The sequence below is a fragment of the Budorcas taxicolor genome, chromosome 2 (genome assembly GCF_023091745.1).
Source record: "Budorcas taxicolor isolate Tak-1 chromosome 2, Takin1.1, whole genome shotgun sequence".
Classification (NCBI taxonomy): Eukaryota; Metazoa; Chordata; class Mammalia; order Artiodactyla; family Bovidae; genus Budorcas; species Budorcas taxicolor.
This window is the reverse complement of record NC_068911.1, coordinates 79,543,426-79,687,604: the sequence shown is the minus strand read 5'-3', so window position 1 is coordinate 79,687,604 and position 144,179 is coordinate 79,543,426. Positions and strand designations below refer to the sequence as shown.

The 144,179-nt window shown below is 38.1% G+C and overlaps 1 protein-coding gene across 1 annotated transcript; it reads left to right on the top strand.

The window, feature by feature from the left end:
• Positions 1 to 54,324: 54,324 nt before the first annotated feature.
• TANK (TRAF family member associated NFKB activator) lies at positions 54,325 to 133,719 on the top strand. Its single transcript, XM_052635567.1, has 8 exons — positions 54,325 to 54,385; positions 79,604 to 79,751; positions 100,841 to 100,949; positions 102,007 to 102,125; positions 122,262 to 122,338; positions 122,977 to 123,092; positions 128,987 to 129,558; positions 132,991 to 133,719. The coding sequence occupies exons 2-8, from the start codon at positions 79,653 to 79,655 to the stop codon at positions 133,165 to 133,167; spliced, it is 1,269 nt and encodes a 422-aa protein (XP_052491527.1). The 5' UTR covers positions 54,325 to 54,385; positions 79,604 to 79,652; the 3' UTR covers positions 133,168 to 133,719.
• The last annotated feature ends 10,460 nt before the right edge of the window (positions 133,720 to 144,179 follow it).

The window sequence follows — 144,179 nt, the reverse complement described above, 5'->3', positions numbered from 1 at the left end:
GTCCATTGAGTCGGTGATGCCATCCAACCAGCTCATCCTCTGTCGTCCCCTTCTCCTCCCACCTTCAATCATTCCCAACATCACAGTCTTTTCAAATGAGTCAGTTCTCCCAAAGTATTGGAGTTTCAGCTTCAGCATCACTCCTTCCAATGAATATTTAGGACTGATTTCCTTTAGGATGGACTGGTTGATCTCCTTGTTGTCCAAGGGACTCCCAAGAGTCTTCTCCAACACCACAGTTAGATTATCTAATACATTTCTGCCTAGATTTTGGCATATCAGAAACATCAGAAGGGCTTCTTACCTGATCTACTGGATTAAATATCTAAGGGTGGAGGTGGGATTGGGGTGGGTGGGTGGAAATAGTCTAAACATCTACACAGGTGGATCTGATGAGCTGCGAAGGTTACAAACCATTTCTTTATTATATTCAGTAATGAAGAACTTACTGCCTCCCAACAGATTTTTGGATAACAATGTAAGAAAGTTCTTTCCTCAGGGAAACCTTAGTGTTCAGACTAGAGATGAAGAAGTGTTACCTGCCTCTTAGCCTGGGGTAGTGTGACAGTCTATCAGAGAGCCTTGTCAAAACTCGCAGGAGTTTGTTACAGAAACTATTCTCCACTTCTTCCACTTCCAGCCATATGTTTCATTCCCTACCGGCTCCGTTTTGAGAACATATTCCACATCTATGTCCATATGAAAGCTGAAGCTACCTATTCAGGTGTTGCAGCTGTCACTAACAATATCCTGGTGATGGGATGAAATAAATTTTGCTTCAGAAACTATGAAAAGAAATCCGGTGTGCAAAAATGACACGTTATAAAATGATGAAGTACAACATCTGGCTCCAAAGTGAGTAATACAGGTGCCGTTAAGGAGATAAACAGGAAGCTTCTTTATTAAATAGCAAAGTTAAATTTCCAGGCTATTTTGAACTTTCTGTACAGGTGTTGGAGAGATTAATTCTCATGCCTATTTATCAATTCAGTCAAAATAACATTACAATGGATTTCACCAGGTGTTTGGTTGACTTAGGTGAAAGAGCTGGTTATTATAACAAAAATTCATTCACATGATTGTCAACAGAAATTTACCAGCTATATGCCAAAAATATGTTGTTATAATACCAAGTCAAAACTGTACATCACTTTACATCTTTCAAAGCACATGCTCACAAATAACTTTAAAGAAATCTTGAAATCTATATGATAGATGAAGAAACAAAGGCTTCTGTCAAAAATTTGCTCAGTAAGGATCAGAACCTGCACAAATTCCAGATTTCCCACATCTAAGGATGTGCTCAAGATCTGGGGACTAGATTACAAAAGTAAGGTAAAACAAAACAACAACCAACGTTTATCTAACCATGATTCTAGAAAATACATGATCGAACAGGACAAAATGCAGTAAAGAAAGAAAATGTGAGAAACATCTATCTCTGACTGCTTAGGGGATGTGCCAGTTTTCAAATTGAACTCTAAGATATTACTGATGGTGTAAACATCTACAACCAATCCTCAGGCCCCTCAGGAGTCAGTTGTCAAAGGCACAGATGTAGGGCAGGGAACAGAGGAATGAGGCCACCTTACAGGTATGTAGCCCTTTGAACAGTCACACTGAAAGATGAGACCAGTTTCCCTGCCTGGTAAATACTGGCTGAGGAGTCTTAAGACACAGGAGCATGTGCAGAAATAACAGCTGAAAGGGCTCTATAGGGACTTCCCTGGTGGTCCAGTGGTTAAGAATCTGCCTTGCAATCCAAGGGATGCAAGGTCAATCCCCAGCTGGAGAACTAAGATCTCATATGCCATGGAGCAAACATCCTCTATGACACAACTTAGTTCTGTGTATCACAACTAAGACCCAATGCAGCCAAATAAATAAATACTAAAAAGGAAAAAAAAAAAAAAAGGGCAGCAGGGCTCTGTAAACCTCAGCCACAATAATGCTGGTGGTCAACCATGATGGGAGATAGAGCTAAAATTCAAGACAGATACTCGACTCAGTAAATAAAGAACTTTGTGGAAAAAGCAAGAGAGTTCCAGAAAAACATCTATTTCTGCTTTATTGACTATGCCAAAGCCTTTGACTGTGTGGATCACAATCAACTGTGGAAAATTCTTCAAGAGATGGGAATACCAGACCACCTGACCTGCCTCTTGAGAAACCTATACGCAGGTCAGGAGGCAACAGTTAGAACTGGACGTGGAACAACAGACTGGTTCCAAATAGGAAAAGGAGTACGTCAAGGCTGTATATTGTCACCCTGCTTATTTAACTTCTATGCAGAGTACATCATGAGAAACGCTGGACTGGAAGAAGCACAAGCTGGAATCATGATTGCCGGGAGAAATATCAATAACCTCAGATATGCAGATGACACCACCCTTATGGCAGAAAGTGAAGAACTAAAAAGCCTCTTGATGAAAGTGAAACTGGAGAGTGAAAAAGTTGGCTTAAAGCTCAACATTTAGAAAACTAAGATCATGGCATCCAGTCCCATCACTTCATGGGAACTAGATGGGGAAACAGTGGAAACAGTGTCAGACATTATTTTGGGGGGCTCCAAAATCACTGCAGATGGTGGACTGCAGCCATGAAATTAAAAGACGCTTACTCTTGAGAAGAAAAGTTATGACCAACCTAGATAGCATATTGAAAAGCAGAGGCATTACTTTGCCGACTAAGGTCCGTCTAGTCACGGCTATGGTTTTTCCTGTGGTCATGTATGGATGTGAGAGTTGGACTGTGAAGAAGGCTGAGCACCGAAAAATTGATGCTTTTGAACTATGGTGTTGGAGAAGACTTTTGAGAGTCCCTTGGACTGCAAGGAGATCCAACCAGTCCATTCTGAAGGAGATCAGCCCTGGGATTCCTTTGGAAGGAATGATGCTAAAGCTGAAACTCCAGTACTTTGGCCACCTCATGCCAAGAGTTGACTCATTGGAAAAGACTCTGATGCTGGGAGGGATTAGGGGCAGGAGGAGAAGGGAACAACAGAGGATGAGATGGCTGGATGGTATCATGGACTCGATGGACGTGAGTCTGAGTGAACTCCGGGAGATGGTGATGGACAGGGAGGCCTGGCGTGCTGCGATTCATGGGGTCGCAAAGAGTCGGACACGACTGAGCGACTGAACTGACCTGATGTGTTATTTTATTCCACCATGTTTGGTTCAGCATGCAAAGTTAAGTCATGGTAAAGTGAGGAAGAATGTCTCTTAAATATCAAGATCTTAATGCCCTAAATGATTCAGCACCTGGATCATTAGTCTGAGACAAGGAGAAACTGACAGTGAAAACAATGCACCCACTTTATTAAAATATATGGGGATGAAATTAGATATAGAATGACTCCCTCTTCCTACATAATTCCTTGCTATTTAAGACATTTTACTAGAACTCAGCTATGAAATTGTTAGCAGACTGCAAATTTCTTATAGGTATGAACCACATAGTTTCATTTTATTTCACTCTCCAAATTTTATTAATTTTTACATTGATTTTTAGGATCAAGAAACTTATTCAAAATGCTATGTATCCCTATTCTAATATTTCTTAAATATATATTGCTCAGTTACTCAGTCCTGACTCTTTGCAACCCCATGGACTATAGCTTGCTAGGCTCTTCTGTCCATGGAATTTTCCAAGCAAGAATACTGGCTGCTGCTAAGTCGCTTCAGTCATGTCCAGCTCTTAGTGACCCCAGTCCTACCAGTCTGGTCGGACTGCAGCCTACCAGACTCCTCCGTCCATGGGATTTTCCAGGCAAGAGTACTGGAGTGGGGTGCCATTGCCTTCTCTAGGGGATCTTTCCAACCCATGGGTTGAACCCAAATCTCCTGCATCTCTTGCATTGGCATGCAGATTCTTTACCACTGTGCACCTGGGAAGCCCATATATATATATATATATGTACATATGGGCTTACACACACACACATATATACACACACACACACACACACACACACACTTATAAAATAGATACACTTCTCCAGAACCAGCTATAAGCCTCTCAGAAAAAGTCTCACAGTTACATGGACGCTGAGCAGTAGAGTAATAGCTACAGGAGGTACTCGACAGGCAGGCCTAGGAGAGAGCTTTCTCCCCCGGGGCCAGCACATGGCTGGGTGGTCACAGAAGATTGTTCAGGGTGTGGGCTGTCATGCTCATGAGCAGTTCACTAAGATTATGGGGGAGGAAGCTGTAACAGAGCCACTGCTAATCCAGGATTTCAGCCAGACCCCCGACATTTTCTCTCACTAGAACTAAGGAGAGGGGCAAGTCAGCAAAAAAAAATCCGTGTTACAAGGCCAAGGGCACTTCAGAGCTCCTTCAGCAAGAATCCAGAGGGCAGGCCAAGGCAAACATCACTCATCCATTGCCAAATGTTAATAGCATCTTCTCTCACCCATCTTGAGAAGTAAGAAGGGAAGACTCTTGAGAAGGGGAAGGGAAAGACAAATCCAGGTTTTATAGTACCTGAAGCTTTGACAATATAAAGACTCATGTTCAGGAAAAAGAATGCAAAATAGAAATAGAAAATTGCTAGGGTGACTCCCAGGGACTTGGGAGGGTCCCAGGCAAGTGAATCCTGGAAGCATAGGCTTCTCTTAAATTCACCCCTGGGAAGGGACCCTGAAAAACTGAGTAATTACAGAAAAGAGACTATTTTGAACCTGCAGAGAAGAAGGTATGTGTTATTGGCATAGCCAATGCGCTCTGCCATCAGCGGGAATGAGGTCTCTAGAGAACCATGAAATCAGTTGTAGGAAATAAAGTGAAAATATGAGTCTTGGTGTGTAAATTTCTACCACCTGCTACATTTTCTATGTTCAGAAATGTAAAAGTTTGTAAATCACTCAAAAAGAAATAAGCTACTGAAAGTCAGATTTGAGTTTTATAGTTGTCTGAGTTTAACCCAACACATGCCCATAACAATAGGGAATATAAACCACTTGAAAATGAAAATAATAAATGTAAGGATGATTAAGATCACCAGATATATAATTCCCACGAATATTTTTCACTTTTATCAAAATGGCACTAAAATCTACTCTAAGACAGTAGGTTCTCAGAGGACACACGAGGTTCACCCTTTTCCAACTACAAAGCTGTATAAGACTGGATTTTTAAAAATATACACTTCAACCAAAACAGCATTTCACAACAGATTGAATGCAAGAGCAGACATGCGAATCCAGCTGTCTTCTATTAAGCCAAAAAAAAAATGGAGATTTTCAAAAATGCAGAACAATGTGAGCCACTGTTCTATTTTTTTAAGAAATAATATTTATATGTGAATGTACAATAAATAAATATATGTTACTTATGTTAGAAATGGACTTCCCTGGTAGCTCAGACGGTTAAGCGTCTGTCTACAATGCGGGAGACCCGGGTTCGATCCCTGGGTCAGGAAGATCCCCTGGAGAAGGAAATGGCAATCCACTCCAGTACTATTGCCTGGAAAATCCCATGGACAGAGGAGCCTGGTAGGCTACAGCCCATGGGGTCGCAAAGAGTCAGACACGACTGAGTGACTTTACCTTACATTACCTATGTTAGAAATAATACATCCATCATGTATTAGTTTTAAATAAATGCTTAAATTTCTCTAGCTATTGATGTGTTAAATATTAATATAACCCACATAAACCAAAGGTCTTTGGGGTCCTCAACAGTTGTTAAGGGTGTAAAGGGATCCGGAGAACCACTGGCCTATGAAAACCAAGGCATGTGTTGTATAGCAAGCTTTACAGCAAAGGAATCGACAATAAAATATTGTTCTACTTTTACAGCATTAAGGATCAGATTGAGAGAAAGAACACATAAATAGCACAGATATCAAATTAACAGTGACTTTGGGCCTCAGCTTCAATGTCACTCTCTTAGAAAATCTTCCATGACCACCCCCATCCAAAGGGGCCTCCCTCTCCCTCCTCCTCTCCTCCTCCTCTTTTACTGAGTGTACATCTCCTTACCCTATTTCCTTCAGGGCACTTTTAAAAAATCTCTGTTTTATGTCTTTCTTTTGTTCTCTATGTTTGTTTTCTGCAGTCCCCACTCTTTTCTGGCATTATCTACATGCGTGCATGTTCAATCGCATCTGACTCTGTGACCCAGTGGACTGTAGCCCGCCAAGCTCCTCTGTCCCTGAAATTCTCCAGGCAAGAATGCTGGAGTGGGTTGCCATTTCCTCCTTCAAGGGATCTTCCCAATCCAGGGATCAAATTGTATCTGCTGCTTGGCAGGCATATTCTTCACCACTGAGCCACCTGTGGTGGCTACCTCTCCCTTCAAATATCAGTTCCATGCAGACAGGGAGCTGGATTATCTCGTTCTATGCTCTGGCCTCAGCACCTTCATAAAGGCCTGACACATAGCAGAGGCTTCATTAATATTTGTCAGTTGACTGAATGAACTAACTGAATCTGTTAAATACTTGTTTCCGGAGCTATAAAATAAGAAAAACTGAGAAATCCAGATGACATTTTTAAAAAATGTGTTACTTGTCCTCCTCTGAAGTACTAAATGTTTCTTAAATATTAAAGGAGCTACTGGTCTCCCTATAGTTTCTCTTGTGAAGCACTGTGGTCGTGCCCATAGCCAAGGAGATATGAACCTCTGGTTGAAACATTTTCCATCACTGGAAGATGACACCCAACTGCATATCCTGGAGAAACCTGCTGGATTGCATCTAAGACTGACAGAACTTTGTTACATGTTTATCTCTGACCAGATTTACTGTTGCTTTTTGTATAAATTTGTTCTACAACCACTAGCTCAGATTTGACCAGCGTATCAAACATGCACACACCACATACACGGAAAGAACGGAACTCAGGCCATGATAAACACATATTTCATCTAAGTAAGAAATTTGTGCTAGAGAAAGGCTGTTCAGTGATAATCCTTTAAGTGTTTTCACCTAGGCAAAGGAAGCTCATCGTGCATTTAGAAAGAATGTATATTATTATGTATGCAACCAGTGTTCCCTTAAGCAGAGAACCTGATCTTTGCTTACAATTGGCTTATGAACAATGTTGTTTGGGTCATTACATTGCGTCTGGGCCTGCACAGATCTAAACAGTGCAGCTGCTGCAAAGGTGTATCATAGTCATGGCATACCATCCACATCCTCTATCTGCCCCAGCCAACAGCACGTGGCCATGCTTAGTCGCTCAGTCATATCCGATTCTTTGTGACCCCATGGACTGTAGCCCACCAGGCGCCTCTGCCCATGGAGATTCTCCAGGCAAGAATACTGGAGAGGGTTGCCATGTTCTCCTCCAGGGGATCTTCCCAACACAGGATAGAACCCAGGTCTCCCTCATTGCAGGCAGACTCTCTACCAGCTGAATCCCAGCCAAGAACATGACCTTGCTTAAATCACTAACCCTTGCACCACAGTGCTTCTACTTGTAAGACGTGGATCATAATTCCTGTCCCATGTGCTCCTGTAAGAATGTTTTAAAAAAATGAGATTACTGATAGCAAAGCTCTTTGTTTGAAAGGTGCTATTTAAATCACAAGTACTATTATTAGGGCTCTCTGCAATTTTTCAGCTAATGGACGATGCAACAGATGGGACCTAGAAGATGTTTGATACTATCGATATTTCCCTTGGAGTTTTTTCTTCTTCCCACCTCTCTTATTTATTATTTATTAAAATTCTAGCTCTCATCTACATAACAAGAAGAAAACAGAAGGCTTCTGTGTTCAGGCTGAATTTGCAAAGATCACCTTATCCAGGCAGTTTTAAAATGTATTATTCCAGTGCATTTTTTTCCCCTTGGCAACACTGTGTATCATGTGGGATCTTAATTCCCAAACCAGGGATCAAACCCATGACCCCTGCAGCGGAAGTGCAGAGTCTTAACCACTGGACCACAAGGGAAGTCCCCACCTCTTCATTTTAAAATGCATTGAGGTCTTACCAGCAGAAACAACAGACACAACTGGATTAAGATGTTATAGATGTGCTAGGATTTCTTTCTTTTCTTTTAAAATTTCTTTTTAGGTGTTTGGGGCTTATAAAATAAAAATTAAAAAAGATTTTTGAACCCTACCTATACTAAAAGTGCTTATCTGGAAGGTATAATGTAAACACTTTAATAGAGTAGCATTAACTACTGGCCAGAGATACACTGAGCATTTACAGTTCAATGAAGGAGGGGATCAGGAAAACCTGGTAATGAAGGCCCTGCCCACTAGGAAACAGAAGGAGAGGGCTGGAGGTGTGATCTAGCAGGTGGAGGTGTGAAAGCAGAGACACAGGAGGTTTGTAAATGGCAGCTTGATTCATAGACCCAAGGTCCCAGCAGTCTCCATTGCCTGCTTATTCTCTGCCTAAAATCACCTATGACCAAACCAATTCCATCCTGAATGTGACTGAGTCTTCCTTTCAATACAAGTTATTTCAACAGCTGACTGACTGACATGATGCACTTTAAGCTGTAAAACACAACTAAGGTGAGAGAGAGATGCCTACTAAGGCCCTTTGTGTGCATATGCATGCTCAGTTGCTTCAATCATGTCCAGCTCTTTTCAAACCCATGGCCTGTATCCTGCCAGGCTCCTCTGTCTATGGGATTTCCCAGGAATGGGTTGCCATTTCCTTCCCCAGGGGACTTTCCTGACCCAGGGATGGAACCTGTATCTCCTGCTTGGCAGGCAGATTCTTTACCACTGAGCCACCTGGGAAGCCCCAAGAAAGACACATTATTTAGTCCCAGTTTGATTTAACTCAGGCACCTAAAGGATGCTGTTAAAGCTGCTAAAGCAAGTCTCCAATGAGCAGACTGCTGCTGGGCAGAACAGGGGAGAAAGGAACAGGTTGTGCCTGTTTATTGCCGCATGGTGTTGATCCCAAATAAATGGATGCTAATTGAGAGGCAGTGTGGCTTCATAGTTTATGACACCCTGAGTGTATGCTAGGAAGTCTCAGGAGGGCCAGTTTAAATTAAACCTAATGTTAAACTCTGCTTAATTAGCACTGCTGTAGTGGATTTCACTTTTTCCTGTTAGGAGAAGAATGTGGTATATTACAGGTTTCCTGCTGCAAAACACTAAACTATCAGATAGAGGTGAAGAAGTGATTTGGGAACTGAATGACTTGCTGGCGAAGAACCAGACAGGATGGCATTTTACTAATTAAGATGAGTGGTGTGCTAACCAGATGGGAAGAATACAGAGTAGAACAATGGAGAGAAATCCTCAGAATGACACCATTATTTTGGAAACTGTTATGAATCAGATGGGTGCTGGGGGCCTATAAGCAATTCCCAATAAAAATGAGCCAGTCATTCTTGAACATTCTGAGAGTAAAAGCGTTAAGGCTATTGAGAACCGAAACTTCTGACTTCCTTGCAATTCATCTGTACTTGATGGGGGTATGACAGTAATAGCAGAGGTGGAAAGAGCCCCTACTTTTGCCAAATATCACTGCCAGTCAGCACACTGCTCTGCCTTTGATCTCACTTAATCTTATCCCTGACGTTTGCTTTTGCTTTGTTCCCATTTACACATAACCTGTGCAGGCTTTACGCATTAGTTTAAGTTCTTTCGTCGAGTGCCAGAGTCAGAGGAGCCCCTTAGGCTGCCAGTCACCCAATCTGTTGGTGACTTCATTTGCAGCAGACATGGAAGCACAAATTGGTTGTCTCTGGATTGACCACCAGATACTTGGCTCTGGGCAATACATAAAGTCCAGCCAGGGCCAGAGGTGCCTTCACAGATTGATACAGCAACTAGTTGACCCAAAAGAGAGAAATTCAAGCTTGTAGCTTTACCTAAAAGCTACTAAGTGAACCGTCCTACACAGAGTCTCAGGAGGAAAACTCTGACGTTGACCACCGCACAGCTGCTTTCCTCTGCCAATGACAACTACTGTCATCCCATAATAAAGAGATGATTATTCAGCTCTCTGATGCAAGTCAAAACACTCACATCTCCTGCTCACAAGGAGCCAGCATAAAATGGGTACTGAGCTCGGAGAACAGGTGTGTTTGCGCTTGGAGGAAGCAGCTAGGGATATGAAAATGACTTAGCAGCTGGTGAAAAAGAAGACTGAAGCTGTGCCAAGCAAAGGGTGTTTTTTCCCTAATTATGCAAAAGCCTTAATTTCATTGATCATGTTGTTCTCTTCTTTCTCCATCTAAATAATATAAAATCTATGTAACCACTCTTTGGGGAAGTCGAAAACATTGCCAGGAACACTTATTAAGGGAATGAGGGTCGAAAAACACTCTTTAGTGGATAACCTTGCTATTTTCTCAGGGTTTGTGAACCATGCTAAGCTTAATTATAAAAAAATGAAAGATGTAATAAAATGAGATGTAGTCATTAGAGCTGAAAGAAAAAAAAAACAGCCTAGAAAGAGTAACCTCTGAAAACAAGATCCAGGAAACCTGAAAGGCTCTTTTTTTATTTGCACTGCTATTTAATTGTTGGCATGCATTCCTTTACTCATTTGACAAACATGTATTTTATGCCAGGCATTGAGACACACTTTTAGAATATAAGGATGAAAAGTTTGTTTTCTGCCTCCCACAACAGCACATAATCTGGGGGTGAAAAATTGTTTCACCCTAATTCAGTTGAAGTGGTAGTGCGGGCAGCTGCTTAGACAGAACTTCATTCTAACTGAGAAGGTTAGCCTGACCTTTTATCTCAAGTGCAAGTTCCAGTTTCTAAAGTTGCAGTTCGGTGGAGTCCTTGATTTGTAAGAAACTTAACAAACGACTTAAACTGAGATCAAGGACCTTGCTCACTCACATACGACAATGCAATGCAGAAGGCTTGCTCTGTGATCCTGTAAGTAATCCTATGTGAGCATATAACCCATATATGCTCACCTTCTCCAAAACAAATAAAGTTAAAGACCAAAATCAATAAAGTAAGAAACCTCCCCAACATTCACATTGAAAAGAACAACTGCTTGAAAAACATGTTCATAACATCATTGCCCTTTGCCTCATTTCTTTCCCACTCAAGGAAGCAATGTGTGCCAAGAGAGCAAGGAGCGGAAGCTACCTTCTGACTCTACAGCTTGTGGTTGTGAACCGACACGACACATCTCTCCACACTGTCAGAAACTGCGTCAGCCATCCTCAGAGCTGGAAACAGCAGTCACAGGCTGAGGTTCCATGTCTCTCTGTTTGACTTAGAGAGTGTCAATCACTGTGTGGTCTCAGATACATTGACTTGTTCACCGTTTGGTAACATTGCAATGACAATGTGTTTTAAATATATGCTGGAAGGACAATTTAAACACTTGACAGCAGTGAGAGTCAAGACAGACCATATTTTCCTTGCTGAATCTAGTATGCAAGAGAATCTGCACAAACCGCCAGTGTTTTATTGTCATTTACATAGTCTTTAAGTGTAGATGGGTTGGTTAAGCAGGCAATTCGCTGGTTGGTTTTACCTTGAGAGCCTGATAGAGGGATGAAAGGTTACTAGGTGAAAAGAACAAAGAGGTGCCAACCCACAGGTTTCCTATTCATTTTGCTCATTCTCTGTGCTGCCTCCTTCCTTAAAGCCTGCTCCCACCCCCAGGCTACTGTTCGGGAACTGTATGCCTAACGCGGTCCATGCAACACTTTCAAACCGGTCATCCACTTTTGTTAAAGAAAAGGGTCCAAGGAGAATGCAAAGAAAGAAAAAATATAAAACACAGGAGGGCAGGATAGTTTACTGAAGTATGCTTTATTCTCAAATTACACTTCCATCTTCAGCCCATTTCCAGAAAAAGAGCCACACCATTTAGATTCCTTTGTTGCAGGAGCTCAGTGTTTCCTTTTTGACTTTGTTTGTCAACCCTTAAGAGCTCCTTGAAGGTATCATGGTATTATGTCATAAGGATGATGAGAAAGAAGTTGATCTGAGAGAGAGAGGGGGTTCCTTCCTCTCTCATCTGGGAAGAGAGAGCTTACAACCCATACTGCTTACCCTACATGGAGCTTCAGCAGAGACGATGTCCAGGGCCAGGTGTCATGGCACCAGCAGGATTGGCTGCTTCAAGGAGACACTCACAGGCTTAGACAAAGTGCATATCAGTGGTGACTATGCGGTCTCTGTGAAATAAAGTAATACAACATTTCTTAGTCACACATATGTATGATTCTAAATTGGACAATTTCAAATACAAACAAAATAGATTAAGCATATTTGTTAGCAGTACATTCTACTTAGGTGTCTTTTTCTCCCAGGGGTTGTGTGGCTGCTGTTATTTCTTCTTTGGTTATACTTTGTAGGGCAGTGCCGACTTCTCCAAGGACCACAATTCTGTGATCAGAAGACCCAGACTGTATTATCTGGGCTGATTCTGTTCTATGGTCTTTAGTTAATTGAACACCATTTTGTGGTTGTCAAGAATTGTGAAGGCTGTGCGATTTTACTTACTGATTAGATAACAATAGTTAGCCTGCCATAGTTTCATGAATGTTGGCCGATGGCATAAGACTCTTGGGTCAAAGGTGAAGGACTTATTACTCACAGCACAGCAAGCAGCATGGGTGGCATAGGTCAGTTCTTCCTTGTTTTCAAATCCCAGGGAGGCAATGCTGGTGAGCCCAGATGGATGCCCCACATGTGTGGGATTGCATTTCAGAAAAAGATCTTGGAACTTAGGGAACTTAGATCCTTTATACTGGACAGCAAGCATGTCTACCCTTTGTTCTGGTAGGAAACAATCTGTCTTCAAAGGCTGTTTGCTATACAAACCTTCTTGAAAAGACATTTTGGAGCAAAAGTCAATCTGTGTCTCTGCTCCTGAGACATGCAGAAATGTGATGGACACGCAGAAAACAGTGCTGAGCCTGTTGTAGCATTTATAAAGGCTAAAAACTAACATGACCTCAACTCTCAAATAATCCAGTAAAAGAAACCAATTAGCTGGTTTTTGAAACAGAAAACTTCATTTTCCAGAGCTTCTCTTCTTGTGATTATGAAATAGGAATGATATCTACTCCCTCACTGCTTATTTTGAGAAATGAAGGAAAAAGAACAGTCTGACAAATGCTCTGAGTTTCATGATGGACACTCTGAAATAGAAGAGCATCATATGAAAACATTCTGGGTTCTAATCACACTCTTATTCTCTGATGCCCTTGAAGGAAGTATGATAAGCATACAGATATTTCATTCTAATAATGTGAAAATAGTCATTTTTTAATGCTGAATGTAAATTTAAGCCATTAATTTCATCAAACTATAAAGCTGACTTGTTTAGTTGCTCAGTCACGTCTGATTCTTTGCAACCCCATGGGCTGTAGCATGCTGGATTCCACTGTTGATGGGACTTCCTAGGCAAGAATACTGGAGTGGGTTACCACTTCCTCCTCCAGGGGGATCTTCCTGACCCAGAGATCAAACCTGCCTCTTCTGCATCTGTTGCAGTGGTAGGCAGATTCTTTACCACTAAGCCACCTGGCAAGCCATAAAGCTAACTGCTTGTGAGCCTGCTAAGTCGTTTCACTCGTGTTCGACTGTTTGCAAACCTAGGGACTGTAGCCCACCAGGTTCCTCTGTCCATGGGATTCTCCAGGCATAAATACTAGAGTGGGTTGCCATGCCCTCCTCCAGGGGATCTTCCCAACCTGAGTCTCTTAGGTCTCCTGCATTGGCAGGTGGGTTCTTTACCACTAGCACCACCTGGGAAAACCATAAAGCTGACTGCTGCTGCTGCTGCTAAGTCGCCTCAGTCGTGTCCAACTCTGTGCGACCAGAGACAGCAGCCCACCAGGCTCCCCTATCCCCGGGATTCTCCAGGCAAGAACACTGGAGTGGGTTGCCATTTCCTTCTCCAATGCATGAAAGTGAAAAGTGAAAGTGACGTCGCTCATATGTGTCCAACTCTTAGCGACCCCATGGACTGCAGCCCACCAGGCTCCTTCGCCCATGGGATTTTCCAGCCAAGAGTACTAGAGTGGAGCGCCATTGCCTAGATGTGCTTAAATGTTCTGTTTTTATTGAAATCACTGTCTAGATTTCTTAAGAAAGCCAACAGATTTGTTGTCTGTAACATTGCTGCATAGCTCAGGAACCCTGGGTTCTCCTTACAACATCTTCCCCACACCCCTACTATGTCTTTTGCTGAAGACGATGATTCTTTATTACATATATTCTATATCCCCTAAACAAGGAAGTCTAGAGCCACAATCTAGATCTAGTTAATCGATACATCTAAGGATAGAGCCTGAAATGTGCTGATTAAAAGGACCCAGGTGATTCTGGAAGTCACTAAAGTTTGAGAAACAAACCTTTAAAATAACCACCAATAGAACTTCAGTAATTGTATTCATTTTCTAAATTATGGACTACAAGACAGATGCATAGGCCAAGCAAGAGAAAATGATTGTTTTTTAATTAAATACAGTGACTTCTACAGACCAAGTATATCTTAATTATATACATGTAAATAGCCTGATTAACAACAATAGGAAAAGGGTTACATAAAGTGTTATATGTCCACTCAATGGAATATTTTGCAGTTGTTGTAAATGATCATTATGAAAACTAATTAAGCAATATAAAAATATCTATGAGAGATATACAAAAATGTAGAGTACAAAATTGAATGAACATAAATTCTACAACTAAATATATATATGAGTTTAGGAAAAACTAAGAGAGAAAATGTCAGAGTTATAAGATTATGGATGAATATGCCACTTTGTATTTTTTCAAAAATATATTTATGTATTTTTTCTACAATTTAAGCTAAAGAAATAGATTGTGATAGAGTTTGGGAATCCAAATTGCAGCCTCTGATAATTCTATCAAGTAGAATAACAGTGCTATTTTATAAGCATTATGAAATGAGAATAAGTGAAAATGACTAGTTCTATATATTTTGATTGCTGATGGGCCCTAGATTTCACATTAACGTATTAAGGTCTTTTCGTTTCCATCATCTTCCCCCTAACATCCAAACACTTATTCTTAAGACTTTTAACTCACTTCTCGAACTAGAAACCAAATACTCTCCCTTTTCTCCCCCATCCCCCAGTGGCTTCAGGTTCCTGCATCTGTCCACTGTCTCTCAAGGGATAGCACCATGATCTAGCCTCCAAAAAGTACCTACATTTCCCCTCTCTGGAAACCCACAATAGAATTCACAATAAATTTTGCTCTGCAGTGCAAAAATCACCTGATTGACCTACGAAAATAAGACATACTTGGGTATTTTTTAAGAGATTTTTGGTTCTTCTTAGAGTTTCAGTTTAGGAGGAAAGAATTTTTTCCCTCTACTTACAAGTTGAAAACATGATCTTGAGACTCTGAAGATGAAATACCTATCTTCAACCACCCCCTTTTCTCATAAGCAATAAACTAATGTAAATAAAATAAAATCTTGTGTCACAGATGCCATGAAATGTTGTTCAGGAGATGCAGCATACAAGAGCTTAGGCAAGAGATTAAGTGGTGGCCAACATGGAGTCAGAACCCTGCTCACTAGATCTGTTCCTGTTTAAGGGACCGTACATTCTCCTCAGGGCTTCCCTAGTAGTTCAGACGGTAAAGAATCTACCTGCAATACAAGAGACCTGGATTCGATCTCTGACTCAGGAAGATCTCCTGGAGAAGGGATGGGTTACCCACTCCAGTATTCTTTCATGGAGAATTCCATGGACAGAGGAGCCTGGCAGCTACTGTCCATGGGGTCGTAAAGAATCGGACATGACTCAGTGATTAACACTTTCATTTTCACAATCTCCACTGGGAGATGAAATCCTGCTTATGTTTGTTTATTTTTAAAGCTCCTTGATTGCATGGTTTTCACCCCATCAAAGTGCCTACCCAGGAAAGACTTCAATATAGCAGACAACCTGTGAATACAGAACTGTTCCCTTTCTTAGCACTTTTCCCCCACCTGTCCTTTTAACCATACTGGAAAAGAAAAGAACTACATCAGACCCTCCCAAGACTACTCCTGGTGCTCAATTTCTTCAGGGAATACAGACTCCTGAACAGAATATGACTCATGTTTACCTGACTTAACTCTAGCATCTGTCCCACTCAAGCATAATTCCAGGGAAGCTCAATAGTAATGATACTGGTGCCCCTAAAAATGCCATAACTCCTTCAGGATATTGAAAACAAAAGGTAAGCTGGCTCTTTGTATCTACAATAAGTCTTCCCTATCAAATGATACAAACTTCCAGTTATAAAATAGGCGAATACTCAGGATGTAATGTACAATATGATAAATGTAATTAACACTGCAGTATATGTGAAAGTTTATCCTCAGTTCTCATCATAAGAAAACAATTTTTACTATTTCTTTAATTTTGCACCTATGTAAGATGTAGATGTTCATTAAATTTATTATGGTAATCATTTCATGATGTATGTAAATTAAATCATGTTTCTGTATACCTTAAACTTTTATACTACTGTATGTCAATTACATCTCAAAACTTGAAAAAAAATTTAAGTAAAAAAATGTCTTTTCTCCTTATGAGCTTTAACTTCAGAAATAATGTGTGCATATAAGTGCTTAACACAAAATCCAGAACCATTGTGTACCTAATGGATAACAAATATTCTCATCATTGTTGTCTCTCTCATCTATACTTTGAGTAAAGAGGAAGCCAGTCAAACACTCAATTGTAGGTGGGAAGAACACAAAGTAAGTTTCAGACTAGTTCCAAAGTTGTATTTTCCGCTTAGCTAACCCTTACCTATATTAATGAATGTTCATATCATGCTTAGTATTGAAACCATAACTTGTGACAGTCATGTGCCCAAACAGCTGCCCCAAACCACCACAAGACTACTTCTACCACCAAACCCACCTTATTGGTATCAATTCTTTAATCACTGATTTTTTTATAGAACTACTTATTTTTAGCTTTTTCTCTAATTCAACTCTAACAAAAACTAGAGCTTTAATTTTAGTTATTTAATAGTGTCTATTTTGTGGTTACTATCAGAAAACTTTTCCTATGAGCTCATCTTAGTGATTCAAGCAGTCTATTTTTTCATTTATATTTTAAAATTATGAATATGATAAACTTTACAGGAGGCTTGGAAAATGCAGAACAAAATTACATATAGTTCCACTATATATTAAAATTAATTTTTAAGTAGATAAAGATTTTTAGTTGGAGTTTCAATATCAAACTCAAAAATTAATAGAATATATATTATTCTATCTAAAAAATAGAATAAATAAATAAATATACAGAGAAGTAGAAGGATATAGTAGACCTGAAAATCATTGTGAACCAATTCAACATAATTAAGATTTACACAATTTTCACACAACAGTAGGATACAAATTCTATTCAAGTTCCCATAGACTATAAAAATAGGAGACACTGGAACATATCCAAGGACATAAAACAAGGTGCAAAATTTCATGGTCTAAAGGTGTTAAAATCATACAGGGTCTGTTCTCATCATTGTGGAACTGTGTTAGAAGTCAATATCAAAAGATATTTGAAAATAACCCACATATTTTCAAGTGCAATGTGACATTTTCAAGCAGTCTTGAATACATCAAATTATACAGAAGAAGCAGCCCCAGAATTAACCTTTGACAATAGTTTTATTCAGTTCCATCAATAATTCAGAAATATGAAGAGTCTTAGAAACCCATAATGTTAACTACTGAGTGTTAAGACTGAATAAATCTCTGAATTAGACTGTTTGAAGTTATGAGTCTATCCCAGTTCTACCTGTATCTAATTCAAATCAAGTCTCAGACACCATGCAGCTCATTGAATTCTCTTGGTGTCTCCAGGCTTGGTCCAATCTGACCCTTCACCTAAAGTGGCAAAGACTGTCAGGCCAGAATTAGTAGGTATAGGATTTATAGAGAGTCTAGCAGTTAGACTGGCATTTGCCTCTCATCTCCACGGGGAGAGAAGGAGCATATCATAGAATTGGAATAGATTAAGATTTATCAGAAAGAGAATAATGAGAGATGATGGAAAGTGAGAGGAGCAGATCGCAGCTCACTGCTGTGATATAAAACACAGCTGGACGCACCTACCTAATGTATGTGTCAGGTGTAACTTGACTATGGATTCTTAAAGAAATACTTGTCAGACATCCATCATGTTTGGGAAATATCTTTATGGATATCAAAACACATGATCTAACAGGCCCTTTTCCCCTCTGGGGAACACAGCATGTATGCCATACAAAGATCACAGGCCCTAGAGACAGACATACCTGAATTCAGATCCTGGTCTGCCATTTACTACCTCCAAGTTACTTGGTCCCTCAGAGCCTGTTTTATCCTGAAAAAACAGCTAATTCACAAGGGAGTTGTGAAAATGCAATGAGAAAGCCTAGCCCAGCACAGAATACACTCTCAATAAAATTTAGCTTCTTATTAAAAAAAAAAAAAAAAGATGTTAGCTTCCTGCTCTTTTCCTTCATAGGAATTTGCCTACTAGGTGCTAAGGTAATAAAAAGAATCTCTGAATTTCCAAGATTAGCCTTTTGTGGAGTGGCTCCACTTCAAGGCAGTCCAATTAACACCCACTCTTCACATTCACCCATGTGTTCATCAGTCTTAACAGGGTTAATCACTGGAAGGAGGTCACAGAGCAGATTCAGGCCTTCTGATTCTTAATCTCAATTTAACTTCTGAGTATCTGTTTGCAACTGGAAACCTGAAGTGTAAAGGCTTTATTTGTAGTTTTAAAAAATAAATGGCTCTTCAAATTCATGGTCTTCCCATACCATCCTTCTAGGTTCTAACCCAATAAAAAGATATTTCTAATTAAATGTTTACAATAATTTTTATATTAATTTATGTCACATATATTTATGCTATAGGAGAGCCACTTTTTATGAAGTATAAATACTTATTATTACTTTTCCCCTGCAGGGTTTTCTTTTAAAGGTCTTTAAAGAAATAAAATATCAAGACTTTGCAATGCTGTTTGCACAGAACAATCAACTGGGGACATTTTAAAAATAATGACCCTTGGGACAGACCTCAGACCAATTAAATCAGCGTCTCTTGGGGTGGTACCAGGCACTGGAGGGTTTCTAAGTTTCCCCAGATGATTGTAATGAGCAGCCTGAGGGAAGCAGTATGGAAAAGCCATGACTAGTTCTCTCCTCTTTGTTTATTATACCTCTCCCTGCTGATTAATCTCTAGTCCCGACTCCAGCCAAGGCTCTGGATGGGATTTTAGAAGAGCCACATCATCCCTTTCCAGGAAAGAGCCCAGTGAGTCTGCACTCACTTCCCAAGCTCAGCCCCGAAGCATTTCCTATGACACAGCTGTTCCTTTCAACCCTCCTAATGACTTGGCTTGGTTCCATGTCCCCACTGCACTGGGCTCCTCTTTTAAACTTGTGCTAAGAATGCCTCCATCCTGTGGTCATGAGAGATTTTGTTCTCTCTGCTAGTTCTTCAGGTTCTGGTTTCCTTGACAGAGCAAGAATCACCTGGGGATCTTGTCAGAATGCAGAGGCAGGGCCCACAAATTCTGCATGTCTAATAGCCTCATGGTGCTGCTGCTGCTGCTGGTCCATCAACCAAATGTAGGTAGCAAGGACATGGATGGTCTTTTCATCCTTAAATTCTAAGGAAGAATCAATTCTGTGGTTTCAAGGCCTTTTTTTTTTCTTTTGTGGGACATTCTTTGCTACTTCCAGTATATTTGATGTTGAGCATTTAAAGCACAATTAAAGCATCGCTCCCACACAAAAGCACAATCCGTTTTGTGAAAACCCACTTTTATATTCAGTTCACAGGAAGTACCATGGTAAAAAGAAAGAATTTTTCTGTGTAAATTAACTGAAAGCTACAATCAGGAGCAGTATATCCAATGAAGGTATCAATGCAAGTTGGTAAATAAACACCACCACATCGCCTCTGGAGCCCTTGGCAGATATCAGTGACCATTCATAATATTCTTTCTCTTTAAGCACAAATTTAGCCTTAGAATCCTTCCCAACACGGTATCCAATATTCAATATTTGCATCCCTGACATGGATATGATGAGAAACAACTCCAAGAAGAGCATTTCCCAAAGGGAGTAGAATTTTATTTATTTTGGCCAAACAATAGCATTTCTTGATGACACCAACCTAACAGTGAAAATAAATTAGTATGTTTAGATGGTCACTCACTTAAGATAACATTATATATATTTTACCCATAACTATGTAATTATATTTGTGGTTTATCAATACTTCTGAAATCCTTGATTTTAGTCTTTCTGATCTACCATCAACAACAAACAGCAATAGCTTCAAATGGTACTATGACATAGCTTTAATAGAAAACCCATAGAAGACATTTAGGACGTTTGTTCCACACCCCATTGGCTACCATGCAAAGAACATGGTTTCTCCCTGACTACATTTCCTGGTTCCTTGTCAACTGGTGTACATCTGGAAAGCATGTGGCTTAAATCAGAACTCCCAAAATGTTTGGATTTTATGCACTAGTAATATTTTCAAAAAATATTTTGGAGACCAATATAAAGCTGTTCATCTTTAATTTACTAAGCAAAGCAAAGACATAAAACAAATAATGACCATACACTAACACTGCTGTTTTATTTTTTTAAAGCACACATTAATACCAAAAAAATTAAGTAGGAGGGAACAACTCTCAGAATAAAGTGATTCTTTAAAGTGAATAAAGTTAGCTTTAGGAAAAAAATCACTACATTATCTTCCTCATCACACAGTCTGTTAAAAACTTTATCATAGACAACAGACTATATACTGTCCTTTGGGCACTATGGATTTAGAACTCTGGGTAGCAGGTAATGTTTTCCTCATCAACAATAAGAACTAGGGTCTTTCTTTGCTCAGGGAATGAATTGGCTCTATTTAAACCAGACTTGGAAATCAGTGCCTGCCTAAATCAGCCCTGTGCTGTCGTCTTATTGTGCTCTGTATGGAGGACACCCAGCTGTCCCTGTAGGGCCAGCTCCTGTATCCGTCTGCTCCATCTCAGCTTCTTCCCCTCATCTGCTTGTCCACAGTGATAAATTCTATCATGTCTACATATGGCAATCCTCTCTCTGACCTACTGAGGAAAAGGCCAGCTTATGGACAAAATGAGCTTTCCCTTTCTTCATTTATTCTAGGATGTGAACCTCTGATTTCTAGCAGGTCACCATAGACTGTTTTACACTGTGTGGGTTGCTTTTATGAACCCACTTATGAGGCAGCCCATACAGTATTAAGTACTTCCAAGAGGAACAAGTTTCTGATTCTCTGTCAGATTTTAATCTTGCCATTGCTTATAAGAAGCTGCATTGGCTTTGAAAAGAAGGCAAAACAATTATGTTTTCTCCAAGTCTTAAGCAGGCCTCAATGACAGAAAAGATGGAATCAAAGAAAAAATTGGAGGAATTAGAGAAATAATAACTTTGGAAATCTTTACTAGCAGGTAGGCTGTGAAAGCAGTGGCAGGATTTCAAGCAAGGGAATGGCAGGAATCAGGCCAAGACTGTAACATCAAGATTGGAAGTATGATATCGGAATTGAGAGTAAAGCAGAAATAGCACAGGCCACAGCTATGAGTTTTGATCATGCCAAAACTAGGAACACAATAGATCAGCTGCTGCTGCTGCTGAGTCGCTTCAGTCGTGTCTGACTCTGTGTGACCCCATAGATGGCAGCCCACCAGGCTCTGCTGTCCTTGGGATTCTCCAGGCAAGAACACTGGTCTAGGTTGCCCTTTCCTTCTCCAATGCAGGAAAGTGAAAAGTGAGAGTGAAGTCGCTCAGTTGTGTCCGACTCTTAGCGACCCCATGAACTGCAGCCCACCAGGCTCCTCCGTCCATGGGATTTTCCAGGCAAGAGTACTGGAGTGGGGTGCCATTGCCTTCCCCAAATAGATCAGCATTAGATCATTATTTGAGACTCAGGAACATAAAAGGCCAGAATAAGGAGGATGCTTAGTGAAGCCCCTGATTCAGGCTTTCTGGAAAGAAGCCCTAAGAGACCTTAAACAGACCTCTTGGAAATCTGCTCCTCTGTTGGATCTAGCCTAAAAAAATAACTCTCATTTAAACAGTCTATTCATTGCCTGTTTGTGGAAACTACCCTGAAGGAATGATGAAAGCCTCTGAGGTTGATTCTACACACCAAACTGGTTTGGTCATATTGACTAAAGCAATATTTTAAATAAGCCTGTAAATTAAGCCATTGTGTTCTGTTGATAGATATAGCCTGAATCTACACTTTGTGTTAAAATTGTCTCAATAATAAAATCACTGATGTGTGTAGCAGTAAAAGTAGACTTGTTCCTGTTGCCTCTGGTTTTCTGCTGAAGTCCCAGAGCAAAGAACAGTGTTAAGAGTTCACATCATAAATTTGCTCAGGAGTCACTCAAAAAAACTAATCCAGAAATTCAACTTTAAAAATAAAAGGCAGTAAGGTGACGGATCCTGACAAGATTATATTTGGCATGGGGGTGGGATGGGGGTTGGGGGATGTGGGGGAAGGAATTGTTCAGAGAGAGTAATCATTTACTGAAAAATTTCAAAAGGAAATGGTAAAAAAAGACAAAAGATAGATACTGATATGCATTTAGAAAGAAGGGAACACTTTTGCAATATTAGTGGGATTGTAAATTGGTATAGCCACATGGGAAACAGTATGGAGGTTCATAAAAAAAATTAAAAATAGAGCTACTATATGATCCAGCAATTCCACTTCTGGGGATATACCCAAAGGAAATGAAAACACTAACTCAAAAAGATATCTGCATCACCGTGTGCACAGAAGTATTATTTACAATAGCCAAGACATAGAAGCCACTTAAGTGTCCATCTACGGATGAATAAAGAAGTTGTGAGATACATGCATATATATATATATATATATATATATATATATATATATATATATACACATATATGAATATTATTCACCCATACAAAAGCACAAGGAAATTCTATCATTTGTTACCACCCATAAGCATAGATAGACCTTGAAGTCATTATGCTTGGTGAAATAAGACAAAGAAGGAATAAGATCTCACTTATATGTGGAATCTAATATAAAACAAAGAAACAAACCAACTCACTAAATTCATTGAAAAAGAAATTAGGTTTGTGGTTACCAGAGGTAGAGTGTGAGAGGAAAAGGAGTTCAAGGAAGGTGGTCAGAAGATACAAGCTTCCAGTCATAAATAAGCGCTAGAGATGTAATGTCCAACATGATGACCATAGTTAACACTGCTACATGACGTCTAGGAAAGTGGAGAGAGTAGATCCTGAGAGTGCTTATCACAAGGAACTCTTTTCCTTTTATTTTTGTTGTGTCTATAAGAAATTATGGATGCTAACTAAGCCTAGTATGGTAATTATTTCACAGTATTTGTAAATCAAACCATCACACAATATACCTGAAACTTAAACAGTGATGTATGCCCATTATTTCTCAGTGAACTTGTGGGAAAAAAGGGAAATAATGATTGAGATACAGAGCTTCAATTAGTCTCTTCAGATTTTGATAGGATTTACCACCTTAATACTTGATGGGTGGACTTAAATCCTTGCTAATTTATCATGGCATCCGGTCCCATCACTTCATGGGAAATAGATGGGGAAACAATAGAAACAGTGACAGACCTTATGTTGGGGGGCTCCAAAATCACTGCAGATGGTGACTGCAGCCTTGAAATTAAAAGATGCTTGCTCCTTGGAAGAAGAGCTATGACCAACCGAGACAGCACACTAAAAAGCAGAAATATTACTTTGCCAACAAAGGTCCATCTAGTCAAAGCTATGGTTTTTCCAGTAGTCATGTATGGATGTGAGAGAGTTGGACTATAAAGAAAGCTGAGTGACCAAGAATTGAGGCTTTGAACTGTGGTGTTGGAGAAGACTCTTGAGAGTCCCTTGGACTGCAAGGAGATCCAGCCAGTCAATCCTAAAGGAAATCAGTCCTGAATATTCATTGGAAGAACTAATGCTGAAGCTGAAACTCTAATACTTTGGCCACCTGATGCGAAGAAGTGACTCCTTGGAAAAGATCCTGAAGCTGGGAAAGATTGAAGGCAGGAGGAGAGGGGGACGACAGAGGATGAGATGGTTGGATGGCATCATTGACTTGATGGACATGAGTCTGAGTAAGCTCTAGGAGTTGGTGATGGACAGGGAAGCCTGATGTGCTGCAGTCCATGGGGTCGCAAAGAGTCGGATATGACTGAGTGACTGAACTGAACTGAATTTATCTCCACACAGATGCTCGATTGCCCCTGGATATCAACTTCCATAAAACTGAACATCTCCTCACCACCATAGTCCCATTCTCTCTACATCCTTCATCTAGGTTCTAGAGTGACTACAAAGTTTCAGTGAAATGAGAGATTTGCATACAGTATCTAGAATGTTGTCTGGCACAGCAGTTTCTCTGTCACTGGTATTAGCAACTTTCCAGTCATCTACTTACAAATCCAGTTGCATCGTCAACAACCGCCTTTCCTTGCTTTTCCACAATCACTCCCCACATTCTGCCAACTTTACAGTCAAATCATCATTCCCAATTGACCTCCTTACCTCTGGCCTTCTTCTCTTCATTAGATTATAATGTTTTATACCTCTCTGTATCCCACAAACTAGTGTAAAGTAATTTCTTCTACTCGGAGCTTTCAGCCATTAAATAACCATTTCCTCTGAAGGCTCAGAAGAGAATGGTATATACAAAAGATGTCTCAACTAGATGATAGAAATTTTTTAAACATAATGGGAAATCCCAACAAATAAATATCCAAGGTATGTTTAGCCTCAGAAATTTACAAGACTCCAAAGCTATTCTACCTGTGGTTCCACCTGTTTCCAGAGCATGGCCCCCTAACTATGGCAAGGAGCACTCAACTGGGAAAAAAAAAAAACCTTGCCCAGTACACTGCTGCCTGCTGGGTCACCAGTTGGGTAAAAACTGGTTCTTGCGCAGGCAGCTTCCCTGACAAGCCCCCACTTCATTCCAACCAATTTCATTCAAAGCTACAAACCCAACCCCCATGGAAATGTTCTCTGCTTTTAGAGGAGACCCAGGTTATGCACCTAAACTAAGTGAATTTTCCACTTATTCTGATTATTATAGATTCTCTTCTCAAGAAAGAGTATGTCATATGGTAGAAAGAGCCTGGGCTCCAGAACCAGACAGGCCTCAAATCAAATCCCGGTTCCATTTAGTGATTGTGTGACCTTGCCATCTCTGTTTTTTCATCTGCAGAATGAGAACAAAATCTACTTAATAGTGTGGTTGAGATGAGTCATTGAGATAATGGCATTAATGATAATACAGAGCAGTTAGTATGGCACCTAGCGCAATGAAGTTGCTTAGTAAATGTGTTTCTTTATCTTCTTTATTAATATTTATTTTTGGCTCTCTTGTCTTGTGCCCTGAATTATTTTGAAGATCTTGGGGGAAAGCCTGGAGTCCTGCCAGTGATTACTCATAAAGAGCATTGTCATAAAGTTTCTTTGTTGTATACCTTGGACCATAATTCTTATAAATGGGTAAGACCAAAGTATTCAATTGTATAGTTTCCTCAAGTTTCTGGGTGGGATTCAAGTCCAGAAAAGAAGGAATGTCCAAAGCCTTTCAGTCTCTTTTTCCTGTGAATAAGAGTCTTGTTACTATAGGAAGTTTTTCTTAACATGTAATGCCAATAGGAAATTCTTCCTTTGGATAGATCATTAACTCAAATGTATAATTAACCTCATAGAACTTCTGGGTACTGTGAGGGTACAAATTATGTGCAAGTCATGGCCTCTACTCTCAAAATACATGGAATAATTTTAGAACAATAAAAGAATATATAAGATATAGCTAAACTGTGTGTTTCAGAACTTCGGTGCTTAGAAAAGTTCCAAAGAGACAGGAAAGTCTCCCTAATGATAGGGGAAAGTTTCAGCTTAGGAAAAACAAAAAAGATTTCTAATTCAAGAACAGAATGTTCACAATGAATGTGTCATCAAATACTAAATTAACTATGTTTGTTACAAGTTGGATAATTTAATTTTTCTTCTCAAGAATCCCAACCTCAGCCTTGCACACTGGGCAAGAGCCCATCTCTGCAGCCCACCTGCACTCAGCTGTCCTCGTTCACATCTGCATGCCCCACAGTTACCTGTGTTCCACCGTCTTTGCTTCTCAGTTTTCTCCTATGTCCTATCCCCTCATAAACAAGTTCTGTGTTAGAAGTTTCAATGATGACAAGAAATAGAATGATATTGATGTCTTAGAGCCAGATGTAATTTTAGACATCATTACCCTTCCTTTCATCCACTGTATACAAAGGACTTTCCATCTTCCACTACCGTTCAGTTACTCATTATTTCACTTCAAAAATATCTAAGCCATCCTACCATACACAAAGTTTCTAGTAACTGTATTTACTGCTAAATCCCATTTTTCCTTAAGAATCTTATCTCCTGCCCCTTCTCTATGTCATCGGGTTAAACAAAACTGAGAAATGGATACAACTCTTTGGTACCCCTAACCTCTTCATTCTTAGCCCACATTCTTCTTCAGTGATCATCCCATCATAGTTCCTCAAAAATTTCTCATTTCCCTTATCAATAGTTATCATTAGAGTCTTCAGTTACCCTAGGGTTTAATGGCCCATAACAGTATAACAGTTCTCCTTTATGAATTACATTTTAATTGGGGTAAAAGATTTCTATTACAAGTAAAGGTCTAGCCTATTTTGGACACCAGTGAAGGAGGAATTGGGGAGCTGCAAGACTTCAGTGGGGAGCTGAAAAAATATTTAAGAGCTAACACGTGTTATATCTATCTTCAAGTAATATAGATAATATACTTCAATAAAAGCTACTGTTGAACATTGTCATAACAGGCTAAAATGAAAACAAATCCCTTACATTCAAAAGTTTCCAGGTAAAACTGTATATTTCCTCCCAGTTCCAAAACCACTCTTTGTTGTATGCCCTATGAAATGGAGCTGAAATGTTGGAATATTTCTTCTTTGAGTAAGCGCAATGTCAAGCTTTGTCAGTGTAGAGAACTGGAGAGACACTATGAGAGGAACAGGGCTTCTCCTACTGATTCTGGTACTTTCCATTTGCTTCTTCTTGTTCCCAGCTCATTGCTGCCAGCTTCATGTTTGAAGTTCATCCAGTGGCACTCATCTCCATCAAGTTACTGTGGCACATGTACAGACAACTTCTCATCAAGTTTCAGCAGCATCCTGATCGACAGCTTCCTAATGAGTCTCATAGGCATCCCAGGAGTCAGTTACCCAGCCTTGGCCCATCGGCACTTTGGAGGAGTGGTTCCTGCTTGTCCAGTGTCCACAGATCAGTCCTAATCTGGGCAACTGGATTGCAAAATTCTCTACAATCCAGTGGTCCATAGCCATACCTTTTCCAATGTGGCCTTAATCTCAGTCTTGGAGAAGAGGAATATTTTCTACATTTGTCCCCTCTTTGGGTACCCTCCCTGAACTCTAGGCTATTCTTCTGAGTTATCTTTACCCTTTATAAATCACCATCTGTTACAATTAGTAATTCTTTATATAAAATTTTTCCTGTTTAAATTACTCTATGGTGTCTGTTTCCGCTATTGGCTTCTCACTGATACAAGAAGGGGGAGGAAAATATCCTCATTTCTGAGGAATAAACTATCAAAGCATGTGTTTAAAAACTCAAAGAATGCAAAGAATCAGACAGTTTGACTTTCTGCCACAGCAATCTATTGCAAATGAACATAATATCTTGATTATAATAAATGAGGTAGAAAAAAAAACAATGAACCTTCAAATCTTAGGAAAAAATTCTCACATTAAGCCTGCACTAAAACAAAGAAAAATAAACAAACAAAATTAAAAATTCAAACCTAAATACACAGGGCCCTAATCAATCATCAAGTGTCAGTATTGTTGTGCCCAAATGATTATGTCATGTACTGATTTTTAAAAATCATCTGAGGGATCAAGGAAAAGGAAGCCAAACTAGTTAGACTTTTATATTTGTTTTCTGCAAAAATATTAGTACAAAATATGCCACTTTGTGCAAAGAGTTGACTCATTGGAAAAGACCCTGATGCTGGGAGGGATTGGGGGCAGGAGGAGAAGGGGACGACAGAGGATGAGATGGCTGGATGGCATCACTGACTCTATGGACGTAAGTTTGAGTGAACTCCAGGAGTTGGTGATGGACAGGGAGGCCTGGCGTGCTGCAACTCATGGGGTCGCAAAGGGTCGGACACGACTGAGCGACCGAACTAACCTGAATGCCACAAACAGGATCTGCTGGAAGCATAAGGCCTACAGTCATGATACTTTGTACATGGTGTTCAGAGTTTCACTCTTGACTCATGAGATTCATGACTGTCTCATGGAGTTGTTATAAAGATCAGTACCTAGGACAGTGCTTGCCACATAGCAACTTCTCCAAAAGTCTTTTTTTTTTTTTTTTTTGATGGCTATTGCTGTTACTCATGATTTCTTTTTTACTATAACGAGTATTATAGCAGGAAGATTTTGGTTGCCAGTAACAGAAAAGCCAACTCAAATTAGCTTAAACAATTTTTTAAAGTGCTACGTAATAGGGAAGTCAAGAGATAAAGGAAAGTAAGCTCTGTATTCCAGACCAGAGTTCTGGAATCCACCGAGATTAGATTGACTTGAGTCATTTAATAGCTCTCACCAATAGATCTGCTCACCACAATAGCGAAGTTCAGGGAAATGTTATATGCTGACTGATTTAAGCCAATCCTAGCTTAAGCATGGAATCAAGGGTGGAGTTTTTCCAAACTGCACATAGACTATAAGGGGGAAAAAGAAAAAACAATATGGATGCTACACAGAGATATAAAAAGATCTTGCTTAAATAATTTAATTTCCCTCTGTCTAGTTTTCCTGTAAAGCTCATTTAAATTCACATTCTGATTTTATAGACAGTGAATAAACAACAACAAAAATCTCACATAGTCTCATCATGTACTTACTAAGTGGTTAAATTCTTTAGATATACTCATTCAGTCCTCAAAACTATTGTAAGATTTAGGCAAGGAGCTATCCAAGAATGGAGTTAGGATTTGGAACCTAGACAATAAGTCTCCAGGAACTGTGTGCCTAACCCTTCTGCTAGACTACCTCTCAATAAAGCAGAGATTTTCCCCATTCAAAGCCTGAAACTCAACGACAAGAGATAAAGCACATAGGCCACTCACTTATAGAGTAACCTAAAGTTCTCTAGTCACCTCCACTCAGCTTCCAAACCTTAACGGCATCCTCATATTATAAAGTCAAAGATGATCAGGTACATGGGATCTAGAATCTCTAATTCTTAAAGATAGGAAAGCTGTCAACACTATCAATCAGCTGCTTGATATTGAAAAAGTCAATCTGAATCTCAGTTTCTTCCCCTTTGAAGTAGAGGACTACAGCTAGGTTATCTAAAGAATAGCATGTACACACATACACACAGTTACTCCTACACTTCTAGTACGACCTCAATTTTTCCTCCTCAAACAATAGCTTGTGATTTTACTTGGAACCCATGTTTATTGAATTTTTTTTATCATGTTTCTGGCATTTCTCCAAATATGATAAAATTAAAAAAGAATTTAACTGGTAAACCAAAGAATAAATAACACAGAAGAAATCATGAAATCTCTCTGTAAGATTCAGCTAGTTAATCCTCCCAACATTCCCCTGGAATCAAGCTAAACCATTTTCAAAGGTCAGATCTTTGAAAGCCTGACTTATTTTATTGAAGCCATAGAAAAAATCCAGAGTTTATGGATTATCCTTCCTGCCTCTCCCTCTTTTCTCTTCTCTTTTCATTGCCATTATGTCTTAGAGGTTACAGATGGGGTAAAATGTTTTTTTATCTCCTCATTTATACAGAATTACAAGTTGGAACTATTAATCCTGCTAATGTTAGAAACTATATCAGGACTAAATTACTGTGCTGTGTGCTTGCATAGAAAATTATTGATGCACCTTAAGCACCTCAGAACAATTTCAATTTCATAAATTTATAAATCCAAAATAAATATGTCTCAGGTAGTACAAAATTTGCTTTCCACCATTTATAAATTCTTGACCTTCATAAAAAATCCAAATAATTTCCAATTTCTCTGTTCTAATACCTAAACCATTTTCCGGGTTTCTCAGCTTGATAGAAAGTGCCTGTGAGACTCATTCTTTTGGTTGGTGATTCTCATTAACCTCAGACAAGAGAAATCCAAGTACATAGATCAAAATGAAAGGACCAGTTGGCAATAAACTAAATATATTGCTACACTGGCCACTAAAAGAGAAAGTAGAATGTATAATACTGAAACAAACCTTTCTGTGATGAGGTACCTTCATTCCCTGATGAAATTCTGTCAACTTATAGAGATTTTTTATGGAGACTTAGATCTTTTACCTTGTATCTGGTAGGAAGTATCACGGATTTTTTTATGAGACTTACTGAGCAATCCATAACAGATTAGAAGGGGAAAAAATTGAAGGCTAAGTAAATCTGCAGAAACAAAATGTGCACTGTCATCTTCCTTAACTAATGATATTGAATCTGCTCCAAGGCTGCTCTAAATTGACACTTGAGAAAAGGCAGCACACCTAAAACCTCTTCCACTTCTCCCCATGATCCTTACTCCTGCCCCACACTCCTTTTGCTGTCTCTAGTAATATCATCCTTACATGCCCATCCTAAGACCAACCTGGTAGATATCCGGCAGGGATCGGAGGTGACACACGTTTGTTAACTTCCTGGCAGGCTGGAAGCTTTCAAATTGGACGTGAGAAGAAATAAAAAGTGGTGGAGAACACATTTGAATTTCTTTCTCCCTCTAAGATTTCGTGCTGTCAGTGACTGAAGGAATCTGTATTCAATCAAGTACACTGTAACGGACATCCCAGGTGCACTACAGTGAAGTTGTTAAGAACACGGACTTTAGAGACAAATGTCAGAAAGTGAAAGTGAAAGTTGCTAAGTCATGTCCAACTCTTGGCGACCCCATGGACTACACAATGTGTGGAATTCTCCAGGCCAGAATACTGGAGTGGGTAGCCTTTCCCTTCTCCAGGGGTCTTCCCCAACCCAGGTCTCCCGCATTGCAGGTGGATTCTTTACCAGCTGAGCCACCAGGGAAGCCCAAGAATGCTGGAGTGGGTAGCCTGTCCCTTTTCCAGTGGATCTTCCTCATCCGGGAATATGAACCAAGATCTCCTGCATTGCAGGCAGAGGTTTACACTTACTAGCTGTGTTGCTGCTGCTGAGTCGCTTCAGTCGTGTCCGACTCTGTGCGACCCCATAGACGGCAGCCCAGGAGGCTCCCCTGCGCCTGGGATTCTCCAGGCAAGATCACTGGAGTGGGTTGCCATTTCCTTCTCCAATGCAGAAAAGTGAAAAGTGAGAGTGAAGTCGCTCAGTCGTGTCCGACTCTTAGTGACCCCCATGGGCTGCAGCCTACCAGACTCCTCTGTCCATGGGATTTTCCAGGCAAGGGTACTGGAGTGGGGTGCCACTGCCTTCTCCATACTAGCTATGTGCACTTGGATAAATTAGTTAGCTCTCTTTCTGCCTCAGTTTTTGTATCTGTAAAAGAGCACCTTCTTCGTAGGGTACTTCAAAGAATTAAATGAGGTAATACATGTAAATCACTTAGAATTGTGCCAGGACCACAGGAAATGCTATATAGGTATTAGTCACTATTATCTTAGCTGAGACTTTTTATAACCTTTCAATGTTCCCAAGCAACAGTCCTTTATCCTGTTGATTTTTTCCCCAGACCATGGAACTCATTATCTCCCAAGGTAACTTACTATTTTCCTTTCTTTCTTTCTACAGTGAAGCAAAATTGTTTTCTTTTCATCTCCTACTTACCTTGAGGTTTACCTTGGAACTCTACAGAAGAATATAATTGATATTTAAATGCTGTTATTTCCTTTCTATAAGCTAAACATCTTCCATTCCTGCAATCACACATATGTAACATGAATGAGTTTATAACTAGTTTGTCTATGGTCTTTTTAAACAGTAACACCTGGAAAGATGGGTCTGGAAGAAAAACTAGTGCTTCCCTCATTCTAGAGGGAATTCAAAGGTCCTATTCATGTTGGAATTTTATTAGCATCCCCTATATCCACCTCAGGTGAAAGTCTTAAGTCTTTTTTTGTATGACTGCTACAAATTGCATCTCATCATCCCTTTCTGACCATATGCAATTTTTTCCTGTTTTTTTGTTTGTTTGTAGGTAGAGTAATGTAGTCTATAAGTAAAAGTAGTAACTAGACAACTTTATAGTTACTCCTGTTATAGTTCATAAGGCATCAGCCTACAACATGAGTTTGTCAAGATATTTTTGGATTTTAGTTTTATCAACATTTATTTCTTCATACACAGTGTCCTCTTTCTTTTGATAGCCAAAAATATGTAGCCATCATACAATGAGGATGACAGAGTACTGGGAAAGGTAGAATCCGACTTTCATTCCTAGTCTTAAAATAACAGGCCTAACATACTTCTTAAATGCTCAGGCTCTCTGGGTATCTTGCAGCTTTGGTTCGTAACAATAGTTACCCAAAACACTAAAATGGTGTCTATCTATCATCAAGACTGTAAATAATCCTTGAGAATGTTAAAAGCCAAATTAAGATCTTAGAAAATTTTTACTTATGAATCTATAGAAATGAACAAAAAGCCACAAGGTTAGCCTAAAGGAAATCAGAATGAACTTACTGAGAATATGCAAAAAGTACAAAATTGATTTTTAACCCTTGATCTTCTGCTTGCTCAGTTCCTGGATGTCTAGGCAGGCATCTTCTCATGAGTCGCTCTGGCTCTGAGAACTGCCTCTCTGCCCACACAGCACCTTGTACGTATCTCTGCTCTCATCTTTGGCAATGGGTGGAGGAAAATATTGTTTGCCCATCTGTCTGTTCCTTAAGATCACAAGCCTCTCAAAGGCAAGAAAAAGCATTTGAATGATTTTTACAACCAGCGTAGAACCCAACACTTAATAGATAATATATGTTTATTGAATTAGCATGCCTACCTCCTTCCTACTTCCACCAAATCTCCTTCCCCTGTTCACTCTAAGGGCACTTTGATTCTACAAGTCTCTATGGCAGAAAATGTACATATCCCTACTGGAGCAATACTTTGGCAGAAATTTATGTTGCAAACTATCCATACCAACCATTTCTCCCAGTGCCGTTTATAGCGATTGAGGTGGTAGTGAAAAAAGAATATCCATCATCCACGCAAATGCCAGCCCTGTTGTGGCCATTGGCCAATGAAATCCCAGAGCATCAGCCCAACAGCAAGTAGAGGCTAGAAAATTCTGCTTCTCCCACAAACACCATGCCTGGAATATGGATTTGTACTGCAGGTGTCTTTGTCATCAAGTTTCCCAATTAAACACCTACCCGTACAGCCTGGCTGCCTATCTCCTTGGCCAGAGTTACAGGCACCTGGGTCCCCTCCTGAAGGAAGAAGCTTATCTCTAAATCCCGGTCAGCAATGAGGAACACCAGCTTTTGCGCCTTCCACCTCCTCCAGGGTAGATTCTGCTTTCCAGGAACTCTTCTTTGGGAAGCCTTTCACCCAGACCTGCCCAGAGAACCTTGTTGTCCTATGGTGGCAGTCTCTTAATTCTTTGATTAGCAAACTGTTGGTCGTTCACTTCTGCCTGAATGGGAACCTGACTTGTAACTCCCAACCCCTAGTTTGGGCTTGGAGCTCCCCACCCACTGAGTCCCCTCCAGTCCTAAACATAATACTCTAACCCCTGTCAATATCAGCTTGGCTTTCTTGGCTCTCCATACCAGTTTGCTCCTTCCTCCCCTGCAGAAATCACTGTATTTCTCTGTGCTCTAGTCACATGGTGTATGACTCTGAGAGGAAAACAGGAGGGGGAGGGAATAGGAAAAGGAACCACTAGAGATAACAAAAACTTCCATCTGCCTCACATGTTTTGCCTAGAGCCAGAACCAGCATAGGTTCTACATTCCACACACACAGCCAAAATTTCCTCCAAAAAAGTCTTTGTGTCTTCTTTGTCTTGGCCTTGCAAACAGTGCTCCATCAAGTTGAGACTGATTACCCAGGATTAGCTGGTTCTGCTGTGACTTGGGCTCATACCGAGCTCATATACCAAAGTGAAAAAAAAAGGGGGGGGGGAGGAGGGTGGGAGAAGAGGGAAGGGGCCCAGAATGGAGGGATCATTGGGACATTTCCCAGTTAAAGCATCAACAGCGATTTAAAAACAAACAAACAAAACTATGTTTTTAAAATCCAACTCAAGAAAGTAAATTCTTGAGAGAAAAATTTTCCTTTTGCCAGAGGCTAGTTCACTTTTTTGATGGCTATATTTACAGTATGAGATAGGCTTTGTTTTCCCATTATACACAAGAGAGTTTGAGGTTTATATCAGTAAACTAATTAGACAATGTAAGATGCTAAAGGATATTAATGCTTCCTTATATGTTAGATAAGTAAATGGAATGTTTTTAATCATAAGCTTATTCATTATTTTAGATTAATTCAGAATTATTTCCTTTTTATACAATAATTTCTTCAGGAGTAGAAATATCTCAGGCTTATTTGACACTTAAGAGAGGGTGGTGTTTTAAAGTGGGAAAGAAACTAGACCAAGAATCTGAAGTTCTAAATTCTAGTCTTTTACTGACTGGGAACCTTTGAGTAAGATCTCAGATTTCTCATCTGCAAAATGCAGGAGTTGAACGAGGAGAGGGTTCCATCGTCACAGTCCTTTTCCTGTTTAATAACCTGCTACACTGAGAAAAATACACTCAGATTCAAAAAACAGATTTTAATCTGGCCTCTAACCTTCTTGGTGACTTTGAGCATTTGCTCTCTCCTATTTCCTCATCTGTAATAAAAAGAAAATGGAACAGATGGGGTCTAAGAACACCAGCTCTGAAATTTTACAACAAAGGAAAATATCTGGGATGCACATGCTGCCTTCTATTTGCATGTAGAATTTGATGTTTTGCTCCAAGTAGCCTGAAAAGAATCTATGTGTTTGTAAAGCATTTTCCCAGTGTTCTGGCACATACACTTATCCACACAGGAGCGAATCTTAATTCCCTGAGAAGAAAACTCTTAAGAAAGCAGAAAATTGTGGTCAGACTCTGGAATCCAGCATAAACTTTATTATTATGAGGCTTCATCCTCTGTAGGCCATGAAGCAAAGAAAGCTATACTAAAATAATTTGTCTTCACCTGCTGTTTATAATTATACTGCTTAGGTCCAAAAGTGATTTCCTAAAACCTTAAAAAGCCATTTATCAAATAAGCTTTCTTTAAAATTTTCTAACATGAAAATGTGCTTAATCCAAATGTATTTTGGGATTTACAATTTCTGAATTTTTGTTAAAATGTCCTAGCTCTTCAAGTAAAGTATCTTTGCTTCAAAAGGAAGTCAAAGCTACAGTCACGGTGGTTTACAGACATTTCTGGTAGCCTTTGCTTCATTTCAATACCTTGCCATGATTGGCTGTTGATAGTTACAAAAAAGGAAGTCTTCAAGTTGGGGGATTTCTCAGTGGAAGTTCCCAGTTTAACACAAGGGAGATCTCAGGACAGTTTAAGCGGCATTACTAGAGCCTGCAGATAAAACTTCCAGACTCTGTAACTGTCTACTTCTTTAAAGAGCAGTAATCTACGAAGGAGTCTTGTAACCTGCAAAAGAGGTAATTAGAACTTTAGTAGTTCTTACCAATTCCCAAACTAGCAAGGTAGCCTGAATGTCTTAAACTGCTGTGTTGCAGATTCGCTCTACAATTGATTGTGTTAAGTGAGTAATTTATGATGTGATTCAATAACATCTTTTGTTCATTGCCATAGTTGGAAATTCAGCCTTTTAAAAAATGTGGTCCCTAGCCAAGATTACGAGACATTTTTAAAAACTGTGATCCTTTTGCTACTGTCCCAACTTTTAAGATAAAATTTATGTCTCTATTTGAAATGTTTTTTTAAAGTTTATGTCTGGAATACAGCCTTTTCCAGTGAGTGGTTTCTATAACGTAAAACTTAAAAGGTATCTATATTTGGCATAAGTTAAGTTGTATATAGCTTATTAGGTTGAAAAGTAAATACTATATATATATTCATACTCTTTTCGTTAAATTTTTAAAGATCAATTCTGACCCGATTCAGTGTGTTCATTTCCATCTTCTAAGAAATATGTTTATAAATATTTCTTTACAGTATTTTCCTTATATTAATAGAAAACTTTGCATTACCTATCTTCAAACATTTAAATTTACACAATAATAGCAATCCAGTCTTATTTCATTATCAGTTGGCCTTTATTTTCACAAGAATTGAATGTTAAAGATTGTGTAGTGTATTCTTAAGAATAAGTTGATTGTTCAAAAAAGATGAAACTACAAGGGTCATCACTACTGTTATATAAACACCTGCCATTTATTGTGTCTGCCAGAGGGAAAATGATCACAGGACCTTCCAACTAGTAACTAGCAGCTGTTGCTGCTAAGTCACTTCAGTCGTGTCCAACTCTGTGCGACCCCATAGACAGCAGCCCAACAGGCTCCCCCATCCCTGGGATTCTCCAGGCAAGAATACTGGAGTGGGTTGCCATTTCGTTCTCCAATGCATGAAAATGAAAAGTGAAAGTGAAGTTGCTCAGTCATGTCCGACTCTTAGCGACCCCATGGACTGCAGCCCACCAGTCTCCTCCATCCACGGGATTTTCCAGGCAAGAGTACTGGAGTGGGGTCCCATTGCCTTCTCCGAGTAACTAGCAGAGCCAGGGGTTAACCATAAATCCACATCACTTCTTTTTTTCTGGCTCTCTGTTACCACTGCCTTGCCTTTTTATAACATTGAAAAATATTTTGAGGTATCTTATCCAAACTGCAAAAAGATGGGGTTTCAGGGGAAGGACAATACTGGGCCAAGGTCACAGGAGAGCCAAGTCATTTACAGGAACATACAATTCATTCCTAGGTCTTCCTTGTCCTTACTTGCCCATTCTGTCTCCTCACTCCCTCCAGCACTCTCTTCCACCTGGGCACAGGTGCTCCCATTTATCTGCCCCCATGCAGAACAAGGACCTGGGAATGTATTTCAGGTCTAACCTGACTGAAGTTCCTGCTAGCAGTCAACTAAAGCAATGTCCAATTATTTCTCTTAAACACTTGTGACAGTGAAAGAGATGGCCGACTGGAAGATTCAAAGAAATCTCTAAAATTCCTCCCCAAAAGTGTTGATTGGAATTTCATGAAACTTATGCACTAATTTGAAGAAAACAATCATTCTTTACAGGAAAGAAACTTCTTGTCTGCAAACATTTTTTCTTTCCGTGTGCTAAGGCCTCAGGAAACAGGTTGTTTATTATAAAATGTATTCCAATGTATTTTATCTTCTTCATGAGGGTAATAGGGATGCAACCTTGATAAGGACATTCTTTCCATTGTATTTTCTAACTAAATACTGCTGGCATTTAGGAAAGTTCTTGATGTAATAATTTTATCTTGCATCCAGTCATTGCATTGATATTTTACTTATTCTAAATTATTTTGGGTAATTCACATGCAATGCCCAGATAGGAAAAACATAACTTTGTCTTCTTTTTTTCTTCTGATGGTAACATTGGCCAGAACTTCTAGAACAGTGTTTATAACAGGAGATAGCAGCCAACCTCATCATGTTCTGATCTCAGTGGGAATTTCCCTAGTGGTTAACATTAAGAATGACGTTGGCTATTGGTTTGAGATAAACACCTTAATCATAAAAACCAAATAACTACCAAATATACTTCTAACCCTAATTTGCTAACAGTGAATCAAGACTTCATGTTAAACTATATTCATTGTCCTTTTTATATCATTAGAGACAACCGTAGTGTTTCTACTTTTAAACTATATGGGTCCTGTAGTTGCATGATACAGTAGTTGCATTTTTTAAAGTACATGGTATAAAAATCATCCCACAGTAATAAAAGTAGGTTCATAATTATAAACTGTATTTTGTTATCGCTCTAGATAATAAATTGGCTGATCAAAACAGAACAAACCAAACCTACACATTTCCTCATTTTCTCTTCAGTCCACATGCTTTACGCCTCTCCTCTATTATTTTGGCTTCACAATTCAGTTCACAACTCAAATTAACAGAAAAGAATGAAAACAATGTGGCATAGCCAAGGAACCCTATCAAGGCAGAGCAACCATTACTCAAACAAAGCAGCTGCTCCTACACATTGTGCAAAAAGCTTTCTCCCTCTTTTAGCAGTGCTATCTGCAGGCCACAGTTCAGCCAAAAGTGGTGTGCAAAACGTGTGTCCAAACTGATTCACCTTATACGGGTTTATATTAACAAAATACATACTGAAAAAGAAATGCCTATAGTATATTGAGAGTTTTTGCATTCCTATTTATAAGTGAAATTAATCTGCATTTTTATTTTCTGAGAAAACTACCAAACATTTCCATGTTCTAAAAAAGTTTCATGGGACTTAGCGGCTCCTTGAGATGTTTAAAGAGAAAATCGTTTGTCCTTGGCACACATTTTTGGAAGTAATTCTTTAAAAGCTTTTAAATGTTTTCTGTTGTTATTGATCTATTCAAGTTTTACGCTTATTTTTCACACAGTTTAGGTTTTTTATATATTTTATAAGTAAAGTTTTATGAAAGTTTTCAAATGTATTATTATGCAAAGTATTGTATTTCTGATCATCTTCATAACCATATGGATAACCATTTTCATTATTAACTTTGTCCATTTATGTTTCTCTCTCTCTTTTTTCCCTGATATGACACATCAAAGTGTAAATCTCATGGATGTATCACTTTTATCATTAGCTCTTTTTAAAATAATTAATTTTTGCCTTTATCTTTACTCTATTTTCCTACTGCCCTTCCCTCTTTTTAAACTATTTTACTTTTCCTTTCCTCAGTTTTACAGTTGGATGCTTAGTTCATTTACTTGTATTTTCTCTTATTTTGGAATCAAAGTATTTAATTCTAGGAATTTTCTGAATACCATTTTAACGATTCTTAAACACGTTTGCTGTGTCAATTTCACATTATCATTTTGTTTTTTAATTGCCATTTTATTTCCTCTCTGATCCCAGAGTTATTTAGGAAAACGAAGGGCTTTTTTCTTTAGCTAATAGATCTTTTAAGACCAGTTTTAGATTTAGAGTAAAAGTGAACAAACCCTACAGAAAGTTCCATGTACAATCCTGCCTCTTCCCCATCCTTTCCCCTGCTCCCCAAGACACAGTTTCCCCTATTATTAACATATTAATGTATCGTACATTTGTGACAATTAAGGAACAATATTGGTACATTCTTATTAACTCAGTTTATAGTTTATTTAAATTTCCTTATTTTTTCCTTTTAAAAAGTTGAGGTAAAATTCACAGAACAAAATTAAACATTGTAAAGTGAACAATTCAGTGGCATTTGGTCCACTCACAATCTTGTGCAACCACCACATCTATCTAGTTTCAAAGCATTTTTATTACCCCAAAAGGAAACCCTGTGCCCATTAAACAGTTGCTCTGCTTTCCTGCTCTCTTCAGTCCCTGGGGACAACCAGTCTGTGTTCTGTCTATACGAATACAGCTATTCTGCATATTTCAAGTAAAATCATACATGTGACTTTTTCTGTCTGACTTTTTGCACCTAGCATAAAGTTTTCAAGATACATCTATGTAATGTGTATACACAATTTATTAATCCCTTCATCTGTTGATGGACAGGGTAGCTGAGCTGTTTTCCCTTTTTGGCTATTGTAAACAATGCTGCTATGACTGTGCACTTGCATTGTTTGAGTACCTAATTTCAGTTCTTTTAAGTATTTGCCTCACAGTGTAATTGTGCATTGGAATGATTTTCTTATGTTTAACCTCCCTTTCATCCCAGGGATAAATCACACTTGATCATCATGTATAATCCACTTAATATGCTACTAAATTCAGTTTGCAAGTATTTTGTGGAGAATTGTTGTATCTTCATCCATAAAGAACCGACTCCAGTTTTCTTGCCTGGAGAATCCCAAGGAAGGGGGAGCCTGGAGGGCTGCCATCTATGGAGTCGCAGAGAGTCGGACATGACTGAAGCAACTTAGCAGCAGCAGCAGCAGCATCCATAAAGAACACTGGTTTTTAGTTTTCTTTTCTTGTAGTATCTTTGTCTAGCTTTGGTATCTGAGTAATGCTGGCCTCGTAGAATGTGTTGGGAAGTATTCCCTCCTCCTCTATTTTTTTAAGAGTTTGACAAGTGAAGTGAAGTGAAGTGAAAGTCACTCAGTCGTGTCCAACTCTTCGTGACACCATGGACTATATAGCCCATGGAATTCTCCAGGCCAGAATACTGGAGTGGGTAGCCTTTCCCTTCTTCAGGAGAGCTTCCCAACCCAGGGATCGAACCCAGGTCTCTGGCGTTGCGGGTAGATTTTTTACCAGCTGAGCTACAAGGGAATCATTCTTCTCTAAGTGTTCAGTAGAATTCACTGGTGAAGCCATCTGGTCCTGAACTGCTTTGTTGGGAGGTTTTTGGTACTGAGTCAATGTCTTTATTTGATATAAATCTATTCAGTTGTTGTTTTTTCTAGATTCAATTTTGGTATTTTGTGTTTATAGGAATTTATACATTTCATCTAGATTATCTAATATTTTGGTGTGTGGTTATTCACACTATTCTTTTATAAATAATTTTTTTTTTTTCTGTTTGGTGTGTTAATGTCCCCATTTTCATTTCTGATTTTAGTTACTTGTTATTCTTTGCCCTTTTCTTAAGTCTAGCTAAAGTTTCTTCTGTTTTTTTGATCTTTTCAAAGAACTGACTTTGACTTCATTGATATTATTTTTCTATTCTTTATTTTATTCATCTCTGCTCCAATCTTTCCTTCCTTCTTCTGTCTTTGGATTTAGTTTGCTCTTTTTCTCTACTTCCTTGAGCTGTAAAGTTAGGTTACTGATTTAAGATCTTTTTTCTTTTTTAATGTAGACATTTACTTCTATTAATTTCTCTCTGAGCACTGCTTTTACTGCATCCTATAAATTTTGGTATGATTTTATTTTTTTCACCCATCTCTAAGTCTTAATTTCCTTTTTTAACTCATGATTTTAACATGACTTCCTTTTTTAACTCATTGGTTATTTAAAAATGTGTTGGTTGACTTCCATATTTGTGGATTTTTCATTTTTCCTTCTGTTATTGATTTCCAGCTTCATTTCATTTGGTTAGAGAATATACTTTGCATGATTTCAACATTTTTAAATATATTGAGACTTTTTGTGGCCTAACATTTGATCTAAGACAGATCTATATCTGCTTCAGAAGAGTGTGTACTTTGCTGCTGTTGGGTGAAATATTCTATATATATATATGTTAGATCTATTACTTATGTTATTATTCAAGTCTACTATATCCTTTTTGGTCTTCTGCTTTTCTATCCATTCTTAAAAATGACGTAGTGAAGTCTCCAACTGTTAGTGTAGTACTCTCTATTTCTCCCTTCAGTTCTATCATAATTTGTGTTATATACTTGGCGGGGGGGGGGGGGCCTCTATTGTTTGATGTGTATATGTGTGTAATTGTTATGTCTTCTTGATAAATGACACTTTTGTCATACATAAGGTCTCTTTTTTGTCTCTAGTAACAGTTTTTAACTTAATCTATTTTGTTTGATATCAATTTAGTCACCCCATCTCTCTTCCACTATTTGCATGAAAAATTTTTTTCTGTTATTTTATTTTCAACATACTTGTGTCTATGGGTCTAAAGTAAGTCTATTATACACAGTATACTGCTTGATCTTGTTATATTATCCGTTCCACAAAACTCTACCTTTTGATTCAGAGGTTAATCTATTAACAGTTAAGGAATTACAGATAAGTAAGGGTTTCGGAGAAGGCGATGGCACCCCACTCCATTACTCTTGCCTGGAGAATCCCATGGATGGAGGAGCCTGGTGGGCTGCAGTCCATGGGGTTGCTAAGAGTAGGACACAACTGAGTGACTTCACTTTCACTTTTCTCTTTCATGCATTGGAGAAGGAAATGGCAACCCACTCCAGTATTCTTGCCTGGAGAATCCCAGGGACGGAGGAGCCTGGTGGGCTGCCATCTATGGGGTCGCACAGTCAGACATGACTGATGCAACTTAGCAGCAAGGGTTTACTTCTGCATTTTTATTATTTGATTTCTATATACCTTATACCATTTTTCTGGTCTTCACTTCCTCCACTACTGCCTTCTTTTGTGTTTGATTCTTTTCTGTGTACCATATTATTCCCTTCTCATTTTCTTTTATGTATTTTTTCAGATATTGTCATAGTGGTTATCATGGGGATTATAATTTGAAACATTTATAACAATCCAATTTGAGTTAATACCAGCTTAGCCTTAATAATACAGAAAGCTCTACTCCTATATAGTTTATTTCCCTCTTCTACATCCTTGTAATCACAAATTTCATCTTTATACATTGTGTGCCTATTAACATAGATAAATTATTTTTAAGCATTTTCTTTTAAATATATAGGAAATAAAAAGTTATAAACCAAAAACAAAATCATGACAGTCTTTATAGCTACCTAGATAGTAGCCTTAACCAAAGTGTATTTCTTTGTGTTGCTCTGAATTATTGTCTAACGACCCTTTTATCTGAGTGATAGTTGCTCAGTCATGCTTGACTCTTTGCAACCCCATGGACTGTAGCCTGCCAGGCTCCTCTGTCCATGGAATTCTCCAGGCAAGATTACTGGAGTGGTTGCCATTTCCTTCTCCATTTTATCTGAAGGACCCTCTATAATTCCTTTAAGGGTAAATCTATTAGCAACAAATTTTCTCAGCTTTTTTTTTTTTTTTTGTATCTCAGAATGTCATAATTTCTCTTTCATTTTGAAAAATGGGTTTGCCAGATACAGAATTTTTGATTGACACCTATTTTTTCCCCCAGCATTTTAAGCATGTCATCCCACCGCCTTCTGGCCTCCATGATTCTAAAGTGAAATTGGCTGTTAATTTTACAGAAGATCCCTTGTATATAAAGAGTTGCTTCTCTCTTGCTGCTTTCAAGATTCTCTTATTATTGTCTTTGACATTTAACACTTTGATTATAATGTATCTCAGGGTGAATCTGAGTTTAGCCTACTTGAGTTCATTGAACTGCTTGAATGTACAGATTCATTCTTTCAACATATCAGGAAGTTTTCAGCCATTATTTCTTTAAATTTATTTTCTGCTCCTTTACTCTCACCTCTCCTTCAGAACTTCCATAATGTATATTTTGGTTTGCAAGATGATGTTTTATAGGTCTTTTAGACTCTATGTACTTTTCTTTATTCTTTTTTTTTTTCTGTCCCTCTATCTGGATAGTTTCAATTATCTTATCATCAAATTTACTAACTTACTCTGCCTGCTCAAATCTGTTGTCAAACTCCGCTAGTGAATTATCCATTTCACTTATTGTATTGTTCAGCTCCGAAATTGCTATCTGGTTTCTTTTTACAATTTTTCTAATCCGTTTACTGATAATCTCATTGTGTTCATATACCATGTTCTGACTTCCTTTGGTTGTTTGTCCATGGTTTCCTTTAGCTCTCTGGGCATATGTAAGACAATTGATTTAAAGTAAGATATTTTTCTACTAAGTACAATCTCTACATTTCCTTAAGGTAAACTTTTAAAGACTTTTTAAATGATAATTCTGACTTAAATTAAAAATCAACTGCATGTAGAACCAGCTACTTAAGTTACAGATATTACCTGTACAACATGGGTTTGAACTGGTGGGGCCACTAATACATGGATTTTCTTTTTTACAAACTTGCACTACAGTACTAATTCTCTGGTGGCTCACGGGGTAAAAAATCCACCTGCAAAAGAGGAGACTGCCTGCAATGCAGGAATCTGGGTTCAGTCCTCAGGTCAGGAAAATCCCCTGGAGATGGAAATGGCAACCCACTCCAGTATTCTCATCTGGGAAATCCCACGGACAGAGGAGCTTGGCGGACTATTGTCCATGGCGTCACAAGAGTCGGACACAACTTAGCGACTAAACCACCAACTACCACCACCACAATCCTACATGATTTGTAGTTGGTTGAATCTGCAGCTACAGAACCATGGATATGGAGGGCTGACTGTAAAGTTATATGTATATTTTCAACTCCTTAGGGGGTTGGTGTCCCAACCTTCTGATTGTTCAACTATCAACTGTATTAGTTAATATTTACTGAATTCCTCCTATAATTCAGGTCCTGTTCACACATTATCTCACTGTACACACACACATACAGACTCAACATTTGAGGCCAGTAATATTATAATTTATACTTGACGGGAGAAGAAACTGAAGCTCAGAGTTGGTAAAGTAGTCATGTGGTTAGTGAATGGCAACACCAACATATGAATGAGGCAATTTTAATGAGAACTCTCATTTATAGTCTGTTTGCATTAGCCTGTATCAGCTTGAGTTTGCCTTTGTGAGGGCAATGGCCATCTAGGCCTCAGACTGCAAGTTTGCAAGTTTCTTTAATATCAGTTGTAATAGCCATTCTAACTTCAAAAACATCTCAATATGTGTCTTAGAATTTAAAGTGTGGTACATATCATAAAGGGAAATGAAAAGGGTGAAATATGAGTTCTAACCTGGAAGAGAAGTGAAGTGAGGGCCTTGTTTTGACTCACCCCATTCAGCTGAGGCCTTAACAGACCAAGCAAAATGTGAAGGAAACATGTTCTGCGAAGAAGAAAACACACTAGCAAACAGGACAGAACTATTCTGTCTGAAAAGAACAAAACAGGGAGCATTTGAGGTATTGAAAAAAGCCAGAAGAGGAGGCAGGATATGAGTCTATAGAGAAGTAAGAAGAAACCTTAGACTATGTTTCAGTTCAGTTCAGTTCAGTCACTCAGTCCAGTCAGGCTCTTTGTTTAGAGTTTGGATTTTATCCTAAGGTTAATAGGAAGTAACCTTACGTGCTAAAGGGACATAATCAAATTTAGACAGTATGGAGAATTCTTTAAAAATTAGGAATAAACTATGATATGACCCAACAATACCATTACTGGGCATATACCCTGAAGAAACCATAATTGAAAAAAAATACACATACTCCAGTGTTCATTGCAGCACTGTTTTTGTTTTTTTTTTCAATAACTAGGACATGGAAACAACCTAAATGTCCATCAAAAGATGAATGGATAAAGAAGTTACATATATAATATTCCACTGCATATATGTAGTGGAACATTACTCAGCCATAAAAAGGAATGCACTTGAGTCTGTTCTAAAGAGGTGGATGAATCTTAGAGCCTGTTATACAGAATGGAGTAAGTCTGTATCTTACTTCACAGACTAAAGAAAGAGAAAAACAAATATATTAACACATATATATGAAGTCTAGAAAGATTGCAGAGCAGCAACGGCGACACAGACATAGAGGACAGACTTGTGGAAGGAGAGAGAGGGATGAATTGAGTCACATTGAAACATATCCATCACCATATGTGAAATAGACAGTGAGAATTTGTTGTCAGACTCAGGGAACTCAAACTGAGTGCTCTGTGATAACCTAGAGGGGTGGGATGGGGTGGGAGGTGTGAGGGAGGTTCAAGAGGGAGGAACATATGTATACCAATGGCTGATTCATGTTGATATATGGCAGAAACATGGCTCAGATGGTAAACCGTCTGTCTACAATGCGGGAGACCCGGGTTCAATCCCTGGGTTGGGAAGATCTCCTGGAGAAGGAAATGGCAACCCACTCCTGTACTCTTGCCTGGAAAATCCCAAGGACAGAGGAGCCTGACAGGCTACAGTCTAGCAGGTTGCTCAGAGTTGGACACAACTGAGCGACTTCACTTTCTTTCTTTCAACACAGTATTGTAAAGCAATCATCCTCCAATTAAAAATTTTAGAAAGAATTTTTTTAAAAAAGAAAAAAATTAGAATTTGCCAAGAGAGAAAGTTAGGGGAAAAGTTAGAAGACAAATGTGGTAAATATATGAATTTGAAGACAGTCTGAACAAAGAGTGTCAATAGAAACAGTGTGGTGGTGAGGAGAGCGGGTGACAATGGGGACAGAGTGAAAGTGAAAGTCACTCAGTCGTGTCTGACTCTTGCAACCCCATGGACTACACAGTCTGTGGGATACTCCAGGCCATGATACTGGAGTGGGCAGCTGTTCCCTTCTCCAGGGGATCTTCTCAACCCAGGGATTGAACCCAGGTCTCCTGCATTGCAGGCGGATTCTTTACCAGCGGGGCCGCAAGGGCAGCGCAAGGGCAGCCCAAGGACAGAGTATATGCTTGCAAAAAAAAAAAAACCAAACTCAGACTTTCCTGCCAGTCCAGTGGTTAAGGCTCTGAGCTTTGACTGCAGGGGGCATGGGTCTGATCCATGGTTGGGGAACTAAGATCCTACATGCCATGTGGTGCAGCCAAAAAAATTTTTTAATGTTGTAGAGGAATGCTCACAAGAGTTCCTTATTGGATGATTGATAAACCACTGGGATGAGAGTTTTACAACTTTGTTATCTGAGCAATGTCTTCCTTTCTTTGTTCCTCTATTGAGGAACATGAAAAAATAAGGAATTACCTGACGGGCCAGTGGTTAGGATTCTGTGCTTTCACTGCCGAGTGTCTGGGTTCAATTCCTGGTAAGGAACTAAGAACCCGTGAGCCATGAGATGTGGCAAAAAAAAAAAAAAAAAAAACATGAAAAAATAAACATATAATTTTCAATTATATTTGTAATTATTTACCTTCATGTTTTTTAAGAAAAAACATAAAATAGTATATGTCAATTACAATGTCATTGTAAGAATGAGAACCTATCATTTCCTTGTTTTCACAAATAGAAAATAAGAAAATGAGGAAATTAGAACTTTCTCCTTCTTGCCACCTCTTTTCTAACCATTTGAGATCTGGTTGCTATAATCAGGAAGTTTAGAACACATTATTACTAAATTATTTATTTATACTTGGACTGTATGCCTTAAAGATCACTTTTAATATTCTCATTATATTTGTGACAAGTTTTTGCCTCATCCAATACTTAAATTATTTCAAATATTTATAGGTATTTCTTTTATAACAGAATTTCATCTTTCTTAGTTTTTTTACTTTGATTTCCTTCCTGACTTACTACAGTGTATGTTCAATTATTTCAGTACAGAGGTGATATATTTCTGAACTATGAGGTATCTAAGAATGTCTTAGTTTTCCTTTCCTATGCAAATGATAATTTGTGTGGGTATAAACTTTGTAAGTCAAATCTTTTCAGGCTACTGTGTATGTGATTCTATTCAGCTTCTGAAGTTTAATGTTGAAGATAAGTCTATTTTTCTTTTTCTTCCTTTGAAAGTAGTTTATTTTTTTCTGAATTCTTTTTTTCTTTTAGCTGCACTGTCTTAGCTTCAGCAGGTGGGATCTTATTTGTGGAATGTGGGATCTAGTTCCCTGACCAAGAATTGAACCTGACCCTCTTTCATTGGAAGTGGGGAATCTTAGCCACTGGACCACCAGAGAAGTCTCTTCTCTGGATTTTTATTGAATTGTTTCCATACTTGAGACTGAGAAAGCTTTCCCTCACCCCCTCTCTCCAGTGTTTTTTGAGCACCCTATTCTTACCCCATTGTAATGTTATAATACCACCTTGTGTAGCAATTGCCTGTTTTGTTATATGCATATCCTCCACAAAAGACACTAAATTCTTTTTTAGGTAAAACTGTGTCTTGGTAGTCTTTGTGACCCTAACTTTTGGCATATAGCAAGCAGTCACAAAATAGTTCCTGAATTAATGAATGAATTGATACATCATTGAATAGCAAAATTTTTCTCCAGATAGATCAAAATGTTTGATCTCTTTTTATTGGTATGTTTCAAAACTCACTGTGGTTTTTTTCATCTCTGATTGCCTTATATCAAAGTATCACTTCAGATATATTCTGATGTATCTTTAGCTACTATTTCTGTTCCATTTCCTCAGATTTCTTTTTCAGAAGATGGAGAACTCTCCCTCCATTATTATTATTTCCATTTAATTGTTTCCATCTGTTTATCCTTTCCCTGGTAGCTCAGATGGTAAAGAATCCTCCTGCAATGTGGGTAGACCCAGGTTCGATCCCTGGGTTGGGAAGATTCCCTGGAGAAAGGAATGGCTACCCACTCCAGCATTCTTGCCTGGAGAATTCCAGGGACAGAGAAGACTGGCTTCTGTCCATGGGATCAGAAAGAGTCAGACATGACTGAGCAACTGACACTTTCTCTTTTTCACTTCATTGCTGCTGCTGCTGCTAAGTCGCCTCAGTCGTGTCTGACTCTGTGCGACCCCAGAGATGGCAGCCCACCAGGCTCCCTGGGATTCTCTAGGCAAGAACACTGGAGTGGGTTGCCATTTCCTTCTCCAGTGCCTGAAAGTGAAAAGTCAAAGTGAAGTCGCTCAGTCATGTCCGACTCTTCGTGACCCCATGGACTACAGCCTACCAGGCTCCTCCGTCCATGGGATTTTCCAGGCAAGAGTACTGGAGTGGGTTGCCATTGCCTTCTCCGTTTCAATTCATTATCTTTCCTCTAATCATTGATTTAACATTCTGTGTATGGATTCCCTTTTTTATGTTCAAATAAATATTCAGATTTTGACATTGCATGTTCCATGTCCTTACAGCCTTAACTTACCCATCTTTGTTATTTCTCCCTTCTTATTTTAGTCTAATATCATGTCTTAGATTTCAAGTTTTGTATCACAGAGAATACAAATCCAATTCTTTCCACTAACTTATGGTTATGGCAAACCATTTTCTAAAGTGTTCACTTTCCCAAAATTTGGGGGGACTTTGTTCTTCTTCCTTTATGCAGCAAAATCTTTTCAAAAGGATGCTTTATCTTGTATTACACTTATTAATACAAGTTTATCTTGTATTAAACTCATTCCAAGTTTTTTGTAGCCCTTATAACCAGATGTGTGGATTTTATTTGGTTCTTCTCATTATCTGCCTGATTTCTACTAGCTCCTCAGCATAGGTCTTGAGCTGGGAGACATAAAGACATGCATAGCTCATATCTAACTTTTGAATCTAAAGCTAACATTTATCAACATTCTCACTATGAATACTGGCCTGAGGCGTGATCCCTCACCCTTATTGCCGAGTTATTTTGATATGAAGAAGAGAATTCCTCGTTAATTAGAAAAAAAACCATTCATCTTTTCCTTGACCGGCACCATGTATGAAAATTAAACTCCCAGAGGGTCAAACACACCTGTCTGTCTGCCCAGGCCCTTCCATTATTTGCTTCACATATCCTTAGATACAGAATATCATGTGTCTACATCTATTGTAATCATGTTGGTATTCTCTAAACCAGAGGTCCATACTATCAATAGATAATAAAAAGAAGTACTAATGGGGGAATGATGGGGCAACAAGATGTAAAAAAAAAAAAAAAATAGTATTTGGAGGTAACACGTACTAGTGGAGTTACTACTGTCCATTTCACTAGTAGGTACCATGAGGCAGATAGCTTGCTTACTATCCTTAAAGTCACAAGTTTGCTCACCTTCAAACTACAAAGCTTCATGTCCTTTCAGTCCTATGGTTCTTGAAAACGGTGAAAAATCTTGTCAAATTCTGTCAGTAGGATGCCTATCAACAGGGTTACATCTACTCTTGAAGACTTAAGTCCCAAGGTAGCAAAGCTCGGCAAGTGAGTGCCTATTTCAATTGAGGGTCCTGTACTGGGTATAGCTTCTCAGCCATGTGCAATGGGTCTGGTCATCAATCCTGCCTTTTGATGCTATTATGAGTTCTCATATTTTTCTGATTTTTCATAAGGCATTTAATTCAGAGAGTCTGAGACAAACACAGCTAGTCCAGATGTCATCCTAAATCAGAAGTCAACCAGATTCTATTAATAGTGATATTTCACATCAAAGATTTGAATGAGCTCATTGATGCATACCTGACATTCCAAGTTGTAGTAGTATTTATACTGGCAGCTTTCCTTGTTTCTGGATTTATATTCAGAACTCTCAATAAAATATTTAGCAGTTTTGAAAATAGGTTCTGAAATGGTTTTAATAAGCCTGCAGTTCTCATTTTCATTCCATCCTACCCTCCAATTCTTGCTTGCTAACCTTAGGTACATAATAATATAAGGAAAATTAGAGTGAAATTACATCATTTTTAAAGGGTTATTCCTCAAATTCCTAACCTTAATAAAACATATTGTATTTAGAGTTTATCGTCGGGCTTCCCTGGTGGCTCAGTGGTAAAGAATCCACCTGCCAATGCAGGGGACACGGATTCCATCCCTGGTCCGGGAAGACCCCACATGCTGCAGAGTAACTAAGCCGATGTGCCACAACTATTGAGCCTGTGCTCTAGAGCCCAGGAGCTACAACTACTGAAATGTGCCCTAGAGTCCGGGCTCTGAAACAGGAGAATCCACCATGATGAAAAGCCATGCACCACAAGCAGAGAGTAGCCCCCACTCTCCACAACTAGAGAAAAGCCCACGCAGCAGTGAAGGCCCAGCATAGCCAGAAATAAATTTTTAAAAAATCATTATAAAAAAGGAAAATGTTTGACACCATTTTAGCACAAAACTCATCCATTTAGCCCAGCATTTATGCATATTTCAGCCATTGGAGAAGTATGCAGCCACTTCTCTTCATGACTACAACATTATGGGAGTGGAAAGATAAAAATATATAGTTAAGAAATGGATATGTTTAATTTTTTCTTTCTTTATTTAAAATGTTTAGCACTTTCATATTTCAAAATGCTCATGAATTCAGTTTTAGATTCTGAGTATATTATTAAATTCTACTATTTAAATTAGAAATAGTCAAAGTAGCTCCTTCAATTTGCTCAAAAGCAGTGCTGAATAAGTTAGACTTCATGAAAATTAAATTTTTTTTGCTCTGCAAAAGACACTGTAAAGAGAATTAAAAGACAAGCCACAGACTGGTAGAAATATTTTCAAAAGATACATCTGATAAAGGACTGTTATACAAAATATACAGAGAATTCTTAAAATTCAACAATAAGAGAACAAACAATCCAGTTTTAAAATGGATCAAGAACTTTAACAGATAGTTTACAAAAAAGATATACAGATTAAAATCACCATGTGAAAAGATGCTCCACATTATATATCATCAGGGAAATGAAAATTAAAACACAATGAGATACCACTACAATCCTTTTAAAATGGCCAAAATCCAGAACACTGACAATACCAAATGCTGATGAGGATGTGAAGCAAAAATAATTCTCTTTCATTGTTGATGGGGATACAAAATGGTATAGCCACTTTGGAATACACTTTGGCAGCTTGTTACAAAACTAAACACGCTCTTGCTCTGCTGCTGCTGCTAAGTTGCTTCAGTTGAGTCCTCCATCCATGTGATTTTCCAGGCAAGAATACAGGAGAGGGTTGCCATTGCCTTCTCCAGCTTTTGCTCTACAACCCAACAATCACACTGCTTTATATTTAGGAGTGTGAAAGTAGCTGAAAACACATGCAAAAACCTGCACACTAATGTTTATAGTAGCTTTATTCATAATCGCCAAAAGTTGGAAGCAACCAAGATGTCTTCCAGTAGGAATGGATAAATTGTGGTACATCCAGACAATGGAGTATTATTCAGCAGTAAAAAAAAAAAAAAATTTTTTTTCAAGCCATGAAAAGACATGGAGGAAATTCAAATGCATATTACTAAGTGAAAGAAGCCAATCTGAAAAGGCTACATAATGTTTGGTTCCAATATATGACACTCTGGAAAAGGCACAACTACGAAGACAGTAAAAAGATCAGTGGTTGTCAGAGATTAGGGACAGGAAGAGATGAATAAGTGGAGAACAGAGGATTTTTAGGATAATGAAATTATTCTAGTATAATTCAGTTCAGTTCAGTTGCTCAGTCGTGTCCGACTCTTTGCGACCCCATGAACCACAGCACACCAGGCCTCCCTGTCCATCACCAACTCCCAGAGTCCACCTAAACCCATGTCCACCGATTCGATGATGCCATCCAACCATCTCATCCTCTGTTGTCCCCTTCTCCTCCTGTCCTCAATCTTTCCCAGCATCAGGGTCTTTTCCAATGAATCAGCTCTTCGCATCAATCAGGTGGCCAAAGTGTTAGAGTTTATGGTACTACAATTATGGATACATGTCAGAGTATATAGAGTATACTGGTATCCTCCAGTATAGTATAATACTGTAATGATAGATATATGTCATTTATGCCTCTGTCCACACTCATAGAATGTATAATACCAAGAGTGAACCCTAATGTAAACTATGGACTTTGGATGATAATGATATGTCAATGTAGTTTCATCAGTTGTGACAAATGTATCACTCTGGTGGGAAATGTTGATGATGAAGAGTCTTATGCATGTTTCAGAGTAGGGAGTGTATAGTAAATCTCTATATGTTCCTTGCAAATTTGCTTTGAACTTAAAATCGCTCACAAATTTTTTTTTAAAGTACTGTACTGTCATGATTAACTCAATTACTTATTACGAGAAAACTGTTCAACTGATCACAATGCTCTATCAAAAAGTTTCTATTTTTTAAAAAGATAATGTTTTTAAAATTATGTTTTGGCTTTGACTTAAAAAATAAGCCAAATATTCGAGATAATTCAGTAGAATACACTGTAATTTGGCAAGTTTTTAAATCCTTAGATGTACTGGGCCTAAGGAAAGAAGTGTAAACGTTCATGATTCAGCAGTGTAGGGAGAAATTGAGGCAATCAGAACTTGATCCTTATGCTATAACAGAGAAAAGTTACTATCCTAGGAGGAGCAAGATCCTGGACTCCCCTGGAGGGATAGCAGCTTCTAAGTCATATGCAGCAGTACAACTAGAAAAAAAGGAGCTCAAGACTATAGAGCTAGGCTTGAAACATTCAGGATGAAGAAAGAATCTTGATGGACTGAAGATCTGTCCAAGCACTTATCCAAGATCACTAGGACAGGCATGTTCTCAAATTTGGAAATTTCATCAAGTCTGTGGATATAAAGCTATGTTCTAGAGCAGGCTCTGCAGGACAACAATATATGGTATTCATGGTCATTTTAATCTTAGTTTTGAAACTGCTATTTTCAACACCCTTAATATGCTTGTGCTTGGTGATAAAGTCTTTTTCAACACCACCAACTCTTGTCAGATACATGCAAAAATAGTGACAGTTCTTTAAAATATTGTTTTAATTAAATAAATAGTAGGTCATCACCATGGAAGCTTTTGGAAGTGTTACATGCATTCAGCCAAATACAGTTATACTTCAGTCAGTGTGGAGAGTCCCAACCTTCAGTGTTCTCAGGGAGAGTCCATATACGTATATGCTGTGGATTTGACTACTCTTTTCCTAAAAGGAATAGGAATGTGCTTGATGGTGGGAAGGAGCCAGGATGACATGACTGACTCCAGACAGCCCCTCTCATTTGAAGAGCATTTTGAATTTTACCATATTTATTTTTTTTTGGCTTACATTATCAGTTGATCCTGCAACCATCCATCCAGTGAAGTAGGTTATCATTGTCCTTTGCTGTCAGATTTTAGAAAATCAAGATTCATTAGATTAAGCAACTTGCCTGAGATAGTAGATATCCGAGCTAAAACTTTTCTTGAGGTATCTGTCTAAACTTTTCATCTTGGAAAATATTCAAGCATGGGTAGGAAATGGAATAATGGAGAATCCTAAGTTAAGGGAAATTTTTTTAATAGAGATCTACTTCCATGTAGCAATCACTCAACTTTGGCAAGTACTTTTAATGATAGGTGTTGCTAGCTGGGGAAAACCCAAATGGGTGTGTGGTGTGTGTATATTTGTGTGTGTGTGTGTGTGGTTCTTCTCAGCATGTGGAGCTTAATAACCCTAATCACATTCACATGAACATCTGCTGAAAATGAGGACTCTTGGAATTCACCCCAGTTGCTCTTAACTCTTGGAGAAGGGCATGGCAACCCACTCCAGTATTCTTGCCTGGAGAATCCCATGGACTGAGAAGCTTGATGGGCTACCATCCACTAAGTCTCAAAGAGTTGGACAAGACTGAAGAGACTTAGCTGAGCTCTTAACTCTGGGAATCTCTAAGGGTGAATCTATATCTTTAACAAGAGACCCTCCGCTGACCTTTAAACTTGACTTCGAGGGCCTTTCCGGGTCTGTAGTTTTCCCCCTTGAGTCCGGGTAGGGCTGCGCCGGGCGGGGCGGGGCAGGGCTGGGCGGGGCTTGGGTGAGGTTAGAGGGAAGTGGCGGCACGGGCACGGTCTGGCTTGGAGGGGTGGAGGGTGAAGGGTTAAGGGATCCACGCGCAGGCGCTGCCCTCTGAACTGGAAAGGAAAACAACTTCCGGTTGGAGTCACTCGGCTGGGCGCCGGGCGACTTGAGACTGGAGAGACCGGTGCGGAAACCCTGAGCTGTGAGTAAGAAACTTTGCTAGCGAGTTGCAGTGTCCGAATGCGTCGGGCACGGCGACGGAGAACTTGTGTGTGTGAGCGAGAGGGATGCGCTGGCCGTATGGGCGCCACAGGGAGAGAAGCCGAGGAGCTGCAGTGACAACCAGCTCTCATGGTGGGGAGGGACTTTGTGCGAAGGAAATCACCTGGGTCCCTGTCCCGGAGCGGACCGGGAGGGGCTTTCCGGGCCCATGGCGTCTGCGCAGCAACGACGGCCCCTGCTGCGACGGCTGCCGGGGAGGGATCCTGCCCGACTCCGCGTCGGCCGCTCTCTGTGACTTAATTTCTTGGCCTGCCAACCGGGGAGGCAGGCCTGTGATGTCAGAGTGAGCAGTAGACCCGAACTGGAGGTCCCAGCCCCTCTTGAGGACCGGAGGCTGCCTTCCAGAAGTTAATACTATCTTTGTTACTCTTTCGAAAACTTCCTAGGTTCTTTCTGTTGTTTTTTCCCCAAGGTTATTGCACAGTTTCTCTCTCAGCTTTCCTGCGGGGTGTCATCATAGCCTTGTCACTGAGAAGTTGGGTAACCTCCCCCCAGGGTCAAGGAGAAACTGGATGGCTGAGGCGGAAAGAGCTGAAGCAAACCCTGCCCCCAGTGGGAACCGGGCTTTAGGCGGAATCCCTAGCGCGGTGTAAACTGACTAGTGACGAGTTACACGTGTAACAAGCTGTGCTCGTCACGAAGTGAAGCAAGGAGGGGAAAGATACTCAAACCAAAGAGTCTCTGTGTCTCTTACTATGCTGTAGCAGGGAGAAGTAGAGCAGCCTTTGCTATATAAAGTGTCATGAAGTGACCCGAAAGTGAAGGAAAATAGCGTGATCTGTTTCCCTACCACGACGGGAATACACACTTCAAAGAGGGGGAGCGGAGAAGCGAGCTCTATAGTCTGCTGAAAAAATGTTTTGTCCCTCTCATTGAGGAGGGGAAGAGAACCCTAAAGTGCTAACAGTCTTGTTTTAAGCAGAAAATGAAACTCCTTCACGGCCCTCTCCCCAGCCACAGGTACTCCAACGCCTTGCACATCTCTCTTATGTGTACAGAAACGTGTTATTTCGCCTTCTTATGAAAATAAGATTGTATGTGCATACAGTCCTATAATTTGGTTTTTCAGATAGAATATATATATAGTGGAAATCTTACCATATATAGCTCTGCTTTACCTTAATGTCAGCATGGGATTTCTTTGCCTGGGTGTTCCAAATGTAGTTAAACATCTCTTAATATGGCCTGTCTATATATTTTGCCCTTGTTCTTCACAATTATTTAATCTGTATTTCATTAGGATACAGATATATTAACCCTTGGTGATTTATATGGCGAATATTTTCAAGAACTATCAGTCTTTGGGTTAAAATGCCCAGGTTTTCACTTAAGAAGATGGTCCTCACTAAAAAATTGTTAAAATATTTTCCTATATTGTTCATTAAATATTCTTACAGTTATTATGCTTTACTCATTTAAATATATGAAAATTATTTTTGAATATTGTATAAGATAGGGATTTAGCCATTTTTGCTGAAATCATTTGCTGAAATCAATTCATTCCCAACTGGCTAGAAAAACTACCTTAATAGAGTAAATTTCCAGGCATACATGAGTCTTTTTTGGATTCTTGTGTTCCTTTGTTCTATTTGCTTCTTCCTATACAATTACCAATCTCTCTTTGATTAGGCATTTTGTAGTCATTCATAAAGCAAGTCCCTCTTCAAATATCCTTGGTGATTGTGTTCTCTCTCAGGTAAAATTTAAAGTAAACTATGTATATTTCATTAAAACAGGTTTCTTTGGGGAGTTTTGTTGTTGTTGCTGTATAGTTGCTCAGTCATGTCCAACTATTTGTGACCCCATGGACTGTAACCCACCAGGCTCCTCTGTCCATGGGATTTCCCAGGCAAGAAAGCTGAAATGGGTTGCCATTTCCTTCTCTCGGGGAGAGATCTTTCTAACCCAGGGAATGAACCCGATTCTCCTGCGTTGAAGGCAGATTCTTTACCACTGAGTCACCAGAGAAGCCCTTGAGGGGTTTAACTACCCACTAATATTTTGTGACTGACATGTAGATGATTGTATATCTGGCCAGCTTTCTAAAATTACTGGTTTTAATAAATTGTCTCTTGAATTTTCTAGGAAAATAGTCATCTGAATATAATCTTAACTCCTTCTTTATATTTAAATCTTTCTTTTGTTTATAAATTTATAGTTTCTCCAAAACAGTAATATATAATAACAGTGATTCTGGCCATCCTTATCATATATATTCATTTGCAGTTATTTTTATTGTGTCATTGAATATGAATTTTATAATAAATTTCAAATAATTTTATTTATCAAAGAAGTGTCTAATATTTCTAGCTACTGGGATTTTTGCAGGGAATAGATTTTGGATTGTGTCTAAAGTTGGGGGTTTTTTGTTTTTTCTTTTGCATTGGCTAGCACTTTGAGAGCAGTTTTGAACAGTAGATGTTGAGTTTTCATTTGGTGTATATATTTCTTGTTGATGTATTTTCATTGCTACTTTAGTACTAAACATTTTTATCAGGAATGGAAGTTGAGTTTTGTCATATATGGCATTTTGGCATCTAATGTGACCAATCTTGTGGTTTTCTTCCTTGACCTTTTAGAATAGCGAATTGTTTTAGTAGATTTCTACCTTTGTTGTTGTTGTTGTTTTTAATTTTTATTGGAGTATAGTTGATTTATAATGTGTTAATTTCAGATGTACAGCAAAGTATATGTACATATATCCACTTTGTTTGTTTGTTTGTTTTCCCATATAGGCCATTAGTTCAGTTGCTCAGTCGTGTCTGACTCTTTGCGACCCCATGGACTGCAGCACGCCAGGCCTCCCTGTCCATCACCAACTCCCAGGGCTTGTTCAAATTCATGTCCAGTGAGTCGGTAATATCATCCAACCATCTTATCCTCTGTCATCCCCTTCTCCTCCCGCCTTCAGTCTTTCCCAGCATCAGGGTCTTTCCCAGTGAGTCAGTTCTTTGCATCAGGTAGCCAAAGTATTGGCTTTTCAGCTTCAGCATCAGACCTTCCAATGAACACCCAGGGCTGATTTCCTTTAGGATGGACTGGTTGGATCTCCTTGCAGTCCAAGGGACTCTCAAGAGTCCTCCAACACCACAGTTCAAAAGCATCAATTCTTCAGCACTCAGCTTTCTTTATAGTCCAACTCTCACATCCATACATGACTACTGGAAAAATCGTAGCTTTAACTAGACAGACCTTTGTTGGCAAAGTTATGTCTCCGCTTTTTAATATGCTGTCTAGGTTGGTCATAGGTTTTCGTCCAAGAAACAAGCATCTTTTAATTTCATGGCTGCAGTCACCACCTGCAGTTTCCATTGTTTCCTCATCTATTTGCCACGTGGATGCCATGATCTTAGTTTCCTGAATGTTGAGTTTTAAGCCAACTTTTTCACTCTCCTCTTTCACTTTCATCAAGAAGCTCTTCAGTTCTTCTTCGCTTTTTGCCATAAGGGTGGTGTCATCTGCATATCTAAGGTTATTGATATTTCTCCTGGCAATTTTGATTCCAGCTTGTGCTTTATCCAGCCGTGCATTTCGCATGATGTTCTCTGCAAATTAGTTAAATAAGCAGGGTGACAGTATACGGCCTTGACATACTCCTTTCCTGATTCGTAACTAATCTGTTGTTCCATGTACAGTTGTTGCTTCTTGACCTGAATACTGATTATGGAGTATTTAATAGATTTCCCTGTGCTATACAGCAGGTTCATTAGTTATTTTATATAGTGTGTATATGTCAGTCTCAGTCTTCCAATTTATCCCTCTCCCCTTTATTTCATGTTAACTGTAAGTTTGTTTTCTACATCTGTGCTCTACTTCTGTTTTGTAAATAAGTTCATTTGTATCTTTGATTTCTAGTTTTTGAAACAACCTTACACTTCATCATTTTGTTAAATTTAAGTATATAGGTTTCTTTTTGGTAACAATTTTCTTTAAAATCAGTAATTGAGTTACATCTGTAGTCGTCTTTCTTCGTGTTATCTTTGCCAGAGTTTAATATCAAGGCTATGCTGATTTTCTAAAAAGAATTTAGAATAGTTCTTTCTCTGCTTTGAGGTAGTTTAAATAGCTTGTTGTTTAGTTGCTAAGTTGTATCTGACTCTTTGCAACCCCATGGATTGTAGCCCAGGAGGCTCCTCTGCCCATGGGATTTCCCAGGCAAGAATACTGGAGTGGGTTGCCATTTCCTTCTCCAGGGGATCTTCCTAACTCAGGGATTGAACTCAGCATCTGCTGCATTGCCAGACTCAGCTCAACTTGCTGAGCCACCAGTGAAACCTAAAATAGTTTAAGAGCTCTCTGTTTGAAAGCCTGAAAGAATTAATTCATGAAACCATCTGCAAGTACAGTGGACCCTTAAATAATACTTGGAGGTTAGGGGTGCCACAGCTCCCAGCAGTTGAAAATCTGCAAGCAGTTTATAGTCAGCCCTCTGTTTCTGACGTTCTGCATCTTTAGATACAGTCATAGTGTAGTACTGGAGTATGTATTTCGTGGGGGAAAAAATTCGCCTGTAAGTATATCCATGCAGTTAAAACCCATGTTGTTCAAGGTCAACTGTACATTGTTCCTAAGGCAGCAGTAATATTGAGCAGAAAGATCCAGAACTTTAAAAGGCAAACAAAAGCTCCTTAGAGTAAATCCTTATAATTGAAGGGGTGTGAAGCACCAATAATGTAGAGAATGAAGAACTGCTGTACTGATCCTGGTCCTTTTATCCTCCACCTTTTTTTATTTTTCAGGGAAAATGCTGTAGGTAGACTGAGGGTCTAATAAAGTACTGATAAAGTGATTCACTGTTTCTTCTCTCCTCTACTCCAATTTGTAAAGAGAAGGGTGTTGCTTCTACATGGGCAAGCTTTTATGCCCTAAAAGAAACATTGAGTGAAACTCAACTAAAAAAGCATCAGTTTCACTTTGTTGTCATCAGCTTCCCAATTTTCCCAGGAAATTTCTTGCTCTGGAGATAGTAACCAAGCTGATATTCTACTCTAGCCAAATCCTATAGGGGAGTTTCAAAATGAGTGGCTGAGAAAATATGCAAGCTCAGCATGCTTTTACATACTGAATATGAAGTGAAAATCAGTAACAGTCTAGGTATGTACATAGCCTGTGGACACACGTAAGAACAGGGCTGGCTTCTGAGGCATAGAAACCATATAACCACAGCCCACTGTTTTACTCAGCTAACGAATGGCTTACTGTTAATATGTGGATAGTAGTGTATTATGTAATCTTTGGGAGAGCTATTCACTTTTATAAATGATTATTTGAAATACTTTTTGATTGCTTTCAAGCAAGACTATTACCTTAGATAATGCAGTTTAGCAATATACATCTGTGAACTGGAGGAAACTTCAGGACGCTCATGAATGTTATTTACAGAGTAATGCAGGTATTCTGTCAGTGTTTGGATATTTGAGTATCTTAACTTAAACGTCTGTTAATCTAGAACAAGTGATTATTGGCATAATTTGGGGGTGTGCCCTTCCCTGGTAGCTCACTGGTAAAGAATCTTCTGCCAGTGCAGGAGATACTGGTTCCATCCCTGGGTTGGGAAAATTCCTTGGAGTAACAAATGGTAACTCACTCCAGTATTCTTGCCTGGGAAATCCCATGGACAGAGGATCCTGGTGGGCTACAGTCCATGGGGTCACAAAGAGTCAAATACAACTTAGCAACTAAACAACAACCTATAACAGACAAAAACTGCATATTTTTTAAAAGCATACCAATTATCTGTCAGGAAATGATAAAAAAAAGAATACATAGCCTCTTGATATAAAACACTATTCTAACTACAGTTGGTCCTTGAACAACACGGAGGTTAGGCATGGCAACCCTCTGCTCAATTGAAAATCTGCATGTAAAGTTAACCCTCTGTATCCAAAGTTCCTGTGTATCTGTGGTTCCACCATATCGGCAATTCCACATCCAGGGATTCAGCCAACGACAGATCATATAGTACTACAGTATTTACTCATGAAAATATCTATGGATAAGTGGACTTGTGCACGTCAAACTGGTGTTGTTCAAGAGCCAGCCATATACTCATGCTTTAGCTGATTAGCTATTGCTACTCAATATCCTTTTGTTTTCTAACAGCTTTCTAAGCATGAATATTACTATTCAGTTTCAACTTGATTGTGTGTAATTATGTCAAAGCAAGTTTTAGTTTCTGTTTTCTGTAGGATTTACGTTGTGGCTGCCATTCATCCCATGTTGCTTCTTATGCTTACTGCTACGGTTTTCAGTCATGGGTAGAGGAAAAGAGGAGGCTGTTAGCAAGAATAGGGAACAAAATTTCTCTGTAGTTCAAAACCAAGATTCTGAATCATTTTCAAAAAAGGATAACAGAATATGAATTCAACTCCCTTGTGGGTGGGTGGCAAATTAGCGTACGGAATCTTTTGAACGGTGCATTGTTTGAAAACTGTTCAAAAAAGTTGAGGAGAATTGAAACAGGCAGTGGTACCAGAGCCTTGGCAACTGAAAACAAGCCTTTGGGACCTATGTAATTGTATATGTTAGTTTTTCAGTTCTTAATCTATAAAAACATTTTTTTTAATTGTGGTAAAATACACATAATGTGAAGTTTACCACCTTAGCCCTTTTTAAGTGTACAGTTCAGTAGTGTTGAATGTATTCACATTGTTGTTCAAGCAAGAAAAGCATTTCTTAAGAGACTTTTTTAATTGTTTGTCTCGTGGGAGAAGTGTCCTAACAGCAACCTTGTTTTCTTCCTTTTAACTTCAGAGACATACTTTCTTTAATGGTAATTATCATTACTAAATTATGAGGGTAAAGATTTTGAGCAATGAGCTGTAGTAGCTTTCACTTACCACCATGCTTTTTTCTTTGCAAAAAAAGAAGAGTCTATTGAAAACAGGTTGTTAACAGTGAAAACAGTCTGTCTACAAGTCATTGTAGTTATGAATTATTGGAAATTGAGTGGACTAAGAAAAATGAGTTCTAGTTTGATGGTTACTTACCTGAAGTTATAGGAATCCTTGAGATATTTGCAGTAGAATTAGGTATGGAGAATTGTTCTCTTCAGCAGCAGAATAAACTCAATCAGGTGATTTTGCTGTGAAGAATGATTTGCTCTAAGGACAGAAATCAGGGACTCAGGTCCCTTCAAGATAATAATTTTAAATTACTCGAAAAAAAATCAACTATTCTTGTGGGATATGTAAGTGGTTTTACTATTTCTAGCCAGTAAGTATATGGCTTTTACCATGACTAATTTCATGACTTTATATATTTGCTATCCCTAAACTAAAATGCCTTTTCCTTCATATTGATGTTTTTCAGCCTTTTTAAATCCATATTTCCTTTTTTATAAACATTAAAATACCACAAATCCTAGGAGATAAAAATGTGGCCTTTCTTCCCACAAAGTTCTTATACCTCCTCATACTGAATGTAAACTTCCTCTTGAAGTTTTCCCCATCCAAGAATATTCTGTAGAGCCCCACTTTATATGACTTATGAAAGACAGATTTTTTAATAAGTAACCATTTTAAACTGATAATTCTTTCTCCCGCATCTCCAGACTCTAACATGGCCCCTACTCAGAGGAAAGGATACTCCTTGACATGGCTAAGCAAGCTAACTGAGCAATGCCTCAGATGGGTAGAACATCACATGTCTAGTTTCCCTTTTGGTGTTACACTATTTCATTTTGCACTTTAACCCATAGAATTTTATACAACTTGAGGGAAAGAAGTGCTACTGGAGATAAAAAAGGACGTGAGGCAAAGCTGAGACTCATGGGTATGGTCTTTGGCTGTGAAGTCTCCTTTTAACTCTTAGAAGATAACAAAAAGTTTCACCAAGTTCTGACATCCAGAAAAATAGAGAACCTAGTTTGGTGAGTTTCGGGTTTGATCTGTGGGATTGTCTTACCTTATCTATCCTGATGCATTTAGCCAACCAGCTTATATTTTTAAAAAATGCGAAATGCAAATTCTGACTCTGCTGGATAATTTAAGTTTCTGTGATTTCAGCTGCCTGATTGGAACAGTGTTACACAGTGACAGTATAGTGCAGTGTGCTATGGGTATATCCATAACTGAAGTTTACAACCTGGAAAGTGAGAATAGAAATGGAAGCTGTCATTTTAGGGAACTGGCTGCTTGTACTAATGGAACTGTCTTAAAAGTGGAAAATGATTGCAAGTAAATGTCAGGAGTGACAGTTCTCTTCCATTTCCTTTCTTCAAGTAAGGAAACACACATACTTTTCAGTGCCGTCAAAGGTTTACCTTAACCATCTAAGACAGAAGATGTTCTTTTATTTATGTGTATATACTACATTATTGACTTTTTTTCTGCTTTTTGCTTTTGTTGCTTTTTGTGGCTGAGGAGTCAAACATAGAGCTAAATAGAAAAGACAGGATGTATCTCTCACTCACTTACTCACCTCTTCCTTTGCTAAGATGGCAACTTTTCTGAAGTAGAATGTGAACTGTTATTATTCATACCCCAAGGGGTTGGGGAAAGCAGGTGACTTTCTTTTCTAGGGCAGAGTAGAAGAGGTAAACAGTTAATCTAGAATCACCCCATCCTGAAACTGCTTTAGATTTAAACTGGCCTCTTACCACAAGTGTCAACCCTGGTAGATAGAACACTTACCCAGAAGCATAATAATCTCAGCAGTAGGGAAAACCCAGGAGAGGACCCTTTTTCTACTTGCTAAATCACCCACACTTGTCTCTGCTGCTGCTGCTGCTGCTAAGTAGCTTCAGTTGTGTCCGACTCTGTGCAACCCCAGAGACGGCAGCCTACCAGGCTCCCGCGTCCCTGGGATTCATAGACCCTGTTAAAGATGCTTTTGAACTGTGGTGCTGGAGAAGACTCTTGAGAGTACCTTGGACAGCATGGAGATCAAACCAGTCAGCCCTAAAGAAAATCAACTCTGAATACTCATTGGAAGGACTGATGCTGAAGCTGAAGCTCCAATACTTTGGTCACCTGATGTGAACATCCGACTCATTGGAAAAAACCCTAATGCTAGGAAAGATCGAAGGCAGAAGGAGAAGTGGGTGACAGAGAATGAGATGGTTGGATGACATCATCGATTCAGTGAACATGAACTTGGGGAGACTCAGGGAAATGGTGAGGGATAGGGAGCCCTGGCATTCTGCAGTCCATGGGGTCCAAAGAATCAGATACGACTTGGCGATTGAAAAGCAAAAGGGGTGGAGGAAATCTACCTTTAAGCATGTGATTCTTTTCAAACTTGAAATCCAAATGTGTATAACTAATCAAAGTTGAGCTACTCTGGTTGAACTGGTCAATTGGTAGTAGAGCATTGTTGGGCTACACACCCACAGCCTCAGTGGAGTTCCAGAAGCACACTGTTTTCCTTGATTATTACTTTTTATTGAGGATTAGTTAGACACCATTTGTCATCACAGTGCTTGTTGTCAAAGACAACAAGCTTAAGATAATGTGTATCTATAAAGTAAGGGGGTAAATGTTTGTTTAAAAAGAAGGAGGTAGGGAGTGTTAGAGTATCACTTCAGTAAATTTAACATCCCAACAGTAGGAGTCCCAAACAGGCACAGAGAAGGAATGAAATGGCCCGAAAAGTAATTCAAGAAAATTTGCAACAACTGAAGGATGAACTTCCAGATGGGTTAAGTACAAGAGCAGGAATCAAAATGGCCCTGAACTTCAACAAAAACAAAAGGGAGTGTAGCAAAACTTACAAAATTCTGAGGAAAAATTCCTTCCAACCTGGGACTCAACCTAGCAAACTGTCAGTTAAATCTTAGGGTGAAGATATTTTCAGTTATCTGAAATATAGTTTCAGCAAGGTCTGAAAAGCAAGGTCTCAAAAAATTTACTTTGTAAGCACTTCATCAGAAAGCTACTGGAGGGTTTACCCCACCAAATTGAGGAGTAAAACAGGGAGGATGAAGATTAGGGATACTGAGAATGACAGATTCAGCTAGAGAGAGAGAGATGAATAAAGGGAATCATCAAATTCAGGTTGAAAGAAGGTCTCAAGGTGAAGGCCTTCCTCTCTGCACAGAGATGAATAAGTCTAAACTTGAGCAAGTCAGAAAGCTCAAGGAGAGATCCTTGTAAGAAAATGAAATTGATAGAGTAATGTCTGAACTTATTGAGGAGTTGTATTACTGATAGTAATAAAGCAAATAAGTTTTTTCAGTAAAAATATTTTTCAGGAAAGGAAAAGGAGCCATAGTATATTATATGGCTCAGCAGTGAATAATCACACAGTCATAAGAAAGTAAAAGTGGAATGTAAATCTAATCAAAATAATACATAACTATTAGAAGGATGAGGAGGCCATAAAGAGAGGGGAGATTTTAAAAGAGAGCTGAATCCTTGTCTTGCATAATGGGAAGACAAGTAAAATAGAAATCAGTAGTGACAATATTAGCAAATTATTTAGAAATACAAAGATAAATACCAAAAAGAATCAAAAGAGCTGAAAATTGTTGCCAGAAGTGGGGAGGGAGAAGAGGAGAGTTAGGGGCTACTGTTTTTCTTAAACCTTATAAAGTTATTTGTCTCATTAAAATATTGATGCATTATGCTTTGATTAAAAATAAAATAGAAATTAAATTACAATGAAAAGAACTAAGATACTGGTCTTTTCACATCAAAGAGACCTGGATTTATTTGGGTCTTCTGTTTTTCTAATTTGTTGACATTAGGCAACTTATTTAACCTTTTGAACCCCAGTTTCCTTATCTGGAGAGGGAAGATTAAAATAAGGTAGTTTATGTAAAGTAGCTGGCAAATAATTTTTCTCTCAGTAGGTGTAAGACTCTCTACCCCTGTCCCTAATGTTTCCCAGGAGGAAATAGGGAACGACCACCATTGTTGGGATGCTTACCTTTCAGATACAAGGTTCTTAGTGTTCAGAATCTTCTGGTTCATAGCTCTGTGTGTGCCTGTTCAGACTGAAGGCCTGTCACTGGGACCTCTGTTCTTTATCAACTATCTGTAGATAGAGAATTTAAAAAGAAATAAGATGATCTGGAATGTTGGTAGCAGAGAGAATCAAGTTATAAGGACTGCTTGGTGGGAGAAAAGCTGTGGTCTTAGATTTGTCAACACGAACGTCAATGCAAATGCCATTAATGGTCTCTCTTCCATTAATAGAGAAAACGCTTGTCACATAGACTGGTGAATTGTGGAGATTTCATGAACCAAGATCAGCAAGAGTGCTATTGCTCTGAACCATCTGCCAAAGTATCAAAATACCTTTTTTTTTTAAAAAAAGAACATCTACCTTAGCAACTGCTATTTTTGATTCTGAATTCTCTGCACTTCCAGAACAATTAAAAAAAGCAGATCACTGTGGAACAAAAGGACACTTTATGGAAGCCCATTTCCCTGCCTTGGTACATATTTGTGTAGTATTTTTCAGAGTTCAGTGCTTTCCCATTATGAGTTGGCCCTCTGTGGCAATGATTAGAAATCTCTCACACTTGTTTCTCTCTTTTTTCTACCCTCACCTACCTCCCCCCTGCTCCACCCCATGCCAAAAAAAAATTATGGTCCTAGAAGTCTTGGACGGGGTTTGCTGATATGTGTTTTTTGTCTGTCTGTCTGTCTGTTTTAACTGCCCTGGATTATTCTGATGTACTGACAGGTTGAGAACCATTGTCCTACAGCATGCTGTACTCCAGACATTCTAAACTGGGGCAGATGAGGGAACTGAGGCTCACAGAAAGGTTATAGCTTGTTCCCTCTCATCCATCAACAAGCATGTCTAGCTTGGACAGGTATTCTGCACCCCAGCTCTGATTTTATCTTTGGTTGACTAGGCTTTTTAATTTTGATTCTCTGATTTGTATTAAGAGAAGCTACTATATTTTACAAAAGATGTGGCCTCAGTTAAAAATAAGATTTGAAATTTTTATTTTATAGCATCTTTTTATTTTTTCCAGATACAAAAGGAAATGAAGTGTCAAATCAAAAGTTTTAATAAACTCTTGCTTCTCCACAATAGGATAGCATAGCAAATGCAAGGACTTATTAGATCTGAGTATTCACATTCGAGAAAAACTGGGGTGGCCCTGAAAAGAGTGGAAATGTGGGTAATTTTGGCGCAGAGACAGGTTTGAGAAGTTGGTTTGTAGGGTTCTTCAGAGATTTGGGGTCCTGTATTCAGGAGTATTTGACAGTAGGAGTAAGAAAGTGTGTTGTATGGTATAAAAGTATTGTATCTGGTTTTAAACTTTTATCATATTACACATTTACAGTCACACCCTAAACTTCTTGGGAATGCCTGGAAATGGAGATCTGGAAATCTCTGAAACCTTATTTATTTTCTCCCTGGAGTTCTCTCAATTACTTCTAATAAAACAAGTTGTGACTTGGCAAGCATTGGCCCAACAGCCTCTAGGTGTCCTCAGGGAAATTAAAAGCCGGGGTTTGAAGAGTTCTGTGCCAGTGATTAGAGCACAGAATATAGCTTATAATTATGTAGACTTTTGCCTGTTCCCATTTATCATTGATAATATTCTCAAGGCTAAATATGACTGCCCAGCAATTTAAACTACAGTTTAAGAGGAAATAGGCCTTTTTGTGAAAAAGGTCCTCTGTCTCCTGAAGTTTCATTCTCTTTTCATAGACAAGCTCTCTCCTTTCATAGTGATTGTGACTTAGTAAATGACTCAGAGTTGTTGGAGGGCCCCCTAATCTGTTAACTCATGAAATTTTAACTACTTTTTCAAGAAAAACTTTGCCCTTTATGAATCTGGTACGGCCTGTGGCATCTCTTATACTATTGTCTTCGGGATGGAGGGACTTCTTTTTCAAACTTTTTAAGTTAAAACCAGAAAGTAGGTAGAAACTGTTCTACTCCCGTGAAAGATGATTGCTAATACTATTTCATTGTCATAATTTGGTAGAGTAGACTAGAAAGACTTAAGAAAAATCACACATTCAAACGCTCTACCAGAAAGTTATTTTCGTGTTATTTAACAGTGTATAAGTGTTAACATAGCAGAGCACTAGACAATATTCCTACCTATATTTTGGTTTGTATTTGGGAGAAAGAAAGGTGTATATCTTGTGACACAAAGTGGTACAGTAATGAGTTTTACTTCTTTCTCTCTCCACTGTTTTAAAACAATGAAGAGGTTTTGTTTACTTTTTGGTAGAAAGATTTTGGCCTGGTTGACTGTCAGCAGTATCAGAGGACATTAAAAACAGGACTTTAAGAATAGTAGCTGGAGGGAAGGCTTACTTAGCCATCATTTCTTCCTTTAGATTTCGTTGTCACTCAGCTGGCACATATTTTCCTGCCTGTTGTTAACTATGCCTCTGTCAGCACTTTTGTCCAAAATTGAACTCAGTATCCTCTCCTGTCTCTCTCAGTTTTTCTTCCTATTTCTCTGTGGCTGACTGGCATTGCTGTTTGCCCTATATTTTGAAAAATACGGCTGGCCAAACCACCTTTAACAAAATAAACCGGTTACTTTGCTTATTAAAATATAGATGCTAGGACTCCATCCCAGGACAACTCACTCAGAGTTGCTGAATGCTTCCTTCTTGTCTGTAGTACACATCCATTTGGCCAGTGAGTCCTGTTAATTTTGCCTTTAAAATGTCTCTTGAATCCATTCAGCTTTCATTTCCCTTACTCTAGTTCAAGCCCCTATCTTTTACCAGAATACAACAATGGTTTCCTATGGATCTACTCATTTTGTCTCCCTCATTAGTTTATATTCTGCTGGTATCTGGTTTATCTTTCTAAAACATATTCATCTCCTGCTTGAAAATTCCTTAATGTCAGCAGGTTAAAATTGGAGTGACATTCAAGGTCTATTGCAGTCTGGCCATATCTAAGTCTACTGGGTACAGCTTATGTAGTTAGTACACTCTGTAGCTGTAGGGTGCTTCATTCCAATTATGGTCTACATGATTGGGACCCATAGGGTTTTTTCAGTGAAGGACAGTCATATGTGGTGGCCCCAACTATCCTGTCTCAGCACCCTGACCTCTCCATCCTTTCTGTATACATACCTCACTTGTGTAAATATTGTACTCACCACCAGTCCCTAAATGCAGTATGCTAGTGATGGCAGCTCACACTCCAGCACTCTTGCCTGGAGAATCCCAGGGACAGAGGAGCCTGGTAGGCTGCAGTCCATGGGGTCGCGAAGAGTCGGACATTCACTTTTCACTTTCATGCACTGGAGAAGGAAATGGCAACCCACTCCAGTGTTCTTGCCTGGAGAATCCCAGGGACCGGGGAGCCTGGTGGGCTGCCATCTGTGGGGTCGCACAGAGTCGGACACGACTGAAGCAACTTAGTAGCAGCAGCAGCAGCAGCAGCAGTGATTTCTCAGAGCGTCTACTTTTTCAGAGTTAATGTTCATTCTCCTTTTACTCCACTTGTTGAAATCATTCTCATATTTCAGGGCCCAGTATAAGTGTCAGATCCTCTGTGAAGCCTTCCACAATTCTCTCGTTTTAATTGTTCCTTCTATTATACCTTTTTACTGCTTATACTTTTACTTAACAGTTCTTCCCTTCTTCCTTTGAGGTAAAACCTATGTATAATGAAATGCACAGATCTGGAGTGAACCCTTGGGTGAGCTCATGTGTTTTTGCCTTACTAATTATAAGCTCTAATTAGAGAAAAAGGCAAAGACTATAGAAGTTTGTCTCTTTCCCATGGGAAAAAAAGGGAACCTACTGTGTCTTCAGTGCTGGGTCAGTCTTGAATATGGTACCAGTTGGGATACAACTCAGCTTCTCTTCTGAGAACTCCCCAGTGGCAGTGGCTTAAACCAACAAGATGGATATTTTATTTCTCTCATGTATGACAATTCAAAGTATAAGATGTCCAGAGTCGATACAGCAGCCCCACAGGGTCAGGGACCTCGGCTTCTTTATTCCTGTCATTCCACATCCCCTGTTGCTCCACCATCCGGAAGTATTGCCCTCACCACAATGTTTCGGGTGACTCACCACAATAAAGGAGAAGGAAGGGGAAAAAGAAAGAGACCTTGTCTTGGAAGTTACGCTTGCTTGCCAATGACCAGAACATAGTCACGTGACCACATCAGCTAAAATTCAGGAATACCAGGGGAGTAGAGAATGGATATTGAGAAACAGTTACCAGATATGTTTCACATATGATCTCAGTCTTCACAATAAACCTACAAACTATATATAAAAAACTAATACTCAGAGAAACTAAGAAAATAGCCAGAAAAATTGCAGATCTGAGATCTGAATTCAAAGCCTGTACTTTTTTTCCCATTCTACCTAGTAAAGTGTTAGGAGGAAATATATAATTGTTAAAGTCATTAATTTTCACAGTGTTATATCATGTATTTTCATACCACATTTTCACAGTATCATATCATATCTCTTCTAGGACATCCCATGTAATTTTATTCCACACTTCTCACTCTCAGGAAATGAATTGCCATGCTAACTTGTTTTTAATTTTTAAATCTAAGATATCATTTATGAGGAAAAATAAATCACTGTGTTTGCCGAACAAAAGCTTCTGTACTTTGTATTTGTTTAGAAATGTTATCTAATCATAAAGTTGACAAGGATAATATCTTGTCAGTTTAGTTCAGCTCAGTTATGTCCAACTCTGCGACCCCATGGACTGCAGCACACCAGGCTTCCCTGTCTATCAGCAACTCCCGGAGTTCGCTCAAACTCATGTCCAGTGAGTCGGTGATGCCATCCAACCATTTCATCCTCTTTTGTCCCCTTCTCCTCCTGCCTTCAATCTTTCCAAGCATTAGGATCTTTTCTGATGAGTCAGTTCTTCACATCAGGTGGCCAAAGTATTGGCTTTTCATCATCAGTCTTTCCAATGAATATTCTAAAGGAAATCAATCTTTTAGAATTGACTGGTTTGATCTCCTTGCAGTCCAAGGGACTCTCAAGAGTCTTCTCCAACACTGCAGTTCAAAAGCATCAATTCTTCGGCACTCAGCTTTCTTTATAGTCCAACTCTCACATCCACACATGATTACTGGAAAAACCATAGCTTTGACGAGGAGGCCCTTTGTTGGCAAAGTAATGTCTCTGTTTTTTAATGTGCTGTCTAGGTTTGTCATAGTTTTCTTCCAAGGAGCAAGCATCTTTTAATTTCATGGCTGCATTCACCATCTGCAGTGATTTTGGAGTCCAAGATAATAAAGTCTGTCACTGTTTCTATTGTTTCCCCATCTATTTGCCATGAAGTGATGGGACTGGATGCCATAATCTTAGTTTTCTGAATGTTGAGTTTTAAGCCAACTTTTTCACTCTCCTCTTTCACTTTCATCAAGAGGCTCTTTAGTTCCTCTTCGCTTTCTGCCATAAGTGTGGTGTCATCTGCATATCTGAGGTTATTGATATTTCTCCTGGCAGTGTTGATTCCAGCTTGTGCTTCATCAAACCTGGCATTTTGCATAATGTCCTCTGCATATAAGTTAAATAAACAGGGTGACAGTATACAGCCTTGATGTACTCCTTTCCCAGTTTGGAGCCAGTTCATTGTTTCATGTCCAGTTCTAACTGTTGCTCTTTGACTTGCATACAGGTTTCTCAGGAAGCAGGTAAAGTAGTCTGGTATTCCTGTCTCTTTAAGAATTTTCCACAGTTTGTTGTGATTCACACAGTCAGAGGCTTTAGTGCACTCAATGAAGCAGAAGTAGACATTTTCTCTGGAATTCTCTTGCTTTTTCTATGATCCAGCAGATGTTGGCAGTTTGCTCTGGGTTCCTCCACCTTTTCTAAATCCAGCTTGAACATCTGGAAGTTCTCCATTCACATACTATTGAAGCCTCGGTTGGATAATTTTGAGTATTACTCTGCTAGCGTGTGAAATGAGTACAATTGTGTGGTAGTTGAACATTCTTTGGCATTGCCTTTCTTAGGGATTGGAATGAAAGCTGACCTTTTCCAGTCTTGTGGCCACTGCTGAGATTTCCAAATTTGCTGGCATATTGAGTGCAGCACTTTAACAGCATCATCTTTCAGGATTTGAAGTAGCTCAGCTGGAATTCCATCACCTCCACTAGCTTTGTTTGTAGTGATGCTTTCTAAGGCCCACTTGACTTCCCATTCCAGGATGTCTGGCTCTAGGTGAGTGATCATACTATTGTGATTATCTGAATCATTAAGATCTCTTCTGTATGGCTTTTCTGTGTATTCTTGCCCTCTTCTTAATATCTTCTGCTTCTGTTAGGTCCATACCATTTCTTTCCTTTATTGTGTCCATCTTTGTATGAAATATTCCCTTGATGTCTCTAATTTTCTTGAAGAGATTGCTAGCCTTTCCCATTTTATTGTTTTCCTCTACTTCTTTGCGTTGATCACTTGGGAAGGCTTTCTTATCTGTCCTTGCTGTTATTTGGAACTGTGCATCAAATGGATATGTTTCTCCTTTTCTCCTTTGCCTTTTGCTTCTATTCTCAAATATTTGTAAGGCCTCCTCAGACAACCTTTTTTTTTTTTGCATTTCTTTTTCTTAGGGATGGTTTTGATCCCTGCCTCCTGTACAGTGTCATGAACCTCCATCCATAGTTCTTCAGGCCCTGTGTCTATCAGATCTAATCCCTTGAGTCTGTTTGTCAATTCTACTGTGTAATCGTAAGGGATTTGATTTTAGGTCATACCTGAATTGTCTAGTGGTTTTCCCTACTTTCTTCAACTTAACTCTGAATTTTGCAATGAGTTCATGATCTGAGCCACAGTCAGCTCCTGGTGTTGTTTTTTCTGACTGTATAGAGCTTCTCTATCTTTGGCTACAAGGAATAGAATCAATCTGATTTTGGCATTGACCATCTTGTATTGATATCTTTAACCCCTTCATTTTAAAAGCAAGGAAAATCGAGGTCCAGAGGAGGCAGGACTTGGCCTTGATGTCAATACCACCATTGCTTCATCTCAAGTTTCGTAGGACAAACACTAGCCTAGGTCATCATTTCTCTAAGTAACTGTCAGTGGTATACTTAACAGTTGTCTCAGGTTTGCAGAGTTGTTCTGATCTCAAAGTTCAGGCTGGACAGTGCACAAGAAATACATATAATCCTGGCCTGTTTTAGTGACGAATGAGTATTATTTAGCACTAAAAACGTCTTTATAGCTACCAGGAACCTGTTTTAGAAAGGATGACCGCTATTTGATAGTCAAATAAAAGGAATGGGTGAAGTCATTCCTACTCATAATTCAGAACCCAAATCAGATGACATCTGCCTCTCAAAGCCTTTGCTAAACCTCATAAATATTAGATGTGAGCATTCTGCTTTCCAAACTCTAGCCTTCAGATATATCCAGGTACTCATATATATTCTTTAAATTATAGCTAGTGGTGCCTTCATGAGGGTGGGTTTCGTGTCTGTTTTGTTCTCACAGTGGTGAGAACATCAGTGGTGCCCAGCCCAGGCTTTGTTTTTTGTTTTATTGAATGAAATATCCATCATGGCATCCTGGGAGAATATTTTGCAGCTGGCTGTAATAAGCAATCCTTGAACTAAGATTTTCAGAAACTTGGTCCTAGTCACCTCAGTTATAGCTTTGTAGCTATACGCAGGTCATTTAACTCCTCTGAGCCTTGTCAGTCAGATTGAAATATGAATAATAAGAAATGAAGAACTGGTGGGGAAAAACTTCGTAAAAGGCACATAAAACTATCCCTAAAGCTCCTTCCTGCATCCCGCACAGTGCCTTACATGTATTCAGCAAACACGTGCTTTACTTTTTCTCATTTAATTGGATAGTAATGGTATATATTTTATAAAATTAAAATTTGGCAGTTGTAGTCAATACATCTTTGTTGGAGCTGGGAAATTTTACCAAGGGAAAATAAAATTATCACCCTTGTGCATGCTGACTTTCCTACTCCAGGACACTTTCATTATGCACCAAGGATCAATGAAAAGAGAAAGCAGCATGATGCCCATGAATTTTCTTAGTGCTCCCTCCTGGGTGAGCACCTGCTGGACCTCGGAGGTAGAACAGGAACTTGCTACCCTCTCCATTTCCGTCTTACAGGAAGTACCCTAAGGAAAAAAGGAAATACTGTCAGAGTATTAGAGGTGGATATGACAAGACTACCTTGGCTTCAAGAGGATTACCCTAGGGCTGGCATGCTTTGTGTTTGCCCACCCAGCTCTAGTGTTGGGCATCGGTGAGTTAATCTCTTCCTGGTGTAAGGAAACCAGCAAACCATACCCAGAAATAAATTTAACACAGAAGGCTTTCCTGAAAATACATTTAAAAGAGTAAAGCCACAACTAAAAAGAGTGTTTCCACGGCAGAGGTAGCTCTAGCTTGGACCTCCTGGGTTTGGGGGATGGTAGTGGCTACTAGGGGCTTCCCTGGTAGCTCAGACAGTAAAGAATCCACCTGCAGTGCGGGAGACCTGGGTTCGATCCCTGGATTGGGAAGATCCCCTGAAAGAGGGCATGGCAGCCTACTCCAGTATTCTTACCTAGAGAATCCCCATGGACAGAGGAACTTGGCGGGCTACAGTCCATGGGGTCACCAGGAATTGGACGTGACTAAGCACAGCACAGTGGCCATTAGATTTGAGTTTGGACGTGTTTATTATAAATAAAACCATTTCCTTGGAGTCCAGCAACTTTAAGGGATACCAAAATGTAATTGAAATGTGACTGTCTCTTGAATTGTGAAATTAATTTTATACTTAACAAATGCTTTAAAAAATAGAGGAACAAGTGGCTTTAAAGTTCAGGGTGTTAATGTTTGAAATCTGTCCAGTTTAACTAGCTGGGTTCCAGAGACTGTTTCCTTTTTCTCTAGTCAGTGTCACTGATCTGACACCCAATTTTCTTCTTGGCTGTGAGATAGGAATTAAATGTATCATTTATTTAGTTGTATTGACCTGAATCATATCTCCCCAGCATACATTCTTACTTCAGGAAATAGAATGTGGAATTTACTCAGTAACTCTTCATAGTGACATTTGTGTGATCTAATTCAAGGACCTGAAATGAAGACTCCACATGATTTACTTGCATATGATGCAGCTATTTTTAGTACTGTATTTACATTTTTAAAAACAAGAATGCACCTTCTTGATGGAACAGACATGCATTTTTTGATTCACAGATGCAAGAGGTGTAGAACAAAGAAGTTTCTTAGAAATCAAATCCAAACATCTTTTTTTGTTTGAAGGGAGAGAAACTTGAGTCCAAAAAGATTTGTAGCCCTAAACTAAGGTCCCACGGTCAGTCAGTGACAGAATAAAACAAGAAACTAGATGAGTTCCCAGTTCAAGATTCTTGTTTGTCCCAGATTTTAAAATATAAGTGTGGTTTACATTGACAGTTTATTATAACATCTGCAGTTTGTTAAGACAGTTTTAGGCAATCAAGCCACATAACTACTTAAATTGTCTGATTTCTGTATGAGCGTATTATAGTATACTATAGTCCCTATAGCTCCCTACCCTTATTTTTCTTTTCCTGCTCATATACTTACTTTGAATCTCATGTGCTTTTTAAAGCCACCCTAAATCCTTTTTTGAATGATAATAGTATCTGAATAAATACTCAAAATGAAGCTTTGTGCTAATGCTAATTACTCTGTTTCCATAGTGTCTATGGTATGCTAGAGATCCTGGCAATGTTAATTATCTTACCAGTACTTCATCTTTTCCATCTATCAGAGGTACCAATAAAAACAGACTTCCTAACTAGAATGCCTAAAAAAGTATCACTTTCATTGCTTTAGGGCTTCCCTGGTGGCTCAGATGGTAAAGTGTCTGCTTGCAATGTGAGAGACCTGGGTTTGATCCCTGGTTCAGGAAGATCCCCTGGGGAAGTAAATGGCAACCCACTCCAGTCTCTTGCCTGGAAAATTCCACGGACTGAGGAGCCTGGTAGGCTGCAGTCCATGGGTTAGCGAAGAGTCGGACACAACTGAGCGACTTTACTTACTTCAGTCACTTAATTCTTTCACAAGGTAAAAACTCTGTGATCCCCATAATGTTGTTGTTGTTCAGTCGCCAAGTCATGTCCGAAACTCTCCATGACCCCATGCACTGCAGCACTCTAGGCTTCCCTTTCCATCACCATCTCCTGGAATTTGCCAAAGTTCATGTCCACTGAGTCAGTGATGACATCCAGACATCTCATCCTATGTCGTCCTCTTCTCCTGCCTCCAGTCTTTCCCAGCATCAGGTCTTTTCCAATGAGTCAGTTCTTCACATCAGGTGGCCAAAGTATTGGAGCTTCAGCTTCAGCATCAGTCCTTCCAATGAATATTCAGGGTTGATTTCCTTTAAAATTGACTGGTTTGATCTCCTTACTATCCAAGGGACTCTAAGGAGTCTTCTCCAGCATCGATTGGAAAGCATCAATTCTTTGGCACTCTGCCTTCTTTATTGTCCAGCGCTCACAACCATACATGACTACTGGAAAGACCATAGCCTTGACAGACCTTTGTCAGCAAAGTGATGTCTTTGCTCTTTAACACACTGTGTAGCTTTGTCATAGCTTTCCTACCAAGAAGCAGTTGTCTTCTAATTTCATGCTGCAGTTACCATCCACAGTGATTTAGAGCCCAAGGAGATGAAATCTGTCACTGCTTTCACCTTTTCGCCTTCTACTTGCCATGAAGTGATGAGGCTGGATTCCATGATCTTAGTTTTTTTAATATTGAGTCTTAAGCTGGCTTTTTCACTCTCCTCCTTCACCCTTCACCCTTAAAAGGTTCTTTATTTCCTCTTTGCTTTCTGCCATTAAAGTGGTATCATCTGCATATCTGAGGTTGTTGATATTTCTCCCAGCAATCTTGATTCCAGCTTGTAACTCATCTAGCCTGGCATTTCTCATGATGTGCTCTATGTGTAAGTTAAATAAACAAGGTAACAATAAACAGCCTTGTCGTACTCTTTTCTCAATCCTGAACCAGTCAGTTGTTCCATACGAGGTTCTAACTGTTGTTTCTTGAACAGCATACAGGTTTCTCAAGATGGTCTGGAATTCCCATCTCTTGAAGAGTTTCCATAGTTTGATTCCCATAATAAAATCCTTGAAAATTCTTCTTTACCAAGTCTAGAAAATGATGTAGGAGTGTGCTTAGTATCTTATTAAAGACTGGCTGATAGGATTGAAATATTACCTCGGTATTTAAGGGCACTGTGATGTATCATTAGCTGGTTTTCAGCAAGGATGCCAAGGGGATTCAGTGGGAAAAGAATAGCCTTTTCAACACATGACACCAGGACAACTCACCAACCACATACAGAGGAATGAATCTGGAGCCCTACTTCATACTGTATTACACAGATTAACTTAATATAAATCAAAGGTCTAAATGTAAAAGCTAAAATTATAAAATTTCTAAAAGAAAATATAGGTGAAAATCTGTGTGATCTTGGTTGGATTAGGCAGGGGTTTCTTAGATATTAAAAGCACAAGAACAAAAGAAAAAAGATAAATTGGACTTCATCAAAATTAAAACTTTGACAAAGGATACTATCAAACAAAAAGAGAATCTACAGAATGGAAGAAAATATTGGAAATTTTATATATGCATGCACATATACATAAATATTTATATATAAAAGAAGGAAATAGCAACCCATTCCTGTGTTCTTGTCTGGTAAATTCCATGACTCTGGAGCCTAGCATGCTACAGTTCATAGGGGTCACAAAGAGTCAGACACGACTGAGCATGCATGCACATGTATATATACACATACATGTGTATATGTGTATATATATGCCTTCCCAGGTGGCACTAATGGTAAGGAACCCTGCTTCCAATGCAGGAGACGTAGAGATGCAGGTTCAATCCCTGGGTTGGGATGATCCCCTGGAGAAGGGAGGGCATGGTAGCCCACTCCAGTATTCTTGCCTGGAGAACTCCATGGATAGAGGAGTTTGGCAGGCCACAATCCATGGGGTTGCAAAGAGTCAGACATGAATGAAATGACTTAGCATGCACATACAGGCACATAATAGGCACATATGTGCATATATATTAAATACATATACATACATGCACATATAAAGTGAGCAAAGGATTTGACTAGATGTTTGATGTACATATACACACATACATATATATATATGTACATAAATGTGTGTGTATATATGCACATATATATGAAAAGTAGGCAAAGAATTTGATTAGACATTTCTCCAAACAAGATATTCAAATGCCCAATAAGCACTGTAAAGATGCTCAAAATCAAAACTGTGATGAGCTACCACTTCACATCCCATAGGATCCTAACATATTTTTAAATGAACAATAATTATTGGTGAAGATGTGGAGAAATTGAACTCTTGGGCATTGCTAGTAAAAATATAAAATGATACAGCTTCTGTGGAAATGGCTGTATTGTCTGTGGTAGTTCCTCAAAAAGTTAAACATAACTGTCATCTGACTCAGCAGTTCTGCTCCTAGGTATATATTTAAGAGAACTGACAACGTGTTCACACAGATATATATGCACAAATTGTAACTTTATTCAAAATAACCAAAAAGTGTAAATGACCCAAATATCCATTAATTGAGGAATGGATAAATAAAATGTTAAAAAATTTACATTATAAATAAAATCTATTTTATTCCATAAAATAGAATATTATTCAGACATAAAAAGCAATGAAATACTATTACATGCTACAACATGTTTAAAAATTGGAAATTTTATGCTTCATGAAAAAAGCCAGACACACTGGCATATACTTTATGATTCTAAACATTCAGAATAAGCACATCCATAGGGTCAGAAAGCAGATTAGTGATTGTCAGGGGTTACAGGGGAGATAGGAATTGGGACTAACTGCTAGTAGGTACAGAGTTTCTGTGATGATACAAATGTTCTATGATTAGATTTTGGTGATAGTTGCACAACATTGTGAATACAGAAAACTACAGAAGTGTATACTTTTAAATGGTGAATTTATTTTATGTGAATTATATCTTAATGTAAAATATGGAAAGCAGGTATACTCAAAGATAAAATGTTATGAAAGAGACTGATATTATGAAGGATTTCAGTCATAAAGGGTGTGAAATAATTGGGTATCCCCAAGACCCCCTGTGACTGATAGACAACTTTGTGGCTTTCAGAGGATTAAAAGAAAGGCTCAGTGGTGTGGTTATTACAGCTTGACAAGAAAAATCAGTCATTAGATAGATGATGCTCTGCTCAGAGTCAGGGAATGTCTTTAGAGATACAATGCAAATTGAGATGATAAAACGAAATTACCTCTACTGAGGAAATCACCTGTAGTTCAGAAATAGCAGAGAAGTCAGAAAACTAATACGGAGTAGGGGTAAGACTGATGGGGTGTGATTTTTCTTTTTTAATGTACAGTCCAGTGGCAGTTTTCCCTAGATTTTGTGCTAAAATAAGAGCATTTTCACACATTTTAATTGCTGTGTGATAACAACAGTGTGAACTCCATCCACAAACATTTATTATCTACTTAATTTTGCTCTAATTTCAGTATAGCAAGCATTCACCTTATAAGTGGAAGTAACTGTCCATTTAGTAAAAAGAAATCCCTTGTCACATTGCTAAGCCTGTTGTGCATTTCTGTAATAAAAGATTAACAACAAATGGCCTTTTATATTTTTCCATTTTTAACTTGCGTTTATAGAATACCATTTGCAAAGTAGCATCTTTATGAACTGGAACCCTAACTGCTCCTTAAACATTCATAAAGAATATTTCAAAACTGTAGAAGTTAAGGTTTCACAATATTGCAGGATTAAAATATGATCAGGATTTTATATGAGACTTTTTTGCCTTTATAAAGCTGTTTTATATGGGGACTTCCTTGATGATCCAGTGGTTAAGAATCCGCCTTGCAATGAAGGGTTCATGAGTTCAATCCCTGGTTGGGGAGCTGAGATCCCACATGCCACAGAGCAGCTAAGCCCACACACCGCAATGACTGAAGCCTGTGGCTCGGGAACCCAGATGCCGCAACTAGAGAGTCTGTGTGCTGCAATGAAAGATCCTGTGTGCTAAGACTAAGACCTGACACGGCCAAATAAATAAATAAATATACTTGTAAAAACTTTATCATAATTGATTCTGTAATGTTCTTGATAAACAATACAGAATTATTTTTGAGGCACATTTTAAAAATGATTTATACTTACTTGATAGCTATCTAAATTGTTCAATTATTTTTCAGATCTGTCATTTACTCCATCATTTATAGTGATGCAACAGGACATAGAGGAATGGATAAAAACATTGGCGAGCAACTCAATAAAGCTTATGAAGCCTTTCGACAGGCATGCATGGATAGAGATTCTGCAGTAAAAGAACTACAGCAAAAGGTATATGGTTTTAGTTTTGAAAGTTGTTATTTATCCTGGTGAATGGAATTTGAATCTTTTGCAATGGAAAATATATTGTTAGAACTAAAGAAAGAACTTGAAGAACTAAAACACAGGGATATATTAATAGATAAAATTTGAGGTTTTTGTTTGCTAACTTTTTAAAGAATATTGTGACCTATGGAAAAAATTCATTTTAAGATGATTGTATTGAGGAAAGATAACTATGTTATCTTCCATGAATAATTTTTAAGTAAAATGACAAACTAAAAGTCAGAGTATCACTATCTCAGCTAGTTATTTTGTTTGTTTTTTTCATATTGTTACTTGGCTGACTGGAAGAAGATACAGATCTTAAAATATCCTGGAACTAAATTTGTTATTAATTTATTCTTTAACTATAAGTTTAAAATAAACTATTATTTCAGTGAAATCTTTAATGTCTTACCAGAAGTTTCAGCTTTTTAAAATACTCCTGTTCACATAAAATTTCTGCTTATTGTTTTCAGTTTCTAAAGAAAGTAAATTGGAAGAAAGGTATATCCAGGCAAAAATTACCTGGTTAAGTAGTTTCTAGGCATGTCTGTTAATGGTCCTTGATAAGGTTTTTACCAACCTACAGTAAAATGAGAAAAATAAGAATAAGGTAATGAACTTCTTATAATGCTAAATTTATTCCATTTAAAATTCTGTCCTTTATTCTGATATTGTTTCTATGTTTCTGTACTGTCAGAATAAAGAGCAAAATTTTATTAACATACCCATTTGTCAAATGATGATCATAGAGTTTTCTGTTTGTTTTTTTTTTGCTGAGTTAGTATCATTACTTAGTGTTTTGGGAGTCCCCAGTGCACCCAGAGATTCTGCAATTCTCTAAAAGGATTCACAGGACTTAGTAAAACTGTCCTATTCAGAGCTAAGATTTATTACAGAGACTAGTAAAGAAACACAGCCAGATCATTAATGGAAAAAGACATCAGGTGGAGTCTAGAGGAATCCTTGTGCAGGTTTCCTGTACTCTTTCCTTTCTGTGAGAAGTCATACAGAGTGCACCCTTTCTCCAGCTTCCAGAAGTTCACCCAGCATATATGCACTGCTTTGGCACGGGGAACTCCGTTTGAGACTCAAGAACTTGGGATATTTTTAAGGGTTAGTTACATAGGCACCCTGTGTCAGAAGGAAAATAGTTATTTACCACAAATCTCATGGTAGTCCAAGTAGGTTGGCACAGCACTTAGAATCTTATCACTTAAGAAATGTTTTCAAAGATATTCCCAGATGCCACTCAAGGGGCCAGCTTTGCAAATAGGTCTCTCTGAAGGTAAATAGCTTAAGCCCTGCTATGTTAAATTATTCCTGTGAGGCTGTTGAAAGTAGAGGATCTTACGTTGGTTCCTTCAATTAAAAAAAAACTTTTTTTTTTTTACTAGTCTGGTATTCTGAAGTCTTAAGAAATATGCTAGCCATGGAGTTCTTAGTTTCCTCCATAAGTATAGGAATACATAATTCCTTTCTCCTTTCTATTTGATACATCTACTGTAAAACTAGTGTTATACATACTGCACTCCATTTCTCAAAAATTATCATTTTTTTTTGTGATTCTCATGTTGATTTACAAAAGAATACTCCCAGTTATATAGGTAAACTTAATGGTCTAGAGATCTTCAGTAGGGGTGCATAAGAGAAATAGAGATAGGATAGTGACAGACACTTTCTCGATTATTGAAGTGAAGTTTAGAATTTGGTTTTGTTTTCCTTTCCAATTCATGTATAAGGCATAATCACTTTTTAAAAAGAGTATCAAAAATTCCCAGCTTTTATTCTTATTTTCTCATTAGGTTCATTAAGAAACTTCAACCATGCTGGGCCTATTCTAGGAACATTGGGAAATACAGAATTAGGGAATAGGAGTATTGAGATATTCTTGTGATAAGGCAGAGACAGGTGTTTCTCTATCTCCTGATCTTTCTGCCCTAGCCAGTAGTAAGCAACTGAAAACTTGTATAATTTAATCTCTGCCATGGAAGAAACCTTTATTCACTATGGCACTTTCCCCTAAAGAGGGGAAAGGAAAATATTTTTTATGTTTCTCAAAAATAGGAGAAGAAAAAATGTTAAATTCTAGACATTCTAATTTATTTAAGAGACATTATTGAGTGTCTGCTATGTACTGAGCTCTTAATAAGGTTCTGAGAGTACTGAAATAAAATATGGTTTATGTCCTTAGGGACTTTCAATAAGTAAAAAAGATCAATAGTTATTATTATAGCATGCTAAGTGCTGTAGTAGAGATCTGTACAGGATAACATGTGAGCACAGTGAAGAGGCACTTAACTCACTCTGGAAGGATCAGGTCATAAGCCTACCACTAAGCCCAACCCTTGAGTCAAGACTAGGAGGAGCTGGGTAAATTAGGGAAGATGGATCCTGAAAGCAGGGGAGAAATATATATAGTAAAAACTCAGAAGTGAAGGCAGTACAGGAAAAGAAGCTGTGAAGATAGATTAGGGCCTTATCATGATGATTATAACTAAGTAGTTTTGTACGGTATTCTTATTCATTCAAAATATATTGAAGGACTTAGTACGTGCTTTAGAAAAGTCTTCCTGACAGTGGGATAGAGGATAGATAGGATAGAGAGTAGTGTGGAATTGGCTCAACAAACATATTGGTGCTAAGCAGTGGTCTAAGATCAGGAGTATAAAAATAAGTGGCAACCATCAATTTGCACCTTATTATAAATAGATATATAATTATATACCTGTTAATATGCCATGCCTGTGTGCTTAGTCATGTCTGGTGACCCTTTGAACTGTAGCCTGCCAGGCTCCTCTGTCCACGGAGTTTTCCAGGCAAGAATAGTGGAGCAGGTTGCCATTTCCTTCTCCAGGGGATTTTCCCAACCCAGGGATCAAACCTTCATCTCCTGTGTCTCCTGCATTGCAGGCAGCTTCTTTATCCTTGAGCCACTGGGGAAGCCCACCTATTAATATACATATATTACATACATCATGAGAAATGCTGCACTGGATGAAGCACAAGCTGGAATCAAGATTGCCGGGAGAAATATCAGTACCCTCATATATGCAGATGACACCACCCTTATGGCAATACGCAAGAAGAACTAAAGAGCCTCTTGATGAAAGTGAAAGAGGAGAGTGAAAAAGTTGGCTTAAAACTCTGAATTTCTTAAAATTCAGAAAACTTAAGATCATGGCATCTGGTCCCATCAGTTCATGGCAAGTAGATGGGGAAACAATGGAAACAGTGACAGACTTTATTTTGGGGAGCTCCAAAATCACTACAGATGGTGACTGCAGCCATGAAATTAAAAGACGCTTGCTCCTTGGAAGAAAAATTATGACCAACCTAGATAGCATATTAAAAAGCAGAGACATTACTTTGCCAACAAAGGTCCATCTAGTCAAAGCTGCGGTTTTTCCAGTAATCATGTATGGATGTGAGATTTGGACTATAAAGAAAGCTGAGCGCCAAAGAATTGACACTTTAGATCTGTGGTGTTGGAGAAGACTTGAGAGTCCCTTGGACTGCAAGGAGATCCAGCCAGTCCATCCTCAAAGGAAATCAGTCCTGAATATTCACTGGAAGGACTGATGCTGAAGCTGAAACTCCGATACTTTGGCCACCTGATGCGAAGAACTGACTCCTTGGAAAAGAGCCTGATGCTGGGAAAGACTGAAAGCGGGAGAAGGGGATGACAGAAAATGAGATGGTTGGATGGCATCACTGACTTAATGGACATGAGTTTGAGTAAGCTCCGGGAGGTGGTGATAGACAAGGAAGCCTGGCATGCTACAGTCCATGGGGTCGCAGAGAGTCGGATATGACTGAGCAACTGAACTGAACTGAATATTACGTTTCAGTTTACTAAAGAAAAATGAATGGCAATCGTTTGGTTACCTCTGGGACATACAGGTGAAAATGTCCTGAATTGGAGATTATAGATATAGATTATAGAAGAACAGTTTCATTATAGCCCTGAGTGTGTACATGTCCAAATTATAATGTGTAGGGTGAAGGGATATTTGAAGAACAGAAGAGGAAGAGAAAGGAAATATGGCCAACCAAGTGGTTGCTAGAGATTCAGAAATAGGTTAAGGAATTTACTCTGAACATGAAGAAACACCCATTCCTCTGAGAATTGGAGGGCACAAGAGAGAAAAATAGCTGCAAATGAAAAGTTTGTATGTAAGAAGTGGAGATGGCAGGAAGTTTAAAGGGATTCTCATGTATTACTTATATCTGGAATCCAAAAAAAGTCAAATCTGTTAAAACAGTAAAATGGTGGTTACTTGGGAGATGGAGAGAGGCAGAGAAGATTGTTGTTGTTTAAATTTATAACAAGTAGTAAATAAGCCATGGAGATCTAATGCACGTTATAATGAATATAAACAGTAATATTGTATAATTATTTAATGTGTTAGTATGACTACAACAATAATATTACAAAATAAATGCATCAAAGTAATTCACAATGCACCTTAACTTACATAATATTATATGTCAAATTTATTCAATTTAAAAAAATCAAACAAAGAAAGTAGATTTTCTTATGAGAGTCCATTTTTTTCCCCTGAAATACAAGATAAGATCATCTACTGAGTGAAATGATTTTAGGATTTTACGATAGTCTGAAAGTGATAATAAAGACTTGAAAGCTTCAGTTAAGTGAAAGAAGAAAAATGTGGCATCCAGCCTTTATCATGAATTTTTAGTGGTGTCAATCTGTGTTCGCTGGCTGCTATTTCAGCAGCTTTCTTGATGTAGAAGTAATTGGATGGCCAGATCCAAAATTAAGAGATTGTAGAGTTAAAGTAAAAGAATTTTTGGTTAGGTGACCAGAAAGTACATAACAAAAGCAATTGAAGTTACATGCTTTGAGATATAAGTTAAAATCAGAAAGAAGCTAATCCAGGAGGAGTCTAAGACTAAGAACAAAAAGGGGGTTTATGGATGAGTTGTTCATGAAGTGAGAGGACAGATACAGAGGGAGTAGAAGAATGTGAGTTCAAAGGATGGATTACTGTCAGTGAGCAAAGATTGATGTTTAGTATCTCTATTTTCATAATGAGCCATGAAAGTAGATAGCTGGAATGAGATTGAGGAATTCAGGAAACTCTTAAGTGAAGACTAGAGCACTTACAGAATGGTGGTAGATTTAAGAACATTTAGTGATATTGTGAAGGGAAGAGCAAAAATTCTTGAATGTAGAGTAGAGTGAGTGAAGTCACTCAGTCGTGTCCGACTCTTTGCAACCCCGTGGACTGTAGCCCACCAGGCTCCTCCTCCATGGGATTCTCCAGGCAAGAATACTGGAGTGGGTTGCCATTTCCTTCTCCCAGGAAATGACTATTGTCTTGGGAGATAACTGTTTTGAGGAGAGACTGGTATAATTAAAATACCTTGTGAATAGCTTTTTGCTTAAGTTTAAAGGAATAATGGCCCAGAAGTGGCCATAATGAAGCAAATGACTTATCTTTTTGTTCTCCTGCATCTAACTCCATTGCCCAATCCCTGTTTGATAGAACACTAGACAGCTTCATATGAGGGGGTTACAGAGGCATCTATAATTATTAGGAAACAACATAATTATTCCCATTTTAATATGAGATGCTAGACTTGCTGAAATGCAATTTTATTGGCCATTACATTCTCTATAGTACAGTGAAATAAGAGTTCAGAAATTTGATCTCATTCATTACTTTTTAAAAAAATTAACATTTGTCTAAAACTTTTTTGTGAGAAAACAATTATACGTCCTTTTGACATTTTTGGGGTTTTACTTTATGGAGCATTTATTTTTTAAAATTATAGACTCAAATGTACCAAGTGTAAATTAGTAATTTCTTCTTATCTGTCTACTCCTAGAAGTGAGATTGAACTTTGAAAAGTTCAATCAAGTTAGGTATTCCCATTCATAATCTTTAGTAATAAGATATATACACATTCTCAAACCTGCAGTATGAAAAGATAAGAACAAATAACACTTCCAAGATTTTTAGCCTGGATAAATGGAAGATTGATGATGCAGGCACAGAAAAAGAGAATGCTGATTTTGATAAAGGAAGTTATTTGGTATTATCTGATATTTTGAGTTCAAGAATTAGAAGATCATTGGGGAAAATTATCAGCAGACTATTGAGTTATGGATCTTTGAAGTAAAGTACCAATTGAAAATACAAATTTAGAAATCATCTTTGTAGAGATGATACTTGGAGTGATAGGAGAAGGAGGTACTAAGGAGAAAGAGAATAGAGCAAAGGAAGAAGGGAAGCAAGAAAATAACCTTGGAGAAGTTGCCTGGCCTTCTGATAAGGCCCCAGGAGCTGTACTCTGAGTGAGCTTGGCTGTGCTTCCAAATGTTAAGCTTAAAATAATTGGTCTGTTGAGTGACATCAGCAAGGTGACAAAGTAGGAAGTTCCAATCCCCTGATTTTCCACAAAAACATCAGATAAACAGACTGAAAAAATTTTTCTAGGAATTCTGGAAATCAGTCAGTGGTGTATGGCAACAAAGCAAACACTTTGTCAAGAAAAACCTACATTGAAAATAGAGAAAATTTAATGGCATTTTACTCACCCTTGACCCACCTCATCCCCAGTATGGCATGGTGCATTTGGAAGGAAGCAGCCTAGTTCCTGATTCCCTCAGGAGGGAAGAAAGGAAGAAGCAAAGTGGAACATTTTTGAAACATCCTGGACAGCCTGTGGACTACCCAAGGGACTGTTTTCTGTCTTAATCTGAATTGAAGCTTGGAGTTGGGAATGACTGCATAGTTTAGGTCTCAGACTGGCAACTGTGGAAAGTAGTGGTGGGCATCATAACATATGGAAACTGCAGGGAGGAGATTGCAGTGAACACATGGTGCAAGAGATGTGGGAAAATGAATATAATGGAACATCTGAGGCCCCGAGCAGACACTTCCAAACAGCCAGGAAAAATCAAGAGGGAAAAAGTCACAGAGAACCAAACAGGATACACACCCAGAAAATACTTGAGAAAACCTTAAACCTTTACCCTGGACTAACGTCAAAGTTAAGGGACCTGCTAATTAGTGAAGATCATCCACACGAGCTTTCAGGCTTGGAGAGTGACTGTTCAAACACCCAGTTTTCAACCATAGCAAACATTCAAAAAAAATGAGAATGTGGCCCTTCTAAAGGAAAAAAATAAATTCCCAGAAACAGCCCCTGAAGAAATACATGCATCAGATTTACTAGACAAAGAATTTCAAATAATTGTGTAAACATGCTCAAAGAGCTAAAGTAAGACAGAATCAAAGGGCTAAAGTAAATTAGGAAAGCAATAATATGAACAAAATGAGAAAATAAAAATTTTACACTAGAGGTTCAAGAATATACTTGAACAAGCAGAGAAAAGAATCAGTGAACTGAAAGACAGGTAATTTGAAAGACTGGAATCCAAGGAACAAAAAGAAAAAAAGAATAACGAAAAGTTAGCAAAGCCTACGGGAATTACAGGACACTATCAAGTACAGCAGTATGCACTATGGGAAGAGAAGAGAGAGATTCTTTTGAAGAAATAGATTATTAAATAAAGCTTCTCAAATTTGAGGAACTACATTATATATAAATCCAAGAAGCTCAACAGACTTCATGTAGGGTAAATCTAAAGAGCCCCACATCAAGACAAATTGTAATCAAACTGTTGAAAGACAGATACAGAATCTGGAAAGCCGCAGGAGGAAAGGGACTCATGTACAAGGAAGCACTACTAAGGCTGTCAGTGGATTTCTCAACAAAAAGCTTGCAGACCAGAGGGCAATGCTATGTTGTATTTAAGTATTAAAGGGCGGGGCGGGGGGGGGGAACAACTATTAACCAAGAATTTTATATCTGGCAAAACTGTCCTTCAAAACTGAGGGAGACATTAAAATATTCCTAGACAAACAAAAGTGGGAGGAGTTCATTACCCCCAGACCTGACCTATAAGAAGTGCTAAGGAATGTCCAAGTTGAAGTGAAAAGGTACTAGAGAGTAACTTGAAGCCAAGTGAAAATACAGAACCCTTTGGGAAAGGTGAATAATAGACAAATATAAATATCAGTATTATTATAATTTTGGTTTGTAGCTCTGCTTTTTATTTTCTACAGCCCGATTTACAACACAAAGATATAAAGATAATTTTAAGTCTATATTAATGGGTTTACAATATATAAAGATGTAATTTGTGACATCAGTAACAATGGGGTGCAGAGCTAGAAAATCTGAATAGGCCAATACCTAGTAAAGAAATTGAAGCAGTTACCAAAAAGTTTACAACAAAGCAAGCCCAGGACTTAATGGCTTCACTGATGATTTCTACCAAACATTCAAAGAATTAACACCAGTCCTTGTCACACTCTTTCAAAAAATTGATCAAGGTAGAATATTTCCTAACTCAATTCTTTGAGGCCAGCATTACTCTAATTTCAAAGCCAGACAAAGGCACTACAAGAAAACTACAGGCTGATATCCCTTATCAACAGTGATGCAGAAATCCTCAACAAAATACTAGCAAACCAAAGTCAACAGTGTGTTAAAAGGATTATACACCTTAACCAATTATACACCTTATTCCTGCATTGCAAGAATGGTCAAATCAGTGAATGTAATACACCACTCTAACAGAATGAGAGGGGGACAGAAGCACAGGATCATCTCAATTGATGCAGAAGAGTTTACAAAATTCAACACCTTTTTTTTTTAATGTAAAAACACTCAACAAACGGACATTATGGAACTATTACAATATATTAAAGGCTATATGTGACTGTTTATAATAGCCAGGACATGGAAGCAACCTAGATGTCCATCAGCAGACGAATGGATAAGAATGCTGTTTTGCATATACACAATGGAATATTACTGAACCATTAAAAAGAATACATTTGAATCAGTTCTAATGAGGTGGATGAAACTGGAGCCTATTACACAGGGTGAAGTAAGCCAGAAAGAAAAACACCAATACAGTATACTAATACATATATATGGAATTTAGAAAGATGGTAACAATAACCCTATATGCAAGACAGCAAAAGAGACACAGATGTATAGAACAGTATTTTGAGCTCTGTAGGAGAAGGCGGGAATGGGGTGATCTGAGAATGTCATTGAAACATGTATATTACATATGAAATAGATCGCCAGTCCAGGTTTGATGCATGAGACAGGGTGCTCAGGGCTGGTGCACTGGGATGACCCAGAGGGATGGGATGGGGAGGGAGGTGAGAGGGGGGTTCAGGATGGGGAACACATGTACACCTGTGGCTGATTCATGTCAATGTATGGCAAAAACCACTACAATATTGTAAAGTAATTAGCCTCCAACTAAAATAAATTTAAAAAAAAAAAAAAAAAACCACCTTGGCTTCTAGCAAACAGCCAGCCACTTGGTTCTGGCCGTAAATAACCACAGTTTTAAAAAAAATAAAGGCTATGTGTGAGAAAACTGCATCTAACATAATACTCCATGATGAAAGACTGAAAGCTTTATTTTTCTGAGATAAGGAACAAGACAAAGATGTACACTTCCACTACTTTTATTCAACATAGCACTGTAAGCCCTATCCAAAGCAGTCAGACAAAAAAACTACCTAAATTGGAAAGGGAGAAAAAAAGTTATCTCTGTTTGCTGATTTCTGGATCCTATGTATAGAAAACCCTAAAGGTTCCATCAAACTGTTAGAAGTAATAAATTCAGCCAAGTTGTAAGATATAAAATAAACACAAAAATCAACTGCTTTGCTATACATTAACATTAAACAAGCTGAAAAGGAAATTAAGAAAATTCAATTTACAATAGTATAAAGATGAATAATATACTTAGGAATCAACTTAACCAGGTAGGCGACATACTTATACACTGAAAACTACAAAATGTTGCTGAAATAAATTTTAAAAAGAGGGAGTTCCCTGGTGGCCTAATGGGTAGGATTCCAAGCTTTCACTGCCATGGCCCAGGTCCAGTCCCAGCTCAGGGAACTGAGATTTCACAAACTACATGGTGTACTCAAAAAAAAAAAAAAAAAAGAACATTTGGGGAAAAGTCTGTGTCATGGGTTGGACCCTTGAAGTGAAGTTGCTCAGTCGTGTCCGACTCTTTGCAAACCCATGAACTGTAGCCTACCAGGCTCCTCAGTCCGTGGAATTTTCCAGGCAAGAATACTGGAGTGGGTTGCCATTTCCTTTTCCAGGGGATCTTCCCAACCCAAGGATCGAACCCTGGTCTTCCACATTGTAGGCATACGCTTTACCATCTGAGCCACCAGGGCACCATGTACAGATCAACCTAAACCTGATCAAAGACCTAAATGCAAGAGCCAATACTGTAAAGCTCTTAGAAGAAATCATAGGGGCAAGGCTTCATGACATTGGATTTGGGAGAGAGTTCTTAGCTATGGGCTTCCCTCATACCTCAGTTGTTAAAAGAATCTGCCTGCAATGCAGGAGACCCCAGTTCAATCCCTGGGTCGGGAAGATCTGCTGGTGAAGGGATAGGCTACCCACTCCAGTATTCTTGGGCTTCCCTTGTGGCTCAGCTGGTAAAGAATCCACCTGCAATGCAGGAGACCTGGGTTCAATCCCTGGGTTGGGAAGATCCCTTGGAGAAGGCAAAGGCTATCCACTCCAGTTTTCTGGCCTGGAAAATTCCATGGACTGTATAGTCCATGGGGTCACAAAGAGTCGGACACAAGTGAGTGACCTTCACTTTCACTTTCTTAGCTATGACACCAAAAGCACAGACAGCAAGAAGTAAATTAGTAATTTGGACTTCATCAAAATTAAAACTTTCATGCATCAAAAGACACTATCAACAGAGTGAAAGGCAACCCAAGGAATGTGGGGAGATAATTGCAAAGCATGTATCTGATAAAGGGTTGATACTTAGAGTGTATAAAAACTACGCTCAAAAACAACAAAAAACAACCTGATTAAAAAGTCAACCAAGGACATGAGTAGACATTCTCCAAAGAAGTTATACAAATGACCAGTAAGCACATAAAAAGATGCTCGACATCATTGTTCCGTCACGCAGCCATCGTGTCCAGCTCTTTACGATGCTAATGACTATAGTCCGCTAGGCTGCTCTGTCCATGAGACTTTCCATGAGGCATGAATACTAGAGTAGGTTGCCATTTCTTCCTCCAGGGGATCTTCCCAACCCAGGGATTGAACCTGTGTCTCCTGCATTGGCAGGCAGATTCTTTATACCACTGAGTCACCTGTGAAAGTGAAAGTCGCTCGATCCTGTCCAACTCTTTGTGACCCCATGGACTATACAATCCATGGAATTCTCCAGGCCAGAAAACGAGTGGGTAGCCTTTTCCTTCACCAGGGGATCTTTGTAACCCAGGGATCAAACCCAGGTCTCCCGCATTGCATGCAGATTCTTTACCAGGTGAACCACAAGGGAAGCCCAAGAATACTGGAGTGGGTAGCCTACCTGGGAGGCCATCATTAATTCGACATCATTAGGGAAATGCAAGTTGAAATCACTGTGCTTATTCGCCCAGTCGTGTTCTGACTCCTTGTGACCCCATGAACTGTAGCCCACCAAGCTCCTCTGTCCCTGGGATTCTCCAGGCAGGAAAACTGGAGTGGGTTGCCATGCCCTCCTCCAAGGGATCTTCCCAACCCAGGGATCGAATCCAGGTCTCCTCATTGCAGGCAGATTCTTTACCATATGAGCCACCAGGGAAGCCCAAGAATACTGGAGTGGGTAGCCTAACCCTTCTGCAGGGGATCTTCCTGACCCAGGAACTGAATCAAGGTCTCCTGCATTGCAGGCGGATTTTTTACCAACTGAGCTACCAGAAAGCCCTGAAACCACACTAATCCTATTCCCATTGGGATGGCTATTATTAAAAAATGAAATTTTAAGAAAAGTATTGGTGAGGATGTAGGGAAATTAGAACTCCTGTACATTGCTGACGGGAATGTAAAATGGTGTATCAACTGTGAAAGATAAATGATGTTTCTTCAAAACAAAACATAGGATTATTACCATATTGTCTAGCAATTCCACTTTTGGATAGATACCCAAATGGACTGAAAGCAAGGATTCAAAGAGATAATTGTATGCCTATGTTTCTAGCAGCCTTATTTACAATGGCCTAAAGGTAGAAGCAACTCAAGTGCCCCTGAGTGGATAAATAGAAAAACAAAATATAGATACATTTTGTATATGTATATACAATATGCAAAAAAGCAATATCTATATAGAATGGATAGAATAGTTGGCTTCAAAGAGACAGAAAGTAGTAGAGTGGTTCCTAGAGGCTGGGGGAAGGGAGTGGGGAATTCATGTTGAAAAGGACAGCATTTCAGTCGGGGAAAATGAAAAAGCTCTGGAAATAGATGGTAGTGATGTTTGCACAACAGTGTGACTGTACTTAATGCCACAGAACTATACACTTAAAAATGATTAAAATGGCAAATTTTGTATGCTGTATATATTTTACCTAACTTTAAAAAAACCCTATTACTAAAAAATTAGCATAGGTTCTTTATGTTTTATTGCTATTCACCTGTCATTCATTAGTGTATACTTGCCCACCTTTTACCACTCAGCTGTCAATACTCCAGGCCAGTTCTTCTCACAGTGTTTCTTCTAGTTCACTTCAGTTTAAGATTCAGAAGCTCCTCTTTGAAAAGTCAGTGTGCTACATCCATTGTAGAACATTCTGTCAAGCAAAGACATCCGAGTATTCCAAATCAATAAAGGAGACAAAGACAAATAAGACAGGTAAGTGATTTTTTAAAAATATTACTAGCTAAAATTACAAAAGCAGCACATGCTTATTGAAAAAAATGCAGATAATCTAAGATATACAGAGTATAAAGTGATAGTCCTCTCCCTAGTTTCCCACAGGTAACCACTGTTAATAACATACCTTTATCCTTCCAGAATATGTGAATCATATCTTTTCAAAAATGGAGTTGTGCTAATTTGAAAAAGGTTTTAAAATTTTAAAACTATGTTTATCTTCACCATCATTATCACTAAGATTTATTGAGGCTTATGTTTGGCAAAATGTTATAGTCATCTCATTTAATTATTATATGGCTCTAATGAGTAAGTTGTTATTTAAATTTTTAAAATGAAACTGAAATGCAAAAAGGTGAAATAACAAGCCCTCCACTAATAAATAGTAGAACTATGATTTGAAAAAAATTGCTTGACCACGGATTTCATATCTATAACTTCTTTGCCTAAAATCATTGATAGTCTTTCAAGTTCACACATATAAAACTACCTTATTCCATTTAATAACTGATTCCATTTAATATCTCTTGTGCTACCTCTTCCTTAAAGCACTATTTTTCCGTAACATTTCAAACACCATATTTGATTTTTCTCATTCCTTTTTGGGTTGCAATTCCTCATTTTTCTCTGTAGGTTTATTCTCTACCACCAGGCCACTAAATATTAGACTTATTCAAGCCCTTCTTTGTATCTTACTTTATATTCTTGTATGAGCTATTTCATCTTCTATGGCTTCAGATACTTATGACAGTAACTCCTAAATTTATTTCTGTACTCCAGATTTCCCTCTGAGCTCTAGATCTGTATGTCTCATTGTCACTTGAAAGCCATATTTTACTGAATGTCAGACCTGAGCTTATACATCCACTATTTTTTCCTACCTATACCATATTAAAAGAGTAATGAGTCTTATAAGTTGCTGTGTAGAATAATAGTGCCTTTTATTTATCCTAAATTATCTCACTTAAATTTCCAAGGATGATTCCTGATACTGCTACTAATGTCCTGTTGGTCATCAAGTATATTCACTTTCCCTGGGACCTGAGAGGTGTTCTTCTTAATACCAAATTTTCCATTGTTATACCTAGACACTCCTGCCACCATGACATTAAGTTGTTTGTCTAAGGACCTCTAGTCTTTATGAAAACTTGACTGTTTTTAGGTTTTCTTGGCAGGATAGCCTTTATCCTCAGTCAGTTCAGTTCAGTTCAGTCGCTCAGTCGTGTCTAACTCTTTGCAACCCCATGAATTGCAGCACGCCAGGCCTCCCTGTCCATCACCATCTCCCGGAGTTCACTCAGACTCATGTCCATCGAGTCGGTGATGCCATCCAGCCATCTCATCCTCTGTCGTCCCCTTCTCCTCCTGCCCCCAGTCCTTCCCAGCATCAGAGTCTTTTCCAATGAGTCAAGTCTTCGCATGAGGTGGCCAAAGTACTGGAGTTTCAGCTTCAACATCATTCCTTCCAAAGAAATCCCAGGGTTGATCTCCTTCAGAATGGACTGGCTGGATCTCCTTGCAGTCCAAGGGACTCCTAGGAGTCTTTTCTAACACCACAGTTCAAAAGCATCAATTCTTTGGTGCTCAGCTTTCTTCACAGTCCAACTCTCACAATCCATACGTGACCACTAGAAAAACCATAGCCTTGACTAGACGGACCTTTGTTGGCAAAGTAATGTCTCTGCCTTTGAATATGTTATCTAGGTTGGTCATAACTTTCCTTCCAAGGAGTAAGTGTCTTTTAATTTCATGGCTGCAGTCACCATCTGCAGTGATCTTGAAGCCCACAAAAATAAAGTCTGACACTGTTTCCACTGTTTGCCCGTCTATTTCCCATGAAGTGATGGGACCAGGTGCCATGATCTTCGTTTTCTGAATGTTGAGCTTTAAGCCAACTTTTTCACTCTGTTCTTTCACTTTCAGCAAGAGGCTTTTTAGCTTCTCTTCACTTTCTGCCATAAGGGTGGTGTCATCTGCATATGACCATACTAAAATGTCAGGTAATCCAGATAATACTGAACCAATTGTATTCTCTTTGCTTCTTCAATCCTTAAATTCATATTACTTCATAAAGCAGAAAGGAGAATTAACTTTTTATGAATAAGTATATTTTACAAATGTCACATCCTTTACATGTAAATGTGCCCAGCCCTACAAAGTTGGCATTCTTAGCCCCATTCTCAAATGAAGGACCTGAGACTCAGAAATAAATCAATATTGCAACATAAGTGGCAAAATTGATACTGAAACTGAGCTTATCTGACTCCTCTAAGTTTGTAATCATTATACTAACCTAGTTAAAAACTGAGCTTATTTGGCTCCTCTAAGTTCTTAATCATTATACTAACCTAGTTAAATCACAGCCCTTCCCAGGTATTCCATCTATTTTCTTCCCATTGCTACAAAAAACAAATGCTTTTTCAGTAGCTCTTGGCCACATAAATAGAGAGTTCAAAGGAGAGTGCTGCTGGAAAGAGAATTTGAAAGTCTGGCAAATAACCAACCACTGGGAATGAGATTGCCTGAGGGGAGGGTTGTTTGTCAGTCACTAAGTTGTGTCTAATTCTTTGGGACCCCATGGACTGCACTGTCTCCTAGAGTTTGCTCAAACTCATGTCCGTTGATTCAGTGATACCATCCAACCATTTCATTCTCTCTCGCCCCCTTTTCCTGCTCTCAGTCATTCCCAGCATCAGGGTCTTTTCCAGTGAGTCAGCTCATCATATCAGGTGGCCAAAGTAGTGGAGCTTCAGCTTCAGCATTAGTCTTCAAAGAAGAGTCAGGGTTGAATTCCTTGAGGATTGACTGGTTTGATCTCCTTGCAGTACACAGTGATTTTGGAGGCCAAGAAAATAAAATCTGCCACTGTTCCTGTTTTTTCCCCTTCTGTTTGCCATGAAGTGATGGGATCAGCTGCCATGATCTTTGTTTTTTGAATGTTGAGTTTTAAACCAGCTTTTTCATGCTCCTCTTTCATCTTCATCAAGAGGCTCTTTAGTTCCTCTTGGCTTTCTGCCCTAAGGGTGGTGTCATCTGCATATCCAAAGGGAGAGTAAATAGCAAAAAGAGGATCTTGGTAGAGCTAGATAGACTCCTGTGCGTCTAGTCATGGTGATTATTCAAGGGGTGTGGGCATTACAGTCAGGCTAACCTGGATTCAAATCCTAGCTCTACTTCCTACTGAGAAGCTTTGAGCAGGTTATTTTCTAGCTCTTTTCCTCAGTATTCTTATCTATAAAATGTGGGAAGTAATCTCAGGAGGTTAATTTAATGCTTTTAAATGAAATAGGGAAAATAAAGCTGTATCTGGTGCATAGTAGTCAGTGAAATGATCATATAATAATGCGTTGATGAAAAATTTGGTTGCAGAACAATTCACATTTTTAAAAAAGATATATACACATGTATGCTGAAGTTTTGAAAGAACACATACCAAAATGTCAATAGGAATTACCTCTAAGGAGGGATGGAGGGCAAAGTAAAGGAAGAGACTGCTATTTTGTTACTTAGTACACATCTGAGGTTTTGATATGGTTGTGATGGTGGACATATTGTTGGTTTTTGCATTGTTTTCAACAAATGTGCTACTTTTGTAATTTTTAACAACTATTTTGTTTCTTAATCATTTTGAGCCTATTTTATCTCTTTGTAAACTTTGAACAACCAGTTTATTAATTAATTTATTTGTTTATTGCTTCATAGAATGTTTTTGATTCAGTGAGGATACCACACTGATTTTTCAGAGAAAAAGCTTCTGAGTCTTAAATGACAGTGAATTATAAGAAGAATTGAAAAAACTGGCATAAAGCATGGGGTGGTTGTGTGGTAAGTCTGGTGACACATTGTATATGTAATGATAATCAGTGATAATCAGAGCTTTAGTTAATGGACATATGCACACATGTTATAATAGTAGGTAGAAACCTCGTTCATTATTATAGGAAAGGAGCTAACATTTGCAAAGAGCTTACTACATACCATACATTTTATACATGCCATCTACTTCAGTACTTCAAGTAAATATTATTTTTATTTGAAAGTGAAAGAAACCAAGGCTCAAAGAACATAAGTAAATTTTGAACCAAAACACAATATTGTAAAATAAAAATAGTTTACCATTTGGCATACAGAGAAATTGGTGACAGCACCATCACTTAATAGTAGATAATCAGATTTATAATCTAATGCCAGGCTGCATATCTCCTGGATAAATCTTGGTATCAGGAGGGTGGGAGAGGGCAGGATTTATAACTCCCTAGTTATAGGAGAATATAACAGTTTGGTTTAGAAATGAGCTGTAGAAACTAGATCTCCAGTTGCTAATCCTATGCAGTCTCTCTTTTTTTAACCTAAAATTGAAGTTGATGTTTTTAGTTTGCCATTTTAAAGATAGTTTTTGTCTAAAATGTTATGTATTGGAATAATTAATATTTAATTATCTTCCTTCATGAACTATGGAGTTCCCTATTGAGAGTTTTTGTAGTAGCCAAGGAAACCCTTCAATAAAGCTTTTGTTCTCTTTGTTAATCTTGGAATAGTTTGGAAGGTTTTTAAACTTTTTCTTTGAATCCATTCAATATTTACTAAATTTCTATTCTTTTTTATACTTGGAAGGAAAAAAAATAGTATTTCTCAGAATATTGGGATTAGTTCTTGAGGATGAGAGAGATTATGTTTGACCTATTGAGAGTATTATGGATGATTGAGGACACTTGAACTTTTTTTCCCATTTAGGAAATAAGTGCTTTGGAAAATATGAGAAATGAGAATTTTCAATGTCAGCAATAGAAAAAAATAAGTTTATAGAACTCTTTTAATATTTATGAAACCCATGAAAACTTGAGCAGCTGTATGTCCAAAATTATAGAAAATATGCTGCCTTAATTTTAAAGATGGATTGAAATTTTGCCAGGATAAAGGGACTTTTCTTAAGATAAGCTTTTTGCTTTATTTATGATAGTCAAGAGAGTGTATGGACAACCATTTTTAGTAAATTCAAGGTCTGTGCTATATTTGATCACCATTGTTATAAGTTTTGCTTTTGAACACTGAGAAAGGATATAAAGTATATATATTCTGGCACCAGTACCTCAGTACCTGTTTACCTCTTTAGATGCTGGTAGACCACTTGTTTTGCTAGTCTTTGGAATTGGAAGGAGTGTCAGATACACAGAAGCCAGAGTCATCTTGGCCAGATGGTGTTTGATACAGATGGATGGTTAGTTGTCATGCAGATCTCCTAGTTGGTAACTTGTTGCTGCCATCTGACTCAAAGAATCATTCACACACACTGGCTGTCAAAAGCATCTTCTCTTCTGTCTGTTTTAGCTGTCATGTCTGTGCTCTGTACAGAAGTGTTGACAAGACATTGCTGTTGTACATTTTCAATGTGGTTGTTAGTAATTTTTCTGTTTTGTAGGGTCTTTGGTAGTGCTAGAATGTACTTGCTTTGTAATTGTACTGATTTGTGTGTGTGTGAATACTGTGACAGTGCAACAATTATCTGACCTTTTAAAAGGAGTTTTCAGATAATAAGTTTATGTACATCTATTCAGTGAACGAGAAGCATTTAGTAAAAAGAAGAAAAGCCTCTTGTTTCTGTTAGCTTCCAAACATAGCAAGTAAACTCAGTTCTGCTGGTTATTTCCCAATTTGATACAATATCCTCTTCTGGACTTTCCCTTTCATGGCTTTGTGGTCAAAGTCTTCATACTGTTTCTAAATATTTTCTCTTCTCAAATTAGTAATTTTTTTTCTGACAGTATAAGCTTCCCTTTTTTTCCAAAAAAAGGAAAAATGAAAAAAAATCTTCAGACATAGCCAATTTTTTTGCATCTATCTTCTAAAACTTAATTTTCTTTTGTCTTATTTACTTATTGACTTACTATCTCTATTTTTCCTATTTTTCTTCAGAAATGTAAGCAAAACCTTATCTCCATTCCTTCAGGTTAACTTTAGAAGACATCCATTTGTTATATTTTTTTAACTTAATTGGATTATTTATTTGACTAATACTTAATGAGCATTTCAGTATGTGCCAGCTACTCTGGAGATATAAGAAAATAGTCTGTGTCCTCGAGGAGGTCATAGTCTAAAGAGAAATCATACGTATAAACAATTAGGCTAGACTAATAATTGATATAATGAAAGTGTGTGGAAAGAACTTAAAAGAACATGGGTTATTGCTCTTCTATTTCCCCTGCTATACTTCCAGAGTATCAGTTTTTTAAATTATTACAGAATTTGCTTAAGTTTATAAAGTACTTTGTTAAGTGGTTTACTAAATAGTGGAAAACTTCAACTTGAAATTGTTGATCTCTTGATTTTTTTCCCTGCTAATGAAAACATTTTCAGCGTTATTCATTTATTATAATATGTTATGGAGATGTGCTAAAGTATATTTTTAAGCCCGAAACTAAAAATTACCTGGCAGATGCTTTCTGAGTTGGTTCCAAAAGAAAATACAGGTCATTTGTATTTTCATTAAGGTTGGGAAAAAATATGTAGTAGATGCGCTGAGGTTTGAATAACTTATACGTTTATTCGGAGTGTATCTCTAACTTAGTAAGCTTTTTGTACTGGTCATTTAACGCTGGATAGTAAATATATATATATACCTATCAAAAAATAGTGAAAGAATGGATCATTCTTGGTTAATGTTTGTGAAAAGCTTGGAGTTCTTTAGAGGAAGTTCTAAAAACACAAAAGTAGATAAAACAAACCATAATATCAGGCATGTTTGCTGATTCCTCAGCCCTGGTAGCTCTGTGTAGACAGGCAAATTTAAAGTATTACAGAATTAGCTTTAGAGGTTTAAACCCTTCTTATAGTCAACCCACCCACTCTTTCTAGGGGCTTGGATGCAAATTTATGTATGAATAAGTCTTGTTCTGGGAAGCCTAGCCCTAGGCTGGAATTTGGTATCCAAGGTTCTATTATCACACTCCTAGTCATAGGATGTATGTTCAGACAGATTCAAAAGATTCATTCTTTTACTTATAATAATAAAATTTACTTGAACTTTATTTTAATTGGATTTTTTTTTCAATAAGCTTGTACTGAATATGTCCTATGTATAAGTTACTTTGCATAGGAATATCAAGTTACATGACACTACCCTGCAAGACAAAAAACACCACTTGGATTACTTACCAGCTTTGTCAGTTATTCATGTTTAAAATGTAATACAAAATTTCACCTTTTATTTGGGAAAATGTGCTATTTTGCTTTCATTTCTTAAGCTAATTTCTTTTGGGACTCTAGAAACAGCTGTGTCATTTATAAAGCACTTAATGTTTGTAGATCTCTGAAAATACTAGAGCTTCACTAATTTTGATCATTGATTAAGAATCAATTCAAAATCAAATATTTAGTATCTATTGAAGGACATTCCAAGATTATTAGAACCCCATTTCATATTTCAAAGAATTTACAATTTAGTCATTTATATTTTCTAGTGATAGAAATTGGTAAAGAATTCTCTATTATTTTTTGGTTATATATTTTTCAGACTTTGTGCTAATTTGATCATTGTAATGGAGTGTTTTCGAATATCAGGTTTGCAACATTTGTATGCTACAAAATGCGAACTTGTGTCTTCTTTCACTGCTCCCATCCAAGTACTAACTAGGCCTGACACTGCTTAGCATCCAAGATCAGACGAGATCGGGCGCATTCAGGGTGGTATGGCCATAGACTCTTTCATTGGTTAATTCTCACAGCCATTGCAATAGTAGTAAGGTGACTGGATTAAAAATATAAGGGAAATTGTGGTATTTAAGATGTCCATTAGAAATGAACCATGTGGTTTCTTGACTTCTTAAGTCTTAATCTTGGAAGTTTCTGATCAATATAATTTTATAATTTGTGCTTATACCTTTGATTTTCATAGTGTTTTAGCTGTAACTACTTCCTTTGTGTTTTTGTACTCTAAAAATAAATTCAAAAGTGCATTTATTTTTATAGAATAACTTTAATGTAGCATCCATTTTATCATTCATGCTTTTTTGTTATCATTACAGATTAAATTCTAAATTACAATTTTTATCCAAGAAACTGTACATTGAGCTCTTAACTGAAATTTCTTTAAGGTGATTTGTAAAATTTTACAGTGCTTAAAGTGTTTTAAATCACTTTTGTTTGTAATGATTATAAGTACATGATTGAATCCTGTTTTCAGCTTATAAATAAATGCCCCTGTACCTGGGAAATGGTAATATGGGTAACTCATACCTATATGTAATTACTAATGTACATGTCTGTCAGTAAATATCAGGCTAACTGGTTTTTATGTCAGCAGACTGAAGACTATGAGCAGAGAATACGTGAGCAACAGGAACAGCTGTCACTTCAACAAACTATTATTGACAAGCTAAAATCACAGTTACTTCTTGTGAATTCCAGTCGAGGTATGTTCATGTTAAATTTTTAAGTATTTCTTAAACCTGTGTGGAAAAGAAAGATGGAAATTAAGCTTTTCTGTTTTATTTCTCCTGTGTTTCTCAGTATTTCTGGTATCTTAATAACTGTGGGGCAGTTAAGTTTTATGTTTATTTAAGAAATGAACACATGTAGGAAATGGGAAAGTGGAGAAGACAGTTTTTCAGTAAATAGCAAAAGCTTTTTAAATGTGTGTGCCTTTTAAACCAAAAATTTGAGTCTAAGAGTATATCATTAAAAAATATTTCTTCAGGTACTCCAGGTATATATTACAAGGATGCTCATCACAGTAATAATGTCTAATAATGGAATGTTCAACCATTAAATTACAGTCATTTGTGTAGTGAACAGCTGTGTAGCCAAGTAAAGTGATGATAATAGGTGTTCACTTACAAACATGAGACATATTCATGATATGTAGCAAAATGAGAAAAGCAAGATACTAAAACATGTAATTTTATCTATGCAAAAAAATTGTTTCTTATGAATTTATATGTATTGAAAAAGAAAAATTCTCGTAAAATATAAACCAAAATGTTAATAGGAATCATTCACAGATGATAGAAACTGTGAGTAGCTTTTTATTTATTCTTTTCAGCATGTCTGCATTTTCTGATTTTTTTATAATAAGCATAGAGTCATTATACAAGTAAATAAACAACAAATGCATACCTGAATATATTTCTTAAATAAAAATTTAATTGCAGTTGCTGATGATCAGATACAAATGGCATACCTCTAGTTTTGTAAATTCTACAGATTGTATATACTGCTAATGCTGGAAGTGTAGGAATTTTGTGTCTTTCTTGGGAATGAAAATTTAAAAATATGAATCAAATATGCCAGAATCTAAGTGGGCAAATCTAAATTGTTAAAGTGACTATTATCTAAAGAATTTTTAAAACCCACAGTTCAGAATCTCTGCTCTTTAAAATTAGGGGTTTGGGTGTATATTCTTTTTACTTTTCTAAGTGGTACCCAAAACAAGGATTTCCTACTAAGGTCCAAGAGGTTTTTGTCTTACAGATAACAGTTGTGGCTATATTCCCCTACTTGAAGACAGTGAAGCAAGGAAGAATAATTTGACTCTTGAACAGCCTCATGATAAACCAAAATCAGGAATACCAAGAGAAAAAGAATCAAAGGTAGACTGTGCTGCCATTTTATTCCCTAAAGGAAATAAATGAGAAATCAGACTTTCTGAATTATTTAGTCAGTATTCTGTTACATTTGGGGTGGGCAGAAAAGTGGGAGAAAATGGACAAGATTCTTTTCAACCCTAACACTGTTATTACAAGAAGTAGAATTTAAATGCTAGTATATAACATATCTTCCTCATTTTGTTTTCTTGAAGTGAATCCACCACTGGAATTCTAAACAGAAGTTCTTTATATACAAGCAAGTAACTTACATGTTCCTAAATATATTTAAAGCACTATTTCCAAGTAAAATAAAGGCTTAAATTTCTTATTTTCTGGTATTTACTTTTCTATGTCACAGGTGTTTACCAAAGAGATAAAAGATTTAACAAAGAAAGACAAAAATAATATAGCAAGACACAGACGATTCTGGGCTAAAAAATAGCATTTTTGTTTTTTCATTTGCTTGTGCTTAATTAAAAAACAAAATCCACCTAACTAGCTTAAGCAAAAGTCTTCATTGAAGCAGTGTAAAAATAAATATTGCATATCTGCAGAGGAGACATGAACAAGGATGTTCATGGTACTTTGGTTAGAAATAACCTAAATGTCCATCAGTATCACAGTGGTACATCATTACAATTAAACATTTTAGAAAAATTAACCTAAATATTTACATATTGCTATACCTGGATTTCAGAAGCAGTGTTGAATAAATAATGGAGATTACAAAGTGATAGAATAGGAATAATTTCTTTAGATTTTTTGAAAATGTAATGCAGGACATCACTTATAAAAACATAAATGCATAATAAAAGTAGAAAAATGCATGCAGGAAGGGTACATATTTTCTTAAGAAAAATAAAGATGGGGAGAACTAAGACTATCTTAATTTGTTTTTATTTAACATCAAATTGAGAAATCCTGTTTGATACTTCCCTATAAATAAAAATTTTAGAATGAAAAATTTCCTACAGTATCTCAGTTCATAGTTCTTTATTAAGAATCAGTATTAGTTTTTTATTTGAATCATTGAGCTCTCCACCCTCACTCCAATTTCCATTTATCTAAAACTGCTAGTAAACACAAGAAACCATGCCACTGGAATATGTTTAGATTTATTTTGCCAAACACAAAATTCAGAAACAGTGATTCTGACTTTTAGAATACAGTTTTGTGATAGAGCCTGGTAAGTAGATTTTTAAATCATTAAGCTACTATAAAATGCTGACTTATAGAGGTAGTGCTTAAGTAATATTTGCAGACCATTTTCTTGTTTCAAGGACTTCTAAATGTCATGATTTACTGTTAATTTTTAGTCACAATTCTTATGTTTATTCTAATTATAATATCTTTGAAGATAATAAAATATCTCCAGTTCAAAATACATCGAAGGTGTTTTTGAAAATAGCAATCTTGATTAGAACAAAAGGGATAATGTGAAAAACTCTAAGATGTGTTACTAATTTAGTTTATTTTGAATTTGGATAATTTGTCATTACTTGAAAGTTTTAGCATCTGTCAGTTATGAACACTTGAGCTGAAATTAAGTGTAACAGGAATCATGTCAAAGGTAGCTTATTATCAAAAAATTAATAATGTTGCATTGATTATATTTGTGGACAGACGATAAGAGGAAAATATATAACGCTTCAAATAAGAAATAAATCTAAAATTCATTGAGTTCTCTTAATTCTCCTTGCTGTATTTGACAACTGTATATTTAATGTGTGCAGTTGAGCACACACATACATTAAAAATTGGGCTTCCCAGGTGGCACAGTGGTAAGGAATCCACCTACCAATGCAAGAGGTACAAGCAATGCAGATTCAGTCCCTGTGTCAGGAAGATCCCCTGGAGTAGGAAATGGCAGCCCTCTCCAGTATTTTTGCCTAGAGAGTTCCATGGACAGAGCCTGGCAAGCTACAGTCCATGGGGTCGCAAAGAGTCGGACACTACTGAGTGACTGAGCACATACATGTATTAAATACTTTGAATAGCTCTTCAACTCAGTCTTTTTGTACTATAATAAAAATTAATGATTTCCATTTCAGTTTTCTCATCTCCTTTTATATATCTAGAGCCAAAGTGCTAATAAGCACTAAACATAAAGGATTAAAGGGAACAAATATACTCTAAAGGAATGAATAAATTGGATTTATGAGTATTTAAGAGCTAGATATATATTCATTGTAAAACCTTAGACCTAATTTAGAAGAATACTGGCCAGTTGAAATTAAAATCTTTTCCATTGGCATATATGTTGGTCTATGCTTATTAAGTTATAATTAAATACACTTTTAGCTAATACAAATGAAATTCTTTCTTAAAAACTTTAAATGGTATGGATACATTTAAGATTTTTTCAAAATGAAAAAATTCCATATTGTTTACAGTTTTATAAAAGTATGCATGTATACACAAGATAAAACCTAGCAGGTAGTATTCAGAAATGGCTAAGATAGTGGTACGATTTTTTTCCTGTTTTCAATGTGACTTTATGTTTATACCCTTCTCAAACACTAATTAATTTTGTTTTTTTTTAATTGAAGTATAGTTGATTTACAGTGTTAATTTCTACTGTACAGCAAAGTTATACATATACTATACACATTCTTTTCTGTATATTCTTTTCCATTATGGTTTATCATACTGAATATAGTCCTCTGTATTATAAAAAACTCTAATTGATTTCATTCCCAATCAGTTGGCCAAGTCTCTAATGAATTAGTGACTTAACAGAAATGTTTTGAACCAGTAACAGAAGGAAACTGCTACTAACCACTCACAGCCCTTTCCTCCTCCTATTTGGTGGGTAGTTTTGAGGAGTATTTATCTTGTTTAGGGTTTGGTTATGGTATTTGAAAAGGGAAAGATCTCTGGACATTATAGTAAATGTCAACTATGGCTGCCTTGGAGAATGAGACAGAGTGAAGGGAAAAGAGGCCCTTTTAGAAAATTGTATTTGAGAAATATGAAATTTATAGTTCAGTCTCTGTTTATGTAATCCTACACAAGGAGCCTGACAGCCACAAGTCCATGGGGTCACAAAAAATCAGACATGACTGAGGGACTAACACTTTCACTTTTTTTACACAAAGAACATGCAAGAATCCTTTGATTTCTAAAAGGATATGAAGAGTCAAGATAGCAGAACCTGTATCATTGAATGACCCTTAGTATTCTGTTTACAGTTTAGAGACATTAGGGGAGAAGTCCTCAGTTTAAAGAAAAACCTGAGTTTCACTTCTTGTTCATCACAGTAGTTTGTACAGTGTTTCTTGATGAGATAGAATTCATTATATTATCTATCATATAACAAGTTCAGTTCAGTTCAGTCGCTCAGTCGTGTCCGACTCTTTGCGACCCCATGAATCACAGCACGCCAGGCCTCCCTGTCCATCACCATCTCCCGGAGTTCACTCATACTCACGTCCATTGAGTCCGTGATGCCATCCAGCCATCTCGTCCTCGGTTGTCCCCTTCTCCTCCTGCCCCCAATCCGTCCCAGCATCAGAGTCTTTTCCAGTGAGTCAACTCTTCGCATGAGGTGGCCAAAGTACTGGAGTTTCAGCTTTAGCATCATTCCTTCCAAAGAAATCCCAAGGTTGATCTTCAGAATGGACTAGTTGGATCTCCTTGCAGTCCAAGGGACTCTCAAGAGTCTTCTCCAACACCACAGTTCAAAAGCATCGATTCTTCGGCACTCAGCCTCCTTCACAGTCCAACTCTCACATCCATACGTGATCACAGGAAAAACCATAGCCTTGACTAGATGGACCTTTGTTGGCAAAGTAATGTCTCTGCTTTTGAATATGCTATCTAGGTTGGTCATAACTTTTCTGCCAAGGAGTAAGCGTCTATTAATTTCATGGCTGCAGTCACCATCTGCAGTGATTTTGGAGCCCAAAAAAATAAAGTCTGACACTGTTTCCACTGTTTCTCCATCTGTTTCCCATGAAGTGATGGGACCAGATGCCATGACCTTCATTTTCTGAATGTTGAGCTTTAAGCCAACTTTTTCACTCTCCTCTTTCACTTTCATCAAGAGGCTTTTTAGCTCCTCTTCACTTTCTGCCATAACAGTGGTGTCATCTGCATATCTGAGGTTATTGATATTTTTCCCGGCAATCTTGATTCCAGCTTGTGTTTCTTCCAGTCCAGCGTTTCTCATGATGTACTCTGCGTAGAAATTAAATAAGCAGGGTGACAATATACAGCCTTGACGTACTCCTTTTCCTATTTGGAACCAGTCTGTTGTTCCATGTCCAGTTCTAACTGTTGCTTCCTGACCTGCATACAGATTTCTGGAGAGGCAAGTCAGGTGGTCTGGTATTCCCATCTCTTTCAGAATTTTCTACAGTTTATTGTGATCCACACAGTCAAAGTCTTTGGCATAGTCAATAAAGCAGAAATAGATGTTTTCTAACAAACCACGTCAGATTTACCCTAGTACTTAGCAACAACTATCACTTCCTGTGAATCAGAAATTCAGGAATGACTTAGCTGGGTGGTACTGGTTCAGGATCCCATGTTATTGAAGTCAAGATGTGGCCAAGGCCTTCCAGTCATCTGAAGGCTTTACTGTGGGTGGAGGATCCACTTTCAAGATGGCTGTTGACAAGAGGTCTGGCCACATAGGTCTCTCCTCACACTGACAGGTACTTTACTCAGACTAAGAAAGAAGGAGATACAAGATAGCAAGGAGGAGGCCACAGTGCTTTCTAAAATCTAGTCTCTAAAATCACACCTTTCAGTTCAGTTCAGTTCAGTTCAGTCGCTCAGTCTTGTCCAACTCTTTGCGACCCCATGCACAGCACGCCAGGCCTCTCTGTCCATCACCAACTCCCGGAGTTCACTCAGACTTTGCGTTCATTGAGTCAGTGATGCCATCCAGCCATCTCATCCTCTGTCATCCCCTTCTCCTCCTGCCCCCAATCCCTCCCAGCATCAGAGTCTTTTTCCAGTGAGTCAACTCTTCGCATGAGGTGGCCAAAGTACTGGAGTTTCAGCTTCAGCATCATTCCCTCCAAAGAACACCCAGGACTGATCTCCTTCAGAATGGACTGGTTGGATCTCCTTGCAGTCCAAGGGACTCTCAAGAGTTTTCTCCAACACCACAGTTCAAAAGCATCAATTCTTCGGCACTCAGCTTTCTTCACAGTCCTTTATTCTGCTTATTAGGAATGAATCACTAAGTGCTCCAGAAATAAGAAAATAAGTTCTTCCTCTTGAAAAAAAAAAATATTATCAAAGTTTTTGTAGACCTACTGTATTTAAAAGTATTACAGGGATTGTAGATGGTGGTGTACAGAAGAGGGTACCAAAAAGATCAAGGGTGTGTGGGGGACAGCACAGTGCTTCATTTACCATGTGATAAATATGAATGAAAGGCAGAGGAATCTGGCAGAATTTAATAATGAATTTGACTTCGTGAATTCTATTATTATTCATCTCAGAGGAAAGAAATATCATAGCTTATTTATCTTGAGAGTAGTTTCAAAAATTCTAATATGAATATAGACTTTCCAGGGGAGACTAGCTGAGCAGTGCTTTAGAGAACCAAGGAACTTGCATTTTATTACTGTGAAAATTAAAAATTGTAAAGAATCAAATCACTCACAAATACATATACTTATTCTTGGCAAAGACTACAATCTTGTTTGCAGGACACCATTGTCAGACATAGTAACATATGTCATGATGGCAGTTATTATTTAGCAAATTTTGTATTTTAATGTAAATACAAATTGGCATTGTTTAATTTACTTTTGTAAAAAAAGCTAGGATGGTAATATACTGGGGGTTTTTTTGGCTGCACCACATGGCTTGTGGGATCTTAGTTCCCTGACCAGGACTCGAACCCAGGCCAAGTGCAGTGAAAACACAGATTTCCTAATCACTGGACTCCCAGAAAAATCCCCTGGGTCATTTTTATGATCTTGAAAACAAAATTTTCTGAAACAGTGCTTTAGGAATCACTTCAGTTGTCAAACTAAATGTTATCCTAGGTGTATAGGGTGTGTCAAAAAATTTTGTCATCTTTCTTTTCCATTCATGTGTGTGTGTAAGTTATATAAAAGTCTAGAGTGTTTTGACACAATATATAGAGAGCAATAAGGTAAAATACATAAAAGAATTTAGCAATATTAGTAAATTTTTTCACTCATTCATTCAGTACCTCTAAACTCCCCTCTGACTTAAAGTCCTGATTTAATAACCAAATAGACATTATTGAATGGTCTAGGATCCAGGATACAAAGTAGATATTATATGAGTTTATTTGAACTTTTAACTAATTAGAGACCATGTATTCATGTGTATAAAGAGCTGTTTTTATGCTTTGTTTCTGATTTTATATAATTTATTCTTTATGCATCTTTTTTTCATCTGAGGTATTTAAACAAAAGTTTAAAAATACAAAGAACACGGTTGTTGCTGAAAGATGCTAGTTAGACACTTGGCAAATTTCTAATGTAGCAATCATTGTGATTAGATCAGCAAATATATGGTAGCTTTGAGGAGCAGGAAAAATTTTGTAGGTTCAGAATAGTAAAACAGTGATGGAGCTGTGGAGCTGCTATCAGAGCTAACAGTAAGGAAATAAGATATGCTGTACCTGGCAATTGCAAGTATATATAGAAGCTATGACATGTTTGAAGAAAACCGATGTCTAAAAATTCACTTGTCAATCACTTAGACAAGAAGTATTTATTGAACTCCCTTCTATTTTCCCAGTCTTGCTAGTCTTTGATAGGAATACAAAAAAAAAAAAAAGAGAGATAAGATTTGCCTCTTTTAAGGAGCTACAACCTAGTTGGGGAAACAAAGATTTGCAGATCTATAGTAATAGCAAGCAAATTATAAGACAATATGAAACCCTAATTACATGACAGAATGAAATCCAAATTATCATTTTATGGTACAGATAAATATGTGTGAAAGTCGCTCAGTGGTGTCTGACTCTTTGCAACCCCATGGGCTATACATAGTCCATGGAATTGCCCCAGCCAGAATACTGGAGTGGGTAGCCTTTCCCTTTTCCAGGGGATCTTCCCAACCCAGATATTGAGTCCAGGTCTCCTGCATTGCAGGCAGATTCTTTACCAGCTGAGCCACAAGGGAAGCCCACAGATAAATATATAGAACCTTAATTTAGAAATAAATATTCCCAGTGAGCTAAAGGTAGGCTTGATCAGGCACTCAACATTTAGTTTAAGTAGGAGGGAAAAAAACAAATTCTTAACTTGCTTATATCTTAATATTATATGCGTAGACATGTAAACTTAAGTTTTGTACAGTATTTTAATGGAAAAAGAATAATTTCTAGGCAAGGACTAATATTATTCCAGGCTACTATGGGCAACATAAAATAAATGGAAAGCTAAAACTGAGGGTTTTAAAAAACCAATTTCATTTACTATAAACTTTTTTAAATGACATAATCATGACTTCCGAGGATAGTGCTTGTTTTTGTTTCTTTATTCTGTAGACAGTTCTTCAGTGAGAGACATTTACCCATGGTGTGTTCCTCCATTTATGTGTGACAATTTTGGCAGGCACTGTAGCTTATAAAATCTTTGCCTCACAAGTCTAGGTCTTGGATGGCCTTGGGAGGTTTCCATCCTTGAATTGTTCATATCTCATATACTCTGGACTTCAAGTGCACTTCTCACTTTGAGATTTCCATCTGTTTCAAGCCCCCATAGCTTCTCTCACCACTGTAGATCCTTTCTCGGTTGTAAGTCTCTTAAACTAGATTTATTGGTTGGCTAGGTTGCTATATATTATCAGGTGCTTGGTTTTATATACATAGTAAATGCTTTAAAATAAAAGTTATCATATACAGGTATATGATAAATATTGTTTTATTATTTGAACAGAAATTAGACCATTAGTCAAGATAGGTAACTATCAAGTGATTTCCATGACAAAATAAAATATAGTTTACATCACCAAATACACCATACCTTTCCTGAGAGAAGAACTTGAAGAAAAATATGACTTCTTACGTTCTTACTTTTGTAAAAAGAAAAAAGTATATGTGTATATATATATATATCCCTTATTCTATTAAGGCTTGATTCATCTTTTATTAGATAGAAATGCCCACTATACAATGGCACATCACAGCCTAGCCTAGGGATTACGAAGAGTTGGAGAAAACGTGTTTGTGTATAGTAACTTGCCTTCTCAGAGCAAATATTCCATTCCCCCTGGTTTTATTTTTAGAGATTAGATCAAATATTCCTTCTTTTTATATGTAACATTTCTATATTACTTTATAAGTTTTCCCAAAGTGTCATAATAAGTAGATCACAAACTCTAAGAAAAAAATGGATATCCAAATCATTTTAATATTTACATTGAAATTTCTGTTGTAAAAATTGAAGAACTGATTCATTAGAAAAGACCCTAATGCTGGGAAAGATTGAAGGCAGGAGGAGAAGGGGACAAGAGAGGATGAGATGATTGGGTGGCATCACTGACTTGATGGACATGAGTTTGAGCAAGCTCTGGGAGTTGGTGATGGGCAGGGAAGCCTGGCGTGCTGCAGTCCATGGGGTCGCAGAGAGTTGGACACAATTGAGTGACTAAACTGAACTGATTCTGACCAGTGTGAGGTGGTACCTCACTGTAGTTTTGATTTGCATTTATCTAATGATTAATGATGTTGAGCATCTTTTCATGTGCCTATTGGCAGTCTTACATCTTTGGAGAAATGTCTATTTAGGTCTTCTGCCCATATATTTTTTTTTAATTTAATTGGAGGCTAATTACTTTACAGTATTGTGGTGATTTTTGCCATACATTCACATGAATCAGCCATGGGTGTACATGCATTCCCCATCCTGAACCCTCCCTCCCACCTCCCTCCCCATCCCATCCCTCTGGGGCATTCCAGTGCACCAGCCCTGAGCACCCTGCCTCATGCATCAAACCTGGACTGGTGATCTCTTTCACGTATGATAATACACATGTTTCATTGCTACTCTCTCAAATCATCCCACCCGCGCCTTCTCCCACAGAGTCCAAAAGTCTCATCTTTACATCTGTGTCTCTTTTGCTGTCTCGCATATAGGATCATCGTTACCATCTTTCTAAATTCCATATATATTTCTGCCCATATTTTGATTGGGGGTTGTTTTTTTTTTTTTTTTCCCTGTTAATGAGTTGTGTCAGCTGTTTGTATATTTTGGAAATTAAGCTCTTGTTAGTCACATCATTTGCAAATATTTTCTTCCAATCAGTAGGTTATCTTTTCCTTTTGTTTATACTTTCTTTTGCTATGCAAAATCTTATAAGTTTGATTAGACCCCATTTGTTTGTTTTTGGGAGACTGACCAAAGAAAACATTGGTACGATTTATGTTAAAGAATGTTTTACCTATGTTCTCTTCTAGGAGCTTTATGGGGTCATGTCTTATATTTAAGTCTTTAAGCCATTTTATTTTTGTGTATGTTGTGAGGGTGTGTTCTAACAATAGATTTCTGTCTTTCCCAATAACTAATTGCTGAAGAAACTGTTTTTTCTCCATTGTATATTCTTGCCTCTTTTCTTGAAGATGAATTGACTGTAGGTGTGTGAGTTTATTTCTGGGCTCTCTGCTCTGTTCCGTTGACCCATCTGTTTGTTCCAGTACAGTGCTGTTTTAATCACTACAGCTTTGTAGTATTGTCTGAAATCTGGGAGCTTTATACCTCCAGCTTTGTTCTTTTTCCTTAGGATTGCTTCGGCAATTCTGGGTTTTTTAGGGTTCTGTATAAATTTTAGGCTTATTTGTTCTAGTTCTGTGAAAAATGTCATGGGTAATTTGATAAGGAGCACATTAAATTTATAGATTACTTTGAGTAGTACAGCCATTTAAACAATATTAATTCTTCCAATCCAAAAGCATAGAATGTCTTTCCATTTCCTTGAATCATCTGCTGTTTCCTTTATTAATGTTTTTTTTTTCTCAGAATATAAGTCTTTTACCTCCTTGATCAGGTTTATTTCTAAGTGTTTTATTTATTTTGTGATGTGATTTTAAAAGAGATTATTCTTTTATTGATACTTTCCAGTTCTGATACTTTATTGTTAATGTAAAGAAACACAACAGATCTCTCCATATTAATCTTGGTGAGTCACTGGTTTTTAATTTAATATGTAATTTTAGGTTTTGCTTTTTTTGGCGAGGAAAAACTTACTTATTTAGAAATATAAAGAGAGATTAGGAAAGAATAGTGTAGTAGGAAAATTAGTGGAGAAAAGATGCTGAATAACTTGGTTTACGTGGAAAACCAATAAAGTTCCAAGATAAGGAACTTGCACCGTCTACGTAGGCCACCAGCGCCCGCTTGAATAGCAGAGGGTGCCCCGCCTTGGGTTCCCTCTCGCATGGGTCTTACAAGCCAGGGCTAATAAGTAGACTCGGTGAGCCTCCACGCTCCAGGTGGGAATTCAGCCAGAAAAACGAGCAAAGAACGACATGGGGGAGCCAAGCATCGGTGCCAGACCGCTAGGTTTTGCTTTGTTGTTATACTGGAAATAAATTTTGAGGGGAGAAGATAATGAGACGTGGCATATTATTTTTAAAATCTTTTTCTCTAACTTCTAAGCAAATTTAAATATCTCAAATGTGGCTTTTCTCCCCTTATTTCCCCCTTTTGTATGCTTTCTTACATTTCCCATTTTTCTTTTCTCTACTCTTTCCCAGAGTCCACAACACAGAGTCACTGTACTCCGTTCATCCCTAATTTATCTTGACCGAGGCAGGGATTGAACCTCTGTGGCCTGCAGTGGAAGCATGGCATCTTAACCACTGGACCACCGGGAAAGTTGCTACTTTAACAACTGTTATTGAATTTGTAGTCTTCTTTAAGATATTGCTAGAATTTGATGGGAAAGAGATGGGGAGGGCACAGCTAATTTATCATTTGTACCTAATATGTTATGCTCTTTCAGTGTCTTTGTTGCTTACTTAAGGCACTCTTGCCCTGTTATGCAAGCTGACTTTTTCCCTGAAAGGTTTTTTCTTTGCCAATTAAACATCTTTCCATACACTTGATACTTTGCTCTAAAATAGAGAGAAAGATCTTAGAATCCTAATAAAACTATTGTAAATTAGTTCCTGGGCATTCTCTAAGCCATTAAATGTGATTTGTTTTTCTCCTTCTCTGATAAGTTCCTTTTGGAAAACCAAATAATTCTGAGGTGGCTATCTTTTGTTTTCTCTCTCCTCTTTTGTTTATCAGTAGTGATTTTTGTATTTCATATTGGATGGGTTTACCCACTGCTGTTTCTACCTGTAATTGCTCTTCACTATTTAACATTAAGGCAGCATGTCTCCTTCTACATTTCATCCATATAATGCTGCAAGGGGTCACTGACTTGTCCATATTCCCTGAAAGTGTAATTTAGGATATATCCCTGCTGGATGGTCAGTTGCCACAGTAAATCTTGCTTTCTTTCTTGATGCTGCTCGCTGAATCTTCTCTCCTCCTCCTCTTTTCCCATGTTGCAGTCACAAAATCCCTGTTCTTGTCCCAGCTCTTGTTTCTTATCTTGTCCTGAGGACAGAGTGAAAACTTTTTGGTAAAGCTAAATCTAAAACTCTCCCTTCTACTTTTTTGATAAATGTCCATTTTTTTATTTGGTTACACCAGGTCTTAGTTGTGGCACGCAGGATCTTTGGTCTTCATTTACAGCATGTGGGATCTTTAGTTGCGGCATGTGAACTCTTATTTGCAACGTATGGAATCTACTTCCCTGACCAGGGATCAAACCCAGGCCTCCTTTTTAGGGAGTGCAGAGTCTTAGACACTGGACCACCAAGGAAGTCCCTCAATTTCTCATTTATATGAAAAAGATAATAGATCTTTATAGTTAGTTGTTTTTACTAAGCTTTTTCTTGGCAAAATAAAAAGTTGGTAGCACTTTATCAGACCTCTAGTTTTGTTTTGAATTTTACTATTCCAGGAAAGCCTAATCTCAGTTTCCTTAAGGTTTTATCTTTCTCTCAGGTTTTTTGATGCTAAGGAGAATGGCCTTATATTAATAAAGGAAAATGAAGATTAGCAGTGTAAATCAGATTTAAGGAAATGGTCATTACATTATATGTTAAAATGTGGTGCTCTACAATAGGGAACAGAATAGGTAAAAATATATTGGATTCAAAGAAAATTGAGAGTGGCTATCAAGAGATACAGTGAGCCTGAAGATAGACTTTAAGAAATAAATACTCGATAGACGTAACATGAGAATGAATAATAAGAAAGGTGGATAATAAGGGAAGAACAGTGTACCCTCATGTCTTAATCTTAGAGAATACCCTCATTTTTAGTCTTGGAAGAATAAGGACCAGTGAAAACACCAGAACTTAAGAAAACCTAAATATTATACTGGTAGCCAAAAAATTATCAAGAAAGAAAAGCTGCTCACTACAGTGAAAAACTGTCAAATGAACATTAAGCAGAAGGTGAACTTTAGGAAAGGTCATTGGATTGGTGATGAAGACATCTCTAGAAAACCATAGTGAATCCTCAAAAGAATGGAGGGGTTAACAAAAGAAAATTGAGTTTGGAAGTTCAGCTTATGTTACAGTGAGGAATGAGTACTGAGCAAACCAGTCCTCTACAAATAACAGTAGTAACTGTGCAACATACAAACAAAACAATTACCTGAGGACTTTGGATATGAACTTTGCATATTTTGGAGAGGAGTCAAAATGTGGAGCATATAATTGGCTCAGAGTAAATTCACAAGTTTTCTTTGGTTTTGCCTTGAGGGTGGCCACAGTTCTAGTGGCTAAAATTCCAAATGAAAGCTTACCACCATCCTGGCTGCAAGAACCAGAAAGGAAATTGAGCCCAGAATAACAACTGTCACCAGAGAGGAAAGAAGCCCCATAGAGGAGAGAGCCAGAGAAAATGAACTCAAAGTTCTGTGTTTAAACTAAGCCTAAGTCTCTGGATCTCCCCAAAACCAAGGATGTGTGGGCACACTGAAAGCAATTTGCAGGTAAAGCATAAAGGAATGAGCTGAGATCTGAGCTGCTGCTCTTCAGAGGAGTGACAGTATGGAGTCTGCGTCTAAACAATCTAATTACCTGGCAAAAACAAAAAACATCAACACCCTTTGGCACCATAAAATAGTGTCTCCCCAATGTAATATTCACAGTGTTTAGGGTATAGTCCAAAATTTTTCAACATATGGTGAGTCAAGAAAATATCACCCAGTTTCAAGGGAACATATATCAATCATGAGGTAATGTACCAACTGAGATGATCAGACAGGGATTTTCAGTCAGCTGCTATAACTATGTCCACTTGTCTATTAGGTATTTAGGAAGGCAGGTAGAGAAGTAAGGTTTTGAAAGAAGAATTAACAGTAAGGTACTCCAGTTATGCATTGTCAAATGGTTAGCTTTTAATGACAAGGTTGAGAAACACACTGAAATTTTGGTTAAGAAACTTGCCAAATTGCTTCTGAGAATACATGAACTGGTTTGTAAAGCTTCAGTAAATCTATCCAGGTGATTTTGGGGTTTAAATTTCTTCTTGACATTCTTGAGCACAAAAAAAAGGCCATACCAAAAGTTTCTTCCCCCAGGTAATATTTAAACATCAAAACTTGGCTTATAACTATGCTTCACTGAGAACTATATTTGTTATATGACAGACAAGTTTTAGAATCTTAAAATTAGTTTCCACTGATGCAATGTGTAAGTGTTATCCATCTTCCTCACCATGCTAGATGAAGTGAAGTGAAGTGAAGTGAAGTGAAAGTCGCTCAGTAATGTTCAACTGTTTGTGACTCCATGGACTATATATAGTCCATGGAATTCTCCAGGCCAGAATACTGGAGTGGGTAGCCTTTCCCTTCTCCAGGTTAGATAACCTTAATATTTTACTTCTCTAGCAATTAGGACCTATAAACCAAGAAGTTCGAAGCCTGGGGCAGTAAGACATGGGTTTCAATTGTAAACCCACTCCAGGATTCTTGCCTGGAGAATCCCATGGACAGAGAAGCCTGGTGGGCTACAGTCCATGGGGTCGCAAAGAGTTGGACAAAACTGAGTGACTTCACTTACTTACTTTTTACTAGACGGTAGACAAATTATTTGACCTTTCCAAAGCCTTAGTAACTGTTGTTGTTTAGTCACTAAGTCATGTACGACTCTTTGCAACTCCATAGACTGTAGCCCGCCAGGCTCCTTTGTCCATGGGATTTCCCAGGCAAGAATACTAGAGTGGCTTGCCGTTTCTTTCTCCAGGGGATGTTCTGGACACAGGGATCGACCCTGCATCTTCTGCCACCAGGGAGGCCTCTAGCAAAGCCTCTAGCAAGTGTTAAAATTGAATTCAAGTATTAATACTTAATACATAAGATTGAGCTTCCTCTGTGGCTCAGTGGTAAAAAATCCATCTGCCATAAGAGATGCAAGTTCAATTCCTGGGAAGATCCCTCGCAGAAGGAAGTGGCCAACCTACTCCAGTATTCTTGCCTGGAAAATCCCATGGTCAGAGGAAACTGGTGGACCACAGTCCATTGGGTTGCAAAGTCAGACACGACTTAGCGACTAAATAACAATTCACAAGATTATGTGGATTAAGTTAAATAATATATGCAAGTTGCTTAAATAACAGCTGTTTTCATGAAGATATTCTCTGTTCACCATGGTAATGATAAAACATAAAATGAGTAGTTAATGAAAAGAATTTTCCCAGATTATTTTGTTTTAAATGTAGTGTTCAGCAAAGGGGTGAGGGAAGTATGGGAAACCTTACTTTATAAAATTAATCATTTATTTTCTGTTCCACATAAAAAGGCATTCCCACAATTAGATATAATTATTTGTCAAGAAAATTCAGCAAGACAACTTTTTCTGATGTTTTATTGTAACATTGAGTTGATAGTAGTTTGGGGGTATTAACATTAAACCAAAACCCTATGAAGCACTTGGGAATAATTGGGATATTTAATATTATTTTTATATTGTGTATTTTCTTGTCACTTCCTTCAGAACTCTGGGATGGATCCCATCTTGCCCTGGAATTGTTCCTGCACTGGCAGTGGATCTGCCTAGCGCATTGCATCATGCAGAACCAATAAGGCTCCTAGAATTTGTGCTCCTCTTGCTTTTCTAGATTTTCAGTAATGCTACTGAGAGTGAGAGAACCATAGATTTCACATGGCCATAAGTTCTTAGAAACACAATTTCTATGTATTTTTTAAAATTATATTTTGTCTTCAAAGTTTTAATATGCTTTTATATTCTGATCAAATCTCTTGTAACTTTTTTGTTCCTATTTTCTACTTTAAGCTCTTCCCTTTCTCAGTCCATTTTTGTCTCAGTATATCTAAACTAATAAATGCAACCTCAGTTTCTCCTTTGACATTTCATTCTTAGTTTCAGAAATCTAAGTGATAACTGAATCCTTATTTTCAGTTTCTTTTTCCATTGCTCATTTTTCTTTTTCTGTAGTAAATTTTACTAAGCTAGTGCTTGTAACTGTTCCACAGTTTATATTCCCTTTACTGATCCATCCCATCTCACCTTGACTTCTTGGTTGATATTGGTTCCAAGTAAAAACATAGGTCTCTTTTCTGTTTTAAAAGCATAATCTCAGAAGTAAAATCAAATATAGCCTACACTCAGTGGCCTGAGATACTGGAAAATAAATATTCCTTTTGCACGAAAGGATCTCAGCTAAATTTAGAGAGAATCTTTGATATGAATCCTAGAATAAAGTGATATTCCTTGCTATAGTTCAAATACATATCATTGAAGACTTACCACCTTTATTCAGTATTAGCCTCGTAAAGTTAAGATTCCTTCCACATGAGAGAATATACCCTAAAAGTATTGAAGAGTTTGAAATAACTCAGTTTAATTTTGCTGACTTTAGTTGTTCAAAATTTTTAAAAACTAATGATTTTTAAGAAAAACTAATAAGAGTCAACTAATAATTCTGATTAAAGTTGTTTTCTGCATTTCTTCTTCTCCCTTAGCTTTTTGGAGGTATAAATTGACAAATAAAAATTATATATATTTACAGTGTGTAACATGTTTTGATATATGTATACATTATGAGATGATCACCACAGTCAAGCTAATTAAAATATCTATCACTTCATTAATTATTTTTATTTTTTATTGTGGTGAAAACATTTAAGATTTATACTCTTAGCAGATTTCAAGTATACAGTATAGTAATATTAATTGCAGTTGTCATACTCTGCTTTAGATCTCCAGAATTGATCCATCTTCCATGACTTAAACTTTGTACTCAACATCTCCCCCCTACTCTCCCCCAAACCCTGGCAGCCACTGTTCTACACTGCTTCTATGAGTTTGACTTTTTTAGATTTCACATATAAGCGAGATTGTGCTATATTTGTTTTTCTGTGCCTGTCTTATTCCACATAACATAATGTCCTCTAGATTTATCCATATTGTCTCAAATGACAGAATTTTCTTCCTTTTTAAAGCTGATGTCTTCAGCCTTAAAATGTGTGTGTGTGTGTATACACACACAATCTTCTGTTGCATATATACCACGTTTTCTTTCACTACTCATCCATCATCAATTGACACAGAGATTGAATTCATATGTTTGCTATTGTGAATCATTTCTGTATTTTTTACATTGATTTATAAAAAGAACAAAATACTTTTAGTGCCAGATATTAAAAAGGCAGGCATTGGGGGAGATATACATTTCTTTCTTTGAAATGTTGATGTGTGACAAATCTTGGATTCCAACACAAAAATATTTGCCGTTAGCATATGCATTAAGAATAAGAAGGTTTTGGACTAATGAAATATTAGCACTTTTTCATTTTTCTCCTTAAATATCTTTGCATATTTAACTAGGTCTTCAACAGAACATTTTTTTATATATACTACTCATCTATGAGAAACCTAAATTGATTTACACTAAAACAAATTCTCCCAATTTACATAAGAGGAAATTTAAGGAATCATTTCACAACGTCTTCCAACTGTTTCAAATGGGTTTATCTTAATGATTTAGTTGAATGACTTATCCAGTGCCATACTGGAAGTGTAAATGAAAAGTACGACGTGTAAAACTCTTATTTCAGTATTCATTCCACAAGTTCGCCATTTCCAAACTAGTACTTGGAACAGTTTATAATGTTAAGTATTTTAAGTTTTAGTACCTCGAAATAAATTCATTTGTTGAATGATTTCATGTTAAAATCTCCTAAAATATAACGTTCAGCGTTTTCTTGCTTCCTTATCTAAAGTAGTAACTTCAACTTCCTGCAGTACAGGACCCACCTGGATAATATTTGAAAATAGCAAAATATTAGTTATCTTTTCTAATGTTTACTTACTCTCTGAAATGCTCACAAACTGAGTAGTCTTCATTAGGTAAGATAATTTTACCATTTAAAAGAAATTCTGAGCTTCTGAGTTGCTATTAACTATACTAATCTTAAATCCTATGAGAAAATAGATAATCTTTTTCAGAAAATTGCATTTGATTGCTACAGTGGAAAATAACATTAACTTTCTCTACCCATTCTAGATAAACCCTGCTTCAAAATGTCAGAGAATTACTTTCCTTTGTTCGTTTTAACTGGCATATTAAGATCTCTTGAATTCTCTCTTGGGATGTGTGACATAAAAATTTCATTTGAAATATATCAATAGTAACAGAAATAATAGTAAGTAGAGCCATTCCTAACTCCAAAAAAGCTTGAAGTCCCTAATTTAGATGCTTCAGAGATTCCTCAGTAAGTCTGTCTTCCTTTACCCCCTGCCAGTACAACCCAGGAATCTTTTCCAGATAAATTCAGAAGTAAGTCGACATGAGTTATTTGGCAAGCCAAACAAAAATTCATCGTTCTTTTCCTACCCTTTTCTTCACCTCTTTCTCCCCCCCCCCCCGCCCCCCATTAGTCTTCAGGCTTTAGTTTCAGAAGTAATCATTCCTACTTTATGTCTGAATCAGTATACTTTGAAAACTGGAATAGTCTTCACTGTTTTCTTTAACTATCTTCATTTTCAGGCTAAAATCATAGGAGTTACTTCTCTTTGGTTATTTCTAGCTCCTAAGAGAGGTTTTTTTCCATGTTGAGTATTTCAGATACTAAATTTTAAAAGGAGATTATTAGTCAGTTTAGTCACCTTTTTTATTATTTAAATTGTCAGATGTTTCTGTTCTCTTAATATTACCTCTTCTCTATTTTGTTACTGTAGATTTAATATAACCTTTTAAGAAGTTTTTATTCTTGTAGTGTCCTGACATGATTGGTTAGCTTTAAAATGTTGCCTTTTTGCCTCTTCCACACTAAAATCTACTGAGTGTTCTAATTGCACATAACACTAAAGAAAAACCTTGTCTACCACTTTTAAAAACAAACTGTGAATGTGAAAATGTCTTTTATATGACTGCTTTGTAAAGCTCAGTGTGTGCATGCATGCATGCTTAGTCACTTCAGTTAGGTCCGACTCTGGACAGTATCCCACTAGGCTCCTTCGTCCGTGGGATTCTCCAGGCAAGAATACTGGAGGGGTTGCAGCACCCTTCTTCAGGGGATTTCCTGACCCAGGGATCAAATCCATTCTCCTGCATCTCTAGCTTTGCAGGTGGCTTCGTTACCCACTGAGCCACCTGGGAAGCCATAAAGCTGAGCAAAGCAGTTTTAATCCAGAAGAAGAAATGGCCTAAATATTGCAGACAAAAAATACGCATCAACAGATGATCTTTGTTTTACCTCAGTATGAAAACATAATATATAAAATCGCATATGTTTGTGTTGCCAAGATCATATTTTACTACTTACTATAAACTAATAACACTATTTTAGAAATGTTAAGCAAACACTAGTATTTAGGAAAAGCTGGAAAAGTAGAACAATAAACTGAAGAAATTGGAGAAGATATGAATTTTAAGAAAAACAAACTAGAATCAGATTTTTCCCTAAAGAACAAACAATACTCTTAAGAAATTGAAAGAACCTATTGGAAAGTAAGGTTATAAGGGAGATGTACTCAGGTGGTAAGCAATGAAGTAAAATTATCCATGTTAGTAATAGCTACAATACCCTTAATTCAATAAAATCTGAAAAGGCACTTAATACAAAATACTGGTTTGAATTTGAACTTAAATAAGATCCCATGCAGTTTGGCCAAATTATAAATAACTGAATAATATTAAGATTTTTTTCAAATACTTGAATTGATCAATTTGTAGTTTTCAAAGGTACACAAAGTTCTCTAGGTGTGATTGAAGATTTTTAAAAATCTTAATTATGCAGTAGATTACTGCATGTTCTTTACTGCTGACTTCTGTGTCATGATAAGTGTAATACCAGTGGAAGCCACAGGGTGGTGGCAAGAACTTGTGTTAAAGGAGCTTAAATTCATAATTGCACTGTCTTTAAAAATGCTTGTTAAATGCTAAAGAGCTGTAACTTGGTTTTCTTTATTCCTCTTATACAGCTGCATTTCTCATCAAAGAATCTATAGCAAAATACAAAGACATTGGTTTAGATGTATAGGCCAATAATGGAAAAGAAGTAAACTCACATGGATTTTTTTCCTAAAGTTTCTAGTCATGTCACATGCTTGGTGATCAGAGTAGCAATTTCATCAAGGTACGAATTTGAGGAAATTCCTTGAATTATCAATACTGGAAATAGTTTTGAAGTTACCAGAAATACTTCATGACTTCATCTTATTTTTCTGCTTTCATTTTCCTTTTTCCACTGAATGTTCTCATTTTTTAAAAATCTGTTATGATATATACATATATATGGGGCTTCCCTGCCTGATGCCTTACCTTTGAAGTAAACAAAGAATCTGCCAGCAATGCAAGAGACCAGGGTTTAATCAGTGGGTCAGGAAGATCCCCTGGAGAAGGGAATGACTGCTCACTCCAGTATTCTTGCCTGGAGAATCCCATGGACAGAGGAACCTGGCGGGCCACAATCATGGGGTCACAAAGAGTTGGACACGACTGAGGGACTAACACTTTCACTGTAATATATATAAACATATATATATGTAAAACTAACTAAACTTACTTTTCAGTGAGGAAGATAAATTTTCCATTGTTTTCTGTTAACCCATTCTCATTTGAGTTTGGAAGCAATTTAAAGTGGTAATCATTTTATATCTTTAAGGTAAGAAGACAAGAGGTTTCCTCTCCAAGAAAAGAAACTTCACCAAGGAGTCTTGGCACTCCTTTATTCCATGAAAGGTAGTTCTGTATCCTTCTTTGCCTACTCTACAAATTATAAATATTGAAATACATTTTTATTTACATATTTAAGTTTTTAGCAATTGTAAGAAACAGCAGCCTTTTGAAACTAGAAGAGATGAACTCAAGGCTTCTCCATGTTAAAATGATGTAAATAAGTCATATAGTTAATATCAGAGATGGTTCTAAAAACTGAATTCTCTGAAGTTCTCCTATTTCAGTAGAATAAGTATTATGGCCACATCATTTTATATGGATAGATCTTTAATCTTTTCAATGTGAAAAATAAAAAATTAAGTTTTTTCTGTTTAAAATATCCACAGAGGACAGAAAGTCAATACATTGCAGTTTCTAATGTAAAAATGAGACAGCCAGCATAAGTGGAATATATGAATAAGGAGACATGCTAGTTTGTGCAATATGTATGTATTAGAACTTTATCACTTACTTTGTGCCTGGCTCACCAAATATTAAAGTTGTTTTAGGAAATATTATCTAGGAATTTAAAATGATATTTTTAAACTTGAACCTTTCAGTAATTATTTTGTGGTACATTCAAAGGTGCTTGTAAATTCAATCATGATTTCTAAAATTTGAAGATATAGTCTTTACATTTTAAAATGTTGATTTATTTTTAGAAGCTATATAGAGAAGACTTTCTGGGATCTGAAAGAAGAATTTCATAGAATATGCTTGCTAGCTAAAGCACAAAAAGACCACTTAAGCAAACTTAATGTACCACCCATTGCAACTGGTAAGGTTTGATTTAATATACAGTAATGTTAATTTTATTGGTTGAAATTGATTTCTTTTTGATTGTGAAAATGTTTCTAAATGCTTATTAAGTGCTGAGGATTGTGACTTGCGCCTTTCACCACTTATAATGGCTAAGTGCTGTTTAATTCTATAATTAATAATTATATAATTATTGGCCTCTTCCCTGTCTATTTTGTGTGGCGCTATACAGATTGAATTGATTGACATAATCACTAATCCTCTTAATAAGAAGTCCTACCTTGGAAAAATAAATATATATCTCTGAAAATCTTCATTTGCAATTGGGTATCTTATTAAAATTAATTGATATATTAGTAAATAACCTAGAAGCTACACTATCATATATGAGCTAAATAAAATTATAACATTAGATTTGTGTTTTAACTTCTGCCTGAAAGTTAATTGGACACCATAGATACATTCTTCTTATTTGAATGAAGAAATGAACATTTCACCTTTTATTAGTCCAGTTCTGTTGAAGGCACAAAGTGCAAATTTAGTATAAAATACAACTCAAAAGGAATATCTGTTTTACAGATATAGTTTGGTATGGTTTTTAAAAGCTCTACCCTTCCCTAAAACCCCAGACAGACTTCCTGGTATTTGCTTCAGTAGTTAAGTATGAATAGCAAATTACCAAGGATTGAATTTGGCTACCAAGCACCTCTGTAAACAAAAGGAAGGTGAACTGATCATTTATAATGATAAATTCTCCTTTACCCTTGTGATTTGAGATATTCTGCATGCAGTTCCGAAGAGATGTGATGTACAGGTTTCAATCTGAAAGATGTTGCCGCAGTTCTAACACCCCTTTAATTCAAGACCACTTCCCATTTCTTAAAACTCATAGCTCGGCTATTTAAGAAATCGTTTTATCGTGTAAATTTACTTTTTGCTTACTCCTACCATTTTGTTTTCAGAGAAGGTACACAGTGCTCTGTTGGAAAAGCAAAACAATCTTTGTTGACAGACATAGTTTACTTCTCTTCCCTTTGCTGTGCTTCCCCAGAAAGAGCTCTGATTTTTTACACTTTAATTTCTGTCATTTTCCTGAGAAATTGATCTTTTCTACAGACTGAAAACACTAGGTACTTCTGAAGTAAAAGAATTATCTTTATTTAAAATCTACTAGCTGTAGAGATGTAGTACCTAAGAAATCATAAACATGCCTCTTTGAACATCAGCATCTTATCAAAACGTTTTAATGGTGACATATTCATTGTTACACAGAGAACCTACCCATTATCAGTGGCATAATACTTTGACCATTTTTAAGTTACACAGGTCTAAATCTGAGTATGTATCTGTCAGCTGGAATACTTAACACCTGGAGTGTTTAACTTCAATTTCTTTCCCACTAAAACTGCCTCGTAACAATATTCTTACATTTTATATTAACTGTGTCACAAATAATAAATACAGCATTATTCTTGAAATATTTTAGGTCTTTTGTGCTACAAACTCCAATGAAGTTTTCTGACTCCAAATAAACCACCATATCAAATATGCTTCTGAAAGGAGTAGATCAAAGGGGGGAAAAAGAAAAAGAAATGTTTGGAGATGGTTTGAGGAAGATGCCTGCCTGTTCAGGTTTATTTTAAGGGTGAACACTACGTTGAATACAAATAGAAAGTAACTGTTTTAATGTGATTTGCATAATATAGCTGGAAAGAGTATATTTAACATGATTGTCCCCTGTCTTATTTTTGTTAAAATTTGATTTTTACTTTTAAGAAACAGATATTATTCATAAATTGCTGAATTAGTAGAATTATAAATTTTCTTTTAATTTTTTTCTTCTCATCCACATATGACAGTAACCTTGAGAAAGGATAAAGATGAAATGTATGCTTAAGCAATTATGGCTTCAGGAAGAAGTGCTATTTGGTCCATGAAGCAGGGTCGTATTTCAGTGGGGATCAGGAGATGAGGATATAGGACTATAAGTTAAAACAACCGTCAGATCTTTTTCTTTTGTCATATACCAGATAATTAAACTGAGAAGTAGTCCAAATGGACAGCCTGTTCTTAAAATTTAGAAATCTAAAATTTAGAGATAACTGTCCTTGAAGTAAACAAAGTAGAAAGACAATTAGCTCACCTAATCATGTTTCTTAGTATAGTGTCAGAATGACAAGTGCTTTCATGCAGCTTGAGTTTTAAATTTTCTAAGCTTAGATTTCTAGTAGCCTTAGAAATCTTAGGTTTAAACAAAAAATTTTTTTTTGTAAATAGTAACTCTCATTGCTTGAACAAATTAATTCAGAAGATTAATGTGCTGAGAGATATGCCAACTAGCTATACTGAAAGAAAATATATGCTTTTTTACACTTGTTTGGGTTTTCTATGTTTTGTTCACAAAGGGGATAGACCTACTTCTGGAAAAGAAATTTCAAGCACATTTCTATCATTTTGGAGATTCTTTTCTATAATGTAGAAAGCAGCACGTTCAATGTGTCATAATGATTCAGAACACAGGCTCTAGAGTTAGGCTGCTTGAGTTCCAGTTCCAGATCTACCACTCATTCATTAGCTGTGTAGCCCTGGAATTAACCCCTGAATTAACATACATACAATGGTTGTAAGTGTGTGGCACGTAGAAGTTCTGTTAGTATTAATAGTTGTCATTAGCAGCAGCAGCAGATTCTCTTGCATTCACCCTGTTCTCCTGTTGAAGAACATTTAGATAAGTGTTTCCTCCTTCTCAGGTGTTAACAAAATTTAGTTGCCTCAAGAGGTGGTTTTCCTGATTTATTATTTGCGATTAGTAAGTGTAATCTACAAAGAAAGTACTATTTCCTAGAATTTCCTACCATTTTTTAAGTCTACTACGAGGAAAAATGACTACTTGAGAGTTAATGGACTTTAAGAACCTCAGAGCACAGAGAAATCCTGCCAACCAGTTGTGCTTGATCTTAATTACTGTACCACTTCCCTTGTGGCTCAGCTGGTAAAGAATCTGCCTGAAATGTGGGAGACCTGGGTTCGATCCCTGAGTTGGGAAGATCCCCTGGAGAAGGGAAAGGCTACCCACTCCAGTATTCTGGCCTGGAGAATTCCATGGACTGTGTAGTCCATGGGGTCGCAAAGAGTGGGGCACCACTGAGAGACGTGCACTTTGACTTTCACTCCTAGTTACAGACGGATTATCTAGCAAATGTGGATTATTATACTAAGCTCCATGGAAAAGAGAATACAGATTCATTTCGAATTCGTTTTTTGAAGGCAGGCTATGTGCAAGTTCTGAGCAGGGTACTGGAGAAAGTGGGAAACAAAACAGTTTAGGAACTCAAGACATCTACCTTAATGGGAGAAAGAGGTAATTTGCAAATAAAATGCAGAGTGTTTAGCCCTCAGGGCACCCACGAGTCATGACTAAACCAGTCTTGGGAAGCCAGAGCCAGCCATCCAGAGAAGTGAATGCCTAAGCCAAGAAATGAAGAGCATATAAGAGTGAGGCAAAGAGTAACAGAAGGGGGCAGTTCAGATAGTCTGCACAGCATGTGTGAAGGCCCAGAGACAAGAGAGTATGGCCTTTTGGACAACTGTACCAAAGTTCAGTAAAGAAAGCTGGAGTAAGGAGTGAGTGGAGCAGATGTGGTGAAAGATGACAGCAGGGAGAGGTGATCAAGCATCAGTCATGCACAGTTTTATACTGTGAATTTTAGGGCGGAAGGTCTTGGAGAGCCATGAAAAGGTTTTATTAAGAAAATAACCTGACCAAACACATATTTTAGAAAAACTAAGGCAGGGTAGGGGAAAGCAGTGTAGATAGTGGAGTGAATAAGAGAAAAATTTAGATGCAAGGAAGCAGTTCAAAGGCTGCTGTAGTTAATCCAGTAAGAGAAGATAGTACATGCTAAAGAGGGGCAGAGGTATGTAACAGGATGAACTAAAGAAGCTGTTGGCCTCGTGGCATTTGGACTACAGTCATGTCCAAACAGTAAACATCTTCTGTTGGAATGTATCTTGGCAAAGAAGAGAAAGGTGTTATGAGACTGTAAACATCAAAGGGAAAGGAAAAGAATGACACTTAAGTGCTTACTGATCTGGCCCAAACGCTGTATTGCACAGTGCTCTCTATACCCTGTCTGTTTAAACTGGCATCATTGGTTAATGTACAGCTTCACTGATGGCTACCTTTTTAGCGTGCTGATTAAAAAAAAAAATCACCAGGCTTCCCTGGTGGCTCAGATGATAAAGCGTCTGTCTGCAATGCAGGAGACCTGAGTCCATTCCCTGGGTCAGGAAGATCCAGTGGTGAAGGAAATGGCAACCCACTCTAGTACTCTTGCCTGGAAAATTCCATGGATGGAGGAGCCTGGTGGGCTACAGTCCGTGGGGTTACAGAGTTGGACACAACTGAGCGACTTCACTTTCACTTTAAAAAAATTTTTTTTTTTTTTTTTTTTTACCATTTGTCCGCTTAATGAAAATACACATATTAGCAGCCTCCAATTTCACTGTCTTCTAGAAGTAACATTGTGGGGCATAATATAGCTTCTTCTAATCTCTCACTATCATCAACATGGAGAGTGCTTTGATCATTTTTTTTCTTGCATTGAAAACCATATAGCCCTCGTTGGCCCCACACTGAGCTGTAGTGTTCTCTGAGTTCTGCTTTTTTGTTTTTCTTGACTCGTGCCTTCAGCTCTTACTGGTAACTGCATCTGCTTTCAACAGCTCAGGTCCATGCCTTGTAGTTTGCTGCTTCTAACCAGCTGTGAACTAGGCAGACATCATCAAGCTTGTTAGAATGAATCTAAAATGAGAATAAGAGCAAAATTCATCTGTGGGCCTTGTGGCTCTAAACCTGACCCCTCAAAAGCACTATTTTCTTATTTTCTAGCTTTTGCCTATGTCCTTGAGAGCTGTATTTGTTGGAAAAGTATCTTCTAGATAAATGAGCTTTGGAGTTTCTAATATATACCTGATAACTTGTACTCTTGCCTGGAAAATCCTATGGACGGCAGAACCTGGTGGGCTGCAGTCCATGGGGTCGCTAAGAGTCGGACACAACTGAGCGGCTTCACTTTCACTTCTCACTTTCTTGCATTGGAGAAGGAAATGGCAACCCACTCCAGTGTTCTTGCCTGGAGAATCCCAGGGATGGGGGAGCCTGGTGGGCTACCGTCTGTGGGGTCGCACAGAGTCGGACACGACTGAAGTGACTTAGCAGCAGCAGTAGCAGTAGCAACTACCTTATCTAGAGAGGCCTTTTCTAAATGAGAAAATCCTATATTCACGTAGAGTTTTCTGAACATGCATCCTAAAATTTCATCCTTCTTTTGCTTCCAATCTTTTCTCCCCCTAACACCCACCGCCACCACTCCCTCACATAGAGTAGACAGTAGCTAAGCTGATTGGTGATATATTAATATTTGTCACTCAGACATGTTATAGGGGAGTAAATGACCTAATTCATACAGATTCTTAACCTGTACAGTATATTAATATATATATGACTGGTAAGGAGTTTCCCTTTTAATAACTTACTCGTCTAAGCAAGCTAACAGTTGCAGCTTCCATTACTGACAAAATGTTGAAATGTGTATACTATAAGCAAATGTTTTTAAGTGTAGAGCAGAATAACTGAACAAGACTCGAGGCTTACAACAGCACAAGACCTAGGGAAAGACAAAGTAGTTAAACTTGCACTAGTAAGTTATATCCCAGGTCACCCACTGGAGACTGCTAATATTTCTGTGTAAGATGGTCGCAAATGTAAAAAAAAAAAATGCCAGTTGTCTTCAGTTACTATAAAAACCAATAGAAAAAATAATACTCATCTATCCAAAGCTAATTGAACATTCAGATTTTTAAGAATGATTGAAATGCGACTGTTTTCCTTTTGTGTTTCTTTCCCTGCAGAGACACAGTGCTCTATGCCTATACAGTGTACGGATAAAACAGATAAACAAGAAGTGCTGTTTAAGCCTCAGGCAAAAGATGATATAAATAGAGGTGCACCGTGCATCACATCTGTCACACCAAGAGGACTGGGCCAAGATGAGGAAGACACATCTTTTGAATCACTTTCTAAATTCAATGTCAAGTTTCCACCTACGGACAATGACTCTACTTTCTTACATAGCACTCCAGAAAGACCTGATGTCCTTGGTTCTGTCACATCTGAGACTGTGTGCCAGGATCAGTTTAATATGGAGCCCAGAGACAATCCAGGAAACTTTGTCAAAACAGGAGAAACTTTATTTGAAATTCAGGGAATTGACCCCATAGCTTCAGCTATACAAAACCTTAAAACAACTGACAAAACAAAACCCTCAAATACTTGTATTAGGACATCTCTGGATAGAGCTCCGTGTTTGCCACCTGGAGACCATAATGCATTATTTGTAAATACATTCCCACTTCAGGACCCATCTGATGCACCTTTTCCTTCACTGGATTCCCCAGGAAAAGCTGTCCGAGGACCACAGCAGGTAACTGTTTTGCATTAACAAATATATTATGTGTGAACACACATTTTGCCATGCATGCACAGATACGCATCTCTTTCAGGTTATCAGACATCTTTTTAAACTACTGACTAGCCAAAGTTAAGCTTTCAACTAACAAAATCCAGGTCTTGTAATAAATGACATGAAATGTAAAAGATGATTATGGCAAAGGTCTGTTATAAAGTACCTTAAAATTTATGGCACATTAAGAAATACATGTAAAACCTTATCTATATCTAGTGTGTTTCATTATCTTACCTAGTCCCTGACTCAGATTTTTATTCAGTATCATTGTTATAATAAGATTCTTTATTAAATGTCATTCTGTGAAGCAGATGCCATTTTTTATCAAAAAGTTGTATATATCATACTTACCTTTATAAGAATGCATCATTTTTTAATAAGTAAATAATCACATTGTATGTTTCTATTTCTGAAAATAAGTGAACTGTCTTTCAAATAATACTTTTGTGCAGTCTCATTTATACAGTACTTAGAATCTGGAGGGTTTGGTTTTGGTTTCTAATCTGGCCCTGAAAATGCAGCCTAATATATTTTTTAAATAGTCTCTACATGTGTATAATTTTTATCAAATTCTTTAATGTTTCTAAAGCTTGCAGACTATTTACAGCCCATCCTTAATGCCACCCCAGTCCCCTCCTACCCTCCCTTTTATTCAGGTGCTATTACAAAATGCTTCTTTAAGTTTAAAAAAAATGGGGGGGGGGGTTGTTTAATGCCTGAAGACAACTGAAAAATATACAGTTGTTAAAATAAACAGAAGCTTGTTTAAAAAAATCCAGATTGCTACAAGTGTCTAAAACAAATTGAGGACATTTGTTTGATTTCCCTATGCCTTGAGATATGTACTGAAAACCAAAACACACCAACGACTTGATTAATACTCTTTGGCTTCATCAGTATTTTTATAGGTTATAGACTTTTAAATCCACATACAAAGAAGGCAATAGTCAAGCTGTGGTATAGTTTAGCAGTGGAGAAAAGCAGGCAGCTCTGACAATAAGCTTTAATTATTGACTCACTTATGTTCTACATTGTACCTTATTTTACATCATAGTCACAGTTATAGTTACTACTTAATGAAACAAATTAAACAGTTTCATTTATTGCAAGTAGAATTCCTGTGGAGCTGTGAAGTGCATCCGTTCTAATGCTTGTTACTTTTTTCTCCATCATATCTCTTGCTTGTTCTTTTACTAGTCTGTGCAGTCATGTTTCAGTAGATGGCACCCTGCATTGTGCATTTGCTTTCTATGCTACAGCAAGGGAAACAGCTGGTATGTGATTACAACTTGATGGAAAAGTATTCAGCTTAAAAAATGCAGGAGAATTGGTGTTGAGCTGTCACAAGACATGGGGCATAAGGTTAGATAATTGATATTTTGGCAGAAAAAGCAGAGAAATTCATCTGTTTTGAATGCTGTGTTACAGTTTAGGACTCAAAGGATATTTCTTAAAATGGGTTTTTTAAAACATTTTGTTGTTTTATTTGCTTTAGTAAAGCTTCTATGAGGAATACAGAATTCTTGAGTTGATAACAAAAGGAAGTGAAATTTTGGTTTTCATAATTCAGATTTTTACTTTTATATCATTACTACTTAACACCTTTTTTATACATTCAGCTATCATAATAAAGTCTGAAACATATCTGCTTATTTTGCTCTATGTGATTTTCTTTTCTTCCTACTTTTGCTGAGTCAGTCATTGGGGTCCCAACCAAATTCTGTGAAAAGATCAAATCTGAACTAATAGCTCCTAACAGAGAAGGATAATATGAACTTTGAAAATAAATTGGTAGTAGAAGATTGGTTTATCAAATGTTTGCTCCTGAGCCTGTTACTATTTTACAGATTTTAATTAAAAGTATCTTTAACTTATTAATCTTTTATTTATATCCATATCAATTTCCCATTAGAATGGTACCTATTAATTGTACTTTTTGGTTAAACTGCCAACACTAAAATTTAAGTCTAGTTAACTCATATTCTCACAGTTAGTACTGCTTTTCTTTTATCATGGGAGAAAGGAAATGATTTCACCCCAAATTTCAAATATGTATTTTAAATATTACTGTTTTTTGTTATAAAATTGCCACTTCTCACAAAAGGATTTGAGTCAATGTTATAAGCCCTCTGTACTGATACTTGAATGTATCTGGGTGCTTAGACAGACTTTGTATATTTACACCAACTGTACACAGCTGTCCAGTAAAATGTTTATAAGAAGACAGTGATGACGTAAAACCCAAATGCTTCAGTTAGTAATATACTGTTTACGTAATGATTGGTTAACCAGGATGAAAGAGATTGGTTAAGGGAATGAAAACTAACACTGTGTCAAGAGTTGGATTAGGTTGTTATTTTAAAAGCAAATTAGTAATAGGAGCACAAATGGGTCTCTTTAAGTTGGCTTTTTGAGGTGATTTTCCTCAAAGTGCCAGAGTTTAGATATTTTAAGATAAAGCAAATTTTAGAAATAATTTGGCTTATAGCATTTCAGGAAAATAAGATATTCTAGTCAACAAACATTTACAGAGCGCCTACTCTCGAACTAAATGCTTTCTCTTGCCCTTCTAAATATTTTTTTTAATAGTAAATGCAGTTAAGAGTGTGTATGTGCTGCTTATTATACTGGAGGTAGTTCTGTTGAATTATGCTTTTCCATAATTCTTTAATTGGGCAACTGTTGACAGGCTTCACTTTATTTAGCCACAAGAAAGGGTAAGAAGGCCAAAGTATGCACTGTATAACAGAAGCAAAATAAGAAGTCAGAAGAATGCACCCAATGTTGGATTTTGTTGAATGATTAAATATTTGAGGTTTCAAAAAAGAATTGATCAATAGAATTCATTTCATACTTAAGAAAATTATTTTCAAAAATTAAAGTACTTATTTCTATGATTTATTCATTGTGGATTTGCTGGTCAATAGTAGTAAAATTCAAATTACTCTTGATCAAAATGCATGTTCACACATATCAGGTCTAGTGTGTTGTGTATTAATAAAGGTCCTATATCTGAAAGTTTCCAATTAAAATAAAAAAGATAGATTTTAATTTTTTTAAAGTCTCAGTATTGACTGTTGCTTCAAAACTGTTATCACTGTGATAATGGGAATTAAAACATGCTGGTGTTAAAACTGGAAGCTTTTTAGTTTGTGAAGATAAAGTGTGTGAATGTGTATTTTAAGTGATTCTTAAAGTTAAGCTATACCCTTTATGAAAAAGAGAATTGAGTCATGTCCTCATGCTAATTCTATGGAAAGGTAATTTGCTTTCATATTAGGGAATTTCATATATATGTATATATCCCATTCAAAAAATTTGAATTAAAAATTCAGTGCAAGTTGATTTTAAATACAAATAACAGAAGATGTTTTTATTTGTTTCCTGCAGCCCATTTGGAAGCCCTTTCCTAATCAAGACAGTGACTTATTGGTACTAAGTGGCACAGGCTCCGAACTGCGTATACCTCGAGTATGTGAATTCTGTCAAGCAGTTTTCCCACCATCCATTACATCCAGGGGGGATTTCCTCCGGCATCTTAATTCACACTTTAATGGGGAGACTTAAGATGCATTTGAAAACAGACATGTCAAGTTCTACGTGATGATTTTGGGTTTGTAATATTATATATTAATACTTGATTGCAAACTTAGCTCAAGATCATTTACTGAAAAATCCAGTCACTGCTATTTGAATTTCTAAACTTAATATTGTAACTGTCTTTTATTGCCTTTTAAAAGATTGTTTTGTACAAAGCTGTAATTCATTGTATTCATGTTTACAGTGTTTATTATATATGGGATTATGTGATTGTGTAACAGTAATTTATGTTTTTTCAAATGTCTAAGCTTATTGCTTGGGTTTCTAGTTAGAACTACTGAATGTGGTGATGTCAGATGTTTATAGGGTTTTTAAAATTTGTTTTCATTTTAAAATTTAGATTATTTATGCATTGGGTGTTCTTTTTGAATAAACCTATAATAGAGAATAGCAGACAAGATAAATATCTGAGTAAATACCAAACTTAAGACATTTGTTGCTCAGTGATAAAAATCACTGGTGGGCTTATTTAAAACCTTTAGTGTTTTTTTTTCTTTAATAAAAGACATAGGTTTAATTTTTTCTGTATGTATAGCTACATGATGAAGTTAGTTAAATATTAAGTTACTTATGTTGTGATAGTTAATGTGTTCTTTGTTCCTGAATAAAAAAATAAATCACATTTGGGGGAAATTCATAAAATTCATGTTTCTTTCCAGTAATCTGAAAGAAGGGTAATACCAGATCTGGTGACATTTTATTACAACTAATAGATCACTTTGAAATTTAAAATTATTTTTCAGGGTAAACTTTCTAAAGGAACACATTTGTCTTTAATGGGAGCAAATCTAAAACCTTGTAAGGATTATTCATATTTATTAATTTACATTAGAAATATCCACATTCTTGTTGAGAAATTGTTAATTCATTGTTAGCAGCCTGATTGATGGGCAGTGGAGGATATTTAAGAGAGAGGATACCAAATTCAGAAGACTGCAGAATTCTGTTTAAAATGAGACTTCCCTATGATTCTTGTCATTTAGGTTTCTCTTCCCTCCCCCACCCCACTCTCAATTTTTTTTAAATGTTTGAGGCATGGCTTCTCTTTTATGAAGTAAACACTGATTTGCAACTCTCAAAACAGAAATTTAGGCCGCCTTGGGAGCAAGTGTTTTAGAAAGCTGGAGAGAGGGTTTCTGATAAGGGGTTGGAGCAGTTTGTTCATATTTCACCTGTGCCACGGTGAAGGGCCTTAGCTTGTGGAAGAATGAGAGTGGTGCCTCGACTTCTCAGGGTGCCAAGCACATCACATTGACATCTTCCTCACCAAGGTGACAGTGATTATTAGGCATTCACTGTGAAGGGTTCTGAGGCATGTACATCTTTCTTTCATTGCCACTGGAGCTGAATGGAAATGCCTAGACAATTATCCAAGTCTCTTCCCTTCCCCCCTACCTCCCGCCCACCCAACCTCCCCTCTCACTCCTCCCACACACACGCAAAATTTAAAAAAAAAAACTTCCCAACGTATTCCAGCCAGAATATACTACTGCATCTATCTAGTGAAAGGGGATTCTTTTTCCTTCTCTTTTCCTAGGTGAGCAAGTGTTCCTCTCTCACAGTTGACATCTGCTAGCCTATTGACAATGGAAGGAGATTATGGCCCAGAAAGGGACTCAGTGTATCACTGACTTCTCCGGTCCACCCTTTTCCCACCTTCATCACTGCTAGAAAGCGGGGAACTCTTGTTTTCTGCTAGGTTCCAGTGCTACCCCAAGCTCCAACTTGTAAGGGCCAGAGGCCCTCTCGGGCCAAGGGACAGGCCGCCTGGAAACCCAGGCTCCAAGCCCGCACTGCAGAGGTGGCGCTGTCTGCAGCCTGATAAGTGGAGCGGGCACCCACCGGGTTTCCTCTCTTAATCCTGAGTCGTGTAGGGGCTGCGTCTTGGCATCTGCTACGCGTGGCCGGGTAAGAACAGCTCCCAGGTAAAAAAGCTTCACACGCGAAACGCTGAGTCTGAAAAAACCACCCCCGCCGAGGCGAGGCAGTTGTGAGCGGGATGCCTGAGAAGTGGGAGGTGAATGTCCTCGGGAGGGCCCCCGTCCCCCACCTCACCAGCCCCCCCAACCCGTGCAGCTTTCCCTGGAGGCTGAGGCTGCTGCCAGCGGGGACATCTGCTTTCTTACACTCCAGCCTGGCTCACCCCGCCCCCTCAGCCTCGGGTTGCGTGGTTATTTTACCAACACCGGGGGAGGGAGAGTTCGAGGAGGTAGAAAAAGGGTGGATCGAAGCTCGGGAGATGTTCTTCCCCCTCCCCACGCCCCCTCCTTTTTTCTTCACGTCTTTTAACCTTCAAGGTAAAGACTTTATAAATATGAAACGATCAGCGTGTCCTGGCTCCCAGGCCCGCCTTCTGCTCGCGGGGCTCTCGGGTGCGGGGCCTTGCCCTCCTCTCCAGCCTCCCCGGAGGTGGCCCAGGTTTCGGCGGCCTTGCCGCGCGCAGGGGCCGGCCGGGTGCGCTCAGCCTGTGGCGACTTTTCTCCCGGGCTGCTGCCTCGACAGCTGCTTGTAGCTACGGTAATTAGACTGTCAGTGCTTGTTAGAGGAGAGGGGGAAACACGCTTCTGACAGCAGATTCCGAGACTCCCCAGTTTGTTAATTTCTAAGAGATCTTTAAAGCATTAATTGAGGTCTCCCCAACTCTCCCCTCCCGTCCCTCTCCCCAACTCCTCCCTTCCCAAAAATATCTTTAGGGAAAGAGAATTCTCTCCGCGTGGAAGCAGTGTTTTCCGCAAAACTGCCAGCCCGCCCCCGACTCACGCACACGCACACTATTTTACATATACATCTATATGCACACATGTATACGCAGAAGGTTAACTCGGCACAGGCCTCGTCCAAATACGAACCAGGATTGCATTTAAAATAATAATAATAAATAAGTAAATAAATAAACTAGGAAGGAAAGGGGGGAAGGGAAGCAGAAGTCGGGAAGAAAAGAGAAAAGCAGCAGGCTGATTACGAGGTGTCAAAACTGCCAGGAGCAAGAAGGTGATAGCAATCAGGGGTGAGAAGAGTGCGGCATTCGTGCGGGGCAACTAATTATCCGTCTCATTTGAGAAGAGCAGCATTTGAGGCAGCAGCGTTCGCCTGCTGAACGGTGACAGATTGGCGCGGAGGAGAGGGGAGGTGTTAAAACAATGGAGCCGGGCGCGCGAGCGCTGCTGCATGCTAATCAGCCCTCCCTCCGCCTGCCTGCCGCGCTCCCTCCTTCCTCCCAGCCTCCCTCCTCCGCGCTCCCCCTCCCGCCTGCGGCGCTCCCTCCTTTCCAGCGGGCCCGCCGCCGCCGCCACCCGCTTCCTGCTCCCTCGCTTTCCCGCGCGTCCTTCCCGCCGCTGGCGAGTGGAGCCCGGGCCGGGCCGCCGTGCCCCCACGCGGCCCAGGAGCCTCCACGCTGTTCCCCGCGGGCGCCCTCCCGGGCCCGGGCCGCACGCGAGCGCTGCCCTGCGTGGGGCTCCGAGGGCCGGCCCGCTCCCCGCGCGCCACTTCGGGAGAGTGGGTCTCGGAGGAGAGGCCGGGGAACCTGCCTTCTGCGGTGGACAGCGAGTGGGAAAGACAAGCGAAGTCAAGTAGGGCGAGGGGCAGCCTGGGCTGGGAAAACAGTCGGGGCCAGGAAGGCGGAAAAGTTTCCCCGGACCGACGGCAGGCCCCTCGACGCGGCCCTGGAGCCGCCCCCAACCCCTGAGCAGAGTCTCCCCCGGGTAGAGTCTCCCCCGCGGTCGACCTCCCCTCGCCAGCCCGGCGAGAACTAAACGGACATGGTTGAATATGCACCTCTGCGAGGAAAGCAAATGAAGGGCCTGAGCGTTAGTTGTGCTGCCTAAGGCTTGACCTCCTGACCCCAAGGCCAGGCTTAGGGGCCTCCGGACCCCTAGAGATGCACTATTTCATTGTTGCCGGGGAAAGAACGCCTTTAAGAAACCGTCCCCCGCCCTCCGCCGCAGTGACCAGAGGCCGGAGGGGTCCGGGCCATCTCTCAGCACAGCTCCCCGCCGGCGCTCTGGCCTCGGGGAAGCTGGTCGAAACCGCAGGGCCGTGCCTGCCCCTGGACGGAGACCACCGGAACCTTTCTGCTGGAAAAGGTCGCCTTAGACCTGTTGAGGCTGGCCTGGGACCTGAGTTTCTTCCTACTTTTTTAATTTAAAAGCCCATTGTTGAGCGTTAAGCTTTTGCCCAAAATACACTTTTATTCGTACGTTTTTACTATTACAGATTTACATAAACTACCCTTAGAGATTGAAACACATTGAAACACTGACGTTCTTAAGTAGGTTAAGCGAAACGCAGCTACGGAGAACTGATAGGTATTTAGATTTGAAGGAGAATGGAATTCCTTTCTAACGAGTTCTGTAACTACTTAGCTAACCAGGTGTCTAAATTAACATAAAATACTTTCTTCCCCCAGTCATAAATGGAAAAGGAAAACAGTTGAAAGATAATCCATACAGTATAATTTTTGTTCTGCTGAACTTTACCACTGCGTAACTTTACACACACAATTGTTTGTTTAAAAAATCAATATAAAATGTGAAAGTTTGAAAAAATTGTCATATATATATACATGAGGGTTTATAGTATTCTCTCTACCCTTCTCTATTTGTAATGTTTCATTTAAAAAGTACAACACAAAAAATAAAATGACCTGAGTAAATTTTGATATTATTGATCTTCATCCCTGATCTAGTCCTATGAAAAACTACATGAACACACAGAATGAATAATTTTTCCTTTTAGAATGTGCCCAGGCATACCAATACAATAGCTGAAAGCAGAATTGTTAGAATCTATTGAAATTATACAGAATGTTTAAAAGTTTTAAAATTGAGATTTCTTAAAAGACTCATATAAAGAATTGTGTGTAGATAAATGTTAATGCTTTTTTGTTTCCACTCTGAAAACCACTAAGCAGGCCTCTCTGCCCTTAGTACATCACAGACTTTTTAGTCCTACAGTATTATCTGGCATTTAGAAAATTCCCTGGCATCTGAATCTGTTAAAATAGCAACCTATCTAACAGAGAAAAAAAATAATAACCTTACATTTCTTAATGTAAACTTGGAAATTCAGATGCTCCATCAGTATCAAAATTAAGCAGTTTATTAACTATTCATCAGCCTTTTCTTCATTAACTAGCCCTATGTAAGCCAAGAGTCTCTCTCTAATGCAGTAAACCTTTAGAGTTAAAATAAATTTAGTACAATTCTATGTTGTGTTATGTATTTCTAATACATAATCAAATTCTTTACTAACAACTTGGTTATTGTGGATTTACTGTAATTTCTTCTCAGTCTATGTACTTTGCAAATTTGCATGATTGTTTTAATGGTGTATTTGCAGATAAGTTTTTATTTGCACATAAGGACAAAAAGGTGAAGTGAAATTTGGTCCCAATGGAAACCTGTTAGGTTCCCTGAACATATGGCTCATTGGGCTGTTACTTCCTTTTTGAGATCATTTTCCAAGATTTTTTAATATATACATCAACTTGACACCAGTTATAAAGAAAATATATTGACTTTGTAGATGCCTCCACCTGGGGAACATCTCTCAAAAACAAACCATGCAGTCAGGTGCACCTTTAAATGTACAGGTGTCCAGTCTCAAGAACAGGGCATCATTTGAAATTAGTCAGAACTGACAGTTGATTTTACACTGTCTTTGAAATTAGGTAGTTCTTTGGATTCTTAGAATGCCACATGACTTGATTAATACAATTAGGGGTGACTACTTAAAACTACTTTTTTACAGAAAGCTGTGCATTTGGAATCTACAGTATTACAATGATTTCTCTCAGTAAATACAAGTGATGCAAGTCTCATTTATTGAAAGTGTGTGGTGCCAGCTTAAGGGGAAAATCACAGCACTTTGAAAAAGATGTAAATGTTCAATTGGTAAAAAAGGGGGGAAAACCGTGCTAAAACATGTGCCTATTTCCATTATGCTTAATTTACTATTCAAAACAAGTTTTTCCTAATAAGCTCTATTGTTTCTTTCTGTTTTGTAAAATTTAATATGTGTGAGACAAAAACCAGATTCAGAATGTGAATGAAGTCTGGTTAGCGAAAGCTTGTTGGAGCTTTCAGTTCAAGGAGGGCCTCAGATTAAAAGACATATCACATTATGACACTGATAATATATAAGGGAGAAAAGTGTCTCAGGTTGTTTCCAGAACCAGTTACAGTAAGACTGCTAAATTCCTCCAGCCTCCGAGTGAATTAAAGTGCAGCAAACAGCAGAATATTCGCAATGATAGTGCTGCAAATATTTACCAAGTAACTTTAATTTCTGCTTTATTGCAGTTCTCTTCTTTCTGAGATCGAGATTCCCAAACAGGACTGAAATATAAGTTCTCAAACATGTTATCCCCTTGTCTTATCTGTATAGGGTCGTTTGTCTTTAAGTCAGTCTCACTTTTCCGGAGTCTTTGCACCTGATTATGGGAGCCCTTGCTGCCTAACTGTTCTCTCTCATTTGAACATCTCGGGATCTGAAATGCCTGATAACCTGGAGTATGCCCATGCTTCCTTTGCTGTTTAGGTCTATATCATGAATACATTTACAAAATATCCTGCTTGTACCCTTTGGAAGCACTGTACAAAAGAGGAGTTATCACTTATTAATTCAAGGAATGATTGTTTTAGAAATAACCAAATCTTAAAGATTGCCTTCCTTTTGTGTGGACAAAAAACATTAAAAAAACTCAAAAAAAACAAAAAGACTGTGTCTAAAGAGAATGAATGAGTCCTTCAAACCTACTCAAGAACCCATCTCAAGCTCTCCTGCCTTTCAATCCACTATTTTTTCTATAATAATCCTTCACCTCAAGATAGAAATAACTTTTTCACTGTCTTTGTACTTGCCTTCGCAGGAAGCTTAAATCACTTTATATCTGGAATCTTTTGTACCCAAAGAAACTAACTAATATGCTAAACCACAGAGACATTAGAGAGCCTGGCATTCCCTGACCATGAGACAGGGTGGCTATTAGGGTGATTATCGATTTATCACCACCCTAACACAGGGCCCCAGAACTTGTCTGCTGGGAGAAGCATCTTATAGCATACTGAGTTTGAGATTCCCCATACCTCCTCTGATGACCAAACAACAAGTGTTGGAATGAATTTTGTAGCGTGAGACACAATGTGAGGTAGGAGAAAAGGTAAAAAGGATCTGTACCTCTAAAGCATGGAGTTAAACCTCACCATGACACCCAAACCACAATGCTAATTGTTTAATAGTCCAAATTCTAAATCAAAGGTTATAGTTTGTATAGGAAATTAAAAGAAAAAAGTCAACCAGTATGAACTGGAAGTGAGCCTATATGTTTTCTAAAGCTATTAATCTGGAACTAAAACATTTTCTAAACCAAACAAACACTTCATTTGCTTCAAGAACCAGCCTTTGCTTGTCTCTTTGGACTTGAGACTCAGGAGGAGGTCTCAGCTTTATATTCTCTTCCCTAGAGTGTTGGTGAATCAACTCTGAAAACAGCTCTCATTAGACAAATAGTTTCTCCATTTGCAGTTGTTAAATGGCACTAATCGCCAGTAAGAAAGGGGCATCCTGTGTGAGTGTATTCATACAACTTCAAGCAATTGGTTTAAAAGGAAGGCAAGCTCACTAGGAATCTGAGGTATCAGTAAGGGTGATAAAGCTTGCTGGAAAAAGCTCTCTCTAACCAGGACTGGGGAAGAAATGCAAGCAGCAGGCTTCCTCTGCTAAAGCAGCTTTGTGACACACTCACACATACATACGCACACTCTCTCTCTCTCTCTCTCTCTCACACACACACACACACACACACACACACACACACACTCACTCACTCACTCCAATATTCTGAGGTTTTATTACTGGCATTTTGAAAGTCTCTTCCTTCAGCATCTATAAGGGAAGACCAGGATGAGATCTATTTGTAGGTTAGGGCACCTGGTGAATTTTAAAGCAGATTTTGCTCCACCTTTCCATCTTTAAAGTTATCAAGTCCCAACTTAGTTTATTCTGAAATACAATTAATATCAAGGAGCAGTGTGGCTCTATAGCAAGAGTTAGAAAAAAACACATGATCCCAATTTGGAAGTACCACTGTAAATGACACTCCACTTTGAGAGGGTGCCGTAGTAGCCTGGACTGGCTTGGAAGGAAACTGGCCACAGAGAGGGAGCTCTGGGCCATTGTCTAGTCAAGAGTCAACAAGAGTCAAAAAAACTCTGCCACTTCTGCCAAAACATAAGGACATTTCCAAACATTTCAGTCTTTTCTTCCTGGTTCAGCCTACAATATGCTTGGGAAAGTGTGCTGAGGGGGTAACTCATTTCCTTTCCAAGGCAAACCCCCGCTAAAAATGTCTCGAATATCCCAATTAGTATACATCAGAGAATGACCCTTGCTTCCTCAATCTAGTATTTTTTAGTTAGGATTGCCTGGTTTAGCAAATGAAAGTACAGGATGCCCAGTTAAATCTCTGTTTCAGATAACTAATAAATAAATTTTTTTCTTTTTTTTGCTGTAAAAATGTCCTGTGCAATGTTGGCACTCCTATTTTTAATATCTTGTTGACTAAAAAGATGTGAAATCCACTCTTAACAGATATTTCTCTAGTTTTTTACTTTTTGTGGATTTGGGGGTGGGGGTGGGGATCAGGTGCAGATCAGATATGCCTTTGTGCCTGGAATTTTCTTTCTTCCTTTCTCATTCCGCAGGGAAAGTCTCAGTGCCTCTTAAGCATCTCTCAGCCTCTGCTCTACACGCTACTCTCCTTGCTTTCGATCATACAAGGTTTTGCGTTGTATTGAAATGTGTGTGTATTTATCTAGTCTCCTCTAGGATAATGTGAGCTTTTTCAAAGGGAGAAAGACCTTATCACCTGGCTTCCCCCCTTCCACAGGCTTCCCTGGCGCCTGGCTAGACTCTGCTTCCAGGCTGCCCAGGTGGACGAGGAGACGCAGCGGGAATTCTCCACTCCCACCTGGGACCCAGGTGCCAAGGGAAGCTGAGACTGGGCAGTTGGGCCCCTGGAAGCGTGGGCAAGGAAAGGGAGAGGCCGCAGGAGCGCTGGGTCCTCCCAGCCCCGCTCTGGGAAGGGGTGAGGGCCCGAGGAGGCCCTTCCTGCGGCCCGGCCTGGAGGCCTGGAGGCCTTCTCCCGCCGCCCGGGCCTGCCTGCCGGCCGGCCGCCCAGCCCGGCCCCGCGAGGTCGAGAGCTGGGCCGCCTGGGCCCGGGGCCCCTGTGGGCGGCGGGCGGCGCGGGTACCGACGGCTCGGAGCGCCCGGGGGTCCCGGAGGCCGGAGCCCTCGGCCCGGGCCCTTCTCCGCCCGGCCGGCCGCTCGGCGCCTCGCTACAGCCGGGCGATTCCTCCCCTCATTTGTCGCATTGTTTGCATTAATATGAATATCTTGTTCTGTTTGTTTTGTCTCCTGGGAGCCAATAAAGCTGTGAGTTTTTTCTTTACACCAAATGCAGCTCTACGGGCGATCAATCAATGGGGTCGTCTTCGGATAATCTGTGAGAGTGAGAAATCTAATAAAACTAGCGACTAAAAAAGGAAAACAAAATCTATTTTTCTCTTAGGTTCACTACGTCAGGATGAGTGTGTTCCACTTCTGCTGCTTGAGGTGGGTTTAATTTTTTTGTTTGTTTTGTTTGCTTTAAACAAATAGAGTTAAATGTCAACATGGGAGGGGAAGGGGTTTGAGGGAAGAGTGAGAAGAGGGATGGTGGGGGGCTTCTTACATTTTTCTGATGATTGGGCAGATCTTGCAAGAAGAGAAAAGAAAGTACTTGCTAACATCCCAGGGAACCAGAGAGATGCACTTTGCATCTAATAAGAGGTACTTTGGCAAAGAGGACTTTCCTTAGTTCTCCAGGCACACAGGGAATGTAAATTGATAAAGAAGTTGACTTAGTAAGGATAATAAACCGGGTTATTTTTGTGTCCCCTGCCCCCATCCCCAGTTTCCTCCTGCTAGACACTAAACTCCCCAAACACATTTTGGGAATGCCCCTCAGCTAGCCTGAGCAATGCAGGGAGGATGAGAAAGATGGGCCTGGCTGCAGCAGCCTCCTCATAGCACAATGCAACCTGAATCATTTATAAACAGATCAAAATAACAATCTGAATTATCTAACATTAACAGCTGAACTAAAGAGCCCAAGATTATGTGATGAATTGTTAAATTGCAGTAGCATTGTTTTGGATTGCTAATTAAAAAAAAATAAGCAAACCCCATGACTCTAGATATGACAACTGAAAATACCCACAAATTATTTAATAAATGAAGCGTCTAACAACTTTAACACTTCCTGGTCGCCTTGTTAATAAATGTAATTTGAGGTAGATTTTTAAAATCTTCAATCTAAACAGTGAATTCATTACGCGCCATTCAGATCTCTGGATGCCTATGGACTTCTTGGAATTAGGTGTTAAATAGACAAAAGTGAACCAAACTGCCTTTAAAAGCACAGCATGACCATGTAATTCTTTTTCCAGTTTGTGGTAAAAAATGATGAAACTTCTTTCCAAGTAGCTATCACCCAGATTTAGTGTGAAAAGTAGTGTAATTGTAATTCACGCCATCAGGGTCTATCGCTGATAGACGATCAGCTGTTCTGTAGTGGGGAGAGGCTTTCTTCTCAAATAGGAAAGCTGCCAAGTGCTCTGCGATACCTCCAGCAAGCTTATCGGATTGAGTTCAGAGCCAAAACAGCAGCTGCACACATATGCAAATTGGCAATTAATAGTATAACATTCTGCAAAAAAAAAAATGTTTAAAAAATTTTTTTAAGAAAATAGAAAGAAGCTACCTGAACATTAACCTTAAGTGTAACTGGGACTGCTAGGATGAGTGACTAATGATTAATTACCCTCTGGAGAGGACTTGCTCTTTATTACCTTCTCGCCTACAGATCAAGTCTTTGTTGTCTTGCTGAGTTTTGTCTGTTTTATGGAACACAATAATGGACTCAAAGGAAGAAGTTTAAA

What these genes read in the sequence shown, in the direction of transcription:
- TANK (XM_052635567.1), top strand. Translation starts at nt 79,653, where the DNA reads ATGGATAAAAACATTGGCGAGCAACTCAATAAAGCTTATGAAGCCTTT. An exon ending in TAAAAGAACTACAGCAAAAG is followed by an intron (nt 79,752 to 100,840) that starts GTATATGGTTTT and finishes TTATGTCAGCAG; the next exon opens with ACTGAAGACTATGAGCAGAG. An exon ending in CTGTCCGAGGACCACAGCAG is followed by an intron (nt 129,559 to 132,990) that starts GTAACTGTTTTG and finishes TGTTTCCTGCAG; the next exon opens with CCCATTTGGAAGCCCTTTCC.